The sequence below is a fragment of the Eretmochelys imbricata genome, chromosome 11 (genome assembly GCF_965152235.1).
Source record: "Eretmochelys imbricata isolate rEreImb1 chromosome 11, rEreImb1.hap1, whole genome shotgun sequence".
Taxonomy (NCBI): Eukaryota; Metazoa; Chordata; order Testudines; family Cheloniidae; genus Eretmochelys; species Eretmochelys imbricata.
In genome coordinates this window covers 1,994,199-2,109,379 of record NC_135582.1, presented here as the reverse complement: position 1 = coordinate 2,109,379, position 115,181 = coordinate 1,994,199, and the positions used below count along the sequence as shown (strand labels likewise).

At 56.8% G+C, this 115,181-nt stretch overlaps 1 protein-coding gene across 1 annotated transcript; it reads left to right on the top strand.

The window, feature by feature from the left end:
- The first annotated feature begins 30,992 nt into the window (after nucleotides 1-30,992).
- WNT10A (Wnt family member 10A) lies at nucleotides 30,993-78,654 on the top strand. The gene is made up of 4 exons (XM_077829929.1): nucleotides 30,993-31,054; nucleotides 36,547-36,809; nucleotides 57,041-57,417; nucleotides 78,187-78,654. The coding sequence occupies exons 1-4, from the start codon at nucleotides 30,993-30,995 to the stop codon at nucleotides 78,652-78,654; spliced, it is 1,170 nt and encodes a 389-aa protein (XP_077686055.1).
- The last annotated feature ends 36,527 nt before the right edge of the window (nucleotides 78,655-115,181 follow it).

The following is a 115,181-nucleotide window of genomic DNA, read 5'->3' as shown; positions in this document are numbered from 1 at the left end:
GCGCGTGTGTACGCATGTGTGCTCATGATTGTGTGTTCCTGCGTGTGCGCGTGTGTACGCATGTGTGCTCATGATTGTGTGTTCCTGCGTGTGCGCGTGTGTGCTCATGATTGTGTGTTCCTGCGTGTGCGCGTGTGTACGCATGTGTGCTCATGATTGTGTGTTCCTGCGTGTGCGCGTGTGTGTTTTCCTGTGACTGCCTGTGCGTGTGCATTTGCACGCTTTCGTGTGCGCTGACCTGCCCCCTCTGGGAAGGGGAGCAAGCAGACTGCAGAGCATGGGTGGAGTGAGGTTGACGGGTCTCAGGCTCCTGTTGCTAGTGACTCTTTGGCTGACTCACTAAACCACAAGTCCTTCAGCCAGCGGGCCCGTCTGTGTTCAAGAGGGGCCCAGGGCTGGGCTAGCAAAAGGGCCTGTGGGTCAGGATTGAGGGGCACCATTGGGAGCTGATGTGGGGAGTGAGGGGCCTGGGTCCTGTCCCTGTCCCACCCTTATTTGGCTTGTGCCACAGCCCTGCTAAAATGCAGCCACCTCTGGGGGTGCAGCAGCTACACCTGGGGGCTCAGTCTCCACGGCCCGCTCGCTCTCTGGCCGGCCAGCACCGGATAGTGGCTGCTTTGGAGAGGCCGACAGAGCCCAGCTTCGGGGCGGGGTGGGGGGAACCGCAGCCCAGTGGGCCCAGAGCCGAGGCTGGGGGGCACCCTCCGCACACATGGCAGCAGAGCAGAACTGGGATCCCCTCAACCTGTCAGAGGGCCCCCGGGGCGGCTGAACATGCCTTTGTCCTCACTGCAGCATCCTGGGGGTCTCCATAGTACCCCTCCCCCGCTGTGTCCCAGCATCACCGCAGAAACACCCCAGAGCCAGCTGCCCTCGGGTGGCGGGAGGGGGACGCTCAGCAAGCTGCCCATGCACGTCCCATTCTGGCCAGCAGAGGGAGCCCTGGGCCGATGTAACAGGCCAGCAGGAGGGGGAGGGGGGCGCACGAGGGACTTTCCCTCCTTCTCCCCCTAAATGGGGTGAATTCACCCCAGCGTGGTGTGTCCACCGGCTGCAGCCCCTCGTGCTCTGGGTGTCCCAGCCTGCCCGAGCTCCCCGTCCAGGGCTGGCCCCTCGACCCGCGGCCCCCCGCGAAGCCGCCTCTGAGCACCCAAGCCCCGTCTGGCCCGCTCCAGCTGCCTGCATGGTGCCAGGGTGCTGCCCGGCAGAGGGAGGGGTGCCCAGAGCAAACACCCAGAGGCTCGTTCGGGCCACCAGCTGAGTCGCCTCCGGGCAGGAGCTTCCCTGGAGCAAATTCCCAGGTGCGGAAAGTGAGTCGCGCTGTTCCCCGGGGCTGGTTCTTTAACCCCGGAGCCAGGCAGGGCACCGGGCACCTGGAAGCTGGGGGTCCAGCCACTGCAGCCCCCTGCCGCTAACGGGGATGAGGGAGCTGCTGTCCAGCCGCTCGGGGGCTGTACACGCTCACGCGTGCATGCACAATCAAAGACAGGTGTGCATGGACACAAGCGCACACAATATGCACAGCAGCACGTGTGCACAAGCACAAGTGCCCAGAGGCAGCCGTGTACACACACACGTGTGCACAAGCACAAGTGCCCAGAGGCAGCCGTGTACACACACGCGTGTGCACAAGCACAAGTGCCCAGAGGCAGCCGTGTACACACACGCGTGTGCACAAGCACAAGTGCCCAGAGGCAGCCGTGTACACACACGCGTGTGCACAAGCACAAGTGCCCAGAGGCAGCCGTGTACACACACGCGTGTGCACAAGCCCCGAGATGCAAACAGGCGTGTAGGTGCACATGCACGTGTACACGTTCCCCCCGCCCTACTCAGCTCCTCCCCCACTGCAGGCCTTTTGCCCCCCTCTCCCTCCCACATAGGGCTGGGTACAGGGAGGGGCCTGCTCCATGCCAGGGAGATGGGACCATCGCGTCTGCCTGGTCAGCTCCATCGTGGGTTGCTGTGGGGCTCGGCCTGCCCTCCCATGGCCTGGATTCTTGGCTGGCCGCTGGGGAATCACAGAACCCATGAAAACAACTACCCCAAGCATGGTAGCTAGCATTCCTGTAGGACCCGCAGTGCCGGGCTGCCCCCCTGCTGCCCCGAGCTCGGCCGCCCACCCGCAGGGGCCCGGGTAAGCCGAGGGGCAAAGGGGGGGTTGTTTCCAGGGTGCAGGGAGGAGGAGAAAACTGGCCCGGGAGAATCTGTCTTTCCCAGCTCCCAAGGGCTCATCAAGGGCAGAGGAGGGAGGACGTGAGTCGAAGGGGCAGTGCCTGGCCGGGGGCATCTCTCAGCACCGAGGCACCCGCCAAGGGTCAGACTGGGGGACAAAAGGCAGCAGGACCCTTCCAAAAATAGCCACCACGATTGGTCCCAGTAGATGGTGCCGATGTTAGACTGCGATGGTGCGGCCGCTTGGCCCCCCCGGGACTCCTTGTGGGGCTGGGTCAGGCCCGTGGGCTCGACTCCCCAACTGGGGGGGCAGCCACGGGCGTTTAACTGCAGTGTAGCTGTACCCTGAGTGTCGGAGGCTGAGCCGGAGCACCCGGGTATCTGCTGAGTGAGCAGGCAGCAGGGATTTAAATCTCCAGCTGCAGGATTGTCTTTCCTAGGCGTGGTTCAGAGGAGCAGCCGTGTTAGTCTGTAGCCGCAAAAAAACCAGGAGTCCTTGTGGCACCTTAGAGACTAACCGATTTATTAGAGCGTGAGCTTCCGTGTTTCCTGGTCCCAACGACTCGCCAGAATACACAGGCTCCTGCCCTCTGGCCAGCAGGGGAAAGATCTGAGAGGGCAGGGGCGAGCGCTTCTGAGCAACCCTACAATAACAAACCAGCGCGCAAAGCCCGTCTCTCACCGGCAGCCACACAACCAGCAGGGACAAGCGACCCGACAATAACAACCCCCTTCTGCCAGCGATGCCCGAGGCACGTGGGTGCTGGTCCAAGCCACAGGAGCCTGTCGGTAGGTTTCCCTGCCTATGAGCCTATGAGCAGCTGCTGTGCCAGCTGAGCCCTTTGGGTGCCCAGGGGCCCGGAAACACCATGCTTGGCAGAGGCTGGCCTGGCGCGCAGACCCACGGCCACGGCTGGGGAACCGCTGGCCGGAGCCCATTGGGCCAAGTGTGTCAGTGGTGAGCTAATGGGCTTCTCAGCAGCACAGTGTGTCACCAGCCGCCCCCCCCCCCGAATGCCCTGAGGGGCTCGGTGACGCGGCTCTGAGTCACGACACGGGGCATCTACACACACAGCCCTCCTCCGGTGGGGCTGGCCGTCATTAATTGTTCACCGTCCCATGACTCACTGTGATGAAGTGGGACTGTTCTTAATGTTTCCTCTGAATACCGTAGGGGTGCCTCAGTTTCCCCTAGGCATTTCTTAAGTCTCTAGGGGGTGGGATAAGGGGGTGTGATTGTTGCAGAGAAAAGGGCCAGGGTACATAAATGGCCGACACTCTGTCTCCTGGCAACTGATGGCCTGGGCCCTTCTCCCTGCAAGGTGAGAGCTAAAGGGTTGGAGAACAAAAGAATCTGGTGACCTCCTGGCCCAGGAAAGGGACAAAGCTTGGAGGAGGGGGGGCTGGAGGGGGAGTCAGTTTGGGCTGGCTGGGGACATGGAGTGAAGTGCAGACGTGGTTGTCTGGCTCACTGCCCCCCAAAATGGACCCAGCTGAGGGGTCCGGTTTTCTGTACCTACAAGCTCTGTTTTAGACCATGTTCCTGTTGTCTAATAAACCTCTGTGTTACTGGCTGGCTGAGAGTCACGTCTGACTGCGGAGTTGGGGGGCAGGACCCTCTGGCTTTCCCAGGACCCCGCCTGGGCAGACTGGCTGTGGGAAGCGCACGGAGGGGCAAAGGAGGCTGAATGCTCCGAGGTCAGACCCAGGAAGGTGGAAGCCGGGTGAGCTGTGTGTCCTGCAGACAGGCTGCTCCCAGAGAGGAGACTCCCCCAGAGTCCTGCCCGGCTTCGTAGGGAGCAGCTCCAGAGCATCGCCCGGGACTCCGTGACACTCACCCACTGCCCCTCCCCATCCTGTCAGGCATCTCAGGGGCCAGAGCTCAGTAATTCACACCCACTTACCCTAGGGCAGACAAGCGCTGGACACAGGGGTGGGTGCCAGGGAGCTGTCCTGCCTGTGGAGTGACTGCAGGCCAGGCAGCTCCCCGATCCTCGCCTGCAACCCTAGGGGCGACCGGCCTGCAGCTTGTCCAGCCACTGGGGAGCTGAACCGGTGATGCTGGTTTGGAGAGGGGAGCTGATAGCGGCTAGGTCAGGGGATGGGGCGGGGAGAGACTGCATGGAACCAGGCACTGGGCAGGGTCCCACACAGGCCTGCCAATTTCCCTCAATCCCGACCCCTGCTACTCCATCCCAGAGCTCTCTGCACACACAGCTCTGCCGGTGCCCCTCGGTCCCGACCCGCAACCCCCTTCTAGCCTGGCCCTGGGCTCCCCCATAACCAGCTCTGCTGGTGCCCCTCAGTCCCGACCCGCAGCCCCACCTGCCCTGGGCTCCCCCAGCCCCCTGATGTCCCTCACTCACAGGTCCTTGTGCTCTCTTTGCTCCTCCCAGGAGGGAACGGAGACCCTCTGTCAAAGTAAACTCAAGCTCTGAATCGGCAGGAACTGGCGGCTCAGCTGCACCCACATTTCCACATATGTAATTGAACTGATTTCATTAAACCAGTTCAGTTAAAGCAGCAGGAGCCCCCATGTGGACGCTCTGATTGCGGGTCAGGTGACTCCTGTCACTAAGGCCTGGCCTGCGCACAGCTGTGCCGTGGGCCGGCCGATTGGCGCAGCTCTGGGTGTGGATGCTCTGACATTGCTAGAAACCCAGCTAGGCCCCTCTGAGCCCTGTTTATACCCATCTCCCTGGCTCCACACCCAGAGTCGCACTGATTTGACTAAACTGGTTTCAAAGCCAACCTTCCCCTAAGCTGGTGCAACTCTGGGTGTAGCTGCGTCATGGCGGGCGAGATCTGGCCCACCGGGTGGCCTCGCTATGACCGAGGGTGGGGCCATTACGATGGAGGAGGCAGCAGGAGCCCGGATTCACTGGCCAGCGGCTACCCAGAAAAAGCTCTTGGGGATCTGGCGTTTCCCGGCGGTGACAGAGGTGGAGCCGTCCCGGCATGTCGGACAGCCAGAGCTCCGTGGATCTGTGACAGTGAAGGGAGCAGGGGGATGTAGAGGAAACTGACGGGCAGCGCCATCGAAGATTAGGGCCAGGCGTGACCCCTGTGCTCCTCTCGTCTGACCCCTGCACAGCACGGGCCGGAAGATTTTAGGCAGGGAGCCCAATCCTGAGCCCGCTCAGGCTACAGCAGGTCCGTTGGTGGGCGGCTGCTGCCGGAGGCAGAGAACAGGCGAGACCCAGGTGCCCGCAAAGCCCCTGCAATGGTAGGGAATTGATTAGGTGGGAGATGCCCAGTGGGTGACCCACGCTGCAGAGGAAGGTGACTCTCCCCCACCCCCAAGGTCCCTGCTGATCTGACTGGGGTGAAATTCTTTCCCAACTCCAAATCTGGTGACAAGTTATCCTGTGAGTGAGCCCCAACAGCCAGGCACAGGAAAGGGTTTCTCTGACCCACCTCTGGGCACCCAGTGCCTCCCCCACATCTCCAGGGCAAGCCAATCTCTGATGCTGCAGAGAACCCCCCCCAACCTGGCACTGCCCCAGGGATACACCAGGCCCAGTGCGCATCCGGGGAGAAATTCCTTCCTGTCCCCATAGGTGACAGCCAGCCCTTCTGCCCTGCTCCCTCTCGCCTGCGCAAATCCTTCAGCTCCCGACGCTCCCCTCCGCTTTCCCACCCACAGCCTGCTACACAGAGGCTTCTTCCCCTGGGGCCGCGTTGCCCCTGGCCCAGCCTTGCTGCGGCACGCTGGGGTAGCCGCCCCCGGTGCCCGGCTCCATGTCCGGCCCTGAGATCCTCCGCTGTCGCACCAATCGGGGAGGCGCCATCCACTGGCTCGGGGCAGGGCGGAGCAGGCAGCCTCCTCCTGTTCGGACAGACAAACTGGGGATGACCTGGTTGCCCTGGAGCCGGGGCCCCGGGGCCAGGTCTCTGTGCAGATTAGCACTTGTGGCCGCCCAGGGCTGCTCCTGGTGCCTGCAGCAGTAACTAGCCCAGGTCTGAGTTGCCAGGCGGCGCCGGTGGCCACTGTCGGTCGGGGGAGCACACTGTCCAGGCTCCCGGGCCGGCACGGGAGGCAAAGGCCACCGGCTCAGGGGACGCGGAGTCACAGACCCATCACTCTGAAAGCCACACGTTGCTGAAGGTTAAAACGCCCCCAGCAGGGCACACGGGGCATCTGCCGGGCTCTGCGGTACACAGCCCTAAAGAACAACCCAGAGTGCCAGGTTCTGAGAGCGACTTATCTTTGGAGAACCCCAGAGGATCCCACCGGGGTCATGGAGATAACTGAGCCCTGGGATACCACAGCCCATTTGCCCCTGGGCTTTGGCCATCGGGCCCTGAGTCAGGGCAGCCGCCCCAGCCACCTGACCCCCCCCAGCTCTGTGCAGCGGGGTAAGGACTGTACTATAATAAACCAAAGCCACTAGGGCTTCCTGGCTGTCACCTGGCCCCTCACTATGGCCATGTGGCACTGGGAATACACCCTGGATCTCCTGAATACACACAGTGGGAGGTTCTGTGTGTCATAGACCCTGTACTGGGAAGGTTCTGATGCCAGCCAGCAGAGGGCAGAGGTACACATGGACTCTAGCCAGCTGATTATGCTGGGCTCCCATGATCCACCGTGAACAAGGGGGAGCCACTCTGCTTGGACCTTAAGTGGGGCCTTGGCTTCCCGCTGTCCCCCTGCACTAGACCCTAGTTTCAGTCACCCAGTCAGGAAGCAGAAACAACCCGACGTGTTTTAAATGACCAGTCAGACGCCAGAAACAGTAACGAGCCGTGAAGAGCAAAAGCCACTAGTTTACAAACAGCCGGTCGGCTGAAATATTTTTGCAGGATCCCGTGAGGACCTCTGGGGGCTGCACCCCGTCCCTGCGCCCATCCCCAGTGCAGCCGGCAGCTGGCTGTGCCGTGGCACAGGGCACATGCTAGCCGAAATCCAAGTCTGATGGTGGGCAACACAAGACACATTCACTGCACAGACAGCTTGTAGGAATGGTGAGGGCTTGAGTGACGAAGGAGCTTCCCAGTGGAATGTGAGCTGTAACTGGGGACCGGTTGAAGGACAGCAGCCTACTACTGCTGCTAGCTATTAGAGTTACTCCTTTAACTCATGCGGTAGAGGCCTGTGCTGTGGACCAGAGGGTCGGGCACGCAGCCCCTGCTGACGATCTGTGGTGGGGTCATTCTATTAGCAATCCTGGGCCAGGTTGTGCTCTCACGCTAGCTCAAAGCTGGCGTTACTTCAGGGTTGCTGAGATCAGAGGCTGGCCCACGAATCTGACGCCACGTACGCTACGTGGGCCGGTTAGCAGCGCTTCGAAACCCTCACTTCTGAATTAACCTCATTTCCTGCAGTTAATTTGTACATGCCCTCCTGCAGGCTGTGAAATAGATACCCACGGTCAGTGTGTGAGTGTGTGAGTGTGTGAGTGTCGTTGTTGCTCTTTGGCGGAACACTCTGTGGCTCAGGTCACAGTGTGAAACCTCCAGCGTCGGCCCCAGGGACCGCAGAGGAGCTTCTAGTCTTCTGCTTTTTTAAAATCTATACTGTGAGCATCTTCGCTTTGTTAAGGGGAAAGCATGTCACTCGCCTTTCAGTCGCCCAGCCGCCAAACCATCTGGACAGATTATTTTAGTCAAACTTTCAGGGAAAAAATTCCCCTTTGGCCTGAGACCAGGGATGGGACATTTGAGAAAAAAACAAAGGAGACGTTTTAAGAAAGTTTGGAGTAAATGACAACGGAGGCTGATGACGGGAAAGGAGTCTGAAAAATCGAGATAATGATCTGTACTCCGAGGAGACAGGAACTGAAACTGCTGGCAGAACCCTCTCAGAAAGGGTACAATGAAATAGACGATTAGCTTAAAGGGGAATTGCTGCCTTTTGGGCTGAAACAAAGAAATTAACAAACTGGAGCGGGAGTCAGAGAAGAGCCACAGAAATGATCAGGGGGCTGGAGACTGCATTAGGAGGCAAGATTTAACCCTGAGTCAGCAAAGGATTACCTTGCTGAATCGGGGCCTAAAAGAGCAAATCTGCCTGACCCGGCTGAATGCTGGCGCGGGGGGAAGTGGGCCCAGAAAGCGGATACCTGGGGAGTGTTACCAGCAAGCCAGACGCCGTACAGAGGCTTAGCTAGAGCAATGAGCAGCATGAGATTGGCAAAGGGAACCTGGAGGCTGAGCCTCAGGGGAAGGGCTGGAGAGTGAAATGTGTGAGGCTGCACCCAGCGACCCATCCCACGGGACACTTGATACTAGACTGGGCGAGGTGCTAGAAACGGGGGCTGATCCTGGCCTGGGGAGCCAGATTTTCAACGTGCTGAGTTCATCTGATGGTCTGGCCTGCAGAGAGAAGGGGGTGGTTTCCATCTCTATCCCTGGGATTCTACAGCCGCCAGTATCTGCTTGGAACCCACGTTTGGTCCCTCTGCGGCCCGAGGGGTGAAAGGTCCCTGGGATAAACCTCAGCGCCTGCCAGCGCTCGCAATGCGGCTGGTCCCCGCGGCAAGGCAGCCAGCAGCGTCGTGTCTGGCTCACTCTGCAGGGCTTCGATTACAAGCAAAGCTATTTCCCGAGCACAGAGAGACGTCTCCCAGCAGCCCAGCCCCCAGCAGTGCTGCAGCTGGACACCACGACCGCAGCTAATCTCCCAGAAGCCAAGCCCGGCCCAGATCCTCGTTGTCTTCCAGCTCGGCCCCAGGGGAGAGCTCCTGCTAGCTGGGAAAGTGTCACCTTGGAATGTGTCAGAGCGCGGGACTGCAGAACCGGCCTGGCACCACCTCTTAGTCACTATGGCCAGGGTCATAGCAGCGAGGAGGAGTCATTGCAATAGCCCCTCCCAATCTCCCCCCCCCCAAATAAAACCGGGCTGCTCCCTCAGGGTTGGGACTTTGCTGGAGAAGCCCCTGGAAGAAGCTTTCGGGCCGTGTATGGGAATAATCATGTGCTGGGTCTATGGCATCTTCCGTAAGGACCTCAAAGGGTGTTCGAGCCGGACGGCCGACGTGCCTGCAGCCCTGAAATGCAGCCATCTCTGGGGGAGGGCAGCAGCTGTTTGGCAGCCGCACGGCAATGCTTCAAACCGTTCAGGGCAGGAACAGAAACCTCAAGGGCAAGGTTCAGCCGAGATTTGGCCAGGACCCCAGGGTTAAAGCACCGTGTGCGAACGGCCCTGTTGGGGCCACAGGGCAGCACCTCAGGGTGGTTCATGGCTGCCTATGAGACCACCTGACACAGCATCCAGAGTTTTCTGAGCGCTCTCCTAGCTACCCCAATGACCAGGCCTGACCCTGTCGCGCGTACAAGTGCTCTGTCGCTCCCAGTTCCGTCCCATACGCCTGTATGATGGAACGAGAAGAGCCCTGGTGAGTTGTAACCAGGCCAGGCACTAACTGTGTGACTGTCAATCAGCTGCCATGGCCACCCCAGAGGGGGCTGCATTTCCACGCTAGGTGGCGTGAGCCACAGTTTGTAGCTCTTGGGGTGAACGGCGCTATGGAAACTGAGGTTAGTGTCAGCCAATCAGAACTCCTGGCCTGGCATCCTGACATCCGCAGCCAGAGGAAGGCTTCCAAGCCCAGAGAACCATGCACGGTGATTGGCTGGTGGCAAGGTCACATGATTGATAATCGGTACAAAAGCCAGGCGGCTCAGTTACTTCTGTTCCAGTCGTGCTCCGAGGCTCCGGTGTGCAGGGCGCTGCACGCCCGCGGAAAGAGGCTCATTCCCTGCCCTGAGCATCCCACAAACAGCTGGATGTTGGAGTCTAGGGTGGGGAGGGCGTGCAATGTAAGGCTGGTGAGACACCCCCGCCCCTTCACTGAATAGGCACAGAAATGCTCCCCAGTGTGCCCCACCCCGCTTGGCACCCATGTGCCATCTGCAGCCCCGGGGCTATCTGCCGTCTATCTCTTCTCTCGTGGACGTCTGCGGGATCAGCTCCTCGGCTGCTTTGCCCTCAGGGGCTCTGATCTTCTTCTCTCCTGGTCCCTCATCCTTCGACCGTGCCAGCTGGGCCCTGTGCCCGTACGGTGGCCCTCGGGCTGTGCTAAGTAAAGGCCTGGGGGGAGCCACCTTTGTTCCTCTTTAAAACGCCGGGTTATTTTTCCTTCCCAGAGAAGCACGGGCTAGAGCAGGTGGGGTTCCCCGCAGGAAGCTCCAGACACTTCCTCAGCCAGCCGGCAGGGCTTGCTCCTGAGCAGCGCCGGACTCGGTTCTCCTCCCCTGCCAGGCCAGAGCTGCAACTGGGAACTGATGCCAGGTGCCCGGCTTGGCCTCGCCGGCCATGACCACAGGGCTGCTGGGCCTTTCTTCTTGTGAATGATTTAGGGAGGCTGCATGGGCTGGTGGTCAGCACAGAGGGCCAGGGAGCCAGGTGAAAGCCCCCGGAGGTCTGATCACCACAGCCCAAAGCAGGAGCGCCCCGAAACACAGACGCTGGATCTTAGCTGAGCGTCCCTGGGGAAGGAGGAGACTTGAGGTGGCAGAAGCGGATTTTGGCTCCCAAGGCGTTAATCCAGAGCCGCTGCCTTGGAGTCTCTGGGCTTGCTCCAGATTTATCTGAGATCAGCGGGGGCCTGAACGGTGGTGGAGGGGCAGCGGTGGTCGGGTACCTTGCACTGATCTGGCACTGAACAGGGGGCACAAAATGAATGTCACTTACACACCTGGTGAAAGGGGTACAGCAGGAAAACCGGGGTAAGGGGAATCAGCCCCCCCATTCTATCCCAGACCCTCTGTTAGGTACAGTTCCTGCTATGTGACCCCTTAATCCCCTGGGCATCTATGATACAATCAGTTGGAACGTCCACTGTAGGTCAGATTGATGTGGTTCGCACTGCTTTGTCCATCACACCAGCTTTCCAACCCCCAGCTGTGGGTCTCCCCCCACTCTTCAGGTCTCCAGTGAGTGGACCCAGAGATTTCCCTGGGAACTGGCCCTTCTGCCCCAGGTTCTGAATACAGCTCATGTCAGAACATGAGTCAGGTCTCCCGGGCTTTACTCCCAGCTCTGGGAGGGCAGTGGGGACCAGTGGTTAGAGCAGGGGGGTGCTGGGAGCCAGGACTCCTGGGTTCTAGCCAGGAGTTATGGCCATGCTTTTTAAACCCGATAAAGTAGAAATCCGTCACCCGCGAAAGACCCATACTTTCGCATTACTGAAATTGTCAGACCCAAAGAATAACTTGCTGGGATCTGATTTCCTGTCCAGGCAGGGATGTGTTATTGGTATGGCTAATCAGTTGTTGTGGTTTACTACAGGGCAGGAAATGGATTCCTCTCTGGTGATCGTGCCTGAATGTGGGATGGTCTCCCCAGTGGAGGGCCCAGAACCAGATGGATACAACCTGGACAAATTGCTAGCAGAACAAACACTTCGTTCAGAGTTACAAGTCCTAAGCCACAAACATGCTGATGCCTTTGCCAGACACAAAGATGACGGTGGGTGAATAGCAGTCACTGTTGTTGTGGAAGGAGGAGATGTGTCAGCCCAGAAACCGTACTCCTATCCAGATCAGGCTACGCCGCACATAGCCAAGACTATTAAGTCTTTGCTGGCACAGGGAGTCCTATGTAAATGTACTTCCGCAGCCAATTCCCTGATTTGGCCTGTGAAGAAGCCAGATGGCTCTTGGTGTCGCACAATTGATTACAGACGTCTAAATCAGGTCACACCTATTTGTGCCCCTACAGTGGCCAGGACACCAGACCTCATTAAGTCTTTTGATCCGGAGGCTGCGTGGTTCACAGTTCTAGATATCAGTAACAGCTTTCGGACCCTACCAGTGGCCCGGGATTCACAATACAGATTTGCATTTAGTTTCCAGGGGGTCCAATACTCCTCGACTCGATTGCCCCAGGGCTACAAAACCAGTCCTGCATTGTTCCACGTCCAGATGCGGCGGGAACTGGCATGATTTTCTAAACCATCTGTTTTGTTCCAGGATGTAGGTGACCTTTGTCTAGCACACCAAGGAAGAGCCTTTGGAGAAGCTGGACGAGCTGTCACGGAGTCCCCGGGCGATGCTCTGGAACAGCTCCTCATGAAGCCAGTCAGGACTCTGGGGAAGTCTCCTCTCTGGGAGCAGCCTGTCTGCAGGACACACAGCTCACCCGGCTTCCACCTTCCTGGGTCTGACCTCGGAGCATTCAGCCTCCTCTGCCCCTCCGTGCGCTTCCCCCAGCGAGTCCGCCCAGGCAGGGCTCCTGGGGAAGCCAGAGGGTCCTGCCCCCCAACTTCGCAGTCAGACGTGACTCTCAGCCAGCCAGTAAAACAGAAGGTTTATTAGACGACAGGAACATGGTCTAACACAGAGCCTGTAGGTACAGAGAACCGGACCCCTCAGCTGGGTCCATTTTGGGGGGCAGTGAGCCAGACAACCACATCTGCACTTCACTCCTCGTCCCCAGCCAGCCCCAAACTGAAACTCTCTCCAGCCCCTCCTCCCCTGGGCTTTGTCCCTGTCCCGGGCCAGGAGGTCACCGGATTCCTTTGTTCTCCAACCCTTTAGCTCTCACCTTGCAGGGGGAAGGGCCCAGGCCATCAGTGGCCAGGAAACAGGGTGTCGGCCATTCTCTGTGTCCAGACCCCTGCACCCACCTGCCCTCTAGGGCTCTGCAAGGATCATACACCCTTACCCCACCCCCTAGATACTTAAGAACTGCCTAGGTGAAACTGAGGCACCCCACAATATTCAGAGGAAACATTAAGAACAGTCCCGCTTCGTCACACGAGTTCCTGAAAATTCTGAAAGAAGCAGGTTTAAAGTGTATTCCTGTCAAGGCCTGGCTAATGTGCACCCGTGTCTCTTTCTTAGGTCTCACCTTGACAAAATGGGATCGAACCCCATCGCAGCAAAAGGTGGAGGCAATCCAAAAGTTCCTGTTACCGGAGTACCCAGCTGCGTTAAGATCCTTTTTGGGTTTTACTGGATTCCACAGGGATTTCATTCCTAATTCTGCTTCCATTGCAGGTCCTTTGTATCAACTGCTAAAGAAGAGTGTCCAACAGGAGTGGACTGAGCAACACCCGGAAGCAGTGTCCCAGCTGAAACAAACCATTGTCAAGGCTCTGGTGTTGATCAATCCAAATCCTGAGATACCCTGTCACCTGGCGGTGTCGGCTCCCAAGAGAGGCATGGGAAGATCAGACCCGAGGCCTAAGCCTCATGTTTAATGTGTCCCGTGGAGCTGAAATGCGACAACCGTGAGAAGTTCTTATTGGCCACTAGTTGGGCCGTACAACATTTTGCTTTTCTAATTGGCCTCAGCTTGATCATATTGCACTCATCGCACACACCCCTTCAGTTCTTACTGTCCAATCGGGTCAAAGATGGGCAGGTCTCCAGTGCCCACCTGGCCCATTGGGCTTTGTTACTACAAGGGAAGGATATTGCAGTGAAACCTATCTCTGCTACCAACTGCCCTATTGTATCCAGGGGAGCCCCATGTTTGTCCAGACATGGGTGAACAGAGTCCAAGGCGGGTGGTAGAGAGGAAGTTTTTCCTACCTTTGATCCAGGAGAAAGATTCCTTCAAAGGATACCACTTCTGGGTGGATGGTTCGAGTTATGATCAAGGGAAACCAAACACAGGGTTCGGAATCTGTCATTGTCACAGAGTCCCCAGGCGATGCTCTGGAACTGCTCCCCATGAAGCTAGTCAGGACTCTGGGGCAGTCGCCTTTCTGGGAGCAGCCTGTCTTCAGGACACACAGCTCACACAGCTTCCACCTTCCTGGGTGTGACCTCAGAGCATTCAGCATCCTCTGCCCCTCCTTGCACTTCCCACAGCCAGTCCGCCCAGGCGGGGTCCTGGGGAAGCCAGAGGGTCCTGCCCCCCGACTCCACAGTCAGACATGACTCTCAGCCAGCCAGTAAAACAGAGGTTTATTAGACGACAGGAACATGATCTAAAACAGAGCTTGCAGGTGCAGAGAACAGGACCCCTCAGCTGGGTCCATTTTGGGGGGCCGTGGGCCAGACAACCACGTCTGCCCTTCTCTCCATGTCTCCAGCCAGCCCCAAGCTGCAACTCCCTCCAGCGCCTCCTCCTCTGGGCTTTGTCCCTTTCCGGGGCCAGGAGGTCACCAGATTCCTTTGTTCTCCAACCCTTTAGCTCTCACCTCGCAGGGGGGAGGGGCCCAGGCCATCAGTTGCCAGGAAACAGGTGTTGGCCATTCTCTGTGTCCAGACCCCTGCACACACCTGCCCCCTAGGACTCTGCAAGGATCATACACCCTTACCCCACCACCTAGATACTTAAGAACTGCCTAGGGGAAACTGAGGCACCCCCACACTATTCAGAGGAAACATTAAGAACAGTCCCACTTCGTCACAGTCATTCCTCCCGAAAGAAGGAGGAAAACCTTGGGAGAAAGCATACTTGTGCTCCCCACATTCGGCCCAATATGCTGAATGAGCAGCGGTGGCTTGTGTATTGGAGTACTGTGTCCAGGCCTCCATCAAGACCTCGTACCGTTTTCAGACTCAGCATGGGTGTGCAGTTCTCTCACAGAGTTCCTACCTTGTTGGGAAAACCAATGGGTTTACATCCTCTGATGGGTCACCAATCAAATATGCATCACCGTTGAGGTACATCCATGACCTGGAGTTAAAAATCACTGTCCCAGGATGGCCAGTTACAGTGAAAAAGGTCAAGCCCCACTCGAAATCGGACCCCAGTGCTGTTGAGAATGGAAAGGCTGATAGATTAGCCCGAGAGGGAGTCTGATCAGGGGAGTTCTGGAGGGAGAAGGTCCTAGAACATTCCATCATAACCCTTGGTCCTAAGTGCCCCGTTGCTGCTGCCAGAGTGGTAGGAACTGACATTCCTGAAGGAAAGGAGATGCAAACATTAGACAAGGACATTGTGGACGTAACCCGAGAACTTTCTAAAGCAGAAGGAGAATGGCCACCCGCATTAAACCCTTTATAGGGGAGATATAGGCAGTCTCTACAGGTGGTAGATGGAATCCTCATGTGCACAGGAGGGTCCTTCTCCTGTGTGGGGGTCCCACCTCCCTGGAGAAGGGAAATGTTAAACATGGTCCATGATACTCCCAACAGGGGAACATCAGGAGGTGGACAAAACTGTCCAACGTCTCTTAACTGTGGGATGTTGGCCGCTCCTGAGATTGGATGTACAACAGCACTGTGACAATCGTTTGGCTTGTGCCCAAGCCAACCCAATGTAAGGTTAAGGCCTTTGTCTGCAGCCATATTGTAAGGCTTAAAGCCTAAGGCCTTTATCTGCAGCCAGATTAAAAGAGCAGCCAAGCAGCAGCCATTAGCTGAGAAGCAGGAAGTCACATCCTCACATTCCGTCTAATTACATTAAAATAGTGTAATGCCAGGCTGTCAAGAAGTAGACCCCATCTTAATGGCGTCCACTATCTTCAGATAAAGAAACAGATCTTAAGATGGTTAAAGGAAACGTAGTTTGATAGCATCCTGTCTGGCAAGAAACCACTTCTCAATAGTTGGGATTGTGAAATCCTCATTTCTTCATTGTTCTGTCATTATGGTCCCCTCTTCGCTACTGTTTATCTGTCTGGTCTCTGTCTGGTTCTTTGATTGTTTCTGTCTGTTACATAGTTAATTTTGCTAGGTGTAAATTCATTAAGCTGGTGGGGTAGGATTGGTTAGAGAATTTTGTTAGGATTGGTTAGTAAAATTTGACTAACATAATTGGTTACGGTAGAGCTAAGCAGGACTCAAGTTTCACTATATAAACTGGGGTCCAAGAAGGAGACCAGCAGAGAAGGAACAGAAGAATAAGAAGAAGGAAAGACCTGGAAGAAGAAAAATGCACCTCTAAGACACAGCCTAAGATCAGAACTACTAAAAATCCTCTGCACGACCATGACGTGCAGCAGCCAGAATCCCGATGAGACGGACCTTGCCTGGCCAACAGGAAAAGTCCACCTGCCTGATCAGATTGATGAGCATGGCACTGCATGCTTAGCATGTGTATCCTGCTTGATGACTGTTAATAAACAGAGGATAAGGATATTACTGTGTAAGGCTCTTTCACTGGTAAAAGGTCCTGCGAGCCCGCAGAAAATTACACGCTGAGCCCTAGGAACAGGGTAAGGCTGGGTGCCCCTAGAGTGTGTGAGTAGCAGAGAATTTTGTGTGGGTAACACCAGCTCCATCCAAAAGGAATGCACTGTTGCAATCGCAGGTGTATGAAGGACCATGGATGGCTTTGCAGATTGATTTCATAGCCCCTCTACCGAGGACCCAAAGAGGCAACCAGTACCTCTTGGTGATTGTTGATACTTTCTCAAAATGGGTGGAGGCCTTTCCCCGGAAAGCCAATATTGCAAAAGCCACAGCCAAGGTCCTAGTAGAACAAGTCTTCTCTCTTTGGGGGATCCCTGGGAAGGTGGAATCAGACCAGGGATCACATTATACAGGACAGTTCTTCAAAGACTGTCTTAAATTGATGGGAGTCTGGTAGAGACTACACATCCCATATAGACCACAATCATCTGGGATGGTGGAACGAACGAGTCGGATCATAAAGGTGATGTTGAGGAAACTGGTTGATGCTGATGGATGCAGTTGCGATTCCTGTATGCCTCTGATCTTTATGGCATTAAGGGCAACTCTTGCTGTGTCCACTGATAAAACACCCTTTGAGGTTATGGCAGGCAGAAATATGAGGTTGCTAGAACACCTGATCTGGCACACCGGTGGCACTCAGCTGGAGGGAATCAAAATGGACACCTACCTGCAAAATCTGCAAGAACATTTAAATCAAGTCCATCTGCAGATTGCTGCTAAATTGGGGAAATCCCGGCTTAAGGCTAAGGCCTACTTTGACAAAAACCAAAAAGAGAATACTTGGGAGGTTGGTGATCAAATGATGTTGTTATCTTACAAAACACCAGAGCATGGGTTATGTAACTGATGGATCAGACCCTTCCAAATCATCGATAAACTCAGTTCGGCAGTGCACAAGATTAGAGTAACAGGAGGCAAGCGTAATAGAGAGAAAATCTACCCTGCTAATCAGGTAAAGCTGTATCGATCATCCAGGTCCCAGGAGTAGCTTGCTTCCCAGGAGGTAGGTGAACTGCCCGCTGTGGAATTGCTACCAATGGAGTCCGGCGAATCACAACCATGAAATGGCCATTGGAATAGCTGATCTACTCTTCCCTCATCTCTGCCCTGAGGGTAGGACTGAGCCAAAAATCAAGAATTTGGGACTCAAATTTTGCAAAGGATACACCAAGCTGCACAGGACCATAATGCTCAGCGGTGCTTAAACACGCAGGTGTTCGAACATTTAAAGTGCAATGCACCTCCAAAAGGAGCGGAGCGGACCATCACCACCAATCAAGGCAACGAACTTACTTTAGAATTATATGCCGATTCACTGGCAAATGGTTCTGTGGACTCATTTCCGTATCTTGCAAATACCGTAAGTGTTAGTGTGGTGGTGAATATTGTTTGGGGGTGGAAAGGAGAGGCAAAAGCCGAACCTTCGCCTTCACTTGATCTGAGGCCAGAAGGGCATGAGGTAATTCTGAGTTGGTGCAACACACCGAGATGGAAAATTGGTAAGAACAGTAAAACGGCGGACCAAACTATCCGCCTGGACTACTGAAACAACACTGAGAATACAGGATGTACCCCCCCTGTGACAGGCAGGTATAGAGCAGGGGTCTGTACAGCCTCCCGTCAATTCCCTGATAATTGTACCTGGTGGAAACATATTAGGTTAATAGTCTGCCCATCGAACACAGACGCTTGCTTAGAAATTGTGAATTTAGGCCCTAATCCTGAGTTCATCCACCGTCCCATCCAATATGTTAAGGGAATTAGAGGGGAAGAGGTCTCCTTTAAATACGTTGGCAGGGGTGATATCACTGCCATCAAGTGGCTGGAAAAGGATTAAGCCCTTGGATGAAGATTCAAAGGGGAGGGAGGATGTAAAACGTATATCTCCTCACCAACCAATTTCACGGCCCTCATACACAGAATCCCATATGGGGACTGGAGAAATAAGGTCAATTTGGCATAGTGACTAACCAGGAAAGGTTCCTATATGGTTCCTTGGAGTGTCAGGTCACAGATCCAAATTTCTGTTTTACTCCAAAGCAGTTTACTTCAATTGGAAACCAAGTGATTTCCCCTATTCCTGCCTTTGAAAACGCTACCGTGATTTTATCTGATCCCTTTTATCAGGACTTGACTATCCAAAACACTCCAATGTTTTCGGTATATATTCCCCCTCTGGGACTACAATTAAAACAATGATTAATTCAAAAGGAAACCTACCTCATTCAAATTATGAATGACATGGATAAGGCTAAACAAGCCATTGTTCATTATTAGATGGGGGAGATCAGGCAACAGATGTTCCCTGGGAAGAAATTGGGCTAAAGGGATGGATTATTGTCCAAGGCATTGCAACAGGGATTATTTGCATCACTTTAGGATACATGCAGTGTAAGATCAACAAGTTAAAGGAAAAAGAGCAATTACCTTACAGCTGACAGATATCGATGGTGAATATGTATTGTGACAAAGTTCCTGCTCTACCTTGGTGGGTCTTGCGCTTATTGGTGGATTTGCTCGCCTTGGAGCTTCACGGCAGCCCTCAGCTTGGCCGTTTTCATGAACCCACAGTCCAGGTCAACTCCTCCTGTGTCTGACCAGCAGTTGGGAGGATTTGGGGGGAACCCGGGCCCGCCCTCTACTCTGGGTCCCAGCCCAGGGCCCTGTGGATTGCAGCTGTCTAGACTGCCTCCTGGAACAGCTGGGCGACAGCTACAACTCCCTGGCTACTTCCCCATGGCCTCCTCCCAACCCCTTCTTTATCCTCACCACAGGACCTTCCTCCTGGTGTCTGATAATGCTTGTACTCCTCAGTCCTCCAACAGTCCGCGTTCTCACTCTCCGCTCCTAGCGCCTCTGCTCCCAGCTCCTCACACGCGCACCACAAACTGAAGTGAGCTCCTTTTTAAACCCAGGTGCCCTGATTAGCCTGTCTTAATTGATTCTAGCAGCTTCTTGATTGGCTGCAGGTGTTCTAATCAGCCTGTCTTAATTGTCTCCAGAAGGTTCCTGATTGTTCTGGAACCTTCCCTGTTACCTTACCCAGGGAAAAGGGACCTACTTAGCCTGGGGCTAATATATCTGCCTTCTATTACTCTCCTATAGCCATCTGGCCCGACCCTGTCACAGTATCCATGATGCCTATTGTAGAGATATATCAGGAGGTAGATCATTAGCCTATCCTTCCTCCACCCCTGTTTCCACACATCCACTATCCACCCCCTCTTCTATGTGATGGGGTTTTTATGCAATCACCCCATCAAAGGGGGGATTTGTAGCCCATAAGGTCATTTTGCTAGCTTGCTAGCTTGCATAATATGTTTTCTTTTGGTTTTATTCATATTATTTTATCACATCATATTATTAATGAATCATAGTATTTTCTGGGATTTTGTTTATGTGGAATTCTGGTTTATGGTATTCACAAGAGTTATTCATGGTTATTCATAATAGTTGGCTATAATGCAAGTGACCTACAGGCCTGTATCCTGTGTGATTAGCTAGAGCAAGTCAGTATGAGTGTTTGTAACCTTTGGCATAGATAAACGGCCTACTGGTCTCCTTAACTTTGGGGAACTGAATGGGGAACCGAACAAAGAACTGAATCTGTTTGCCCTGAGTCTGGAGCAGACCAGTAACCGCAGGGCAGACCACAGAACATGGAAGTCATGAGTTAGGCCCAGGGTAACAGTTCTGGGAAGGAGATAATCGATACTAATACATATGAGTAAATGTCATGATATGTTAACCTATAGAGTAAGTGCACGTGAAGATTTATATGGGTGAGGAAATAAGATGTGGGCATGGTAGGTTGGGCCTAGATTCCGGCAGTGGGCAGTATGGGACCCTATAAGAGGGCAAACAACCATGCAAGATGGTCGCATTTTCCTATTTTCTGTCAAGCTACCAGACCAGCTTCGCAATACAGCCTGGCTACTCAAAACTCGAACCTCGACCAACTTCGCAGTCAGACGTGACTCTCAGCCAGCCAGTAACACAGAGGTTTATTAGATGACAGGAACATGGTCTAACACAGAACTTGTAGGTGCAGAGAACAGGACCCCTCAGCCGGGTCCATTTTGGGGGGCAGTGAGCCAGACAACCATGTCTGCCCTTCGCTCCATGTCCCCAGCCAGCCCCAAACTGAAACTCCCTCCAGCCCCTCCTTCTCTGGGCTTTGTCCCTTTCCCGGGCCAGGAGGTCACCTGATTCCTTTGTTCTCCAGCCCTTTAGCTCTCACCTTGCAGGGGGGAAGGGCCCAGGCCATCAGTTGCCATGAAACAATGTGTCGGCCATTCTCTGTGTCCAGACCCCTGCACACATCTGCCCTCTAGGGCTCTGCAATGATCATACACCCTTATCCCACCCCCTAGATACTTAAGAACTGCCTAGGGGAAACTGAGGCACCCCCACACTATTCAGAGGAAACATTAAGAACAGTCCCACTTCGTCACACCCCTCTCCCAGAGCTCGCCCACATGGGGGATGTATCCAACCTTCGCCGTCACCATCCCCACAGAGAGAGCTGTTCCATAATGGGGCCCAGGTCCGGCTCAGCTGGGGACAAGGGTCTCAGACTGTGATGAAGTGGGACTGTTCTTAATGTTTCCTCTGAATTCTGTAGGGGTGCCTCAGTTTCCCCTAGGCATTTCTTAAGGCTCTAGAGGGTGGGATAAGGGGGCATAACTGTTGCAGAGCAAAGGGCCAGGGTACATAAATGGCGACACACTGTCTCCTGGCAACTGATGGCCTGGGCCCTTCCCTCCTGCAAGGTGAGAGCTATGCTCTCCTGGCTCGGGAAAGGGACAAAGCCCGGAGAAGGAGGGGCTGGAGGGAGTTTCAGTTTGGGGCTGGCTGGGACATGGAGTGAAGTACAGACGTGGTTGTCTGGCTCACTGCCCCCCAAAATGGACCCAGCTGAGGGGTCCTGTTCTCTGCACCTACAAGTTCTGTGTTAGACCATGTTCCTGTCGGCTAATAAACCTTCTGTTTTATTGGCTGGCTGAGAGTCCCGTCTGACTGCGGAGTTGGGGGGCAGGACCCTCTGGCTTCCCCAGGACCCTGCCTGGGCGGACTGGCTGTGGGAAGCGCACGGAGGGGCAGAGGATGCTGAATGCTCTGAGGTCAGACCCAGGAAGGTGGAAGCTGTGTGAGCTGTGTGTCCTGAAGACAGGCTGCTTCCAGAGAGGAGACTTCCCCAGAGTCCTGCCTGGCTTCGTAGGGAGCAGTTCCAGAGCATTGCCCGGGGACTTCGTGGCACAGACCCAATCCGGTAGGGGCGAGAGAGGGGTGCCCCAGGGCCATGTGGCCTGGCTTGTCCTGTATTGCTTAGCAGGTGCCCTCCAGCTGCCCACCGCCGGGCTGGCTCCTGGGCAAAAGTGATGTCAGTCACTGAACCTGGAGGTGATGAATGCAAGCGTTGCTAGGGCCAGCCCTATATCTGAGGCGGGACTGCAGCCCTAGCCAGCAAGTCCAGGACCCCCCGGGGCTGCCTATGGGCTTGATGCCCTGAGGACAGATGCCCTCTAGTGGGATTAGCCAGTGCTTGGAAGTGTCCCGCTGCACCCGGCATCACAGGGGTTAGCTGGGTCCAGGCGTGGCTGGAGTGGCTGGGCAGTCGGCCTGGAAGGGACCTGGAGAGGTCATCGCAGCCCCCTGAACTGAGACATGGCCATGTGAACCTAGACCAGCCCTGACCAGGGTTTGTCCAGCCCGGGCTTAAAAACCTCCAGTGACGGGGATCCCACAACCTCCCTGGGAAGCTGGTTCCAGAGCTGAACGTCCCTGAGAGTTAGAAAGTTTCACCCAATATCTAACGTAAATCTCCCGTGCTGCAGATTAAGCCCGTTACTGTTTGTCCTGCCATCAGCAGCCATGGGGAACAAGCAATCACTGGCGTCTTTAAAACAGCCCTTCCCAGATTTGAAGACTGTTCTCAAGTCCCCCCTTCCTGTCTTCTTTTCTCCAGGCTGAACATGCCCAGGGTTTTCACCTTTCCTCACAGCTCAGGTTTTCTAAACCTTTGGTCAGGTTTGTTGCTCTCCTCTGGACTTGCTCCAATTTGTCCACCGCTTTCCTGAAGTGCAGTGCCCAGAACTGGACACAGGCCTCACCAGTGCCGAGCAGAGTGGGTCAGTTACCGCCTGTGTCTTACATACAACACTCCTCTTGATACCAGAGTGAGACTGGCCTTTCCGCAGCTGCAGCATGCTGTTGACTTGTATTCGATCTGTGATCCACTAGTCCCCCCAGATCCCAGTTTGTAGGTGTGCATTTGAGTTTTCCTCCCTACCTGCTGCACTTTGCACTTATCTTGCATTTAATCTTGTTGATCTCTGAGCAGTTCTCCAATTAGTCAAGGTGGTTTTGGATTCTAATCCTGCCTCCAAAGTGCCTGGGATCTCTCCCAGCTTGGTGTCATCTGCACATTTCATAAGCATCCTCTCCACGTCATGACTGAAAATATTGAACGACACCAGACCCAGGACTGACCCCTGCAGTACCCCCCAGATAAGCCTCCCCACTTGGACAATGAACCATTGATAACCACTGCCTGAGCAGGGTCTTTCAGCCAGCTGTGCACCCACCATCTAGTGATTTTATCTAGTTCCGTGGTTCTCAACCAGGGGTCTGGGGTCCCCTAGGGGGCTGCGAGCAGGTTTCAGGCGGTCCGCCAAGCAGGGCCAGACTTAGACTCGCTGGGGCCCCGGGCAGAAAGCCGAAGCCCGGGGCACTGAGCCCCGCCACCCGGGACTGAAGTTAAAGTCTGAGCAATGTCGTTTGTGAGGACCCCTGTGGCATGGGGCCCCCGGCAACTGCCCTGCTTGCTGCCCCCTAACACCAGCCCTGGCTTTTTGTATGCAGTCGTTGTGGCACTGATGGGCCGTGGAGTTTTTATTGCATGTTGGTGGTGTGTAAGGGGGGGCTCAAAAAGAAAAAGGTTGAAAACCTGGATCTAGATCACATTTCCCCAGCTTGTTTATGAAACTGTCACGTGGGACTGTGCCGAAAGCCTTACTGGTATCAAGATACATCGCGTCCATGCTCCCCACAGCCACTAGGCCGGCAGCCCTGTCGAAGAGACGTACAGTTGTGTCACTGTGGGGCCCGGGAGACTGAGGCATCTCACGATGTATCCTAGTGATGAGGGAGCCGGATGAGGAAGGGGGCTCAAAAAGGCCAAGGCAGGGAACTTCTCTCCTGGCCAGCCCCATGATCTCTGGCCAGCCCAGGCTGCCCCACAGTCTGTGACCCAGCCATGGGTCCCAGAGCACTCGAGTTTCTAGCAGAGAGCATCTCCCCCCAGCTGTTAGCTCCGGCATCTGGCATCACTCCCAAGGAAGGCTGGTCCAGTTGCTGGCTAATATTTCTAATGAACCTGTGGAGGACGGGGCTGGGACGTGTGCCTTGGTTGTCCATTCTTCCCTGGTTACCCACAACTTTTATAGCCACTTCTGAAACGCTGGGCCAGCGCTGGTCCTGCCAGGAGAAGGTCCCAGTGGGTGAGGAAGGGATGAGCCGGCGCCGGGAAATGAGAACCCACCAGAGCCCTCTTGGAGGTCTGGGGAGGCGTCTGCTCCTCCCTGCTGTCTCTGCATGGCCAAGCTGCTCCGGAGCGATGCTTCTTCTGAAGGATGCTGTTCTGCTCTGAGCCCCAAGCCCTGAGCCCTGGCCCTGCCGGCTTCGAAGCATCAGTCAAGTTTGGCACAGGGCCCCCAGGAGCAGCAGCAGCTTCAGGTGCTTGCCGAAACCCAGCAAAGCATTTGAAGTGCCGGCCGGCATTAGCTGCCTGTCCCCCAGCCAGGAAAGCCGAGGAGGGAGTGCCGCTGGGAAGCGGTGAGAAACCTCCCGAGGAATGTGGGTGCGATGGAGCACGGCGGGGCGGGAGAATCGGAGGAGACGCTTGCTGATGTGGCCACCAGAGCTCTCAAACCACGCTGGGTGAGCAGCCTCCAAGGAGAATCTGGGCTGCTGACAGGGCTGGCGTGGGTGAGTCAACAGGGGATGGGCAGCACAGAAGCTAGGGTTGACACAGACCTGTTGGGTCCTGCAGTCCATCCCCAGGGACCAGGGCACAGTTACGCTCCACCGCGCATCATCTAGGGCTCTGTGCCACCTAGTTTTAAATGTCCTGAGTGATGTGGCTCCCGGCCCTTCCCTGGGGGATGAGTTCCGGTCTGGATCCATCCCCCTGTTGGAGAAGAATGGGCCCCCAGCCTCCCCCTGGGGATGATTTTTTGGTTCAACACATCTTCCTGTCTGGAAGTTTCCCAGATGCAATTCTGCTGTCCTGATTAAACCAGCACGTGCCACTCTAAATAATTCCTCTCCCTTCTGGATGTTCATGTCACCCACACTGGGAAGCATAGGTCTTTGTCCCCCTCCAATGGTTGGTCACCTTATGAGAATAAGAGTCTACTACTGCTGCCAGCTAGAGGAGCTACTCCCTTAGCTCAAGCTGTAGATCCTGAGTTCAGTTCCCCGCTCTTCTTGTTGTTTGCGAATGCCGGGGGAAGAATGGCCATGGCAGCAGGAAGAGTCAGCGGCAGAGCATGGAGAAGAACCCAGTAGTCCTGTGCTCACCTGCCTCTGACAGCAACACCTGAACTCAGCTGGCCAGTCTTCCTTTAAATAACCAATGAAACGCTGCATGGTGTGATCATCCTAGCCAATCAGAACTTTCCAGGGGGAGCCTGTGTCATTATGGGCTGTATCTGCCAGCCAGCTGATCCACAGCCATTGCCTATGGCAGGAGTTGCGGGGGGGAGTGCTGTGGCCTCTGCTCAGGGTTAAAGGTGCCTTTGGGGGGCTCTGAAAGTGCCTCAACCTCAGGATGCCAAGAGCGCGGGCTGGCGACCTCCTGGAGGGAGCCAGGGTGAAAGGAGCGGGTTGCCCCCGGCTCCGGCCAGTCGGGAAGAGAGGGGGAGCAAACGTGGGCCCAGTCGTAGGAGGTGATGAGCTTGCCTGAGTCACCCCACCCCCTCCCCACGGGAGCAGCCCCCCACAGTAGGGATGAGTTGGACAGCTTTTCCCTTCAGCCATGGCAGCAAAGTCTGGGGGGTGGTGCTGGAGCCATTGGCCACCCCAGAGGATGGAGCAGGCTGTTCTCCAGAAGCTGGGAGGGGACGACAGGGGATGGATCAAACGATGATTCCCTTTTCCGTTCATTCCCTCTGGGGCACCTGGAACAGTCACTGTCGGAAGACAGGATACTGGGGTAGCTGGACCATTGATCTGACCCAATATGGCCGTTCTTACATAAAAATAATTATAATAATAAAAAGTTTCATACAGAAACTCCCCAAGATAATGACCTCTTGAGCCAGCGATGATGTGAGATAACGCCCTGGGCAAATAATGCATTTTAAAAATCTTGGCCCACTAGGAAACATATATTTATATAAGTTTCCCAGTCACAGAACTAGCTTCTGGAGAAAAGTCACTAAAACACAGAGTCCAGTGCTCTGGCTGCTGTTGTTTGTCGTGCCACCGTTCACTTTATTGCTCTGCCCCAATGGCCCTTCTGCGGCCACCTGCCACTGTGACCTCTGCGAGTCGGCCTCTCCCCCGGCACCCCGTGAGTTCAGCTCTCGGGGCGGGAGCCTCGGTGTTCGTGCAGGCCGGGCCATCTCTTCCACAGAAACCGGGTCCCACAGCCGGTCCAAACACTTAGACCTGAGTATCAGAGATTTCAGCTCTAGGGGTCACTTAACAAACCAAAAACTCTCTATGGAGCCTAATCAGCTCTGTCTTTAAACAGGGGCAGGGGCAGGTCCCCACCTGCTCTCTCGATGCCCTCAATCAGCACAGGCTAAGGACAGTTCTACTGCCCTTTACTCCTACAATAAAAACATTTCATTACCTCCCCCCCCCCCCGCATTCAAGTGATTTGTAACCCAGCCCCAGCCAAAATCCATCACTTGAGCAACACGGCTCTGTTTGCTGGATACCTGGGTAGATTAGGTGTGAATGTAAATACAATCTGGTCCTGAAGCCTACCCCACTGCCCGCCCCAGCTCATCACGAGCTGTCAGGGAGAGCTCCATTAGACTTTGCTTACAAATCATCATTTGAAATGGTTAGGCTGACCAGCATCACCGACATGAAGGCACTGACATGATCATTAAAAACAACAGCTGTAGAAGGAAGCTTGTCTGTCTTCATACTTTTCAAATCTGTGATACTTTTTCATATACAGGTATTTTATCATACCCTGCATATGCTTTTCAAGTGTGTATTAATGTTTCAATTTCAATTCAAATGTCCAAACGATCATTAAATTGGCAACACTGCATGTAATTAGTTCACAAAACTGGGGGTGGGGAGGTGTTTGGAAAATTCGGAGGGGGTAGGGAAATCCCTGCAGGGACTCCTCCGTGCCCCCTCCTGGCTGGGGGATCCTTCTGGGCCCCCTCAGTGGGCGAGCCTGGGGGCGACCTGGCTCCAGGAGCACTGAGCAGAGCGGCCGGGTGCCCAGAGCTGCCACGGGCCTGTATCGGCAGCGGCTGGCTGGCACGGCTGCCCCGGTCCTACCGGTGACAGGTGAATTCTGCCCCGGCCACTCCTGCAGCCCTTCCCCACCAACACAGGAACCTACCCCTAAGTGGAGCCGGTTACTGGCAGCCCCCATTTACACAGCAAACCCCAACAGGGCAAGGTCTGGAGCTGAGGGAGTTAGTGTTCCCTGGGCCCCTCCTCTCCGACCCACCCCCAAGGGCGGCTCCGCCCGGCCCCTTCCCACCAAGTGGGGGACCCTCAGCGATATCTGGGACACCCCCCTCCCCGCAGGCATGAGCCATTGTCCGGGGACGACAAGGGCCCGGCAGCCAGCACTGGGACGCCAGGGCACCAGAGACAAGGGGCTGGATCCTGGAGCCAGGAGTTTGCGGAGCAGGCCCAGTGGTGCTCTCCAGGCTGCCGGTTGCTTTGGGGTTTCGCAGCTGGGAGCGAGGGCACGGCTGGGTCCCAAGAGAGGAGCAAAGGCTGGAGCTAGCCAGGGGCACTGCAGGGAAAGGGGACCCACAGACAGCTGCAGAAATACGGCGAGGAGCCAGGGCACCCAGAGAAAGGCGGGGGGCAGGTTACTGGGGGTAGGGGGGCAGCTCGGTGTGCCGGTGCTGTGGAAAGATCCCCTTGCCCCACCCCCAGTCAGATCACTCGAGGGGGGGCGATTTTATGGGCAGCATGGGCACCCCTCCCTCCTTCCCCGCACAGGTTCTGGCGAGCTCCTTCCCACTGGACAGCGGAGGGGGCTCTGTACCTTGGGTCCCGCCCGGGGCCCTGCACTCCGTTGCCCCGGCCCATCCCGCACTGCGACCCCGCACCCGCCCTGCGGATGAGCCGGGGCGGTGGCAAGTCTGGGATGCTGCAGAGCTGGAGGGGCCGCAGGGCAGGAGCCGGGGAGCTGCCCGGAGCAGCAGGTGCAGGCCGGGTGCCGCGCGTCGCTCTGCTGGTGGCCAAAGTTACCGGGGATGGCAGTGCTTCCCCGGGAGTCCGCCCGGCGGCCGCCCCCCAGCTCCGGCCGCCCCGGGGGGAACCAGGGCCAGTTTACGCTCCCAGAAATCAGCGGATCTGAGGCCCAGAGACTGGTCCAGGCGCACGCAGGGAGTCGGTGACAGAACGGGGCCCGGATCTCCTGAGTCCCAGCTCGGTGCATTAACTCCCAGGCCACCTTCCGTCCACCAGCGTCCGGGCTGGGCTCGCTGCAAGGGGAGGTACTCTCCGGAGGGGAGTCTCTCTGATCTCCGGCCTGGGACTATTTCGGAGCACTACCTGCGTGCACCCCCCCCCCCACACACACACACACACAGGGTGTTTCTCTCTCCACAGCCAGTTACCAGGCCTGGAAAGGTCCCGCCCGGCCCAGAGAGACTTGGCCTGAATGCCGCATCCTTCGCAGGCCGACTCGCTCGGGCAGGAACAGAGCCGTGTGGACACAGCCAGCTCCCCACTGCAACAACCGGCAGATCTGAGGCAGAGCCCCCCAGGCCAGCCGCTGCCACGGGGCCCCACATGCAAACCGCCGGCCCAGGGTTACCGGGATGCAGGGAATAAGGGGCGCTTAGTTAGAGGTAAACAGCAGATCCGGAGCCCCACTGCTCCCCCCACCCATCACAACCCCACCGCAAGCTGGAGACTGCTCCGGCCCCCCCGCGTTGCGGCGGGCATCAGTGACAGTGGCTGCCCCTTTCCAGGCAGGGCCCAAGGCGGCCGGGGGGATCCAGGGAGCAGACTTCAGGGATGTGAGTAAGGTACAAGCCGAGACGGGGACTCGCAGCACCCACACGCTATCTCCATCAGCACAGCCATACGCCATGGGGATTTACACACCCACCTCCAACACGCTATCTCCATCAGAACAGCCATACGCCTAGGGGATTTACACACCCACCTCCAACATGCTATCTCCATCAGAACAGCCATACGCCTAGGGGATTTACACACCCACCTCCAACGTGCTATCTCCATCAGAACAGCCATATGCCTAGGGGATTTACACACCCACCTCCAACATGCTATCTCCATCAGAACAGCCATACGCCTAGGAGATTTACACACCCACCTCCAACATGCTATCTCCATCAGCACAGCCATACGCCATGGGGATTTACACACCCACCTCCAACGTGCTATCTCCATCAGAACAGCCATATGCCATGGGCATTTACACACTCACCTCCAACGTGCTATCTCCATCAGAACAGCCATACGCCTAGGGGATTTACACACCCACCTCCAACGTGCTATCTCCATCAGAACAGCCATATGCCATGGGGATTTACACACCCACCTCCAACACGCTATCTCCATCAGCACAGCCATACGCCTAGGGGATTTACACACCCACCTCCAACATGCTATCTCCATCAGAACAGCCATACGCCTAGGGGATTTACACACCCACCTCCAACACGCTATCTCCATCAGCACAGCCATATGCCATGGGGATTTACACACCCACCTCCAACGTGCTATCTCCATCAGAACAGCCATACGCCTAGGGGATTTACACACCCACCTCCAACATGCTATCTCCATCAGAACAGCCATATGCCTAGGGGATTTACACACCCACCTCCAACATGCTATCTCCATCAGAACAGCCATATGCCATGGGGATTTACACACCCACCTCCAACACGCTATCTCCATCAGCACAGCCATACGCCTAGGGGATTTACACACCCACCTCCAACATGCTATCTCCATCAGAACAGCCATATGCCATGGGGATTTACACACCCACCTCCAACACGCTATCTCCATCAGCACAGCCATACGCCATGGGCATTTACACACCCACCTCCCACATGCTATCTCCATCAGAACAGCCATATGCCTCGGTGATTTACACACCCACCTCCAAAGTGCTATCTCCATCAGAACAGCCATATGCCTCGGTGATTTACACACCCACTTCCAACATGCTATCTCCATCAGAACAGCCATATGCCTAGGGGATTTACACACCCACCTCCAACGTGCTATCTCCATCAGAACAGCCATACGCCTAGGGGATTTACACACCCACCTCCAACGTGCTATCTCCATCAGAACAGCCATACGCCTAGGGGATTTGCACACACACCTCCCCCTCCATGCACACATCCTCACCTCCATTCACTCACACATCTGCACACCCACATGGGCAGGCCCAGCCCTCTCAAAGCCAGGCACACCCCAGCCATGCTCCCGGACCACATCCCTAGACACACCTTCACAACCATGCTGTCAGGCCCACACCCCTCCTCCAGCTACACCCATGCACCAACACCTCCGCCCCCGCCCCGCCCCCCCCCGCCCGCACGCCCCCTCCCGGGCAGGCCGTGTGGCACGCTCCCTCCCCGCCCCGCCTGCCCCGCTGCCGCTGCCATCCTCTGCCCCCGTCCTTCCCCTGCGGGCTCCTGCCCAGACGTGTCGGGACGAGGGCTCCGGGCGCCGAGCAACGCAGCGCGCGGCGCGATCCCAGGCAGAGCAGCCGCCGCAGCCCCTGTGCGAGCCCGGCCCGGACGCTGCCCGCTGCGCTCTTCGCCAGGGGACGGTCCCAGGCGGCTGCGGGGCGCAGGGAGGCGCTGAGCCGCAGGCAGCTGGAGAAAGCGGCGGCGAGGAGGGAGCAGCTGGGGCTCCACTTGCGCCTAAGAGATCCAGGGGAGCTTGCCCTCCCCCCACAAGGAGAGGCACCCCGCCCCCCCCCCGCGCGCCCAGCCCCAGGGACCGGAGCGCCCCGCCCGGGGCGCACAGGACGGGGAGCTCTGAGCAAAGCGAGGCAGAGTGACAAAGAGGGAAGCCAAGGGGGGGCTGCGCAGGGGGGGCAGCCTGCCCCCTCACTCTGCCTCTGCCAGCGCCCTGCAGCTAGGCCCCCCTCCCCGCGCTGGAGACTTGGGTGGGGGGCGGAGGGGCAGGACCTGTCCACATGGAGCCTGGAATGAGAGCAGCTCTCCCCCCTGCAAGCAGCCAGCAGCTCCTTGGAACTTGGATGTCCTAGTAGAGGGGGGAGCGGCCCTGCCTGGCCCATGTAGTTGGGGTTGTGTTGGGGGTGGGGGGCTATGGGCTGCCTGCGGCGAGGATGGCCCCGTCCTTCTGGGACTGTCAACCCACCAATCCAGGCGGGGGATCCCTGAGGTCCTGAATAGCAGAGGGAAGTGCAAGAAGCAGCGAGAAGAGACAAGAACCAGCAGCAGCCGGGGAAACCACCACGGGAAACCCAAAGGCCCCACCGCAAACCCGAGCCCGGCGCGGCTGCCAAGCCCCGCACCGAGCCAGCGGGACACGAGATGGGTCTGGCCCTGCTGCCCGGGTTCTGCCCCCTGCTTCTCCTCGGCCTCTGGCTGCGAAGGTAAGAGAACTCCCGCCGCGCTCGGGCTCCCACTTCCTAAACTCGCCTGTTTCTAGCCGTGGTGGGGCCTTTAGGACCCAGGCTTGTGTCTTGGCCAATGGTCCCTCGGCAGCTGCCCTGTGCTCCCGGGAGATGAACCGCGCACCCGCACACGGGCCCTAGGAGAGGAGATGTCACTTCGGAGCCTTGTGATAATCACAGCGCCCTGTGCCTCTCCGGAATGCAACGTTTACCCAGATTGTCTCTGTTCTGTGACGGATTCGGGAGGATTATTTCCCCCGTGTGCTAACCCCCCTCCACCCCCGCCTGCTCCAGATAATCCGGGCTGCGGCTGATCGTTTCCCTTCCTAGAGATCTCCTCCGTCGTGTGGAAATTCTCCCCGCAGGGGGATTTGCTTTTCCTCGCCAGTGCCATGGAAGCCGCCTCTGCTCGGCCTTGCTTTCTGGGTCAGGCGCTGATTGGAGGACCAGCCGGGCGAGGGCCTGACTCCCGGCTCACCTCCACCGCGGCGTAAACCGGGAGCCGCGTCCCTCGAGTTGCCCCGTGCGGAACCCCGGCGGAAGCCAGGTCAGAGCCCAGCCCCTGCCGGGCCCACCTGGCCCGCAGAGCAAACCCCGGGAAGGGGGAATTGTCCGTCTGAGGTGGGGACGGTCTGCTGGAGACAGAGCCCAGCGACTCCTGTCCCGCTCCGAATCGGGTCCTCTCCTGCTGTAGTATATGGAGAAAATAAGTTCAGAACCAGCTGTCCCGCCACCTGCTCGTGTCTAAAGGTAGCGTCCCCCGGCCAGGCCGGGCTGTCTAATTGGCTCCGCTCGCCCGCCGGCAAATGACTAACAATTCAGGGCTAAGGAGGGAGTTTTGTCCAAACTGCGGCCCAGGGCTCCTGGGTTCTTTCCCCAGCTCTCTCACTGCCTTGCCGGCCCGAGCTGGGGCAAGTTGTGTCCCGGGGTCGGTTCTAGGGTCCCATGATTGGGGGGAGTGGGTATTTGGGGGAGCTCAGCTGTCCCTATTTAAAAAACAACCTCCCAGGAGTCGAGGGGCTAGTTGGACCCCTGGAAAATCTTGGATTCACACGTACAAGCCAGTCCATGTGGCTGCCGGGGCGGTATTTTGCTGGGGTTTATTGAACACGAAGACTCGGAGGTTAGGCCAAGCTCCGTGCCTCTGATGGTCTCCTGGGGGATAGTTTGCCTTTCCTGGACTGGACAGAGGGGGGTTTCTGGGGGAGGTGCGGGGCGCTCACCGACCAGCCCCTGTGCACGGTGGGGTTCGGGAAACGCCTGGAGAGCCTGGCGCTGGGCCCTACAAATGGAAGCGCAGCCGGGGGGTGTTGTTAGTCCAGGCAACTCGGGGTCTGTCCGTGCATGGAGGGTTCGGCAGGTAGCTCTGCACCCCCTCCCTGGAGGGGAACGGGACGCCCCTGTGGCCACCCGAGCTGGGATGCTGGGGGTGGGGTGCGGGGGCCGCTCCCTAAGGGCGGGGCCAGGAGAACCGAGCTCTTTTGGTCGTTAGGTCTCTGCTTTTCCTTTCATCCCAAATCCGAGGGAAAGAGAGACTGGGGGTGGGGAGCCGGCTGGTGCCCCACGTCGAGTTCCGGGGGGGACTCCCACCTTCCCCCCTTTGCATGCCATGGTCCTCCCCCGCCCCCCCTTTTCCGCATCCCAGGGCCACTCCAGGCGTCTTCCTTTGATCTCCCCTGATCCCCCGCCAGCTGCCAAACTTCCGGGCGGCGGGCAGGGAAGGGTTAAACTCCCCTGTCTTTTCCTCCCCTGGCTCGCTCCAGCTCCTGTTTCTGGGCTGGCTTTTTTTCTTTTTTCCCTTTCCTCTCCTTCACACAGAATGTGTTGACGCCGGGACGTGTATTAATTAAAGCCGCAGCAGCCGGTGACCCGCGGGCCTTTCACCGTGAAATCCTGTTTAAACCCACTTAGTCCGGGGGGGGCGGGGGGAGCGAGGCAGCAGCGCCAGGGGATCAGAGAAGAGGATGACAGCGGCGGCACGTGATTTCCAGCCGCCCTGGCACGTTCCTCTCCCCCCCCCCCATTGGATTGGGGCGGGCGGGCCTGGGGGGAGAGGGTGAAGCGAAGGAAGAATAGGGGCAGCAGACCTGGGAGTCAGGGACGGGCGGGGCTGGGGAGGGCTGGAAGCCTCTTTGCTCGGGACATGTACAGCTGGACTCTGCTGCAGGACTGATCCTGATCTGACAGGCGGGTGCAAATCCGGAGTGACTCCGACTCAGGGTCAGGACTTGGGGAGCTCCCTGCTCTGGTTGTTAAGGTTGCTCCCGCTCCCCTAGCGGGGTCACTCCGGATTGGCGCTGGAGCAGGCTGAATTCTGAGCCTGGCCCCGCGGCACTGAAGGGGAGAAAGGGCGTGGCTTTAGCCCCCAGTGTAAAACAGCTTCCAGGGGAACAAGCCTGGCCTGGCTGACAGTCCTGATGGGAGACACCCCCCCCCCGACCCCCGATGAATTACAGCCAGAGCAGGTAGCGCCCAGCCCCCCTCCAAGCGAGTCACGCCTCCCTACAGCGCTCCAGTCACCTGGGTGGCGGGCGGGGCGCTTGGCCTTTTAAGACGCCGGAGCTCTGGGGCTCTTCTCTGCCTTTGGCGAATCCTAGAGAAAGGCCCGAGTGGAGCGGCAGAGCGGGTAGCTCTGTGGCAGGTTCAGAGGGACCCTCCGAAGGGAGGAGCGGAGAGCCCGGTGCCAGGCCTGACTCGGACAGACCCTGGGAGCTGGGCCCAAATGAGGAGCTCGGGGTCTGGTCCCTAGCTATGAAGGGGCGAGGCTGTGCTGTCCCTACTGGACTTTCTGATCATGCCCCTCTCGGACCCTGAAATTAAACCAGGTGGGGAGGGCGGCCTGGTCCCTGGTGCCAGCGACAGGCCCGGGCCCACTGCGGTGGGCCTGGAAGTGCCGACCTGGGAGCCCCACGCCGAGGAGCAGCTGAAATGGGAACTGGCCACAGCCTGGGAACACAGCGCCCAACGTGACCGAAGAGGAACAAGCCAGCCCGGGCCAGGCCCGACACTTCCCAGCGGGTGCCAGAGAGCCAGCGGAGAGTCGCCGGGCAGAGCCCAGCTTGACTTTCAGATCCCTGGCAAGAGGGTCTAGGGCACAGAAGCCGCCGCGGGGTGGAATGTGAGGTTCTGCCCCGGATCGCCAGTGGGGAGCGAGACAGCAGCCAACGGGCTGGGCTCCGGTCTCACCTTTCCTGCAGCTCGCACACCTGGCTGGGCTGCAACATGGGCACCTGTCCCCACTCCCCACACCGGCGCCCCACAGCCCAGGGCTCGGTCCTTGTCTTCAAGGTGCTCCAGGGGTCCGGGCTGGAGGCCCGCGCAGAGCTCTGCTCCTCGGGCCCCACGGGGCGTTCCGCTTTCGGGGGGAACAGAGCATCCTTAGGACTGGACCCTGACTGAGGGAGGAAGGACCATCCCAAACCTCCCAGCCCCTGCTCCCCGTGCCAGGGGCACATCTCTGGCCGACACAGAGCCCTGGAGGTGTTAGAAAACCCAACCCGACCACAACTCACACCCCGGCACGCACAGCTCCCCGTCCCGGGGAGGGCGAGAGAGAGACAACCCCCGGGACAGATGGCAGCCGTGTTGTTTAATGAAGGGGCGAGGCTGTGCTGTCCCTACCGGACTTTCTGATCATGCCCCTCTCGGACCCTGAAATTAAACGAGGTGGGGAGGGCGGCCTGGTCCCAGTGACAGGCTCCGGGCCCACTGGGGTGGGCCTGGAAGTGCCGACCTGGGAGCCCCACGCCGAGGAGCGGCTGAAATGGGAACTGACCACAGCCTGGGAACACAGCACCCAAACGTGACCGCAGGTGCCCAGATACCAGGGTGAGGGGCGTGGGCCACGAACCTGGATAGACCAGCAATAGAATTTCAACATGGCTGACGTGTGAGCCGTGCGTGCTCCGCCCACGCCCATCCCACAGGAGACACAGGGCCTGCCGGGGCTCAGGGAGTCTGATCTCAGTGACAGCCCTGTGAACCCGGGGTAACTGCCCTGGAGGGGGTGAGCCCCCTCACTGGCTGGCCCTCTGCTTGGTTAACGAGCCAAAAGCTTAGGTGGTCACCCAAACCGGGCCTGGGTCTCTGGGGTTGGCTGGCTGTCTTTGGGTCCCCACATGTCCTCCCACCATCCATCCCTGTATCTATCCCCATACAAATCCATCATCCCTCCCCACACCACCCATCCTTCCACCCATCCTTATACACCCCCTCGATCTGTCCCATACACACCCACCATCCAGCCCCACTCCCCTCCAGCCATCCAGCCTTCCTCATAGGCTCCCTCTATTTATCTATCCTCATACACCCCCAGCATCGGTCCCCACACACCCTCCCACCATCCATCCTCATACACCCCCTCTACCTATCTAATCTACCCCATACCCTCCGATCTGTTTCTACACCCTCCCCCCCATCTAGCCATCCACCCATTCATCCCCAAACACCCCTCTGTCTGTCTGTCTGGTTCTCTTCGCCGCCCTGTTCCACACATGACAGGTGTGGGTCACCTCACTTGGTGCATGACTAGAAGGTGCCCAGACACTGCAGTGATGGGCTGGGATAAGATCCGGTAGAGAAGAGTCCTGTCGAGTCCTGTCCGGCCCGAGGCAGAGCTGAGATGCCCGTGGAAAGCAGGCTGCTGCTGGGGATTTCTGGCTGCTTTCGGGCAGGGTTTGGCCCCGGTCTTCCTTGGCGCCCCCAGGGTCTGGAGCAGCAGCCCCCCTGGAAAGCACAGGGGAGGCAACAGCTTTGAGCAGCCCAGCCCGGTGTTTGGGGCTTGCACCCTGACCTCGCCGGCATCTCGCCCCCGGGTCTGGGTCACAGACACGCCCCAGGAGCCGGGGGCTCCTCTGGGGAGCGGCACACTCTCCGCCTGCTGGGGCTTCGTTGCGGGGGCTCCAGTGGGGGCAGTTTCTGCGCCTGACCGCCTCTTTTGTTGGTCCTTAATTGATTCATCCGGGAATAAAACGGGGTGGCTCAAGTTAGAATCCTCTGATCCTGGGGATCCCGAGGCCGGGGATTGGTGCCCTGGGGCAAGATCCTGACACCCTTGCCCCCCAATCGGCTGATTGGGGAGCCCACCCCGCCCTTTGCCAACACCCTAGAGTCCCCTGTCTCCATCCTTATCCCCCCGCCTTGGCCAGCTCCGTACCCATCCCCCCATCCCCTCCCTGGCTTCCGAGCCAGCCCCCCATCCCCTGCCCCGACTCCCCAGCCCGCTCCAAATCCACCTCAGAATCGCTGGCCTGGGTGGCGGTCTCTCTGGGGCCTGGCTCCACCCGACGCCCCGGCTGCCCCCCTCCGTGTGGGGACTTTGCACCCAGGGGCGGGGGGGGGGGGGGGGTTGGGAAGCGACCCCGTGACTGGGTCTCTGCGGGGCTTTCCCCTCCCCCCAGCAGACCCCTGGCGCCAGGGATGGGCGAGGCGGCAGGGCAGGGCGCTGAGCCGGGCTCTCCCTTCCCTTCCAGCTCCTGCCCCAATGAAATCCTGGGCCTGAAGCTGCCGTCGGAGCCGGTGCTGAACGCCAACACCGTTTGCCTGACGCTGCCCGGCCTGACGCGCCGGCAGCTGGAGGTGTGTGTCCGCCACCCCGACGTGACGGCCTCCGCCATCCAGGGCATGCAGATCGCCATCCACGAATGTCAGCACCAGTTCCGGGACCAGCGCTGGAACTGCTCCAGCCTGGAGACCAAGAACAAGATCCCCTACGAGAGCATCATCTTCAGCCGAGGTAAGGGCCGGGGAGCCCCCGCCCCGCCTTTGGGCACAAGGCGGGTCCCCCTCACCTGCCGCCAGGCCCAGGGACGGGTCCTGGACCAGGCACCCGCGGCCTCGAAGTGACCTGCCCAGGCTGGGAGCCAGTGGGAACCCCAGGGTGCGGCTGGGCCCTTTTGTGTCCCTACAGCCGAGGCCCGTTTCTTCTCCGCTCACCCCTCCCGTCCCCTGCGCACGCCCAGCGCCTGCCCCAGACCGTCCCCGGCTCCTTTCTGAGCCCCAGCCCCGTTTCTGCGCCCCTCGCGCCGGCGGAGCTCTCCCGGGCCCCCGGGGATGTCTCTCCTGCAAAGCGGGGCCGCGGGGTCTGTCTCAGGAAGCGCCTGGGAAATGCAGCCAGCTCTGGGGTGGGACGTGGCAGCCCGCCAGCGGCAGCGCCGCAGGACAGGATGTGAACAGGAATCTTGTTAATCACTAGGAAGCGCAGGGGAAAGGAGGGGATTCTGGGGGACCGGATGTGGTCCTCCACATGGGAGTTTGGCCCGGGCAGTGGGGTAACCACCCCAACTCCTCACCTCCAGGCTCGGTTCCTGCAAGGCTGTACCTAGGGCCGGAGCCGCCTGCCCGGAGAAAGCTCCAGCGGGTCCCGCTGCCGAGGAACACAGGGATCCCCCTGGCATCCGACTCCCTGCTCTGGGATCGTCCCCCAGCTCCAGGAGAGACGCCCCCCTCTGTGACCCGACCCCCACCACAGCCGCCCCTCCCGCGGGAGCAGTGACACTTGTTCCGTGGGGGGCGCCAGACCCGTGGTGGGAGCTGGGCCCCGGCGGTGGAAATCGGGGCCCAGACCCCTCCGGGACAGCTGTCCTTGCACAGCCTTAGGCGTCTCCCTGAACCTGTGGCGCTGGGCCCCCTCACCTCTCGCTGATTTCAGGACAGGGTTCTGGGCACCCTGCAGGATCGGGCCCGTGGCAGCTCGCTCACGGGAGATGCCCCCGCCTTGCCAAACAGCTTTCTCCGGGGCCTGCCCAGTGCTGGGGTCAGAGTCCCCTGCATCGCCCGAGCCGGCCCAGCCCAGTGTCTGCTTCCAGCCCTGTCGCCCCAGGGGGTCAGAGGTCCCTCCCCAGCGGTGCAGGGGCCCCCAGGAGCGAATTTCAGGGTAAAAGTAACGGCAGAGCTCAGCTCTCCCTGCTCCCAGCCGCCGCTAGACACACTAGCGGAGCCGGATTCCCACCCACGAGAGAAACTCCGATTTCCAAACCACCCAGAAAACTACCTGTGCACACGGTGACATTAGTGGGAAATAACCTAGCCCCAGGGCCCACCGGGGCTCCCGAGGCCGGCCAGAGCAGGCCGGGAGACGGGGAAATACTTGGCTAATGAATTTAGAGCTGGAGCTTTGAAAGCCTCCCTGGCGGGAGCCGTCCTCACTCATGCCAGTAGGGTCGCTGTCTCCAGGGGGAGACTGACCCCGGGTGGGAGGAATCCGGATTAGATCCGAGTTTATTCGCAACGCAACGCTGAAGACGCCAAATGTCATCCCAGGTCTGTAACTAACCTTAGGGCCCAACCCCCTTCGGTGTAAACCTGCTGGCGCCTCACTCCCTACAGAGCCGCAAGGGCTGTTTCCTCCGACCAAAGACCAGCTTCGGTGGAAGGGCCCAGGGCGCAAGGTGCAGCTTCCCGGCAGGAAGGGGGCTGTCACAGCTGAGAGGAATCAGAGCCTTTCCAGACACTGGCTGCCCCTGTCCCGTGTGGAGCCTCCTCGGGCGCCAGCGGACGAGTCGGCCTGTCTAGCTGCTCTGTTGGGCAGAGTTTCAGAACGACAGGACCGAAGCTGGCCCGGGCTGAGCCGTCGAGTTGTGTCTGGGATCCGAAGCGGGACGGGAGACAGCGGGGCTAGGACGGGGCCGAAGGCTCCCAGCCAGGGCCGCGGGGCTCTGCACTGAGGCGGGGCGTTGACCGTCTTCCTCCCCGATGTGGAATGGGGTGCACCGGGTGCCAGGGTGCTTCAGGCCCGCCAGAGCTGGGGGGCGCTTCAGAGGGACCCCGCCAAGCCAGGGGAACGGGGAGGACAAGAGAGTTTCTCTCCCCGCCGGTGCTGGAGGCAGGACCTGGGCTAGATGGGCCGCTGCTCCTCTGACCCAGGGGGACAATTCCTAGCTGCGGATTTGTGATGACTTTGATCTCGGCCCATGTGTAGCATGGACGCTGGGAAATGTTATTGTCGGCTTTGGGGCGGGGGGCAAACGGGCGGTTCTCAGCTTCCCAGCAAACATCAAATCCCGCCCGCGGCTCGGAGGGCTGCCTGGGGCTTTGGAAAGAGACGTCGATGTATCTATCCCATGACTGAGGATCTCTTGCGCCCACTGGCTAGGGGCTAGGAGCCAGCGCACACGGTCCCCGGCCCTGCCAGGTGGGCTCGCTGGCGGGTTTCCAAGCTGCTCCAGGTCTCTGGAGAACGCGGCTCCGCGCTCCGCTTTGCAACTCCTCCCCAAGCCAACCAACCAACCGGCCGTGAGAGCAGGGGCCGCTAATGGCCTCTCCCGAAGCCCCAGCCGACCGGGCTCGGTGCAGCTAACGCGCGCGGCTCCCCCGGGGGCCAGGCTCCGGCTCCGGGCGCCCGCAGGCTCGCTGTTCCTAAGCCGGAGTGACAGAGCCCTTGAATCTTTCATCGTCTTCCCGCCGCTGCGCCATCAGCTCAGCCGGGCGTGAGCCGCCCTCTGAATTATTTTGGAGTCCGCTCCGGCGCCTCGCTCGCTCCGAATCCGGCCGCCCCGCGCCCTGCCCCGAGCGAGCCGCCCGGGGCGAAAGCCAGCCGGGGGAAGTAATGGAAGTCGACTGGCAGAAGAGCCTCGACAAAGAACAGCTGCGAGCGAATCCCCGGGCCCCAAACCTCTTCCTGCTTCGGATCAAACGCGGAGCTTGGGCACAAGCTCCAGGTGAACAGAAACGGTCCGGTCCTCGGAGCTTCAGGCGCCGCTTGGGGTCTTTCTATTGCACCCCTCATCCAGCGCCTCTGCAGTGAGTCTGCCTGGGCCCTGGAAATGCAGCCCCCTCTGGGGTGGGACCCCGCTGCCTCCAGCAGCGTCACACAACAGTTCAGGACAGGAAGTGCAGCTGAGTGCTGGGTTCTGTAAACACTGGGGTTTTAGAGAGGGGAATAAACCGCCTGAGCCTAAAAAACAAGGAGGAGTCTGGAGGCACCTTAAAGACTAACCGATTTATTTGGGCATAAGATCTCCTGGGTAAAGACCCCACTTCTCCATGCATCTGAAGAAGTGGGCTTTTCACCCACGAGAGCTTATGCCCAAATAAACCCGTTAGTCTTTAACGTGCCACCGGACTGCTCCATGTTTTTGTGGATCCAGACTAAGCCCCGATACTTGCCTCCTGAGCCGGGCTCTGGCCGCGATGTGCAGCTGCACCTGGATTCTTACCAAGGGCATCCTGGGCTCCCGAGTGACCCCCAGTGGGCAGCGCCTGGGATTTTACATCTCCCCGGGGAGTTGGCACCTCCACGGGCATGGCGCCCTTTGCACCTCTGGGGGCCTGGCAGGGATGCAGGGTGGGTTTTCCTGGGGAGGTCTCCCATCCGAAGGCTCTGAGCTCTGCAGAGCCTGCGGGCTCAAAGCCCGAGGCAAGCGAGCTGCTAGCAAATGCTTCTCCGAAACGTCCAGGGCCTCCAGTCAGGCTCCCCTACCTCCCTTTTTCTAACCTCAGCCAGCCCCCGCACCAGGCACTCTCCTCCCCAGCTCCCGTCCCAGCCTCCGCCCCTCGCTGACTCTCCCTGTGGCCAGGTCTTGGCAGCTTTGGCCCTGTGTCTTTGGCAGCTTTGGGCCCTGGCCTGCGCGCTCCTCAAACCCCAGCCACACCAGGGCGTTCCGGGCTTGGAGAGACGCCCTCTCCGCGGGGCCAGGCAGCACGGAGCAGCTGGCCGGCCCCACCAAGATTCGTGCCATTGCCAGGAGGCTGTTGAGATACAGGGGAGGCGCTAGCAGGGCCTGATGGCTTCTTGGGACTGGTTCCTCCCAGTCAAGCCCCGGCCCAGCTGTTCCCAGCCAGCCCTACCAGTGGCACAGCCAGCAGGTCTGGGAGTGGCCTCCTCGCGTACGGGTGTGGGGGTCATTTCAGGGAAGGCACGTCTCACCAGGCCTCATACAGACAGGGGAAGACCCGTGCCAAGGGTGGGTTTTGTGAGGCAGGCCAGGGGCTTGGGGGTGCCAGAGCCAGGCAGGCGGGGGCAGTATTGGGTCTACAGCATAATGATGAATGCAGATAGCTTCTCCGTCAGCACAGGGTGCTCTGCCTGCAGAGCGTGGCCCTGCTCAGGGGCCTATGCGGGACAGACCTGGTCCATCGGTCTCGTGCCAGGTGACACTCCCTCCGTCTCCACCGGTTGTTGCGGGTGTCTAGGTATAGCAGCCACCCTCCATTTCTTTATGGGTAGAGGGGAGGCGGGTCCCGGAACGTGTCTCTTGTAGCCTGGAGCCATGGGCTGGAGTCGGGTGCGCATGGCCATTCTCTGCCCCATGCTGGAGACATTGTAGGCAAACCAGCCATCGGAGTGGCACATGAGCTGGGATGGGGGCCCCGGGGTGCTGTGTGCTACAGAGCCACAGCGGACTTGATCCCAGGGGATTTAGGTGCCTAAAGACGTTGACTGGCACCTGGCTTCAGAGGGGCCAAGGCAAGTTTGGTGCCTAATTCCCATAAATTTCAAAAATGCCTGTAGGCACTTTTCAAAATCCCATTTATCTGCCTCTCTGGGCACCTAAATCCCTTGTCCCATAGTGCCCGCCCTAAAGAGCTTAAAATTCAAATAGGCAAGTGTGGCGGGGCGGGACTCACTCCTGCAGGCTGGCTGGGAATTAGCTCATTTTCCAGCTCCGGAGCGCTCTCTGCAGGTCGGTCTTGTTGCTGCCGCTGCCCCTGTGTCTCTTCCAGACCCAGGTGCCGCTTTGTCTGGGGGTTCTGCCCCAGCAGTGTCCCCACGGTCTCTGGGTCTCCCCTCCCCAGGGAACCCCCAACCCCCTAATCCCCATCTCACCTCAGTCTTTGGCTACTGTCAGTTGCCATCCAGCCCCCGCTACCTATAATTGCCACTCATCATCGGCAAGGGGGGTCTGGACCTGCTGCTTCTGCCTACCCTTGGGCTGCCCTCTGCAACCCCAGTACCCTTTTCTTAGGCCTTCATCAAGGCCTGCAGCCCAGGGGTTTCTCAGGCTGGAGCGCCCCAGCTCCTCTGGCCTTTCCCCAGCCCTGCTCCACTTTGGGTACCTAGCTCAGCTCCCAGCAGCCAGGCTCCTCCCTCTCAACATCTCAAGAGAGACTGGCCCACTGCCCGCCTATAAAGGCCAACGGGGCCCTGATTGGGGCATGGCCGCAGCTGTGGCTGTTTCCCCAATCAGCCGACGCTTGCTGCTTTCCTTAGCACCAGCCTTCCAGCAGCCTCAGCCCGCTCCCAGGGCTGATTTCAAGCCCTTCAGGGCAGGAGCGGGTGACCACCCCGCTACAGCAAGACACCAGGGAAAGGCAGCACAGAGAGGTGACGGTCGGTGGTCTCCTGAGCCCCACTGCAGCACCCTAGCCACTTGGGCCTGGCTCCACGGAGGTATTTAGGCTCCTCCTTTCCACTGAAAGGTGCCTAGGGGTCTTTGTGGATCTGGGCCTGACCACCCTGAAAACAAGCAAGAGCCCTGGGCTGTCCCTGCGACTGGACTGGCAGTGGAGAGCGGCCGTGTTCTCAGAGCGGCGCGTTCGGAAGGTGCATGGAGGCAAGTTCCGATCTGCATGGAGGAATTTAGTGTCTGGCGTGTTGCCACAGCCGGATAGGTTCACCTGCAGTTTAATTAGGAAAAGAGGGAGGGGGAGGGAAGAGGAGAGAGAACAGGAAACATGTTGCAACTGGCTGCATCCCCAGTCCTCGGAGGAGCCGGGCACCCACTCTGCCTCTTTGTGTAGGCAGAACTCCTGGAGCGGGACAGCTCTTGGAAGGCCATTGGCTTGGCCCTGCTGACACCATGCGATGGGCAGGGTCTGGAGGCTTGGCTGAAGGCCCCAATTCCTGGGAACTTCCAGGAGCCTCCTGAACCAGTCAAACCAGACCAGAAATCCAGGAGATTTGGGAGACGTCCAGTGTTTGCTGTGTCAGGCTGGGAACGGCACCCATCAGCCATTCCCAGCCAGGTCCCAGGAGCACAGAGAGCCAGTACCAGGAAAAGTGATGGGAAAACCTCAGCGGAAATTTCTCCAAACTCAAAAAAACTGCCCGGGGTTCGGTGGCAGGTTCTGGTTGGTTCTGATTGCGGCCCAGAAAGAGCCAGAGCCCTTTAATGGGGAGAGGTGACTGCACGACTGCAGCTCTCCATCCAGCTCCACTTGGCCCACACCAGGATAGTGTTGACACCAGCAGGAGGTCTAGGTCCCTAGGTCTAGGTCCCACGCAGCAGGCTCGTTTGACCCAAACAGGCCACATTGCATGCTGGGATTGTCTCTACAGTTTCTGCATCCCCATTAAAGAGGAAGGCAGCTGTAATTGGCTCAGTGTAATGCAAATTAATTAGTGTGACCTTTTTATAAGTACATGGGACGCAGGACGCCAGCCAAACGATCAGCGGAGCCACTGGATGATGGAAGGGCTAACAGAGCACTCAAGGAAGACAAGGCCCTTGTGAAGAAGCTAAATGCGTTATTTGCATCAGTCATCGCTGGCAACTTTGTGAGGGAGGCTCCCACACCTGAGCCATTCTTGTTAGGGACAAACCTGAGGAACGGTCCCAGACTGAGGCGTCAGTCGAGGAGGGTTTGGAACAAATCAATACACTGAACAGCAATAAGTCACCAGGACCAGATGGGATCGGCCCAGAGCTCTGAAGAAACTCAGATGTGCAACTGCAGAACTGCCAGCCGTGCTTAAATCCGCCTCGGGGCCAGACGGCTGGAGGGGAGCTAACGCCACGCCACCTTTTAAAACGGGCTCCAGAGGCGACCCCGGCAGTTACAGGCCGGCGAGCCTGACTTCGGTACCGGGCAAACTGGTTGAAACTAGAGTAAAGAACAAGAGGACTTGTGGCATCTTAGAGATTAACCCATTTATTTGAGCAGAAGCATTCGTGAGCTACAGCTCACTTCATCGGATGCATACTGCGGAAAGTACAGAAGATCTTTTTATACACACAAAGCATGAAAAAATGGGTGTTTACCACTACAAAAGGTTTTCTTTCCCCCCACCCCACACTCCTGCTGGTAATAGCTTATCTAAAGTGATCACTCTCCTTACAATGTGTATGATAATCAAGGTGGGCCATTTCCAGCACAAATCCAGGGTTTAACAAGAACGTCTGGGGGGAGGGAGGGGTAGGAAAAAACAAGGGGAAATAGGTTACCTTGCATAATGACTTAGCCACTCCCAGTCTCTATTCAAGCCTAAGTTAATTGTATCCAATTTGCAAATGAATTCCAATTCAACAGTCTCTCGCTGGAGTCTGGTTTTGAAGCTTTTTGTTGTAATATCGCATCTTTCATGTCTGTAATCGTGTGACCAGAGAGATTGAAGTGTTCTCTGACTGGTTTATGAATGTTATAATTCTTGACATCTGATTTGTGTCCATTTATTCTTTTACGTAGAGACTGTCCAGTTTGTCCAATGTACATGGCAGAGGGGCATTGCTGGCACATGATGGCATATATCACAGTGATGGATGTGCAGGTGAACGAGCCTCTGATAGTGTGGCTGATGTTATTAGGCCCTGTGATGGTGTCCCCTGAATAGATATGTGGGCACAGTTGGCAACGGGCTTTGTTGCAAGGATAGGTTCCTGGGTTAGTGGTTCTGTTGTGTGGTATGTGGTTGGTGGTGAGTATTTGTTTCAGGTTGGGGGGCTGTCTGTAGGCAAGGACTGGCCTGTCTCCCAAGATTTGTGAGAGTGTTGGGTCGTCCTTCAGGATAGGTTGTAGATCCTTAATAATGCGTTGGAGGGGTTTTAGTTGGGGGCTGAAGGTGACGGCTAGTGGCATTCTGTTATTTTCTTTGTTAGGCCTGTCCTGTAGTAGGTGACTTCTGGGAACTCTTCTGGCTCTATCAATCTGTTTCTTCACTTCTGCAGGTGGGTATTGTAGTTGTAAGAATGCTTGATAGAGATCTTCTAGGTGTTTGTCTCTGTTTGAGGTCAGGGTGAAAGCTGGAGGCATGTAGGTAGGAATAGCGGTCAGTAGGTTTCCGGTATAGGGTGGTATTTATGTGACCATCCTTTATTAGCACTGTAGTGTCCAGGAAGTGGATCTCTTGTGTGGACTGAACCAGGCTGATGTTGATGGTGGGATGGAAATTGTTGAAATCATGGTGGAATTCCTCAAGGGCTTCTTTTCCATGGGTCCAGATGATGAAGATGTCATCAATAGAGTGCAAGTAGAGTGGGGCGTTAGGGGACGAGAGCTGAGGAAGCGTTGTTCTAAGTCAGCCATAAAAATGTTGGCATCCTGTGGGGCCCTGCGGGTACCCATATCAGTGCCGCTGATTTGAAGGTATACATTGTCCCCAAATGTAAAATAGTTATGGGTAAGGACAAAGTCACAAAGTTCAGTCACCAGGTTAGCCGTGACATTATCGGGGATAGTGTTCCTGACGGCGTGTAGTCCATCTTTGTGTGGAATGTTGGTGTCGAGGGCTTCTACATCCACAGTGGCCAGGATGGTGTTATCAGGAAGATCACCGATGGATTGTAGTTTCCTCAGGAAGTCAGTGGTGTCTCGAAGGTAGCTGGGAGTGCTGGTAGTGTCGGGCCTGAGGAGGGAGTCTACATAGCCAGACAATCCTGCTGTCAGGGTGCCAATGCCTGAGATGATGGGGCGCCCAGGAGTTCCAGGTTTATGGATCTTGGGTAGTAGATAGAATATCCCAGGTCGGGGTTCCAGGGGTGTGTCTGTGCGGATTTGATCTTGTGCTTTTTCAGGGAGTTTCTTGAGCAAATGCTGTAGTTTCTTTTGGTAACCCTCAGTGGGATCAGAGGGTAATGGCTTGGGAAAGTGGTGTTGGAGAGCTGCCGAGCAGCCTCTTGTTCATATTCCGACCTATTCATGATGACAACAGCACCTCCTTTGTCAGCCTTTTTGATTATGACGTCAGAGTTGTTTCCGAGGCTGTGGATGGCATTGTGTTCTGCACGGCTGAGGTTGTGGGGCAAGTGATGCTGCTTTTCCACAATTTACTCTCCTAAAAAACCAACCTTCCACACAAACTTCCTCGTGGCTGGACTTTACTAAAACTAGACAAGCCATTTACAACACACACTTTGCTTCTCTACAAAAGAAAAAGAACACTAAACTTTCTAAACTACTACTTGCCACAAGGGGCCACAGCAATGGTTCCCTCAACCCACCCAGCAATATTGTTAATCTATCCAACTACACTCTCAGCCCAGCAGAAGCAGCTGTCCTATCTCAGGGCCTCTCCTTCTGCCCCTCCACCCCCACGAACATGATACAGTTCTGTGGTGACCTAAAATCATATTTTCGACATCTCTGACTCAAGGAATATTTCCAACACACCTCTGAACAACATACTAATCCACAGAGGCCTCCCTACCAACACTATAGAAAGAAGGATTCTAGGTGGACTCCTCCTGAAGGTCGAGACAGCAGACTGGACTTCTACATAGAGTGCTTCCGCCGACGTGCATGGGCTGAAATTGTGGAAAAGCAGCATCACTTGCCCCACAACCTCAGCCGTGCGGAACGCAATGCCATCCACAGCACAGACCCACCCCTGGAACCCCATTAACAGGGTTCTTGTTAATCCCTGGATTTGTGCTGGAAATGGCCCACCTTGATTATCATACACATTGTAAGGAGAGTGATCACTTTAGATAAGCTATTACCAGCAGGAGAGTGGGGTGAGGGGAGAGAAAACCTTTTGTAGTGGTAAACACCCATTTTTTCATGCTTTGTGTGTATAAAAAGATCTTCTGTACTTTCCGCAGTATGCATCCGATGAAGTGAGCTGTAGCTCACGAAAGCTCATGCTCAAATAAATTGGTTAGTCTCTAAGGTGTCACAAGTCCTCCTGTTCTTTTTGCGAATACAGACTAACACAGCTGTTACTCTGAAACCTAGAGTAAAGAACAGAATTGTCAGACACAGAGATGGACGCAATATGTTGGGGAAGAGTCGACACAGCTTTTGTCAGGGCAATCAGGCCTCGCTAATCTATTAGCATTCTTTGAGGGGGGTCAACAAGCATGTGAACAAGGGGGATCCAGTGGCTGTAGGGTACTTGGACTTTCAGAAAGCCTTTGACAAGGTCCCTCACCAAAGGCTCTGAAGCAAAGTAAACTGTCATGGGATAAGAGGGAAGGTCCTCTCATAGATCAGGAACTGGTTAAAAAAACAGGAAACAAAGGGTAGGAATAAATGGTCAGTTTTCACAATTGAAAGTGGTAAATAGTGACGTCTCCCAAGTATCTGTATGGGGACCTGTGCTATTCAACATATTCATAGATGATCTGGAAAAGGGGGTAAACAGTGAGGTGGCTGTTTGCAGATGATACAGAAGTACTCAGGATAGTTACGTCCAAAACTGACTGCAAAGCGTTATGAAGGGATCTCACAAAATTGGGTGACTGAGCAACAAAACGGCAGATGAAATTCAATGTTGATAAATGCAAAGTAATGCACGTTGGAAAACATAATCCCAACTATACCTATAAAATGATGGGATCCAAATTAGCTGTGACCACTCAGGAAAGATCTTGGAGTCACTGTGGATAGTTCTCTGAAAACATCCACTCAATGTGCAGTGGCCGTCAAAAAAGCAAAAAGAATGTCAGGAACCATTACGAAAGGGATCGATAATAAGAGAAAATATCATAATGCCACTATAGAAATCCGTGGTATGCCCACACCTTGACTTCTGGTTGCTTCATCTAAAAAAGAAATTAGAATTGGAAAAGGTACAGAGAGGGGCAGCAAAACTGAGCAGGGTGATGGAACAGCTTCTATGTGAGGAGAGAGTAATAAGACTGGGACTGTTCATCTTAGAAAAGAGACGACTAAGGGGGATATGACAGAGGTCTATAAAATCATGACTGGTGTGGAGAAAGTAAATAAGGAAATGTTATTTACTTCTTCTCATAACACAAGAACTAGGGGTCACCCAATGAAATGAATAGGCAGCTGGTTTAAAACAAACAAAAGAAAGTATTTCTCCACACAAGGCACAGTCAACCTGTGGAACTCATTGCCAGGAGATGTTGTGGAGGCCAAAAGTATAACTGGATTCAAAAGAATTAGATAAGTTCATCAATGTTATTAGCCAGCTGGTCAGGGATGCAAGCCCCTGCTCTGGGTGTCCCTAAACCTCTGACTGCCAGAAACTGGGACTGGACAACAGGGGATGGATTGCTCGATAGTTGCCCTGTTCTCTTTGTTCCTTCTGAAGCACCTGGCACTGGCCACTGTCGGAGACAGGACACTGGGCTAGATGGACCCTTGGTTCTTATATTCTCCTGGTAAACTGTCCACACTCTCTTGGTTGGCTCCAGTTTGGGTACATGGAGACTGCACAGATGAACGCTCCCAAGCATTCTGGACACTGGAATCTGAGCCGCAGCGGGGACGGGTGTTTTCAGAACTGCTGTCAGATAGCACCTGGTTCAGCAAGGTCTTTACGCCTGGCCACATGGGGGTTTCTGTGAGAGTTGGTGGGACTGGCTGGGTCAGAGCTGCAATGTCCTGGGGAAGCTGACTTTCCCATGGCCTCTCTAATAGCCCCAGAGTCTGCGTAGGCTTGGGCTGTAACATCCTCTGTCGTCGCAGCAGGGTTGTGGTGACCCAGGCTGTGCCGTCGGGGCCTTATGCCTACCGTGGACCTAGAACTCCTCCGTAAACATGCCGAGTGTCCCTGGGGCAGGGTTATTCACGCTTTCCTGTGCCGTCCATGGATGGGCTCCTGGGAAGTGCCTCTGCCAAGAGAGGGGAAGTGACTGTGGCCGTTGCCTGCAGCCGCACTGCTCCGTTTCTGATCCCTGGTGGGTTCCAATGTGGTTCTGGTGGAACGCGGACTGCCGACAACACTTAAAACAGACCCATGCTCACATTATAACTGCAGTGCTTAGCGACAGCCAGACCTAGGGTGCCCAAGAGTTCCCATGCTCACACCCCCTTTTTTCAGTTGCTCAAAACCTTCCCCTTTTGGCCTGCAATTTTTTCAGGTTTGGGCTCCGTCCAAGCATGAATCTTTTTGGAAAGTTTGAGCAAAACTGGGGCCATCGTTACTGAGAACAGGTGGGGAGGGACAGCCATGGGCCTCCTTGTGAAAGACCGATATCACCGCCGTTTTAAACGGCTCTTCCTCTGAAGCCGGTGGAGCTAGAAAAGGAGGGTTTGGCAGAGAACTGGGCCTGAAGGAGGAGACGTACATGATGTGCTGGTGAAAATTGTCCTTGACTCGGCTGGCTCGTAAGGGTTAGAAAGAAATCACTGTTTGCAGATGCCCTGGAGTTCATTTTCTAATAACCGTGATGGTGCTTTGCTTTGTAACAACGACCCCCCCGTGTTCTCCGCAAGGACGCACTGGTGTGGCTGCGTTAGCGGAAAACATTGCACTGTTAACCTTGGGCACTGGAAGAGGCAGGGGCCTGGGGAATGAGTTTGTCAGACGGTACAGAAGAGGCCGCGAGCAGATTCTGATTGCTTTTAAGCAGCGTCTCGTTTATTTTACACCGGTGCATTTTAAAAATGAACGCGCAAATCGGCAGCGTGGCGTTCCGTTCAGGTTTCGGAGCTGCATTTCGCGTCCGTCTCATAAGATCATAGTAGCTTGCTAAGCAGATGGCAATGAATCACTGAAAAGCTTTGTGAAGCTTGCTAAGTACCCAATAAATACACCAGGGGACATTTGCACCTCACCGTGGGCGGCCATCAAAGCAGTTTCTCCTCTAATGGCACAACCGTGGCTGGCAAACCAGGTGGGCCGTCTCGCGGATCTGCCCCCCAGTGGGTCTGGCAGTCACAGACGTTGCCAGGCCCGAGATAGGGGCCTGTCATGCCTGCAAACAGGGAGAGCCAGGCGCAGGCCAGGTGGAACCACGCTCGTGCTGCAATGTGTCTAGCTACCCTGGTCCCAGGCTCAGACCAGAGCTGCTGCGACCGTTTTCATCGAAAGCCGTCTTTCGACGGAAACCCTGGATGTTTTTGGACACCCCCCTCCCAACCCTCTGTTTGGATCAAGAATGTTCCGCGTAGTTGTTGAAAAACCCGACGCCCCCCCAAAGCGAAAAAAGCAAAAAGCAAAAACAACAAAAAATTTCAGGGCTTTCAACAAGAACCCAAAGTATTGCAGCAACAACGGGAAATACCCACTGGTGCCGCGTCTCTCGTGGGGAAGGAACCCTGAGTTCCCAGCTGGCCCGTCTCAGAACCTCAGTGAGAAAAGCCAGCAGGTCTGGTGCGGAGGGGCTGGGGGGGCCGCCGCGTCCCCTACCTTGCAGTGGTTTCCATCATGCACAGGGTTCACCCCCCACTATACACATTGTTCCAGCCCCCCGATCTGAAGCAGCTTTGATTAATGGTCCCTGCTCAGCACCCCTACCAGCTGCACCCCAGATCTGCCGCCTGCAGAGATCCCCAGCCCGTGCTGTTAGTGGGGGGGCGGGGAGGGGGGCGCAGTCTGAAGCTGCTGTTGCTGGAGTTCTCCGTCCGCGGAGCTCTAATGACATCCAGCTGGAGCGTCTCCCCCGGCACGCCGCGTGCTCCCTGCAGGCTGTGGCTGGCACAAGGCGAGCTTCCCAGCTGGGCATCACTTTCACAGGCCATTTCAGGGCCTTGCGGGAGCTGGCTCAGCTGGGGGGCCTGCAAGAACATGCTGTTTGCTTTCATGTTCTCCCCATGGCTTGGCCCTCACCAGCCACCTCGGAAGGGGAGAAGGTGGGGGGATTAGCATGGGAGCGCATGGGGCGGATCCCGATTACCGAGGCTGCAAGACGGAGCCCTTAGATGGTCTTGCCCCTCTTTCTCTTTTAGCCTCTGTTCAGAAGCTAGCGCCCCGCGCTACCCGCTGCTCTGATACCAGCCCCCCCTTCCCACTGCTGTCCCCAGAGCGCCCTTCACTTGTTCGACATTCTCCTGGCATTGAGTGTGACGGGGCCTGATCCTGGGCTCTACGCTCTGCTTTGACTCTGGCTCTGGCTGGATTATGCCTGCCCCATCGGAATCCCCAGCAAAGCCCCCAACCCCCATACAGCCCCCAGCCCTGTACAGCCCCCAACGCCCATATAGGCCCTAGCCCCCGTTCAGCTCCCAACCACTGTACAGCCCCCAGTCCGCCTACAGCCCCCAGCCCCAGGCCCTGTTCAGCCGCCAGCCCCCATACAGCCCCCAACCCCATACAGCCCTCAAACCCCATTCAGTCCTCAAACCCCATACAGCCCCCAGGCACCGTACAGCCCCCATGCCAATGGAAAAGATGCTGCTGGAGGCCAAAGGACGGAAGACAGGTCACACACTGGCCCCTCCTGCCCCAGCTCTCGCCATGCGCCCACGGTGTACGGCACACCCACGCCGCGGCTCTTTCCCAGCTGGTGGAAGCAGCCCAGGGGCACCGCTGGGTTCGCACACTCACTGGGAGCTCTTGCCCCAGCTCTCAGGCAGAGCAGGGTGGCTGTGGTCAGTGGGGCTCTGCGGCTGCCCCGGGCAGACAGGGAAGAATTGTTGGGGACGTAGAAGTGGGTGGCAACCTGGGCAGTGGTGACCATGAGATGGTCGAGTTCAGGATCCTGACAAAAGGCAGAAAGGAGAGCGGCAGAACACAGACCCTGGCCTTCAGAAAAGCAGACTGTGACTCCCGCAGGGAACTGATGGGCAGGATCCCCTGGGAGGCTAATGTGAGGGGGAAAGGAGCCCAGGAGAGCTGGCTGTATTTTAAAGAATCCTTATTGAAGGCCCAGGAACAAACCATCCTGATGTGCAGAAAGAAGAGCAAATATGGCAGGCGACCAGCTTGGCTTAACAGTGAAATCTTCGGTGAACACAAAACACAAAAAGGAAGCTTACAAGAAGTGGAAACTTGGACAGATGACTAGGGAGGAGTATAAAAATATTGCTCGAGCATGCAGGGGTGTAATCAGGAAGGCCAAAACACAACTGGAGTTGCAGCTAGCAAGGGATGTGAAGGGGAACAAGAAGGGTTTCTACAGGTATGTTAGCAACAAGAAGGTCAGGGAAAGTGTGGGCCCCTTGCTGGATGGGGGAGGCAACCTAGTGACAGAGGATGTGGAAAAAGCTGAAATACTCAATGCTTTTTTTGCTTCGGTCTTCACAGACAAGGTCAGCTCCCAGACTGCTGCACTGGGCAGCACAGCATGGGGAGGAGGTGACCAGCCCTCAGTGGTGAAAGAACAGGTTAAGGACTATTTAGAAAAGCTGGACGTGCACAAGTCCATGGGGCTGGATGCTCTGCATCTGAGGGTGCTGAGGGAGTTGGCGGATGTGATTGCAGAGCCATTGGCCATTATCTTTGAAAACTCACGGCAATCGGGGGAGGTCCCGGATGATTGGGAAAAGGCAAATATAGTGCCCATCTTTAAAAAAGGCAAGAAGGAGAATCCAGGGAACTACAGACCGATCAGCCTCACCTCACCCTGGAAAAATCATGGAGCAGGTCCTCAATGAATCCATTTTGAAACACTTGGAGGAGAGGAAGGTGATCAGGAACAGTCAACATGGATCCACCAAGGGCAAGTCATGCCTGACCAACCTGATTGCCTTCTGTGATGAGATAACTGGCTCTGTGAATATGGGGAAAGCAGTGGACATGATATACCTTGACTTTAGCAAAGCTTTTGATACGGTCTCCCACAGTATTCTTGCCAGCAAGTTAAAGAAGTATGGGCTGGATGAATGGACTATGAAGTGGATAGAAAGCTGGCTAGATCGTCAAGCTCAACGGGTAGTGATCAAAGACTCCATGTCTAGTTGGCAGCTGGTATCAAGTGGAGTGCCCCAAGGGTCGGTCCTGGGGCCGGTTTTGTTCAATATCTTCATAAGTGATCTGGAGGATGGTGTGGATTGCACCCTCAGCAAGTTTGCAGATGACACTAAACTGGGAGGAGAGGTAGATACACTGAAGGGTAGGGATAGGGTCCAGACTGACCTAGACAAATTAGAGGATTGGGCCAAAAGAAATCTGATGAGGTTCAACAAGGACAAGTGCAGAGTCCTGCGCTTAGGACGGAAGAATCCAATGCACCGCTACAGACTAGGGACCGAATGGCTCGGCAGCAGTTCTGCAGAAGAGGACCTAGGGGTTACAGTGGTTGAGAAGCTGGATATGAGTCAACAGTGTGCCCTTGTTGCCAAGAAGGCTAACGGCAAATTGGGCTGCATTAGTAGGAGCATTGCCAGCAGATCGAGGGAAGTGATTATTCCCCTCTATTCGGCATTGATGAGGCCACATCTGGAGTACTGCTTCCAGTTTTGGGCCCCCCCACTACAGAAGGGGTGTGACAAACTGGAGAGAGTCCAGTGGAGGGCAGTGAAAATGATCAGGGGGCTGGAACACATGACTTATGAGGAGAGGCTGAGGGAACTGGGATTGTTTAGTCTGCAGAAGAGAAGAATGAGGGGGGATTTGATAGCTGCTTTCAACTACCTGAAGGGGGGTCCAAAGAGGATGGAGCTCGGCTGTTCTCAGTGGTGGCAGATGACAGAACGAGGAGTAATGGTCTCAAGTTGCAGTGCGGGAGGTCTAGGTTGGATGTTAGGAAAAACTTTTTCACTAGGAGGGTGGTGAAGCACTGGAATGGGTTCCCTAGGGAGGTGGTGGAATCTCCATCCTTAGAGGTTTTTAAGGCCCGGCTTGACAAAGCCCTGGCTGGGGTGATTTAGTTGGGGTTGGTCCTGCTTTGAGCAGGGGGTTGGACTAGATGATCTCCTGAGGTCTCTTCCAACCCTGATATCTATGATTCTATGACGCCCTGGGGGGCATGGAGCAAGGCAGTGAGTTGGGGGTTGCTGGTTAAGACCAATGCTGCCTTGGACACCCCCCCATCCCCACCCCAGGTGAGCTGTGGTGGGCAGAAGGCTGGCGTGGGGATTGAGCCAGGAGGCCCAGTCCGAGGGGTAGGGAACACAGGATCCACACCAGGCGGCTGTCCTGGGGACCCCGATCGCATACTGTCCTGTGTGCTCCAAGCGGGAGCCTGCCCAGCAGAGCAGTTGTCCGTTTCCGGGCTGCCCTGGCGGCCTCGCCCTGTGAAAGCCGAGCTCCCTTCCTCACCCGGACATCAGCCTGGGAGGGGCTCTTTGACCCCTTGCAGCTCTCGCTTCCCCTCGAGGCATCTGAGCAGTGGGGGCCGGGGGACAAGGGCTTGGGCAGGACTCCTGGGTTCTGTGGCCTACTCTTCTGCTCACTGACCTTGCGTGACCTCGGGGAAGGCACCTCCCAGCTCCAGGCTCCAGTTTTCCCGTCTGTCCAAGGAGACTCGCGATCCTGACCGGTCTTCACAGGGCGCTGCAGGCTTCTTCTTAGTGCAGGTGGTACCGCAGGATTCATCACCGAACGTGGTCTGTTGGTTGGATCGTTAGCTTCCCCGGCTCGGGCCGGGCACTGATGGGGAGCATGACGTGAACACTGATCCATGACCCCAGGAACCAGCTTTCCAAAGGAAGGGGCTAGAGCACCAGCCCTGGAGAGAAACACCAGTGGATAAGCCGGATTCCTCTCCCCACCTTAGCCCTGGTGGGTGCAGTGGGTGGGACTCAGGAGTTGCAGCTCCTGGAACCCCGGGCGGCCCGACCTGGTGTGAATTAGAGCCATGAAGATCACGGAGGAGCTCTGCTCGGCCCCAGCCCCTCCCTCGCCTTCAGCTGGCGTTTACACATTTTAATTAGTTTAATTTAATTGGAATGAATACTTAACAATCTAAACATTTTCAGGGCTGCCCACAACCTTTCGACCCGGACCATGGTTTCCGCAGGAAGCTTTCGGCCTGTTGGAAAATCTTCAGCTCTCCAAAGCCGACAGATTTTCGGCTTTTTGTTGGAAATCACCAAAAAATCTGAATGGGAATTTGGAAGGAACCCCCCCACCGATTTTCCCCCTCCAAATTTCCCACACAAAATAATCTGCATTTTCTGAGCAGCCCAGTGTGGAGGACGGCAAAGCCTCCACTGCCAGCTCCGTAGGCGAGTCCCCTGCGCAGGGAGTTCCCTGACGGTGTCTCCAGCAGCTTGACACCCCCTGCACCCCACGGAGCAGAGACTCCAGCCCTAGGTCAGATCAAACCAATCACTCTGCTCCCAGGCAGGGCGATGAACAAAGCAGAGAGAGGGAGGGGAAGGGTAACCCAGTGGTTAGAGCTGTATCCTGTGACTTGGGAGACTCTGGGTCAGGTCCCCATTCTGCCACAGGTTTCTCATGTGACCTCTTGGGCAAGTCACATAATCTGGCCTCAGTTTCCCATCTGCACCATGGGGGATTGTGATGCAGAAAGCAAACATCTGCAAAGCTGCATCCTCCTTACCCCCTCCTTTGCCACCGGCACTGCTATGCTGAGACAATGCCCGCTGTGCGCTTTCCTTGAACTCCTGTCAGTCTCCACCTGATATGTGTGAATCCAGGACTTTTCTCTCGCCTCTCGAACATGCCAGCTGCCCCGGGCCGTCTCCTCTGCTGCCGGCGAGCCAGTCGGGGGCAGCATGAAATGCCCTCTGTGGAATGGGAGCGCCACCTTGGCAGACATACTGGCTCCTACCAGAAGGGGTCGCACCCTGCAAAGGGGGTCCCTTCCGGAGCAGCTCATTCTTACTGTTGGAGCCTGCCCTCCCTGCTCCCCTGAAATGCAGCCCCCCGACCCAGTGGAGGAAGGGGTCCCTGAATCATGCCTGCGGCGTGGTGGGAGGGCGCTGCCAAGGCGCTACCAGATCTCTGCCCCCAAGGGCTTACAGTGAAAGGGCAACAGAAGCAGACAAGACAAGAGGGAACACAGAGCAGGGAGTGACTCTCAGAGCATGGAGGAGTCCCACCAAGGCGGGATTCTCGCAGCGCTGGGCACGTTCCAGCCACGTGGGGAGACGCAGGGGGCAGGAAGCAGGGGGCAGGGGAGAGATGGACGGAGACAGGGCTGGAGGTATGGAGAGCTTGGACGGGAAGGAGATCTGGCTTGAGCTGTGATGCAGAAGCAGCGTGGGACCTAGGGCAGCAGGCGAGGGGCCGCAGGGGGTTGGGGGGGCCTGCGGAAGGGGCACCCGACCAGGAATCAGGAGGTCTCAGTTTCGCTCCTTTATCTGCCACTGCCTCACTGTGAGAGCTGGGGGGAGTCCCCTGCCCTGGCCCTGCCTCAGTTCCCCCTCACTGCAAAGTGACAGTGATGATACCGACCCAGCTTTGCAAGGAGCTTTGCACTCTGTGGAGGGAAGGGCTGTGGCAGGGCTGTCTGCTGTGGGGGGGTGGGGGAGGGCAGCAGACGGACCATGGGCTGGGCAGGCCAGAAAGCAGAAGGTTGCAGCAGGAGAGAGCCCAGCCTAGGCTTGGCGATCGGGGTGGGGTGAAAGGGGTGAGACGTTGGGAGCTGGGGTGGGAGGGCAGGAAGGGAGGGAGTGAGAGAGGCGCTCCAGGCTGCGTGGGTGCAGGGCAGGGGGCTGGAGGGGTCCCCGGAGAAGGGGCCGGGGGGATGGTGGGAGGCACAGCATAGAAAGAAGCAGAGACACCTTCAACCCCTGTGGATTGGACCCTCCGCGGGTGCCTGTGGGCCTGTGCTGTCCTTGGCATCCCCTCCCCACCCCCCCGTGGGTGAACCCCTGTCGTCCCCTCCCCCGGGGCAGCACTGAGCGCCTTGCTCAGCGCTTAGAGGGGAAGAAGCAGTGCCAGGCACTCGGTGGGGCCCCAGGTGTGCCCCCTCGTGGGAGGGCTGCCTGGCTCCCGGGGGCCGGGGGGAGGCTCTCGGAAGGTCGCCCCCCTCGGCACTTCCCCGGGGCCAGGGTGAGGGGCCTCAGGGCAGGCATCACCACATCCCAGCAGCTCCCAGCCCCACTGGCGCCGACCGGCCTCCGTGCTGGAGACCTCAGCAGAGCCCAGGGCGTTCTGGAGGCCGAACCAGGCCTTGTCGCCGCCCCGGCTGGCCCGTCGGTCTGCTGGGACACCCTGACTCCTCTGGGCTGGGCTGACCCCCCCGGTGCCCCGTCCTGCCTGTCCCCCGGCCGGACCCCCTGCTTTCCCAGCCTCTGACTGACCCCCCGCCCTTCGCTTCCTCGCAGGCTTCCGGGAGAGCGCCTTTGCCTACGCCATTGCGGCCGCCGGGGTGGTGCACGCCGTCTCCAACGCCTGCGCCCTCGGCAAGCTGCAGGCCTGCGGCTGCGACCAGAAGCGCCGGGGGGACGAGGAAGCCTTCCGCATGAAGCTGCACCGGCTCCAGCTGGAGGCCATGAACCGGGGCAAAGGGATGGTGCACGGGGTCCGCCTGGAGCACATGCCGGCCGAGGCCCCAGGGCTCCAGGACTCCTGGGAGTGGGGGGGCTGCAGCCCCGATATGGACTATGGGGAGAAGTTTTCCAAGGATTTCCTCGACTCCCGGGAAACCTACAGGGACATCCACTCCCGCATGAGGCTGCACAACAACCGTGTCGGCCGGCAGGTGAGTCCGTGCGCGCTGCGGGCAGATCTCCCCTGGGGGGCGCCGTGGTGCACAGGGGCAGCACTGGGGGACACCCCCCTGCTCGATGCCTCTGCGAGGGGCAGCCAGGGCAGGTTCCTGGAATGGGGGGCGGGGGAAGCTGCTCACGCCCACAGCTGCTCGAAATGTTGTTGTTGAATGAAAATTTTGACCTGAAACGGCCTTTCCACCTAGGGTGACCAGTTGTCCCAATTTTATAGGGACCATCGTGATTTTGGGGTCTTTTTCTTATAGAGGCTCCTATTACCCCCCACCCCCGTCCCGATTTTTCACACTTGCTGTCTGGTCGCCCTATTCCACCAAGCTGGCGTTTCTGCCAGAAAACTCCCACTTTCCTCTGCGTCTTTTGGAAGCATTTCTCCGCATTTTGTTTTGGTGGGGAAAATCCCCCCTTCTCCCTCCCTTTGGGTTTAAATCCCCTGCTCTCTTTTCCCACCTCGAGGGAAGCAAATCATCTGAAAAGATTCAGAGCGAAGCAGAGTCGGGATTGTTTTGGTTGGGTTCTGGGTTGTCTGACAGAGACAGGAATTGGGGTTTGGTTTGGGGCACCTCAGCCAGACCAGGCTGGAAAAGAGAGCCTGGGACTCCCCCGCTTTGCAAACATCTTCCTCTTGCGGGAGCCGTGGCATCTTTGCCAGAGAGACCCGCTCTGCACCGGGGGGCTTGCTCCTCGCACCGTCACACGGCTGCACAGCCCCGCGGAGGGCATCACATGATCAGAAGCTCTTTGCACTTCTGCAGGGCGCCTTCCAGTCCATCCCCATTAGCCCCCATCTGGGCTGCGTGGCTCTGGGCGTTGGGCAGACGGATCAGGATGGCCCCTGCCCCAGAGAGCTGCCAGGCCACAGGTCGGACAGGGCGCGATCGGTAGAGGAAACAGGCAGAGAGGGGGAACAATAAGCCGAGAGCAGCAGAGAAGCAGCAGCCCCAGCTCAGCACTTGCTGGGCCAAGGCTGGGTGGGAGGGGTTGGCTGGCGCCGCAATAGAGGTGGGTTTTCAGGAGGGAGCTGAGGTAGCGGTTGCACTAATGCTGACGGGACGTTTGTCCCGTGTATGGACATTGGGGGGGGAGGGGATGTCCCACCACCCACCACTGAGCGGCAGCCCCCTCGGGGTGTGACGTGGCAGCTGGTTCACAGTGCTCAGCAGGGTAGGACGGGACCTGGAGAACAAGAGCTGCGGGGGCACTTTGGGGGCAGAATGGAATCGCCCCACTTGGAATTTGGCCAGGCTTTGCTGGAAAGGCTTCAAGGGAGCCACAGCCCTTGGGGGCCAGGAAGCTGTGTGTGCAGGTGGGCAGGTGTGCATGTGTGGGTGTGTCCATGCACACCGGAGGGGTCAGCAAAGCAAAGATGGCCTGGTGCACAAGGGTGCAGGGGCGGCGAGTTATATACACTCATGGTGCCTGGGCTCCACCAATATTCAGGGCCCGGGGGCCCGGCTCCACCAATGTTTGGGGCCAGGTCTCTCCCTCGGCCCTGCCTGCCGCCCGCCTGCAGCTCCCCCAAGTGTCCCCCGGCCCCCACTTGCTGCCCCCACTCTCCTCCCCTGGCCCCAGAGACTGCGGCTCATGCTGACTCTGCTCTGCAGGCTCCCCGCATCAACTGCTGCTGCAGGGTCCTAGTGCCCCCTATTCACTAACGGCAGGGCAGACTGCCCTTACCCTGTCCTTCTGCCCTAGCCCTGAGCCTCTCCAACACCCCAAACCCCTCAACCCCAGCCCCAGCCAGAGCCCTCATCCCCCTGCACCCTAATCCTCTGCCTCAGCCCTGAGCCCCCTCCCACACCCCAAGCCTCTCATCCTCAGCCCCACAGCCCTCACCCCTGCAGCCCCTCCTATCCCCAAACTCCCTCCCAGCAGTTGTGGCTGTGCAGGCTGGAGAAGCAGAGATCCCCACCATGCAGGCAGGGACTCCTTCCCGTGGGGCCGGCCTGAGGGCAAATAGCACCCTGGGCGAACTGCCTGCGGGAAGAGGGGACAAAACCCCACACAGACCTTTAAAGCCTTTCAACCAATAGGAATGCAATATGCAAATAAACTAAAGTATGTCATCAGGCAATTAACATAAGAACCTAAGAACCCTGGGAGACACCACTATTTACCACTATTCATTCTGAAAACTGACCATTTATTCCTACCCTTTGTTTCCTATCTTTTAACCGGTTACTGATCCATGAAAGGACCTTCCCTCTTATCCTGTGGCAGCTTACTTTGCTTAAGAGACTTTGGTGAGGGACCTTGTCAAAGGTTTTCTGAAAATCTAAATACACTAGATCCACTGGATCCTCCTTGTCCACATGCTTGTTGACCCCTTCAAAGAATTCTAATAGATTGGTGAGGCCTGATTTCCCTTTACAAAAAAAATGTTGGTTTCAGAGTAACAGCCGTGTTAGTCTGTATTCGCAAAAAGAAAAGGAGTACTTGTGGCACCTTAGAGACTAACCAATTTATTTGAGCATGAGCTTTCGTGAGCTACAGCTCACTTCATCAGATGCATACCGTGGAAACTGCAGCCAAAAAAAATGTTGACTCTTCCCCAACAAATTATGTTCATTTCTGTGTCTGACAATTTTGTTCTTTACTATCGTTTCAACCAGTTTGCCCGGTACTGAAGTCAGGCTTACCGGCCTGTAATTGCTGGGATCGCCTCTGGAGCCTTTTTTAAAAATTGGCATCACATTAGCTACCCTCCAGTCATCTGGTAGCTGATTTAAATGATAGGTTACAGATGACAGTAAGTAGTCCTGCACTTTCACATTTGAGTTCCTTCAGAACTCTTGGGGGATCCCATCTGGCCCTGGTGACTTATTGCTGTTTAGTTTATCAGTTTGTTCCAAACCCTCCTCTAGTGACACGATTGGCTTAGTTATTGGTGCTGTCACAGCTGCCCCTCCTCCAGCTCTCAGCTGTTCAGATCTGACTGCAAATCCCCCCAAAACCTCTAATCTGGGGGTTTCTTTTCTTCGAGCGGAACCATACAACCCGTATCCCTGCAGGCGACCCACGGCGGAGGGACTCGCTGAATAGAATTTTTAAAAAAGTGTGTTCTTTATTTTATTATTCTTTCTATTACAGTTGCATCTGGGAACCCCAGGCCCGGAGCAGGGCCCCATTCTGCTAGTCACTGGGCAGTGCAGACAAGTAAAACTTTCCCCATACGCTCAGACTCTAGGTGGTCTTTGGGAAGCTCTCGTGCAATTGCTGCGTTGCTGATCCGCGAGCTCCATCAGTCTTCTCCTCAGCTAGTCGAAACACAGACCAGCGGGTTGGCCCCCTTGCTCCGCAAGGATTTCCCATCTGAGGCCACGCTGGTGCCAGCTCTCGTTGCTCAGACTTTGGTGCTTTTGCCAAACGGATTTGTTTGTTTTGTCCCTGTAACAAATTAGTAGCCACCTAGGAACTTTGCTGAGGCAGCCGGGATCAAACTCAGGGTGTGTCTACACAGCAAAGAAAACCCTCTGGCTGGCCAGTGCCAGCCCATGCGGGCTCACGGGGCTCAGGCTGTGGGGCTGTTCCTTTGCTGTGTAGACGCCCGGGCTTGGGCTGGAGCCCGAACTCTGGGACCCTCCCACCCTGCAGGGTCCGAGAGCTCAAGTCAGCTGGCACAAGCTGTGGGTGTCTAGCTGCTGTGCAGACATATCCTCAAAGTCTTTTGCTTCAAGTCCACAAGCCCCTAAGATAAAGGAGAATCCCACTTCACTCTTAACAGTATAGACCCTATGACACACAGCTGAGGAGTTCTGATTCCATCCAATACAGGACAGTGTAGAGTAGCAAGTAAGGGCTTGATTCTCCCATGTGCTTCATTCTGAACAGGCAGTATGTGTGTAAAACACATGCTCACACGCACACACACACAGAGCCCTTTCATAATGAAGCCCATGGGAGAATCAGGCCCTTGCTTGCTGCTTCACATGGGCTGTCCTAGTCTGCTCATAGTCCTACCCACAGTTCAGGTTCTCTAACACCTCCCATTATAAGGCCCTATTTTCAGTCGCTTATAACTTTGCCAAACTTCAACCATCCAAGCTGACATTTTCAAAGCTGGGCATCTGCCTCAGGCTGCATTTTCCTGAACAGGTTCAGCAGAAATGGTGCAGCCCTTTCCGAGAACGAGAGGAGGGGACAATATATTGTTCTGTCCCTGTTAAAACAATTCATAGGGCCTTTTGTTTGAGAAGTTCTAGTGTGTCCGCGCTTTGGCACAGGGGCTTAAAATTTGGTGGGGAGGTCACCCTGGTCACTGGGATGAGTCTTTTATTATTCCCAAGAAAAGCTGCCCAAATTTGGCCAAGTTATAGGCCTCTGAAAAATCTCAGTTTACACGTGCTTGGTAGAACCTTGTTAGAGTTCCGCAGCTAAATTTCCCATTGATTCCAACCTCACTGAGCACGCTCAGTCCCCTTTCAGCTTCTACATGTGACCGGACAGCCACATGCGCCATCCCCACACAGTGGCTGAACGTGCTCCAGCCCAGATTTTCCCTGCATTTGCTCCTCCTGGCTGCCAGTCTTGCCAGAGGTTGCAGTGTCAGCCAGGCCCTGTACTGACATCAGGGAGCCTGTGTATATCCTGGGTCCTCAGTTACCCCCCTGCTGGACCCAGGAAGTGTAGAGGAGGAAAACGCCTGATTTGAATACCGAAGGGACAAAAGAGCCATAATGCATACACACAAGGGGGCTGAATTAAGGTTATGTGGGCGCCCTTCCTTCTGGTATTTCCTAACTTTTGACTGCTCAGTGTTGCAACCTCAGTGTTCTCTAAACATAGTGTGTGTAATAATGTAGCAGAAGAGGAAGCTGGGATGTGGAGCGGGCCCAGGGTTCTGGTGGCTCTTGCGTTGCTCGTGTGGTTACTGGGATGCCATCAGAACACCTGTATGTGGGTCGGCTTGTGGATCATTTTTACCAGCTACCAGTGTAATAGCCTGTGTATGCTCTGGGCAATACACACACTGTGTGCACACCCACACAGCTGCCTAGCGGGGGTTAATATAGGTCTCTACCCCCAAGCAAGGAGAGACCACACAATTGGTCACACCACAAGTAACAGTTGGTGCAGGCTGTGACAGATGCTCAGAACTCTGAGTCCCCTTAAGGGCAGAAGGGACCACCATGGTTAGCTAGTGCGGCCTCCTGTCTAACACAGGTGTTCTGGGGCATTGCACCATGAGATTACTCTAGTAACAAGGGGCGAATGGTATGCAGAGTCCTCTGAGCCAGACATGGACCCTGCTTGTGGCTTCTCTGTGGCTAGCAGGCGGGGAACCATTTTATCTAACTCAAGCCCAGTGCGGCCGCGGGGCTGGTGTGACAATGTGACACAGCAGGGAGGGGGAGTGTTGACCTGGGAATGTGGCAGGGGAGTTTCAATGGGAGACCTGAGAGCCTGTCACCTGAGCCAGGAGGGGGAGGGGGAGGTAACACCTCTGCCTGGGAATGTGAACAGAGGCTGCAGCAGAGAACCTGCTGGGGGGGTTTAGTTTCAATTTGGGGCTGGGTGGAGGAACGCAGGGAACCCCAGTGCTGGGGTCTAAGCTCCCTGCTCCCCCAGAAGGATTTGACTGAGGGGTCCTGGGTGTACCCACAAGCTCTGTTTTGGACTGTGTTCCTGTTGTCCAATAAACCTTCTGTTTTACTGGCTGGCTGAGAGTCTCAGTGAATCCCAGGAAGAGGGGTGCAGGGCCTGGACTCCCCCACACTCCGTGACAACTGGTGGCAGCGGTGGGATGTACTGCACCCCGTGGGCGGCGCTTCCTGCAGTAAGTGACTGGGGAACAGTAAAACGAAGGGGGATTGACGGGGACCAGGCGTGCTGAAGATTCAGAGAGAGACAGTTTCAGGGGGCGGTTAACCCCTGGGAGTGTGTGACCAGAGAGAAGGACTTTTGCAGTAACAGGGTCCCCCGGGGGATTGCAGCGAGCGGTCCCAGAGGCGGAGGAGTCTGCAGCTCGACCCTGGCAAAAAGGTGGTGACCTCAAGAAGGACTGGCACCCTCGGGGTTTTTCCTGGAAACCGTGGGAAGCTGCCCAGCCTGCGAGTGGCCAGCAGGGAGATGTACGCTAAACGCCTTAAGAGCGACCTGGTGGAGCTGTGCAGGCAGAGGGGGCTGCGCATTGGGAGGTCCACCAAGGAACAGCTGATTGCCCAGTTGGAGGAGAGGGATCGCTTGGATGACCCGATCCCTGTCCCTGAGGGAAGCCGCCCGGCAGATGCAGCATGGGCCCTGGGGCCTGACCGGGCTGGGAGGGGTCAGACTGCTGCCAAGGACATCCCAAGACCCTTCCTACCTATGCCTGGGGGAGGGGTTGGGGGAAGCCCAGCGAATATCGAAGGCACCCTGACCCCGGCAGCCAGCAGGGGATCCTCCCGGCGGAGCTCCCCATCCCTGGAGCGGAGGCGGCTGGAATGGGAGAGGGAGATGAAAATGAGGGAGCTGGAGGATCATGAAAAACAAGGTAAGCATGAGCAGGAGGAGAAGGAGCGGGAACATCAGGAGAAGGAGAAACAAAGACAGCATGAACTGGAGCTGGCCAGGCTGAGGAGCAGTGGGGCCCCGGCTGTGGTGAGTGCGGGGGGACCCAAGACTGCAAGGAGCTTTGATAAGTGCTTCCTGGCCCAGCGGAAGGAGGGGGAGGACATAGATGCTTCCTGACGGCCTTTGAGAATGCCTGCGAGATGCACAGGGTTGACCCTGCAGACAGGCTCCAGTTTCTCACCCCCTTACTGGACCCCAAAGCCGTGGAGGTGTACAGCCGAATGACAGGGGCGGAGGCAGGGGACTATGAACTGTTCAAACAGGCCCTGCTCCGTGAGTTTGGGCTGACCCCCGAGATGTACCGGAGAAGGTTCCGGAGTCAGCGTAAAACGCCTGAGGTCACCTACCTACAACTGGTCAACCCGATGCAGGGATATGCCCGCAAGTGGACAGCTGGGGCCCAAGCTAAAGAGGACCTGCTTGACCTAATCATACTGGAGCAACTGTATGAACAGTGCCCTTCCGACCTGAGGCTGTGGTTGGTGGACAAAAAGCTGGAGAACCCCCAGCACGCAGGGCAGCTGGCCGACGAGTTTGTGAACAGTCGGTCGGGGGTAGCCGGGAGGAGTCCCAAAAGAACAGGCCCCCCCCGATTCAGAGAGAATGGGACCTCCCAGCGGGGAAATGTGGAGAACCTCCTCCCAAGGGGAACGCCTGGCGTCGGGCCCCTCCGACCCGCTCGAGGGGACCAACGTGACCTGAGCTGCTATCACTGTGGCCAGAGAGGCCACGTACGGACCCAGTGCCCCAGGCTCAGGGACAGACTGAGCAGACCCAACCTACCCAGGGTTAACTGAGTAGGGACTCAGCTGGACGAGGGGAAGACGGCCCAGGCAAGGGGGGCTGCCAGTTTACCACCTGCTCACGAGGGAAGAGTACCCCCGGCCAGCTCCGCCAGAGGGCTGGAGGCTCTGGACTCAGGGTGCTCGGTTTACAGGGTGGGCGCGGGGCTGTCCCTCCGGAGAGAGTGCCTTGTTCCCCTGGAGGTGGATGGGAGGAAGGTCAATGGATACTGGGATACGGGCGCGGAGGTGACGCTGGCCCGGCCCGAGGTGGTGGCCCCAGATCGGGTGGTGCCCAACACCCACCTGACCCTGACGGCGGTGGGCAGGACTCCATTTAAGGTGCCCGTGGCAAGGGTACACCTGAAATGGGGGGCAAGGAGGGCCCCAAGGATGTGGGGGTACACCACCATTTGCCCACTGAGGTTTTGATGGGGGGAGACCTAGAGGACTGGCCAAGCAAGCCCCAGACCGCCCTGGTTGTGACCCGTAGCCAGAGCCGGCGAGGGGCACTGCACCCTGACCTTGGGGAGGGTACCACACCGGAGGCGCAGGACCCTACCCTGGTGGGGAGGGAGCGCCGAGGGGCACGGCTCAGAGAGGCTGAGGCCTCAGGCCTGGCCACTGAGGGGGAACCGGGCCCCATCCCTTCCCCAGCCGCTGAGTTCCAGGCCGAGTTGAGGAAAGATCCCTCCTTGCGGAAGCTCAGGGACCTGGCCGACCTCAGTGTGGGATGGGCCACAAGGAGAGGCTGCCAGGAGAGGTTCCTGTGGGAGAAGGGGTTCCTGTACCGAGAATGGGCTCCCACAAGGGAAGTGGAGTCCTGTGGGATCAGGAGGCAGCTGGTGGTCCCCCAGAAGTATCACCGCAAGCTCCTGTACCTGGCCCATGACATCCCCCTCGCAGGGCACCAGGGAATCCGGCGCACCCGGCAGAGGTTGCTACAGAACTTTTACTGGCCCGGGGTCTTTACCACAGTCCGGCAGTATTGCCGAGCCTGTGACCCCTGTCAGAGGGTGGGGAAGGCCCGGGACAAGGGGAAAGCGGCTTTGAGACCTTTGCCCATCATAGAGGAGCCTTTCCAGAAGGTGGCCATGGACATCGTGGGGCCTCTCAGCAAGACGACCCGGTCGGGGAAGAAATACATTCTGGTGGTGGTAGATTTTGCCACCCGCTACCCCGAGGCAGTGCCCTTAGCTTCCATTGAAGCAGACACCGTGGCCGATGCGCTCCTGACCATTTTCAGCCGAGTGGGGTTCCCCAAGGAAGTCTTGACAGACCAAGGCTCCAACTTCATGTCGGCCCTGCTCCGGTGCTTGTGGGAGAAATGTGGGGTCCGGCACGACTGGGCCTCAGCTTATCACCCCCAGTCCAATGGGCTGGTGGAGAGGTTCAACGGGACGCTAAAGATGATGCTGAAAACCTTTATGAACCAGCACCCTCAGGACTGGGACAAGTACTTACCTCACCTGCTGTTCGCGTACAGGGAGGTGCCCCAGGAGTCTACCGGATTTTCGCCTTTCGAACTGTTATATGGCAGGAGGGTGAGGGGCCCCCTGGACCTGATAAGAGACGAGTAGGAGGGGAAGGCCACTCCCGATGGAGAGTCAGTGGTGGAGTATGTCCTGATCTTCCGAGAGAGACTGGCTGAACTCATGGGCCTGGCCAGGGAGAATCTGGCCAGAGCCCAGAGGAAGCAGAAGGTCTGGTATGACCGCACGGCGCGGGCCCGGGCCTACGCCACCGGGGATCAGGTGATGGTTCTCATCCCCGTGAGAAAGAACAAACTACAGGCCGCCTGGGAGGGCCCTTTCAAGGTTGTCAAGCAGTTCAATGAGGTAAACTATGTGGTGGAGCTGTCGAACCAGGCGCACCTCTGCCGGGGGTACCATGTGAACATGATGAAGCCATATTATGCCAAGGGGAATGTGGTGTTGGCCGTGTGTGGACAGTGGGAGGAGCAGGGAGATGACCCTTTAGTAGATCTATTCCCTGGGACCAGAGCTGGTTCCCCCCTGGAAACAATTCCCCTCTCGGATCAGCTAACCCTGCCCAGCAAGCTGAGGTCAGGGGGGTGCTGCATCCGTACCAACAGCTGTTTTCCAACCAGCCTGGACACACTAATCTGACTGTCCACCGGGTGCAGACAGGGTCGCACCTGCCGATAAGATGCTCCCCCTTCCGAGTCACAGGGAAAACTGCTCAGGACCTGGAAAGAGAGGTCCGGGACATGCTGGCTTTGGGGGTGATCCAGCCATCGGCCAGCCCTTGGGCCTCGCCAGTGGTGCTGGTCCCCAAAAAGGATGGGTCGGTCCGGTTCTGTGTGGACTATTGGAAGCTCAATGCCATCACTGTATCTGATGCCTACCCCATGCCCAGGCCGGACGAGCTCCTAGACAAGCTGGGAGGAGCTCGGTACCTTACCACCATGGACCTTACAAAGGGCTACTGGCAAGTGCCGCTGGATGCAGATGCCCGGCTGAAATCGGCCTTTATCACCCCTCTGGGGCTCTATGAGTTCCTGACCCTGCCTTTCGGCCTCAAGGGAGCGCCGGCCACCTTCCAGCGCCTAGTGGACCAGCTCCTGAGGGGGATGGAGAGTTTTGCCGTGGCGTATATTGATGACATCTGTGTCTTTAGCCAGACCTGGGAGGACCACGTGTCCCAGGTTAGACAAGTGCTGGACCGACTCCAGGGGGCTGGGCTGACTGTAAAAGCGGAGAAGTGCAAGGTGGGGATGGCGGAAGTATCTTACCTGGGCCATCGGGTGGGGAGCGGCCACCTAAAGCCGGAACCAGCCAAGGTGGAGGTGATCAGAGACTGTCCCGCTCCCCACACCAAAAAGCAGGTCCAAGGCTTTATTGGGATGGCAGGATACTACCGAAGATTTGTGCCCCACTTTAGCGCCATCGCCACCCCCATCACTGAGCTATGCAAGAAGGGGAAGCCAGACAAGGTGGTCTGGACCGAGCAGTGCCAGGAGGCTTTCCGGGCGCTGAAGGAGGCTCTGGTCAGTGGCCCAGTTTGGGCAAACCCAGACTTTGACAAGCCCTTTGTGGTGTTCACCGACGCCTCAGACACGGGGCTGGGGGCGATGTTAATGCAGGAGGATGAAAAGGGGGAGAGACACCCCATCGTGTACCTGAGCAAGAAGTTGCTACCCCGGGAGCAACACTACGCGGCCATCGAGAAGGAGTGCCTGGCCATGGTGTGGGCCCTCAAGAAACTAGAGCCCTATCTCTTCGGGCGACACTTCACCGTGTACACCGACCACTCTCCCCTGACCTGGCTGCACCAGATGAAAGGAGCCAACGCCAAACTCCTGAGATGGAGCCTGCTCCTGCAGGATTACGACATGGACGTGGTCCACGTGAAGGGAAATGCCAACCTGATAGCGGATGCGCTGTCCCGGAGAGGGGGCCCCGAACTTCCCCAGGTCACTGGTCACAGTGACCCCGCTCAGTTCAGTCTCGAAGGGAGGAGAGATGTGATGCAGCAGGGTGGGGGGAGCGTTGACCTGGGAATGTGGCAGGGGAGTTTCAATGGGAGACCTGAGAGCCTGTCACCTGAGCCAGGCGGGGGACGGGGAGGTAACACCTCTGCCCGGGAATGTGAACAGAAGCTGCAGAAGGGAGCCTGCTGGGGTGCATTTAGTTTCAGTTTGGGGCTAGGTGGTGGAACGCAGGGAACCCCAGGCCTGGAGTCTAAGCTCCCTGCTCCCCCAGAAGGACTTGACTGAGGGGTCCGGGTTGTACCCACAAGCTCTGTTTTGGACTGTGTTCCTGTTGTCTAATAAACCTTCCGTTTTACTGGCTGGCTGAGAGTCTCAGTGAATCCCAGGAAGAGGGGTGCAGGGCCTGGACTCCCCCACACTCCGTGACAGCTGGTCTCAGGGACAAGAACAGAACATGATATTGTGACAAACCGGTGGCCATCTAGGACGTGCCAGCTGCCGTCGCAGAACACAGGCGACATGGTCTGTTGCATGTGGAGGCCACTTGAAACGCCATGGCTACAGCTAGGATAGAATCCAGGGCCTCCTGGTCCAAGAGCCCTGATCATACACTGAAGGGAAATCTCCACTAGCTAGCTGCGATACAACAGCCAAGGACACACAATGGAACATTTCTGTCCAGCAGGGCGCCATAAGGAATCACACATGCGATTACAACAATTGTGTTCCAGCCAGTCATCGAAAGTGTATAGGACACAGATTCCTGCCCGTATTATTTCAAGTCTCCTCTCTCATTCCTGACCCTGCCTATGAGAATGTTCCTGAGTGAACCCTGAGTTGAGACTGGAGGCAAAAAGAGGCCATGGTCCCTGCTACCAACATAGAAACTGCAAATCTGCCTGCCTGGGTGAAAAAGCACCTGAAATCTGCCAGTGCCTGGTTGTCCCGGCCACAAAGACTGGACTGAGGCTCTGTCTACACTGGGGATTGCTGCAATTGCACCTAGTGGTGAAGCTGCTCAAGTGCAAACCCCAAGCGCAGGCATATTCAGATCCCTGGCCATGCTGGTGTGAGCTCACCCTGCTTGCAAGAACCTCTGCAAAGGTGCTAGAGGTTTGTACTGGGAGAGTCTGATAGGCTGGGCTCAGGGCAAAGCCGCAGGGCCGCAGCCCAGCCTTGCTCCTGTCTCCTCAGCTGCCGTCCCTGCAAGAGACGCTCCAGGGCGCTGTCCGGACACTGGTTCTTCCATCACTCCCTCTTGGAGGCCGTTGGTGATCTCTTCATTAGCAGCTGTTTGGGTACAACTAAGCTAGAGGGAGGCATTATCATCACCCCCGCCCAGCTGCCCCTCCCGGAGCCAGCCCGCCGGGCCTCACGCTGGGGCCGTGAGAGTGAGCGATGGCCCCGGATGATGCTGGAGGGCGTCGCTGGCTGGCTATTGTGCGGTGCAGCTTCAAGGATGAACGCCCGGCCCTGTGCAGTGCGCACGCTGCTGCCTGGCCAGGTGATTGCCCGGTCTGCGATCGCCAAGCAGGGTGGTGCCACGCGTCTGCTGAGTGTAAAACCCGATCCACCGAGCAATCAGGGCACCTAGAAAACCGCAGCCAGCATGGAGAGCAGAGACAGCCCAGATCACCCAGCTCCTTAAACTCTCATCAGAACGGTCACACTGGGTCAGAGCAAGGGTCCGTCTAGCCCAGTGTCCTGTCTCTGACAGCGGCTGGTGCTGGATGCTTCAGAGGCAATGAACAGAACAGGGCAATGATCCATCCCGTGCCATCCAGTCCAGCTTCTCTCATGGTATTTTCTCCAAGAACGGGGCTATTTACCGGGGGACTCCTGGCCAGACTAACTCAGAGTCTTTATCATCCACCTCTCTCCCTGCAGGGGCGGTGAGATGTGATTAGTACTTGCAATGCAGCGGGCCACAAGCCCCAAAGCAGGGCTGTCATCCCATTGTGTTAGTAGCTGTACAAAAACAGAGGGCCCTGCCGCACAGAGTTAATATTCTAATTCCACATGAGAGGCGACAAATGGGTATAAAACATCTGGGGAAGGGGAAGAACACTATCAGGGCTAGGAACTCATGTGACACTGTGGGCATGACTAGCTGGTTTCAAAGCTGAGTTTTTATTTTATTTTATAGTTATATTTTGTAACACACACACACACAAAGATGAAGACAGAAGTGAAGAGACTCCCATAGCAAACTGCTGTGGAGTTTTGCTGTGAACAGTTAATCAGCTGCCATGTTCCAGCCCAGAGGTGGCTGCATTTGAGTGGTGGTGTAGCGATTCCTGTCTTTGCATAGGTCCCCATTGCGCTGGGTGCTGAGGGGTTTCAGTAATCCTGCAGGGTTCAGCCCACCCTGCAAAGCGCTTGGTGACCGCTTGAGACGGAAGGGGGGAGAGAGGGCATGAGGCGCCATTACTCCCCACTAATCCGTGTTTGCTCTGTCGGGCTTACAGGCTGGGGCACAGGTTTCACTGGCATGGCTTTGGGATGGATGCAGTGCGGAAGCCACCCCAAATGGGTGCCTATAAACCTCTGCTCGTCCCCACGTGGCCGGGGTGTGCCCCCAGTTTCGCAGCGCTCTTAGCAATTGTGTAGAGAGCAGTTTGATGCATACTGCTTTCCGTATCCCTCCACCTACACGCCCGGGGAGGCTTCGCTCCCAGCTGGCCTGGGACTGTCACAGCTGATAAATGGGAATCCTGGGACCGTGACCCAAAATGGAGCTTCTTCTCAGCCACAGAATGCTGCGATCGCTGGCTCCTGGCCCAGGCTAGTCGGCAGTGGTCCATCCCCTTGGAGAGGGGGTTTCCAAGGCCATAACACAGGAACAGAACAGCTGAGAATGGGGCCCGAGGGAGGGCTGGGGACGGGACCTCAGAGCCCAGCTCCCTTGTAGGGTTGTATTTTATGGAGCACTCAGGATCAGAGGGCTGAGATGAAAGGGGAGCGGGAGCCTATTAATCTCACAACAAAGGCTTCCTGGAGTTAAGAATGGCAATAAAATGCTTTGGGTGTGTGTGGGAAGCACTGGGTGGGGGTGGGGGTGGGGGAGCCCAAGCATGCATGTGCAAGGACATGTGTGTCAGTGAACAAGGGACAGAGGTGTGTCCAGGCACGGAAGAATGGCTGAGCTAGCGGTTAATGGGACTTGGGAGGGCCGGGTTTGATTCCCAGCTGGGCCCCAGCTGCCCTGTGGGACCATGGAGCTTAACTCCGAAGAGGGGTTAAGTTTAGCTCACACATTGCTAACATGCACTAGCAGGGACCAGCCTGTCTCTGAGCTTAGATCCAGGGCAGCCCTGTGGAGCTCGACATCGCTGGATTGGCTGCGTTGCAGTCTAATGGCTTTGGGCCTCAGTTTCCCCATCTGTGCAGTGGGGATAACAGTCCTTCCTTTGTTGGTCTGGGCTACTTGGACTGTGAGCTCTTGCCTGGCACACGGTGTCTGTGCAGCACCTTTGGAGCTGAGAGCTTGGGAGGGATGGGGGGGGACAGACACTGCCCTTTCAGTTACTTTGCTCTCACATTCTAGGGCTGCGTGTGGCTGAGCCCCGGTCAGGGCTGGTGCAGGCGTCAGCAGACCTCCGTGACCTCACAGCCGCAGGGACTCGTTCAGCGGGGCACCGCGGTCAGGGCAGGTGTGGGACCTACAGTGTGCTAGGCGGGCGCTCTCTGAGAAGGGGCCATGGGGTGGAGTCTCCCCAGCAAGGTGCAGCTCAGATACATAGATGGGCTGCTGCCTTGGACCCTGATAACATGCCCAGGGCCCTCACTGGGATTTCCAGGCCACTGTGCTGCACCTTGAACAGACACGGGCCAGGGACAAAGCCAGAGATCACAGCAGCTACCTCCACTCCAAGCTCCAAAGCTTTTGGTCACAGCTCTGTCTCCCACCTAACATTAGCCCCGTGGTTACGTCAGTGTCACTGAGAGCAGAGTTGGACCCTAGAGACAGGTTGTGACGTTACTGACTTGAACTGGGACCGTATAGATCATTGTTGCAACCAAGGTCCTGTAGTGGCATCAAATGTTCTCCAGAGACTTGATTTGAACCTGCCGTTTATTCTATGCTCACCAAGGCAAACCAAACTAGCCAGACAGAGAAGACTTTGGTTTTACCCCCCTGGCTAACCACAAGTCACACAAGCAATTCCCTTAGACACCCCAGTTTCCCAGTATCCCCACCAGTGCCACTCGGTATGGGGACAGATGGTTATGAAAACCAATACCCCAGTAAAAGAAAAAGGTACTCCTGATCCCAAAGGACCAAGCCCCAGACCCAGGTCAATGTACAAGTCAGCTCTTACCCACAAATCATGCTGTTGCCCATCCTTTAGCACCTAAAATCTAAAGGTTTATTCAGAAAAGGAAAAAGATACAGATGAGAGCTAGAATTGGTGAAATGGAATCAATGACATACAGTGATGGCCAAGTTCTTGGTTCAGGCTTGTAGCAGGGATGGAATAAACGGCAGGTTCAAATCCAGTCTCTGGAGAACATCCCCAGCTGGGATGGGTCCTTCAGTCCTTGGTTCAAAGCTTCAGTGTAGCCAAGTCCCTCCAGAGGTCAGAAGCAGGATTGAAGACAAGATGGAGGAGCTGCAGCAGCTTTGTATAGTCTCTTGCCATGTGGTTTCTGCTTTCTGTGTCCCAAGGACAAGCTGCCCATCCCATGGCCTGGAAACACCTCAGAGTCCTGTCCCTAGGCAGGTCCCTGCATACCTGGCTGAGTCCCCAGGCGTGTCTCCCTTCTCTCAATGGGTCAGTTGTGTCGCTGATGGTCCTTAATGGGCCATCCAGCAGGCTAGGCAGAGCTGACCCCAACATGTCTGGGGTATCCCCCAGAAGCAGAGCACAAGTTTGAACTGCAGACAGTACAGAGCCAATATTCATAACTTCAACTACAAAAATGATACACGTATACAGATTGCATAATCCTAACCAGCAAACCATAACTTTGTCTTAGACACCTCATTTGACCCCCTTTATACAAGATTTGGTGCCACTACAGGACCTTGGTTGCAACAATGATCTATATAGTCCGAGTTCAAGTCAATAACGTCACACAGGTGCATGCTAGACCCTCCGTTGCAACAATGTAACATTCCTTCTAGCCACTAGGAACACAGCACTGGCTTCAGCTGAGCCCTTCTGTGCCCAGGAGACGGTGCCGATGGAGCAAGGGGTAACACGGCCCAGCGTGCGTGCACCTGAGGAGGGATAGAACAGGGAGAAGTGGTGCTAGCCCTTCCCGCAGGATTTCTAGCCCGCATGGAAATACGGGAGAAGATGGAGGCTCTGAGCCCTCCAGCTTGTTCCACGCGCTGGCCTGGCTCCTGTCTGTGCCGCGACTGAGCAGCACGCTATCCCCACCGGCTCCCGAGGCTGCAGTTCTTGCCCTCTGCCATAGAGATAAGGGCATCTGCCTCTTCCCCCTCCTCTCGCTCCAGGGACAACGAAGGCAAAGGGGGTTCGATCCCAAAGGCCCAGCAGCAGGTCCCCCAGGTGAGCCCGTGTGCGCCGATGGCCCAGGGACTGCAGGGTGAGGGGGCGTCTCAGGTAGCTTGGCCTGTGGAGGGCTCTGGAGGCAGAGAGGGGAGACCAGTGTAGGGAGCTGAGCCCTCGGTGCCAAGCAGGCGGGTCGCAGCACTCTGGAGAAGTTGTGTGACCGGAGTTGTCATTCCACAGTGCAATGTTCACGGGAGGCGGCTGCGGACACATGTGAAACAGACGGGCAGCTGTAGAGGGGAGAGGGGCTTTCACGACCACAGCTATTTGGGCATCCGGTGGCGCCAGAGGGGGTACGGGACGGGTGCCACGGAGTGCAGCAGGACGCTCGGAGCGCTGGGTCTGAGAAGCGTCCGAGTGTTTTGCTGAACCACGGTCACTCGGGGCCTTTTGGGGCTTGGCCATTCTGGTGCGACTCCAGTGGGACCTTCTGCAGCAGGAAGGGGCTGGCACCAGGGTCCATGCCAGGCTGCACTGCCTTGAGGCAGGCGCCCTGAACAGTGCACAAGAAATTGCCTTCCCACCACGAAACGCATTGCAAAGACTTCAAAGTGGTGAATGCCTCCCAGCTCTTCGTGCTCTGGAATTTGGTGCTAATTTTCCTTATTACAGGGTTACCACATGGTGGGGGGCTGCCCAATCTGTGTTCCAGAGGTTTTAGAAGCAAGGGCTGTGCTGGGCGAAGGTGAGACTAGCGCCCACAACAGGCCAACCCCGGGGCTACTCTCACCCTGGGCAGGGCACCAGAGCCGTGCCGGGGGTCTCCAAGGAACATCCTCATCCAGCTGTCTGGACAGGCAGACCAAGGCTGGGCCGGCTGCTCTCAGGTGCACTGGGATGCTGCTGGGATACACTCGTGGTACTAGGGGGCACAGCTGTTCACGGGCAGAGGGCAAAGCCCTGAGATCTTGGGATGGGTACCGATGCTGCGCTTGGCCCCGCTGGCTCTGGGCCCAGCGAGCCGGAATTACCTGTTCAGCCCCAGCAAACCCCCTTCCTTCCCCTCCCAGAGCCGGGGTTTCCCGGGCTGGAGGTGCTGAGCTCTCCCCACTGGGACGTGCTAGCGAGGCAGTTCAGGGGGTCCGGAGTAGCAGCTGTGTGGGCTGGCGACCCTGCTGGGTGGGTGGGTGGGAGGGAGGTGGTTCAATAGGCTGGATTGCAGGATATTGACACTGTGTTCCAGGCTGGCACACCCAGGGGCATCTGGTGGGATCACCCTGCCCTGCCCCTGGGACGGTGTGTCCGGCCCGGGGGGGCCAGTGATCAGGCCCCTCCTGGCTCAGTGCCAGTCTCCGTTCCTGCTCACACCCAGCTCTACACTTTCCTTGCACCCTGGCTCTCAGCAGCGGCAGACTCCAGGGGAACGCTCTGGCTTCCAGCCAGCCTTTGGCCAATGTTCTTCCACCCACACAGGCCGTGGCCACCCACATCAAACAAATCAAACCCCCCTCCCTGAGTCCCCACGAACAACCAACTCCCGGCTCCTGGCCAACACCACAAACACCTGCCCTGTCCGCCCACACCCTGCAGCAACCGCACGCGGCATTGCCCTCCCCTGCCCCGCCCCAAGTACAGGCCTGCTGCGTCCCCACGCGGAGACCAGAGGCCTGTCTGCTGACCGGGGCTAACCACCCGCCCACGCCAGCATGCCACCTGCACCCAGCATGGCACCAGCCAAACCCACCACCCGGGCCATGCCCACGCCCTGCGTCATGACTGCTGTGGGGAGCCGGGAACCACAACGCTGCCGGCCCCCACCATTCAGACAGTGCGAGTCAAGGCCCCACAATCCCACACTCTTTAGGAATAATAAATAAGTGGTTCTGCTTAGGAATCAGACCATTGGATGGGGAGGGACGTCCTGGGTCAGCTGCCCCCACAGATCATCCCCTTCATAAACTGATCAAGTTCCATCTTCAGAGCAGACAGGTGTCTTGGCCCCCATTCTTCCCACCTCCGCTGCTTAGAAACCTCCTTCTCCTTCCCAGCCTGTGTCTATGCATGGCCAGTTTATCCCCTTTGGCTACCATAACTCTCCTCCCTTCCTGGGGTTTGCCCCCCTGCTGCATTTAGAGACAGCAATCAGATCTCGTAAGAGCGGCCCTCCATCCCCCTGGTCGTCTCAACATCGGTTCCTCTTCAAATTCATCTTCCTTGAAGGTGGGCGGCCCACCGTGTGCACAGCCCGGTCCGATGGCATTAACATATCCCTATCTCGATGGGGAACGCCTCGCCTCACACAGCTTCCCATCGTGTTTGCCTTTTTCACGGCTGCAGCACGTGGGTGGTGCGGTTATCCTGGGTTAGGCTGGCTGGTTCCTGAGCCTTTACGTCATGCTCATGCCAGGTTTTCACGCTTTCCTCTGCAACAAGGGTCCAGATCCTCAAAGGTGTTTAGGCACCTAACTCCCATTGGCCCGTACTTCATTTTCCTTTTTAAATGAAACCCGAGTCTCCTCATAATCACAGGACTCCAGGAGCTGGGGCTTTAAGAAATAAACCAAATATCATGAGTTGGCAACACTATTGTTATACAATCTTTTACAGGGCAGATATGACACCCCCCCACACACACACACACCCCATATGTACTTCCTCCCCCAACATATATCACAGGGACCCCTCCATTGTCCCTCCCCCCACCACTACATCACAGACAATAATGCTACAGTCCCTGTGCTGAGAGTCACAGGCAAGGCAGATGCTGGTATTTTTGACCCAAAGTCTGGTTATATGAAGGGTGGAGGGGACCCAGGCAGAGTGGGGGTATAGAGAGGAAGGGCAGGAGGTGGGGACACACTCCAACACGGCTGTATAAAATCTCTGGATTTCTGAATTTTAAACAGAACTGAGAGGGGGTCCGGGGTCAGACTCTGGCTCCAGGAGAAAACTTTTGTTTTGTCATAAGAAAGGACAAGAGAATCAATCAAATCTCTCCAGGTCTGCCAGAGCCCAGGTGGAAGAGGTAGACATGGGGGGATTTGATTTTTTGCTCTGTTTTGCCTAAAAACCTTGTGGTTCTGTTTCAACCATCTGTCAAAGTACAATCCTCTGTGTGTGTGTGTGTGTGGTATTGTAAGGTAATGGATCTCTCTAGCTCCATCCCTGTTTGTGTCAAAGAGACTGCTGCCCTCTACTGACTGGAATCAGAACTGCTCAATAGTGTGTCCTATGACCTGTACTGCTAACAGCTCATGGAGATTTTCCTTTAGCTCAGCGTATTAGGGGCCACCTCTGCTTTTCGAGTAGGCGGCTCCAAGTTACTCAAGAGTTTCTCGCTCCTAACTGGGGGAATCCAGTGTGAATTCCCTTGGAACGGCAAACAGCAAGCAGCCTTTGTGAGAAACCTAATTGACCGAGAAAGAGATGGCAGTGCCCAGAAACCGGCCGGCTCAGTTGGATGACTTTAGTGGTGCATGCTGGCTGCGTAAATGGAAGGAGAAGGTGGATCGATCATGGAAGTGGGCGGGGAATGGAGAAGACCCTGCTGATGAGGGCAGCAGAGTTTAGCGCTCACGAGCAGCTGTTTTTGTGCTAGCTGGCCCTATTTCCAAGCCTGCGTGCTGGGGCGGCTGCCCAGCAAAAGCAGCAAGCGGCTCCGCCATGCTGGCGTTTTCAGAGATGTTTTAACACGAGTGGATGTTCAGCGCAAGCAGGACAGGCAGGTTTGGTCCAGCCCCCTTTAGCCGTAAGCTGCCCTGCAAAAACCGTTCGCGTTGTGTCCGCACTGGGGTTTACGAGCGTGTCCGTTCGAGCTAAACTCAACCCCTCACCGGAGCAGCCGAGCACCTCCCACTCAGTGAGGAGTTTTATCTTCACAGCTCTCCTGGGAGGCAGGGAGGGAGTTTCCCCATTTGGCTGCTGGGAAAACGGAGGGTCTGCAGGCGGGAGGTGTGACAGCAGCTCGCGTCCCCGAGCTAGTGGCGATCCAGCGAGATCAAAGCCAGCTTGAGTGACAATTGCAGCCACGCCGCGGGAGCTGCCCTTCGTAGCCGGGTTCTGGGTGGGTGGGGCTAACCCACGGAGCCTCCTGTGCTCCGTCAAAGCCAGCCTGGCGTGTCCTCGTGCGAGCAGCCAGGCCTCCGGCTGCCCAGCGCACGTCCCCAAAGGGCCACGGTCACTGAGCCGCGACTCCAACCTGGGGCTCCAGGCCCAGGCCTGTGCACTTTCGCTAGCCGGCCCGTTCAGGAACCATCAACCCTCTTCCCTAAAGACCAGGGCTTACGTGGCTGCTGTGACCGATCCCCCATGTTCGGAGTCCCCTTTGTCCTCGACGATTAACGCAGCTCGTTAACGAGCCATAGCAAAGGCAGGCGCTGCTCCGGTGCAGCGAGCTCGCGGCTCAGTTCCAATTGCACACGGGGGCTGGTTTGCTCTCCGCACTGCGTTTGCAGCAGGGGGTGCTGGGCTTAACGAACCCCCTTGTCCCCCCAGGTGGTGCTGGATAACATGCGGAGGAAATGCAAGTGCCACGGCACCTCCGGCAGCTGCCAGCTGAAGACGTGCTGGCAGGTGACCCCCGAGTTCCGCCTGGTGGGCTCCCTGCTCAAGGACCGCTTCTCCGGGGCCACGCTGATCCGGCCCCACAACAGGAACACGGGCCAGCTGGAGCCAGGCCCCGTGCGGCACCGGCGCCGAGCCAGCGTTGGCGACCTCATCTACTTCGAGAAATCGCCCGACTTCTGCGAGCGGGAGCCGGCCCTGGACTCCCTGGGCACCCAGGGCCGGCTGTGCAACAAGAGCAGCCCGGGCATGGACAACTGCGAGAGCTTGTGCTGCGGGCGGGGCCACAACATCCTGCGCCAGACCCGCAGCGAGCGTTGCCACTGCAGATTCCACTGGTGCTGCTTCGTGGCCTGCGAGGACTGCCGCCGCACCGAGTGGGTCAGCGTGTGCAAGTGAGGCGGCCCGGCGCGGCTTCCCTTGGCCCCGGCCGGCGCCGCCCAGCCCGGTTAACGCTCCTTCCGCCCTCTCCGGGGCCGCGCCGGCCCCTGCCGCGGGGAGCGGTCAGACGACGGCCCGGGCAGACCCCGGCGCTGCTCACGGACGGGGAGAGACCCCGCGCCGGGACCCGCAGGGCGGGGGTGGGGTGGGGTGGAAAGGGAAGGGTGGGGGGCGTTTCCGAGCTATGTACCCTTCCTTCTGCTCAGGGACAGCATTAGCCACAGCCCACGGGCTGCAGAGGCTGGATGGGATTCGGGCCATTCGTGAGCAGCTCCGGCAAAAGCTCCGTCCCCACCCAGTGTGGACACGGGCAGAGACCTCCAGGGAGCAGGGGACTAAATATCCCAGCAGTCTCCCCTCGCCCGCCCGGCTCATTCAATGGAGAGGGGCAGCTCAGGACTCACCGGACTGCACTGAAAAGGGATTTTCATATGAAAAAAACATGTAAGCAAGATTTGTAAGGACACTAACCCAGTGTTTCGAAGAGGAGGAGGGGTCCCCAGCGCCCCGGGGCCATGCCACGCACGCCCACGGCTGGTGGTGTCTGGTAAGTTATTTTATTATTGTGAATAAAAGTGGATTGGAGACGGCGCCGTGCAGCGGTTCTGAGCGTGGGCTGGGGGCGGGAGATTGGGAGAGGGTTTTAATGGAGGGGCAGCCCCCTCCCTGCTCTGCAGAGTCCCCAGGGGTTTAAAGGGAGCTTATGCGGCTAGCCGCTGCTGCGGGAAGGCAGAAGAGACCCCCTAGAAACATGGGGTGCTCCTTTGACCACTTTAACCTCCTTCGCCCATTGGCTCTGCAGTCCCACTGAGCCTCCTGGCCCCACACAGGATCCACCCCTGGGAGCAGAGGGGTCAGGATCTCCACGGATCAGTGGGAGCCGGTGGGAAGCTAGGCCCCAGGCGGTTGTGAAATGGACGCGGGATCCAACACAGCCACAGAGGCAGCCTCCTGTCCTGCCGCCGGCCACGCTGTATGTGTTCTGGGGATACAGCTGGGCGCAGAGGCCCTGGAGCTGCGGGGGGCTGGGATCTTCCACCAGCACAAACGTCACTCGGGAAAGACAGGCAACCCATGGGGACAGGGGCAGTTCTGCATCCCCTGGGACTGGGCAGGAGGGGAGTCGGGGGAGCCCTGGAATAGCCCAACCCCCTTCAAATTCACCCACCCAGCATGAGAGTGGCCTGGCACATCCTGCGCCCATGAGCTTCTGCAGCACCAACAGTGACCCCAGGCCCCACGGGCAGGGTCCCGCAGAGCTCAGGGGACCGAGCCGCGCCGGTTTCCATGGTCTCAGACGTTGGCGGGGCCCGAGGGGAGTGCCCGTCACACACGAGCCCCGCTGCCCTGCACGCGGATTCCCGCTGCTGGCATCTCCCCGGCCATCCTGGGCTCAGCCCCCGGGCTTCGCGAAAGGAAAACACCAGAGTGGAAGGAAAGGCCCCGCTGCCCCAGCTAGGGAGGGCCCCCCGAAGCGCTGCAGGAGGGATCCAGCCTTGCCAGGTTCTGGGCTTGAGCCAGCTGCTCTCCCCATGCCAGGGGAAGGAGCCGGCCCGGCAGCCCAGCGGATCCAAGGCCTCTACCCGTGGCATGGAGAAAGCAGGGCCCGCTGCCCCCAGCCTGCCCCAGAGGGACCCCCTTTCAGGGCGAGAGGGGAGGTCAGACCCTCGGGCTGGTGCAGGTCTTGGCACGTACTGTGATGTGGAGGGAACAGGCAGCGAAGGCCGGCTCCGCTCCCAGAGCCAGCTCTTACCCTGGCCGAGCCTGCGCCACGCCCCTGACGGCTGCTGGCCCCGTTGCTGACTTTGATCTCAAGCCCGACAGGCCTGCGTCTCCCCATCCCGTCAAGCCCGTTGAGCTCAGTTCTGCCTGGCCACCCCCAGCTTTGACTCGGAGCGGGGCAGGGCCCTGGCCTCTGCAACTCGGGGCCCAGCAACCCCACTGCTGCTGGCATCAGGCTCAGAGCAACAGCGGGCGGGAAGGGACCTCGAGCGGCCATCCAGAGCCGCCCGCCCTGAGGCAGGGCCAAGCAAACCTAGATCAGCCCCGCCAGGCTTTGTCCAACCTGTTCTTAAAAACCTCCAGGGACGTGGATTCCACAGCCTCCCTCAACCGTCACCCCGGCTTCGTCTGGAAGGGCGATGGCCGGGCGGTGAGCAGCATGCTGGGGTGGGGGGTATTTCTACATGGGCCCAGATCCTCACCTGGGGTAAATCAGCACACGAAGGGCACTAATGACAGCAGCTCCGAACTCGGCCCTTGGCGTCGGGCGCAGCTGTGTCTACTGCAAAATAAACTCGGCTCTGTGGGCCGGCCAGCGGCTGCAGACAAACAACCTGGGCTGGACCGGAGGGAAAAAGCTTCTGAACTCATGGCAACACCTGCCCTGCCGATGACTCGGCCCCGTGACCGCTCAGAGGGTGTTGTTCGTATGGCGGTAGTGATAGGGACCCCGCTGGGAGCAGGACCCTGCTGCGTTAGGGGCTGGACAGACACAGAACTGAAGGCGGCCCTTGCTGCGAGGGTCCCACAGGTTAAGTACAGGGCCCAGCAGGACTCAACTGAGAAACAGACATTTCTGGGGTCCTGAGAATTATAACACTGAGTAGCTACCAAACCGCAAGTTGTCACAAGCGACAGCCCTGTCTCTAACTGCTGGTGGCTGCAAGCGGACAGGCTGCCTGGCTCCTGCAGACCCTAGCGCCTTCCTCTGGGCGTCATGGGAGACATGAGACCAGGCCGAAAGGAGCTTGCCAGGATTAACATGTGCGTAGCACACAGAGGCCTCACTCGAGATCAGGGCTCTGCCATGCCGGGCACAGTTGTGGTCCCTGCCCTGGGGCATTTAGAGCCAGAAACAACAAACAAGACCGAGTGAGGGGACAGAAGGAACAAGAAGGCGATCAGGCGCTTACAGAGACTAGCTTACGATTGTGGGTTATTGTGCATAAACATCGGCTGTAACACCCCCGGGTTCCCAAAGCACCGTACCAGCTTGCACGCTGGGCTGCGTAAGAGTGATCACTCCCCCATCGCTGAAATGCAGCCACCTCTGGGGAAAACACAGCGGCTGGCTAGGAGCCGCTCTTCCACTGTGGTTCAGTTGAGAATAATGGTGGCCACGGGCCCTGCAGGAAAGAAGGAAGCAGAGAGGCAGGATTGGAGGACCTGGGTTGGACTTTGGCCAGGACTACGGGGTCCATGCCCTGACACATACAGGGTGGGGTTTTCACACAGGCCAAGTTTGTTTCACTGCAAAGAGATTTGCTTCCCCTGGGATCTGTAATTTCCACATCTCAAAAACCAACAGGGCCACCGGCCACCTCCAGCAGGAGCATGGCCCCAGAGTGCTCCATGGTGCACCAAGGGATGTGCACTGCTCCCCCCATCCAAAACTGCCCCCCACCCTCCACTGGTGACTCAGTGTCCCACCTGCGCTTGTCCTATCGTCCCCTCATGCCCACAGACACCTGGGCCCTCCAGCTCCACTTCCTCCCCTGGGGGGCTCTCCTCCTAATCCCCCCCGGAAGTCTCAGCTTCAGAGCTTGAACGGGGACCCCTCTTCCCAGTGTAATGCTGCATGGAAACCCAGCCCCCTCATACCTCGACCCTGGGACCACCCTTCAGTAGCAGGGCGACCCCCTTGCCCAGCTCCTCAAATGTTCACCTCCTCCCTCCCCAGCCCCTGTGTCTCTGGGCGGGGAGGTCGGCCTCTGCACATCAATCACACCTCGGCACTTTGTACTTGGCATCTGTTTCCAAACTCCAAGGGGCTGCTTTGCGGGGAGCGTGTGATCTCGCTGGGCTGCCTCAGACAGTAATTTACTCTCCCCTCCACCAGCTCATTAACGCCCCAGCTACTAATCCAGCAGCATTTACACGCTGCAACAGCTGGGTCACCCGCTGCGGGCGGCTCACCTGGCCTCTGCTTGATGTGGTCTCGGGGAGGTGCAGCGGGGACATGGCTGCATCCCCACAATCCCACGCAACTTCCCCCGCAAAATTACAGAGAGTCTGGTGCATTTCCGATACACCACTCAAACACCACGCTCGGGTGATGCTAAGCTAACAGGCGCCGTGCCGTGGCCCGAGGCCCTGTCCTCTTTCACGCACGTTCATTCGCCTCAGCACGCGCCAACCGTCCAGCAGCCCCAGGAAGCTCCGAGCGCAGGTGACATTTGCAAGCTGCCCCCCCCGCTTTGTAAAGTTCAGCCATCACGCCCCTCCGTTAGTGACGCCCTCCGGCAATCCGAGGCTCACACTGCTTTCCCCAGCCCCAAGCGTTGCAATCGACTAGCGACCCTAAAAATCAGAGCCCTGCCACAGCCACTTTTCGGCTTTGTGCGCAGCTGTGCAAGGGCTGCGTCAAACAGGTCGGCAAATCCGCGGTTCAAACGTGCCCTAAAGGCAGCCATTCAGTCCCCACTCGCCGGTAAAAGCCCTGTCCTGTGACGGGCTCAGGGCATTCTGCCTAGGTCTTCAGCCACCACCGGACATCCTGGACTAGAGCCGGCCATCCGCAGCAACATTCCTGTCGTAGCTTGTTCTTGACACCAGTCCTGGAGCAGAGGGGGTCACAAACAGCACCCAGGAAATCCCCTCTCTTGGGGTTCTTGGCCAAATGCCTACACCTGATTTCCAGGAAGCAGCAACTCTGCTGCAAGAACTGACTCTAATTCGAATAAATTCCCCTGCCATTTGCCACAGCTCCCACAGAATGAGCGTGCATCACAAAACGAGCAACAGCTGGGTGTTCTTTAAAGACAGGACACTGCCCCCCACACTAAGAATCCAAAAACAAGGTGTAAGGCATGTAACAGCGCCTCCTGGTGACACCTGTGGGAACAACGTTTCAGGCTAGATTAAATGGAATGTAACCCTGGGCAATAGGTTAACAGAGAGGAGCAATGAGCCACCAACAAGGAGAGTCCAAGATAGAAACTGCTACCCAGGCCCCAGTGAGATTTGAATCTGCAACCCCTGCATTCCCAGCTGACTACACTAACCCCTGAGCGGCTCTGATTTGAGTATCCCAGCGCTTTCACTGCCTGGATCTCTGGCCCCACTGCTATTGCTCCATTTCTACAAGGGAGCAGCAGCTCTGCCCCTTTGCAGAGATACCCCGAGCATAGGGAGGAGAAACAGGACAGGAGAGGGGCTAGGGGAAACGTGGGTCATTTAGTGCATGCTGCCCAGCCAGCCTGTGTTGGTGCAACCCGCTGGGAATTATGAGTCATAGGACCCCCGTGCGCCCGACATTTCGCCACCAGGCCACCCGCCAGGGTCACAATGTCACACCCACGCAGCACCACCCATTGGGCACGTACCCCGCCTTTCTCCTTGGGCTGAAAGAGTTTGTCTAGGGCAGGAGATTAAAATATCCCAGGCTCTTCCCCAGAGATGGGCAAAAAGTTTGAGCAATCGAGTGTTGAAGCTAATTTTGCCCGGAGACGGTTGATCCCCTTCTCACCAGCACAGCACAAAGCGGTTGTGCGCTAGAAGCAAGCAGGAAGTTCCTCAGCAAATCCAGAGAAGTGAACCAGCGACAGGAAAATGGCAGAAGAAAAACTGCCCAAAACAGTAGCTAGTTCTTAACAACTGATAAAACAGGAATGGGGTTTCCCCCTATTAAAGTGCACCAATTTCAATTGGGGCCCGAGAAACCTCTCTACTTTATTGGGATGTAACATTTCCCCTGGAAGAGAGGGGGGTGCCTCCCAATTCTCATGATTTTATCACAAGTCTGCTGCTATTTAGTGCATTCCATAAAGCCCCAGCTCCCAGAGTCATGGGATGACACGAGATTCTCAGCTTGCATTTTTTAAGAAGAGATTTCTGGGCCCCGCAGATAGCAGAGAAAAGCTTTAAAGGCAGGAGCCTCGTGGTGCCTGAAGGCTCGGACACCAGAAGGGAAACACAGAGAACCCAGCATTTTATGATTATTTTCTTTTTAAATTTCATGATTTTTAAGCCAAGCCCATAATTTTCAGGGCCTGACAATCACCCCCACCCCCAGTCGCTAACCACCAGGAGATCACAAGGGAAGAACGTCTCCTGGGAGCAAAGGGGGAGCCGGCGAACCCTGAGTAACTCCTTTGGTATTTGTTCCTTTCTCCAAACGCTGGGCTGAGGCCGATTCTGCCTGGGGGTTCACAGTGCACAGGGAACACCCAGCTCCCTCCCAATTCTATTCTCTTGCGGCATGAAGTAAAGCGAGAGGTCCCCACAAGGGAACGGCTCCCAGCTGCTGGGATCTGGAGAGGGATTTACGTGGCGGCACAGACCTGGTCCCTAATGGGGAGACAACACATGGCATTGGGTGCTTTCTATCCACTGATCACACAGTGGGCTGATGCAGTTTCTCCTGCAAATCACTTGCCTGAGGTCACACAGCCAGTCAGCAGCGGGGCTGGGAGAAGAACCCAGGAGTCCTGTGCCATGCTGCCCCTCCCCCCCCCGCCACACACACACACACACACACACACACCATTGGTTGCCTACACTCTGTCTTTCACAAGCCCAGCACCAGCCCCAAGAAAGGCGACATCTCCTACGCCAGCGAGAAGATGTGACGAAGTGGGACTGTTCTTAATGTTTCCTCTGAATACTGTAGGGGTGCCTCAGTTTCCCCTAGGCATTTCTTAAGTCTCTAGGGGGTGGGATAAGGGGGTGTCATTGTTGCAGAGCAAAGGGCCAGGGTCCATAAATGACCGACACTCTGTCTCCTGACAACTGATGGCCAGGGCCCTTCCCCCTGCAAGGTGAGAGCTAAAGGGTTGGAGAACAAAGGAATCCGGTGGTCTCCTGGCCCAGGAAGGGGACAAAGCCCAGAGGAGGAGGGGCTGGAGGGAGTTTCAGTTTGGGGCTGGCTGGGGACATGGAGTGAAGGGCAGACGTGGTTGTCTGGCTCACTGCCCCCCAAAATGGACCCAGCTGAGGGGTCCTGTTCTCTGCACCTACAAGCTGTTTTAGACCATGTCCCTGTCATCTAATAAACCTCCGTTTTACTGGCTGGCTGAGAGTCACGTCTGACTGCGGAGTTGGGGGGCAGGACCCTCTGGCTTCCCCAGGACCCCGCCTGAGCGGACTCGCTGTGGGAAGCACACGGAGGGGCAGAGGAGGCTGAATGCTCCGGGGTCAGACCCAGGAAGGGGGAACCCGGATGAGCTGTGTGTCCTGCAGACAGGCTGCTCCCAGAAAGGCGTCTGCCCCAGAGTCCTGCCTGGCTTCGTAGGGAGCAGCTCCAGAGCATGGCCCGGGGACTCCGTGACAGGAGGCTGCAGCCAACGCTTGGCCTGTTCAATGACTCCATGTCCTGCTTTTACTGGTGTAGGCCGGGTCTGCAAGGACGAGGGTGGGGGGTGTTTTTAAAACCAGCATCTTGCCCAGATTCCCAGCCACCCGCCCTCCCCGCTGAACACACCACGTTCTTAGCGGGGTGGATGGGGCAGGCCACCCTCGTACAGCTTGGTACGTGCACCTCCTGGGCTGCCGCAGGGCCCAGAGATGTTGGTTTCCTGGCTGGACTAAGGATGGGCAGGGAGGGCTGGTGGGGTGGAGACCTAGCTGCTGAATTAGTGGGCACAGGCCTCGGAGGCAGAAGTGGGGCTGAGCCAAGTTTTATGGATGTGGGGTTGGGGCTAAGCGATGGGGGAAGGCAGGAGACCCTCCCCCCCCCCCGGCAGAGAAGATGGGAGGGACTATGGGAGCCCATGGAAGGGGGGCATGGAGCAGGCAGCAGGAGGGGGCACTGAGTCAGCGAGCAAAGAAGGCAGTGTGGGGGGGAGGGTAAAACCGTTCTAGAGAGTCTGAGAAGTGGGGCACACGGTCTCAGGCCCCGGCCCCCACCCCAGCCGGGACCCTGGCTGGAAAGGTAACTAGCTAGCCAAGAGCTCTCACCACTAGGCCTTTCTTCCACGGGGCTCACCACTTGCCCAGGCCTGGCGCTACCCATGCTTCAGGGCCCTGGGATCTCCTCAGACCCCCCCCAACACAAGATCCACCGAGCTACTCCCAAGCCTGGGCCCTCCCAAAATGCCAGAGCCCCATCCCACTGGTGAGCAAGCCAGGCCCAGCGGAGACCCCCTGCCAGCCCCACCATTGTTCCGCCTTTGGGCAGAGGAGGCTCACAGCCCCTCGGCCCCCACCCTGCTAATGGGGCATCTGCGTCTCTCCCAGCCACAGCATCCGCCGGGCACAGGGCAAGGGTCTGGCTGAGACGGTCCTGTCTCCATCCCTCAGGCCTCGCCCCGCGGTCCAGGCCGCGCTGGGGGTGCTGCCCCTCGGGCCACAGCAGAGCCATTCCTGGGCCCGGGAGGACGCCAGGCGGTCAGCACTGCGGGGAGGATTGGGATGAATTAGACACCGAGGTCGGCCTGGCCCTGGAGTGTTACAAATCATGCCGGAGCCCTAGACAACAATGCCACGCCTGGGATCCGCCCCCCGCCCTGCCCTTCGCCATGTGGCTTCCAGGACCGAGCACACGCTGGCGTCGCCCTGCTGAGGCCCACACAGTTACCCCAGCGGGGAGCATGTGCCCCACTGCTCGGGCACGGTTTGATCTCCACCCACAGAAGGGCTCGGCGGTGGGGAATCAGCCAGGGCATAGTGCCAGGGAACTAGGGGACCGTCGGTGGGTAGCAGCCCCCAGGCCATGCGGCCGGAATCCGCCCCCCGTTCAGCCTCGGGGGGCTCCCCAGCGGGAGGGGGCTCTGGCATTTCGGGAGGGGCTGCTTGTCCTCATCACGGGGGGTTGCTTCTGCTCCCCGCGCAGCCGTCCGGGACGTTGGGAAGGGGAGAATGTGACTCCGCCCGTGGCGAGGGGGGGGACGCTGGCTCAGGGGGGCTCCTTTGGTTGAGGGCCGGTCCCCGTGTCTCCCCTCGCTCACCTCCCAGGCCTGGGCTCATCCTGCACACCCCACGGTGACAGGCGAGAGCACACTGGAGGGACAGAGGCACCCTGGAAAGGTGTCGTCCCCTCCCCAGAACGGGCTGGGAGAAGGCAGGGATGGGGAGAGGCTTCTGCGGGGGGGGGGGCACTCAGGAAGCAGCTGCCACCATTAAAAGGCTGAGCAGTGCCTGGGATGGGGGAAGGGAGCCCCCCAGAAAAGCAGCTGTGGCGGGGGGGGTGGAAGAGCTCCCCGACCAGGTCAGCCACTTGTGAAGAATGCACCTGAAGAAATTCCTTCTCCCCCCAAGGAGAAGGGGGGCCCTGGAGGCCACCATGGGGGGGAAGACAGGGGGCAACAGGGACGCAGGAGCTCCCACTGGGGAGCACAGCCTTGCTTTGGGCTCAGCTCCCCCTGACCCGCCACAGTGCTGGGCTGAGATCGCCGGGGGGTTGGCGCCCCAGCGGCGCAGGGCGGGGGGCTGGCGGAACAGAGGCAGCTGCCAAGGGAAGCCCGGGGGGGGGGGGCAGGGCCAGCGAGGAAGCGGAGCCCCCCACCGCCAAGCGAGCGGGAGGGCAGGAGAGCCGAGGGGGCTGGGGCCGGCGGAGAGGCAGCCATGGAAGGGGGGGCCAGGCAGGAGCCAGCTGAAAGGGGCCGGGAGCGAGCTCTCCTGGAGCTGGGCTGGGGCGGCGCCCGGAGCCCTGTAATCTAGGGGGAGCTGCCGGCTCTCATGTGGTTGCCTGCAGCTGCGTGCGGTGGCCCTCAGCCCCACAGCTCCATGTGCAGGGACTTTCCAGCGGGGGGAGAAGCAATGACATAATGACAGCCTGCGAGGCCGAGCGCACGGCCAGCTCCCTGCTCAGGGGCTGCCCCGCTGTTAAAGGAAGCCAGGCCAGGGTGACAGCTCGTCAGCCACACAGTCCCCTGCACCGGCGAGCAGGCAGGGAGGGGCCTGGCCCATCCAGAGGGTCTGGGCCTTCAAGCCAGCGAGAGCCTGGGTTGCGGGCGGCCAGGACTAATTACCCTGCGGGCCCACAAGCGAGAGCAGGATCAGGTGGCTCAGAGCCCGCAGGAGCTTTGATCAAGAATAGCCACGCGCTTTGGCACGATCAACCGGCACGGCTCAGGAGGGAGCCAAGATGGTAATAGGAGAGACGGCTGCGGGTTGGGAGTGAGGGACGCCGGCAGAGCTGGCTGGGAGCAGTCCAGGGCTGGGCTAGCAGGGGGCTGCAGGAGTGAGGGGCACCGGCAGAGCTGGGAGGGGGAGCCCAGGGCTGGGCTAGCAGGGGGCTGTGGGTTGGGACTGAGGGGCATCGGCGGAGCTGCACATGGGACCTGCGTCTGGCTTACATTCGCTGTCAGACTCTCCTGCTGTCCGCACAGTCTGTCTCCTGTCAGTTTCTAATTCACCGTATAAAGGTTTTCCCCCCCTTGACACGGAACGTTCGATGCCCGGGAGGGTCTGGATTCACAGCCCCGGAAAGCCCAGCCCTCTGCACCTGGAAGACAAATGCTTCCAGCAAAGACACCGAGCGTGTCCCCAGTCACCGGGGCTAGGCTGAGCAGCGTGTCGAGACCCAGGGTGATTTGTGCAGGTCTTAAAATCTGCCCCAAGCACCACCAAGGCACCTGTACGTACCATCCTGGTGCTTGCTGGCGGGACGTCACTTAAACACCCGGCAGGCGTTCAGCGTGCGTTACCACAACAGTGCTCACAAGAGAGCATGTGCTTGGATTTTGGGAGCAGCCATTAATACCGCAGCCTAAAAGGCACAGCCAGCCTGAACCCCATCACGGGAAATGAGAGACTGTCCAGAGGCCAGGAAACCAGCCGAAGAGCTCTGCAACTTCCTTTCTAAGCTGGGTCCCTTGGTCATGTAACCCACGAGGAACAAAACTCAGTGTCACAAAGAGCAAATTACACCCATGAAAGCCGACCTCAGGGCAGACTGTCAGAGCCAGGGCAGACACCCCAAGCTGGGGGTGTGTTCTATAATTAGACCGCACCAAGCCAAGGAACAAATGTGAACTCCTGGATCTGTCTTATCCTGGAGTCACAGACAGCCCCCTTAGACTCGTCAGCCCATCCTGCCACCCAGACAAACTGGTCTTTGTGATAATGGTCACTGACACCAAAAATCACACCACTTGCTCCCAGGCCCAAGAGACCGGTCACGTTACCAATTGATCTGGGGTCTCTGGGTCTTACGCCAAAGACTCCTCTGGCAGCCAATTCCAGAGTACACTGACCGATGGATTATTAGCTATGGAAAGGAACTGAGAGTTACTGAGAGGTTAAAGCAGGTAACATATCTGCACAGGTGCATCACAGTTTGTAACTCCAAATGGCGGCCGTGATGTAATAAACTGCGTTTCCCAGAAGTCTTCAGGGTACCCAGATTGTCTCTGAAGGATCTTTCTTTGAATCCACACTGAGAGCTTCTTCTCACCGAAAACGAGAACATAAGAACGGCCAGACTGGGTCAGACCAAAGGTCCATCTAGCCCAGTATCCTGTCTTCCGACAGTGGCCAGGGCCAGGTGCCCCAGAGGGAATGAACAGAACAGGGAATCATCCAGTGATCCATCCCCTGTCACCCATTCCCAGCTTCTGGCAAACGGCATCTCTACCCACGTGGGCTTTTCCTTTGATGATGGTGAGCAAGGAACGTACTTCAAGTCTCTGATCTCTGGTGGTCGGTGGTTGCACACAATGGGTGTTTGCTGTGAAATTGGCACTTTTCTGATAAAGTCCTTCATTAGCATTCCACAAGGCTTCTTTGATGTCCGATGGGTTATTTAGTCACAAGGGTATCTGCAATGTAAATGTTTGCTACGACATTATAGCAGGACACAGGTAAAAAGAAAACACTGTGCGTAATGTCCCATCAGTTTTACGGAGTCTGAACCCCACACGCACTGTTCTACCTTCAACAATCACTTGGATCGATACTCATACACAGTGAATTGGCCTGAACACACGCTGGCATGACCTGGTCTGCCAGCGTCAACCAGGCATCCAGGAGTGGCAGATATTTGGGTCAAAATTTTCAAGAGAGTAGTGACTCAGGGAGCTTTGACGATCAGCGCCCAACGTGGGATATCAGAAAGGGCCCTGATTTCCGTATGCGTGTGTGTGTGGGCGTGTGCCCTCAGCCCTTTCTGAAAGTCGGGTTCCTTTAAGCCCCCCTCCCAAGTCACCATTCACTGACAATTAGCCGCTAGATGGAGCTCAGCTTGGTCAGCACGAGCTCAGGGCCCGCAGTATGGTCCCTAGCCCGGCGCTGGCCCTGGTGGAAGCCCAGGCTCTCTCCTGGAAAGCACCACCAGGACACGGAACCAGCTGACATGGCCATGGCTGTGTCCTGAGCAACTCCTGAAACGTGACCCGCGTCTTTCGACTTCTAGCCCTACCTCTTTCTCTCTTGCCTTCTTTCTAGGACGGGCCCAGCTTGGCCAGCCAGGACAACCCCAAACTCTAGCACTTTCTGTGACCCATTCCACTGAGCCAGGAGTGAGCCCCTGGGGGCCCAGTCTTACTTTAAGATTTGCTTCTAGCAGATTGGTCAGAGGGAAATTCATGCCACCTGGCCAAACATTTCCCAGAGCCCAGGGAGTCCAGCCGGGGCCCCAGCGTGGCCAGCTGGGCCACGGGCCAGGCATTGCACCCACGGTCTGCACAGGGGGAGAGAAAGAAGCTGCATTTTCCTGCCTTTTTGCTCTTCTCCTTTCTCTCCCGCGCATAGCTTTCGGGAGGTAACAGGATTGAACATTCACAGCACATCCCAAGAGCCACAGGACCCCGCCACTGGGCTCTGCCTAACCACGACTCTGATACCACTGAAGAAGCTTTCAAGGGAGGGTTTTCAAACAACTCTCCAAATAGGGCCTGATCCAAAGCCTGCGGATGCCACTGGAGAGCCCCATGGATTTTGGAGTGGGCCCAGGGAAGGACTCCACGTTGTGAGGGTTCGGACCAGCTCTGGGGCCTCCCGGGTTTTCTGGATGTAACGAGCGGGAAGAGGAGTGTGTTACGATTGTGCAAGAAGCGAAGGCGAGATCCCGCCACAGACCCTCAAGCTCCAGGTCTGGTCACTGCTCAGGAAGGAAGAAAAGGAATAGCTAGGATGGGGCACTTTCAAAGTCAGCCTAACGCCTCCCCCCAGCCCCCGGGATCCTCACAACACACCCACATCCCACTGCACCATGACAATCAGGGGTAAGGTGTGCACCCCAAATTCCATCCATGCAGCGCCTGGGGCTCTGTGCTCTCCCCCCCCCACAGGAGCCTCAGGATCAGTCCCAGACTCTGCTCCCCAGGCTGGCAGGAGAGCGATGGGGGCCGCAGGGCTACCCAGTGGAATTAGCACCATCCATCCATTGCTCTGCAGCGTCCCCTCTGGCTGATCCCACACAGCGTGAATGTGGCCCCAGGGGGAGTCCTGTCCGGGCAGGATGCTCACTGCCTGGAGGAGGGGGAAGACTCCAGGAGGAGATTCAGAGGCCAGCAGTCCTCCTCCTCCGAGGCCTGCTGCAGCCTTTTCTTGTCCCGGCCAGGTGCCAAGAGCTTCCCACCCCGTGTGTTGTTCTCCACCTGGGTTGCAGCTGTGGGGAGGGGAGCCACGCGCAGTGGCATGAGACGTGCTGGGGCCTGCTCTACCGGACCATTAACACACGTCCCGGGTGTGTAGAGGCACCCGAGGCATGTACAAATGGCCCAGCAGCACACGCCCCATCACGCCCGAGCGCCGCTTGCTCCGTCAGGGAGAGGAGATGCCCAGGATTCTTCTCACAACCTGCCCATCCCTCCTCTGCCGGCCTTGCTGACATCTCCCAGCACTCGGGAGCTTCCCTCTCCCCATGGATCCCCTGCACCCAGCTCACGGGCGTGTGCGCCTTCCCCTCCTCCACCCTCAGTGATTAAGCTGGGGGCAACCCCAGGAAACCGCCGCACCAAACTCAGTGCTGGCATAATGCAACTAACCCTCATTTTATTGCAGCACTGGGTGTCGGACTGGTGCAAGCTACACACCTTAGACACTTATACCTGACGTGGCACATACGCGACACAACCGCTCTGGGCTCCCCTCGACTGTAGCTACCTGTCGCCCCTTTGCCAAGCGGCCACAGGTCTCAGGGCCGCGCAGGTTGGCTCCTTGCTGGAGAAGTATTTTCCTAGTTTAGTTTGTTTGTTTACACCCCCTGCACTAGTCCTGGAGCAGAGGTGGCAGGCCGGCAAACTCCTCTTTTAGGCATCACAGCCCAAATACCAATGTCTGGTTCCCAGGGAGCAACTGCCCCAAGAACTGACTCTAGTAAGTCAGAGAAAAAACTCTCCTGCTGTTTGCAACAGTGCCCCCCAGAATGAACGTGCATCGCAAAACCGAACAACAACGCCACATTGCTTCAAAGACCGAACAGCGCTCACACCCTTAGAAAGAAGATTGGTAACAGGCAACTGCGCCACCTGGCGACTCCCACCCTTCTTACTTTCTTCCCGTGTCTCCCATCCCCCTTTGCCAACGAGGAGAAAGATGCTCAGCTCCAGTCACCCTGCTGGGGCCACCCACGAAGAAAATCCAACCAAGCCCCGTGGACAGTGGAGATGGGGTTATTTCTATTACAGCGGTGCCGATCGGGGATTGGGTCCCATTGCGCTAGGCTCGGCAGATGAATTTTGCAGTCACAGATGACCCCGGATCTCAGCATTCCTAATTCCAGACCTTCTTGATACGGCCCCAAAAATACTGTCACTCAGCACAAAGGACATGTAGCATAAATCAAGACTGGACCAAGAGCAGCAGAAGTGCCCTAAAGGTCGGGGGTGAGGGGTGGGCACAGGTGCCCGAACCATGGCCCTGCCCCCCACACTCCTGAGGCCCCACCCCTTCTCCCTGAGGCCCCGCCCCTTCCTCCTGAGGCCCCCTTCCCACCCCTTCCCCTGAGGCCCCGCCCTCTGCTCACTCTTCTCCACCCCCTTCGCCCCATCGCTCGCCCTTAAGGTAGGTAAAGAGTAGGGCTATCAAGCGATTAAAAAAATTAATCATGATTAATCATGCAATTAATCACACTGTTAATAATAGAACATCATTTATTTAAATAGTTTTGGATATTTTCTACATTTTCAAATATATTGATTTCAATTACAACACAGAATACAAAGTGTACAGCGCTCACTTGATACTTATTTTTATTACAAACATTTGCACTGTAAAAAACAAAAGAAATAGTATTTTTCAATTCACCTCATAGAAGCACTGTCATGCGATCTCTTTATCATGAAAGTTGAACTTCCAAATGTAGCATTACGTACAGAAAATAACTGCATTGAAAAATAAAACAATGTACAACTTTAGAGCCTGCAAGTTCACTCAGTCCTACTTCTTGGTCAGCCAATCGCTCAGACAAACAAGTGTGTTTACATTGGCGGGAGATAATGCCGCCCGCTTCTTGTTTACACTGTCACCTGACAGTGAGAACAGGCGTTCGCATGGCACTGTTATAGCCGGTGTCACAAGATATTTATGTACCAGATGCGCTAAAGATTCATATGTCCCTTCATGCTTCAACCACCATTCCAGAGGACGTGCGTCAATGCTGATGACGGGTTCTGCTCAGTAACGATCCAAAGCAGTGCAGACTGATGCATGCTCATTTTCATCATCTGAGTCAGATGCCACCAGCTGAAGGTTGATTTTCTTTTTTGGTGCTTCGGGTTCTGTAGTTTCCGCATCGGAGTGTTGCTCTTTTAAGACTTCTGAGAGCATGCTCCACACCTCGTCCCTCTCAGATTTTGGAAAGCACTTCAGATTCTTAAACCTTGGGTCGAGTGCTGTAGCTGTCTTTAGAAATCTCACATCGGTACCTTCTTTGCGTTTTGTCAGATCTGCAGTGAAAGTGTCCTTAAAACAAACAACATGTGCTGGGTCATCACCGGAGACTGCTAGAACATGACATAGATAGCAGAATGCGGGTAAAACAGAGCAGGAGACGTACAATTCTCCCCCAAGGAGTTCACTCACAAATTTACCTAATGCATTATTTTTTTAACGAGCGTCATCAGCATGGAAGCATGTCCTCTGGAATGGTGGCCGAAGCATGAAGGGGCATGTGAATGTTTAGCATGTCTGGCACTTACATATCTTGCAGTGCTGGCCGTAAAAGTGCCATGCGAACGCCTGTTCTCACTTTCAGGTGACATGGTAAACAAGGAGCAGGCAGCATTATCTCCCGTAAATGTAAACAAACTTGGTTGTTTGAGTGATTGGCTGAACAAGAAGTAAGACTGAGTGGACTTCTAGGCACTGAAGTTTTACTTTGTTTTGTTTTTGAGTGCAGTTATGTAACAAAACAAAACAAAAAATCTACATTTGTAAGTTGCACTTTCACGGCAAAGAGATCGCACAACCGTACTTGCATGAGGTGAACTGAAAAATACTATTTCTTTTGTTTGCCATTTTTATAGTGCAAATATTTGTAATAAAAAATAGTATGAAGTGAGCACTCTACACTTTGTAGACTGTGTTGTAATTGAAATCAATATATTTAAAAATGTAGAAAAACATCCACAAATATTTAATACATTTCAAATGGTATTCTACAGTTTAACCGTGCAATTAAATCTGCGATGAATCATGATTTAACTTTTTTGAGTTAATCGCATGAGTTAACTGCAATTAATGGACAGCCCTCGTAAAAAGTGGGAGGGCATAGCGCTCTGCCCCTCCCCCACCCTTTCTGGCATCCCTCAACTGGACTCTGCCTTGGCCCTGAAACCGTCTCAAATCTCACTCCAGAAGGGTCGCTCGTGATCACCTAGGCTGATCTCCCGTGTGACACCAGCCAGAGAATTCTGTGCAGTTGAGTGTCTCTTTGCAAACACAGCACCAGCACAGCACTCTGATGCCCCAGAACCCCAGGCCTTCCTGGGCAACCCCTGGCTGTGTGTCCCCATCCTTGGGAGAAGCCTGAACCAGGAGCTTCCAACCCGTTCCATGCAGCACCCCACAGAAGCCACCATCAACCCCAGGCATTGGCGCAAAGTCTTTAGGGCAATTGGGGTGACTTACCAGCCCTGGTGGCTTCCCCGCTGGGCGAGGTCACTGTGCCCATTGCTTCACTGGCGACACACTGAGTTCCCTGGGGAGGAGCACGCATGGATTATCATGGGGAATGTGACCGTTCACCATTACATGTCATCTCGGTGCCCGCTCCCAGTTCTTATTTCTGCTTCAAGTTCATCTCCCGCGAGTTCTCTGCCTGAGCACGAAGGCCAGCCCCGTCCTTACAGTGAGAAGAGATTGAACGTTATAAGCCGATCAAAGAGAAGGTTAAGAGGGGACTAGATCACAGGCTACAAGAACCTACATGGGGAAGAGGTTTATTACAGCAGATGGCTCTTTAGCAAAGATAGAACAAAGCCCAATGGCTGGGGTGTTTTTTAAAATAAGGGGTGTTTTTTAAAAAACAAAAAAAACAAAAAACCAGCCCAGTGAGTAATTAACCATTGGAACAACTCACCAAGGGCTGTGGTGGGATTTTTGGAAGCATCTAGGCCCATAACACCCATGGGATTCCCCATTGAAATCAACTAGGTGCCTAAATACCTTTACAAATCTATATGTCTTTGTCACAAGGTCCCCGGGCGATGCTCTGGAACTGCTCCCTACGAAGCCAGGCAGGACTCTGGGGAAGTCTCCTCTCTGGGAGCAGCCTGGCTGCAGGACACACAGCTCACCCGGCTTCCACCTTCCTGGGTCTGACCTCGGAGCATTCAGCCTCCTCTGCCCCTCCGTGCGCTTCCCCCAGCGAGTCCGCCCAGGCGGGGTCCTGGGGAAGCCAGAGGGTCTTGCCCCCCCACTCCGCAGTCAGACATGACTCTCAGCCAGCCAGTAAAACAGAAGGTTTATTAGATGACAGGAACGTGGTCTAACACAGAGCTTGTAGCTGCAGAGAACAGGACCCCTCAGCTGGGTCCATTTTGGGGGGCAGTGAGCCAGACAACCACGTCTGCCCTTCACTCCATGTCCCCAGCCAGCCTCAAACTGAAACTCCCTCCAGCCCCTCCTCCTCTGGGCTTTGTCCCTTTCCTGGGCCAGGAGGTCACCGGATTCCTTTGTTCTCCAACCCTTTAGCTCTCACCTTGCAGGGGGAGGGGCCCAGGCCATCGGTTGCCAGGAGACAGAGCGTCAGCCATTTATGTACCCTGGCCCTTTGCTCTGCAGCAATGACACCCCCTTATCCCACCCCCTAGAGACTTAGGAAATGCCTAGCGGAAACTGAGGCACCCCCACAATATTCAGAGGAAACATTAAGAAGTGTCCCACTTCGTCACATTTCTCCCCCCTTTGAGATCGAACTGAGCAGGGTCACTTTAGCCGGTGACCTGGGGAAGTTCGAACCCACCAACATTCCCATGGATGCCCCAGCATCTCTCCCATTCCTTGGTGGGAGTTACACCAGACCCTTCCAGTTTTACGCCCTTCCTGTTTCACGCCCTCCCTTAGGTCGGGTGTGCTCGATGGCACTCGCAGGCCGCATGTGGGGAGGTTTATGTGGCCCGTGCCCTTTGGCCACCCCAAAACCCCAGGGGGTCAAACTGGGATCGGGTTTTCTCCCAGCGCTCCAGTCTGGAGGGCTGCAATTCAGGCTCTCTTGGTTAAGAGCCCCCATCTTGACCTTGGCCAGCTCTGGCCTTGGGCAGCCACTCCCCACCTTGTGGCCCAGGTACAATGCCTCTGCCATCCCCACCTTCCAGCTTTCACCGTCAGTCCTGCCTCCCTGAGGCAGCCCAGCCCCCTCTTCACCTGGGACACCTGTTCCTCCCAGGCCTGGCTAAAGACACCGATGTCCTCAATGGATGCCAGGGCCAAGTTCTGCACCCCCCTCAGCTTGTCTAGAATCTCACCAGCCTAGGCCTGGGGTAGGCATCAGACATGGTGATGGCTTTAAGCTTCCGATAGTCCCCACAGAACCAGCTCGACCCGTCTTTCTTGGAGATCAGCCCCAGGGGTGAGGCCCATGAGCTGTTGAATGGCTAGATCACCTCTAAAGCCAGCATGTCCTTGATCTCCTTCTCCAGGTTCTGGGCTGTTTTCCTAGTGACTCTGAACAGGGGACACATGATGGGAGGACTGGCTCCCACCTCAGGGAAGAGATCCACCAGGGGGTCTTCCCCGTTCTCCTCCCAGCCATCCCTTACCAGGTCCAGGGGTCCCCTCACTCTCCTCCCACACAGCTCGAAAGGGAAGAACCCGGTGGATTCCTGGGGCACGTCCCCGTACCACAGGTGGGGCAGGTCCTTGTCCCCGTCCTGCGGATGCTGATTCATAGAAGTCCTCAGCATCATCCCATAAACTCTCTCCACCAGCCCGTTGCATGGAGGGTGACATGCAGAGGCCCAGGTGGGCCAGAGCCCCCATTTCTCCCACCAGCCCCGGAGAAGGGCTGACAGGACATTGGACCCCTGATCTGTAAGGACCCCGCTGGGGACCCCCCCTCTGCTGAAGATGGTCAGCAGCATGTCTGCTCTAGTGTCTGCCTCGCTGGAGGACAGAGCCCCCGCCCCTGGGTAGCGGGTGGCGAAATCCATCACCCCCAGGACGTATTTCTTCCCTGCACGGGTCGCCTTGCTGAGGGACCCCACTTTGTCCAGAGCCAGCTTCTGGAAAGGTTCCTCTATGTTGGGCAGGGGTCTCAAGGGGGCTTCACCCTTATCCCGGCCTTCCGCCCCGCTCTGGCCGGGGTCGCAGGACCTGCCGTGGTGCCGGGCTGCGTCCCAAACTCCGGGCCGGTCACAGTTCTGCAGCAGCCACTGCCTGGGGCCTGGATCCCCTGGTGTCCCAAGAGAGGTGTTATACCAATAAATTAAAAACCAGCAGGATCTTATTAAAAGGGAAAAAGGCAAAATGCCACATTTATTGTGAACACAGAAAGAATCATAGTAAGCAGTTAGTTATAGCTATAACATTCCATTCAATCTCATATTTATTCACACACACACACAGAGGTTCTGCAAGGTTGTTATCATAGTTACCAGCCTTGGAGTTGCTCATGCCAAGCCACTGGCCAGGTGGCCTGGACATGAGGAGGGAGCAGGGCCTTGTCAGATGCTCATCTGATGCTCCTGGAAGTTGGTTTGCAGAATCAGGCCCCGAAGTTCTCACTTTCTAGAGTCCATTTTTATAGGAATTTCTTCCTAGGCCAGTCTGTGGGAATTGCTTCATCATGAATCAATCAGCAGTTGGCACATTCCTGACGGCTCCGTGCTGCCAGATGTTATGTTGTTCTTTGGTTCTCCCATTCTTGAGGCTGTTGGGTGGATTCCAGTCTGCCCTCCGGGGGTCCTCTGGTTATTTCCACTTGACGCCTTCTTCAGCCGATGGACACTGGATTCTTAGGCTGGCACCTCCCTGATCATTCAGTTATTATCCACACCAAGCATCCATCCACATACATCCTCTACCTCTATTTTAATCACAATTGTTAATACAACAAAAGGGCGGGGAGTCTCTGGGTGCTGTTTCTGTTGTTACAGAGTATTGCTTTGAGTCTCTCTCTTTGTGAATTGCTTTGAGAACAGACTCTGTCTTAGAATGTACTAACGCAATTAGCAGCTTGCAAGTTTCACACATAGAGGGAGAGAAACAGTACCAAAAACTAAGAGACCTCTTAATTAGTAATACCCTGGAATTTAAACTATGGGGAATCAAATTTATTTGTGATTTTAATACAGAACTTCTTTAATATGATCCAACAGAGGGACATCGTGGGCCAGGTACGACAGCCTGCGGTGACACTTCTGGGGCACCCCCAGCTGCCTCCTGATCCCCCACAGTTCTACTTCCCCTGGGGGAGCCCATTCCCGGTACAGGAATCCCTTCTCCCATGAAGAAAAGGAGTACTTGTGGCACCTTCTCCCATGGGAATCTGTCCCTGCAGCCTTCCCCAAGGGGATTTGCAGCCTGTGGCCAGCATGTTCCCTCTGCTCCTCCAAGGAGGGATCCTTCTGCGGCTCGGTCTGGAATTCAGCTGCTGGGGAAGGGAGCGGGACCTGTTCCCTCTCGCTGGCTGGGCCTGGGGTCACAGCCCCGCTGAGCCCTGTCCCTGGTCGCTCCCTCCTGCTGTGGACTCACGTCCCAGTAAAGCCTCTGGACAAAGCGAACCTGGTTGGCAGCTGACCTGCCCTGCCTGTGGGTCCCCCCCTCAGCTGGGGTCTTATCTCCCCCCATGCACAGTGCTGCCCTTGCTGTCCCAGTGGGGGCAGGCAGCGAGCTCTCTGCTCTCCTTACAGCATCAGAGCCACCGCGAGCCCCCTCTCCGGTGTGCAGGGGGGCAGGGAACATCTCTCTGTCCCATCCACCCCAGGGGTCTGGTTACAGGCAGGCAGGTAGCCTGAGCCTAGCAGCTCCTCCCCACTGCCAGCCAGGTCATCTGCATTTTCACTGACCATTTCCCTCTCTACCGATTGGTTCCCTGGATCCAAATTCAAACCCTTGGCTGTTACAGGAGCAGGGCCTCGATCCTGTCCCAAAAAGACACAGTCACCCCCCAACAGGGTCTCGCAGCCGATATCCTGGAGAACCCCAATGACCAGCCAGCCCGACCCCTCCTGGGTCTGCACAGGGATCTGGGCCATAGGCAGGGCGAGGGGCTTCATCCCTGGGACCCTCACCCAGCTCACACAGCCCCTCAGCTTCTGAGACTGCACCACCAGGGGCCTGACAACAGTTCTCTCTGTCCCAGGATCTCGCCACCCCAGGAACGTCCCCCCATTGACCATCACCTTCTGCTCCCACTGGGGGCCGCGGGGCCTGACCCCAGGAAACTCCACACAGACGTATAGGTTGGGACCAGGAGTGGGAGCCTGTCCACCTCCCCACCCATCTGGCTGACGGAGTCTATGGCCTTGGGACCCAGCAAGGGAGCAAGACACCGGGGCTTTTCCGCAGGGTCCCCCTGGTTCAAATCGCCAGCCTGCTCAAAGGCAGTGAGGTGGCATCCACATCGCCCCCGTCCTTAACCAGGGGCAGCCATTTAGTCCCGAGGTTCCCTGCGGAACTGGCCCCCCGGGGTCTATCCCCACTCACCCCTGGGAGGTCCCCTAGGCCTCTCCGCTCCCCCATCGCCAGTTCATGCTGCTGCTGCTTCTGCAGCTCTTTCTCGGGCTCTCGCTGTCTCCCACAGTCCTCTTGCTCTCTCGGACTCAGCTCCAATCCCGTCCGTCTCCAATCCCCGGATGGGGAACCCGGTCGTGAAGACCCTCGTCTGGTCGGGGACAGGAGTCTTGGGGGTGCCTGGCTACCACTCCAGCTGCTCCCAGATCCTGCTGTAGCCCCATTTGGGGTCAAGAATCTGTTCCTTAGAGTGGTCCTCCTCCTCCAGCTGCACGATGAACTGTACTTTGGTGAACTTTCCAATGCTCAACCCTCTCTTTCTGCACAGGGTTACAATGTCCTTCTTCAGAAGACGGTGACAGGCCATCACTCCGCTCTTCCCAAGTTGTCGTGGACTCACAGGCCTGTGTGCTCTCAGCTCCCCACGGTTTCTAGGGAGAACCCCTAGTGTGCCAGCCCTTCTTGAGGTCACCACCTCTTTGCCAGGGTCGAGCTACAGACTCCTCCGCCCCTGGGGCTGCTCGCTGCAATCCCCCGGGGGACCCTGTTACTGCAAAAGTCCTTCTCTCTCCCAGGGCCAAGCCTTTGCAGGAAGGATCCCACTGCCGTACACTTTCATGCCTCCCCTGACCCCCAAAGCCTGCCAGTCAAAATCCTCCCCCACATCCCACCCTTTGACCTTCACCTGGACCCAGCACACCTCCCCCACCCCAACCTTGCAAGCTCCAGAGATCCCCAGTCACTCCGCTCCCATGCAATCTCCTTTGGCTGCTTTGCCATTGGCTGCTGGTCCCCTTCCTCTCACCCCTCTCAGCTGCCCCAGGCTCATTTGCCAGCTTCCCTCCTCCCCACTCAACTCCCACAGCCCCTTCTTCTCCCGCTTGGCCCCCTGAACCTGCACATCTGAACTCCCCTCCCCAAAGATCTCTGGCCTGCCCCCTTCACAGCTATTTAGACGGTGATCTCCTTGGGGCAGGGACCATCTCTCACCAGGTATTTATGCAGCGCCTGGCATAGTGGGGCTCCGTTCTCGGCTGGAGACTCTGGGAGCCCCCGCAGTACAAAGGAAAATTATCATTAAACGGCTATTTTTCCTTTGGAATCCCTTCTTGGGGACTGCAAGTTAGGGGAGAGCTGTTCCAGGCTTTGCATACATAACCCATGCCAGCCCCACGCGGGGCACATCCCCTTCAAGTGGCTGGTCTGTAAGAGGAGAAGGGCCTACTACTGCTGCCAGCTAATGGAGTTACTCCTTTACTTTGACTTGCAGATGCCCATGCTTTGAATGCTGAAGGCCCTGGGTTCAAAGCCTGTGCGGTGATACATCAATTGCAAAGCCAGAAGGGACCATTATGATCATCTGACCTGCATAACAACAGCCCATAGGGCCTCCCTGCATTAATTCCTGTTTGAACTAGACCAGATCTTCTGGAAAGAAAACATCCTGATCTTGATTTTAAGATTTCCAGCAGTGGAGAAGCCATCACAGCCTTTGGGAAGTTGTCCCAACTGTTAATTACCCTCCCCATTAAACATTCACACAACGGTTCTCGTCTGAATGTGTCGAGCTTCACCTTCCAGCCATTGGATCGTCTTATACCTTTGTCTGCCAGCTAGAAGAGCCTCTCTATTAACAAAACCATGTGTTCCCCATGCAGGTACGCACAGACTGGGATCACATCACCACTGATCCTTCTCTTTGTTGAGCTACATAGATGGAGCTCCTGGAGTCTCTCACAATACGGCAGGTTTTCTAAGCCTCTAATCCTTCTCGTGGCTCTTCTCTGACCCCGCTCCAATTTATCAACATCCTTCCTGGACCATGGGCACCAGAACTGGACACAGGATTCCAGCAGCAGTCGCACCAGTGCCCAATACAGAAGTAAAATAACCTCCCTGCTCTTCCTCGAGATCCCCCTGTTGATGCAGCCCAGGATCACATTAGCCCTTTTGGCCACAGAGTCCCCCTGGGAGCTCGTGTTCAGCTGATTATCCACCACGAACCCCAAACCTTTTTCAGAGTCGCTGTTTCCCAGGACAGAGTCCCCCATGTCTGGCCTGCACTCAGTGTTCCTGGGTTGTTTATACACACACTGTGCTTCTCGGTGTTTGCTCAAACAGAACTGACAGACTCGGCGAGGCAGGCTCCGGGGGTACCCATCAATGCCGTACTGATGTCCTGTCCTTTGGGCTGGACACCAGGAGCCCTGGGAGTTCCCAACCCCACTGCTGTGGACAGAGTCCTACACAAATACCCTGGTAGCTACCTGCACTGTCCGCTTGCAATAGTGATGGATGATTCCCCCGCACCCCACCCCGAGAAGGGCAGACAATTAACTAGAAATTAAGACCATAGGAAATCTCAGACTGGACCAGCCCAGGGGCCCAATCTGACTCTGACTTGTGTGTTTGACAGCGGTCAGCACCGGCTCCTTTGGAGCAAAGCACAAGCAGCTTCTTAGCGTGCAGGTGTGGCATCTGCCCTGGGAGAAATCCCGTCCTAGCCTCGGGCTGTTATTGCTGGCTTGTACTGGGAAGCAGGAGGGGCGAGAGCCCTTGTACGTTGTGTATCTTGTCTCAGAGTTTTGCGGGCTCTCACAGGCCCTATAAACACCCTGTCCTTTTTGGAATCCTGCTAAGCTTCCACTCCCTTGTGGCGGTGAGTTCCGCAGGCTTTGGGAAGAAGCGGCAATTTCCCTCTCTCCTCCAGCAGCCAGAGGGCTGGAGATTCAGGTTTTGGATCCATCGACAAGCCAGCAGCAGATGTGAGAGACGGTGCCCCCCGGCAGGGTCCAGGAACGGTCTGCAGGCAGGTATCCCAGCGCCCTTCCCCTTACCAGCAGCTGTGAATAAGTAACAGGGCAGCTGGCTCCTCCTGGGAGCTGTCTTCCTGGCCCCTCAGCTTTCTCATCTACCCTGGGCTAGCGGGCTGCACCCTCCTGGCGTCTAGTATTTCCCAGGCCTTGACTGGAAGCGGCCAGCACTGCCTGGACACTGGGTCTCATGCCCAGCCTCCTTCCGCCCCCAGGCCAGCCACAACCTGCCTCGAAAGGCCACAAAACGCTGTCACACCTTCCCAGCCAGCACGGATGGTCCGAGCTGTTCCCAGCACCTCGCAGCACACGGGTCACCTCGGCCAGACCCACAGGTCCCAGGCTTGCACATTCCCCTCTTACCACGGCCCTGGCTACGGGACCACCTCTGCTCTGGGACGCTGGGGCAGAGCCTTGCTGGGGAATCCTAGTTTCCATGGTGATGGCCCGTTAACATCCTGGAATTCTGGCTCCGTCGTTACCGGGCTGGGTTTTTGAATGAAGGATGAAGTCTGGCCTTTCCCATCGGTATCGCGTTTAGCCTGGCCGTTGGTTTGTCATTGCACGTACCCAAGTCATTCGAGCACTGGCTGACCCCAGACGGCTTCCCGACTGCTGCGTCGCCCTGGACCTAGGCAGGATCCTGGCTCATCCCGGGTGCCAGGCAGGGGTGAGCTGTGGTTGACGGAGCTGCCCGCTGCTGCTGGGTGAGGCCAGGGGACAGCGCCATGTCCAGTGGGCTGCAACCAGACAACCCACAACATCCTGACAGCTGTAATGACTGACAGGCACACGGAGGAAACCTGGTGTGTAAACATGACCCTGCTGTCTCCTGGGCACCTCCAGCCAGGGACGCTGTCCTGCAGGCATCTGTAATTTCAGGGCTTAAGGCGGGGGGAAAGGGGGTGCTGGAAAGGCTCTGGGAAGGCCTTTCACCTGAGCTCACAGGAATTCAGCCCAGCGGATGGCAGCAGGGGGCCGTCATGGATAGGACAGCCCACCCCAGTGGTGGGCCAGGCCCAGGGAGGTTCGATGGGCCAGTGAAACCAGCGGGAAGTCCAGGGTCACTCTGGAACCTCCTCATGAGAGCTCTGACCCAGTGAGAGCAAGAGCCCTGCCAGCCTGCCACAGCCCACGATGGGCATCAGCATTGTGGGACATCCATTGTCAGGGTTGGCCAGCCCCGCCGAGATCCTCTCCGGCCCCAGCCCTCCCAGCTCCTTTCTGGCCCCAGCTGTTCCCAGCCCATAGGTGGATGGTGAACTCAGACAGTGCGGATCAGAGAGGCTGTGACCTGGCTGGCCCCGCTCAGCCTTTCCGAGTTGTTTAATGTTCACATTCTGGCAGCACCTGAAGGCCCAGGCCAGGATCAAGGCCCAGCTGTGCCAGGCGCTGTACGAACATAGACACGGTCTTGAAGAGCGTACAGCCTAGGGGGCAGAGTCTGTGTGAGTAAGTAGCCGCCCACTGCGTTAGCTCTGCTCCAGGGGCAGGCCGGTTGCAGGCTACTGTGTCAAACATGCTCTCTCACCTGCTCACTGCGGGCCAGGCCCCCAGTGTGTTTCCACAGCCATTAAACAGCATGAAGCTCAGATGCCGTGGTGATGGGCACCCTTATACAAACCCTCATGAAAAATATACTGATCATGCGGGAGCTCAGAGCCCGAGGAGTAAGGTTTCACCTCATGTGGCAAAGCCGGACTGTTCTTAATGTTTTCTCTGAATATTGTGGGGGTTCCTCAGTTTCCCCTATGCAGTTCTTAAGTATCTAGGTGGTGGGATAAGGGTGTGTGATCCTTGCAGAGCCCTAGAGGGCAGGTGTGTGCAGGGGTCTGGACACAGAGAATGGCCGACACCCTGTTTCCTGGCAACTGATGGCCTGGGCCCTTCCGCCCTGCAAGGTGAGAGCTAAAGGGTTGGAGAACAAAGGAATCAGGTGGCCTCCTGGCCCTTGAAAGGGACAAAGCCCAGGGGAGGAGGGGCTGGAGGGAGTTTCAGTTTGGGGCTGCCTGGGACATGGAGTGAAGGGCAGATGTGGTTGTGTGGCTCACTGCCCCGCAAATGGACCCAGCTCAGGGGTCCTGTTCTCTGCGGGTGGACTGGTTGTGGGAAGCGCATGGAGGGGCAGAGGAGGCTGAATGCTCCGAGGTCAGACCCAGGAAGGTGGAAGCCGGTGAGCTGTGTGTCCTGCAGACAGTCTGCTCCCAGGGAGGAGACTTCCCCAGAATCCTGCCTGGCTTCATGGGGAGCAGCTCCAGAGCATCGCCCGGGGACTCTGTGACACCTCAGTGCTAGAGTTCTCCCCCAGGACCAGAGTCCGATCCCACCCTGGTACGACTGGGCCTAGATGGTGACAGCCCAGGTTCCCGTGTGGCTACTTCAGCTCTCCATCCCCAGGCCACTGGGGCCAAAGTCTGCTCTCAGCTCCGCTGGTATAAATCTGGAGTAACTCCAGACAAGTAGAAGGGGATGCTCTGGATTTACACCACTTCAGCCAAGAGCAGAAACATCCCCTTGTCCCTCGAACGAAGGTGAGTCATTTGTTGCTCATGCTCGTGACGTGCTGGGCTAAGGAAGAGGAAATCCATACAGGCACAGTGTAAATACTGGTTTCAGAGTAACAGCCGTGTTAGTCTGTATTCGCAAAAAGAAATGGAGTACTTGTGGCACCTTAGAGACTAACCAATTTATTTGAGCATGAGCTTTCGTGAGCTACAGCTCACTTCATCAGATGCATACTGTGGAAACTGCAGCAGACTTTATATATACACAGAGAATATGAAACAATACCTCCTCCCACCCCACTGTCCTGCTGGTAATAGCTTATCTAAAGTGAGCATCAGGTTAGGCCATTTCCAGCACAAATCCAGGTGTTCTCACCCTCCACCCCCCCACACAAATTCACTCTCCTGCTGGTGATAGCCCATCCAAAGTGACAACTCTTTACACAATGTGCAACTATACTCTCAGCCCAGCAGAAGCAGCTCTCCTATCTCGGGGCCTCTCCTTCTGCCCCTCCACCCCCACGAACATGATACAGTTCTGTGGTGACCTAGAATCCTATTTTCGACGTCTCCGACTCAAGGAATATTTCCAAAATACCTCTGAACAACATACTAATCCACAGAGGTCTCCCTACCAACACTACAGAAAGAAGGATTCTAGGTGGACTCCTCCTGAAGGTCGAAACAGCAGACTGGACTTCTACATAGAGTGCTTCCGCCGACGTGCACGGGCTGAAATTGTGGAAAATCAGCATCACTTGCCCCATAACCTCAGCCATGCGGAACGCAATGCCATCCACAGCCTCAGAAACAACTCTGACATCATAATCAAAAAGGCTGACAAAGGAGGTGCTGTTGTCATCATGAATAGGTCGGAATATGAACAAGAGGCTGCTCGGCAGCTCTCCAACACGAGTTTCTACAAGCCATTACCCTATGATCCCACTGAGAGTTACCAAAAACAACTACAGCATTTGCTCAAGAAACTTCCTGAAAAAGCACAAGATCAAATCCGCACAGACACACCCCTGGAACCCCGACCTGGGATATTCTATCTACTACCCAAGATCCATAAACCTGGAAATCCTGGGCGCCCCATCATCTCAGGCATTGGCACCCTGACAGCAGGATTGTCTGGCTATGTAGACTCCCTCCTCAGGCCCTACGCTACCAGCACTCCCAGCTACCTTCGAGACACCACTGACTTCCTGAGGAAACTTCAATCCATCGGTGATCTTCCTGAAAACACCATCCTGGCCACTATGGATGTAGAAGCCCTCGACACCAACATTCCACACAAAGATGGACTACAAGCCGTCAGGAACACTATCCCCGATAATGTCACGGCTAACCTGGTGGCTGAACTTTGTGACTTTGTCCTTACCCATAACTATTTCACATTTGGGGACAATGTATACCTTCAGATCAGCGGCACTGCTATGGGTACCCGCATGGCCCCACAGTATGCCAACATTTTTATGGCTGAATTAGAACAACGCTTCCTCAGCTCTCGTCCCCTAACGCCCCTACTCTACTTGCGCTATATTGATGACATCTTCATCATCTGGACCCATGGAAAAGAAGCCCTTGAAGAATTCCACCATGATTTCAACAATTTCCATCCCACCACCAACCTCAGCCTGGTCCAGTCCACACAAGAGATCCACTTCCTGGACACTACAGTGCTAATAAACAATGGTCACATAAACACCACCCTATACCGGAAACCTACTGACCACTATTCCTACCTGCATGCCTCCAGCTTTCACCCTGACCACACCACACGATCCATCGTCTACAGCCAAGCTCTGCGATACAACCGCATTTGCTCCAACCCCTCAGACAGAGACAAACACCTACAAGATCTCTGTCAAGCTTTCTTACAACTACAATACCCACCTGCAGAAGTAAAGAAACAGATTGATAGCGCCAGAAGAGTTCCCAGAAGTTACCTACTACAGGACAGGCCTAACAAAGAAAATAACAGAACGCCACTAGCCGTCACCTTCAGCCCCCAACTAAAACCCCTCCAACGCATTATTAAGGATCTACAACCTATCCTAAAGGATGACCCAACACTCTCACAAATCTTGGGAGACAGGCCAGTCCTTGCCTACAGACAGCCCCGCAACCTGAAGCAAATACTCACCAACAACCACATACCACACAACAGAACCACTAACCCAGGAACTTATCCTTGCAACAAAGCCCGTTGCCAACTGTGCCCACATATCTATTCAGGGGACACCATCACAGGGTCTAATAACATCAGCCACACTATCAGAGACTCGTTCACCTGCACATCCACCAATGTGATATATGCCATCATGTGCCAGCAATGCCCCTCTGCCATGTACATTGGTCAAACTGGACAGTCTCTACGTAAAAGAATAAATGGACACAAATCAGATGTCAAGAATTATAACATTCATAAACCAGTCGGAGAACACTTCAATCTCTCTGGTCACGCAATCACAGACATGAAGGTCGCTATCTTAAAACAAAGAAACTTCAAATCCAGACTCCAGCGAGAAACTGCTGAATTGGAATTCATTTGCAAATTGGATACTATTAATTTAGGCTTAAATAGAGACTGGGAGTGGCTAAGTCATTATGCAAGGTAGCCTATTTCCCCTTGTTTTTTCCTACCCCCCCCCCCCAGATGTTCTGGTTTAACTTGGTTTTAAACTTGGAGAGTGGTCAGTTTGGATGAGCTATTACCAGCAGGAGAATGAGTCTGTGTGTGTATGGGGGTGGGTTTTTGGAGGGGGGTGAGGGAGTGAGAGAACCTGGATTTGTGCAGGAAATGGCCTAACTTCATTATCATGCACATTGTGTAAAGAGTTGTCACTTTGGATGGGCTATCACCAGCAGGAGAGTGAATTTGTGTGGGGGGGTGGAGGGTGAGAACACCTGGATTTGTGCTGGAAATGGCCTAACCTGATGCTCACTTTAGATAAGCTATTACCAGCAGGACAGTGGGGTGGGAGGAGGTATTGTTTCATATTCTCTGTGTATATATAAAGTCTGCTGCAGTTTCCACGGTATACATCTGATGAAGTGAGCTGTAGCTCACGAAAGCTCATGCTCAAATAAATTGGTTAGTCTCTAAGGTGCCACAAGTCCTCCTTTTCTTTTAGTGTAAATACTGTAAATCATTCCTGATTTACATTGGCGTAAGTGGGGAAGAGTCAGACGTGACTGAGCTGCTGTTCCACTAAGAGTGAACTGGCTGGTGTAGCACCCGGAGTCATGCTCTTTTCCTAAAACAAAAGGGATCGCCTGATAATTGAGCTCTGGCGAGAGTGGCTCACCTATTGCCCCAAATCACCGCTCCATTTGCCAGCTGGCCCTTGCTGCCCAGTTAGAGGCTGTGACGAAGTGGGACTGTTCTTCATGTTTCCTCTGAATACTGTAAGGGTGCCTCAGTTTCCCCTAAGCATGTCTTAAGTCTCTAGGGGGTGGGATAAGGGGGTGTAATTGTTGCAGAGCAAAGGGCCAGGGTACATAAATGGCCGACACTCTGTCTCCTGGCAACTGGTGGCCTGGGCCCTTCCCCCCTGCAAGGTGAGAGCTAAAGGGTTGGAGAACAAAGGAATCCGGTGACCTCCTGGCCCGGGAAAGGGACAGAGCCCAGAGGAGCAGGGGCTGGAGGGAGTTTCAGTTTGGGGCTGGCTGGGACATGGAGTGAAGTGCAGACGTGGTTGTCTGGCCCACGGCCCCCCAAAATGGACCCAGCTGAGGGGTCCTGTTCTCTGCACCTGCAAGCTCTGGTTTAGAACATGTTCCTGTCGTCTAATAAACCTTCTGTTTTACTGGCTGGCTGAGAGTCACGTCTGACTGCGGAGTTGGGGGGCAGGACCCTCTGGCTTCCCCAGGACCCCGCCTGGGCGGACTCGCTGTGGGAAGTGCACAGAGGGGCGGAGGATGCTGAATGCTCCGAGGTCAGACCCAGGAAGGTGGAAGCCGGGTGAGCTGTGTGTCCTGCAGACAGGCTGCTCCCAGAGAGGAGACTTCCCCAGAGTCTTGACTGGCTTCATGGGGAGCAGTTCCAGAGCATCGCACAGGGACTCCGTGAAAACTGGTGGCAGAGGTGGGATGTACTGCACCCCGTGGACGGCGCTTCCTGCAGTAAGTGACTGGGGAGCAGTAAAACGAAAGGGGATTGACGAGGACCAGGCATGCTGAAGATTCAGAGAGAGACGGTTTCAGGGGGCGGTTAACCCGTGGAAGTGTGTGACCAGAGAGAAGGACTTTTGCAGTAACAGGGTCCCCCGGGGGATTACAGTGAGCGGTCCCAGGGGCGGAGGAGTCTGCAGCTCGACCCTGGCAAAGAGGCGGTGACCTCGAGAAGGGCTGGCACACTAGGGGTTCTCCCTGGAAACCGTGGGGAGCTGAGAGCACACAGGCCTATGAGTCCACAACAACTTGGGAAGAGCGAAGTGATGGCCTGTCACCGTCTCCTTAAGAAGGACATTGTAACCCTGTGCAGAAAGGAAGCGTTGAGCCTTGGAAAGTTCACCAAAGCACAGTTCATCCTGCAGCTGGAGGAGGATGACTGCTCTAAGGAGCAGATTCCTGACCCCAAATGGGGCTATAGCAGGATCTGGGAGCAGCTGGAGTAGTAGCCAGGCATCCCCAAGACTCCTGTCCCAGACCAGACTAGGGTCTTCACGACCGGATTCCCCATCCGGGGATCGGAGACGGACGGGATTGGAGCTGAGTCCGAGAGAGCAAGAGGACTGTGAGAGACAGGGAGAGTCCAAGAAAGAGCTGCAGAAGTAGCAGCAGCATGAACTGGCGGTGGGGGAGCGGAGAGGCCTAGGGGACCTCCCAGGGGTGAGTGGGGATAGACCCCGGGGGGCCAGTTCCGCAGGGAACCTCGAGACTAAATTGCTGCCCCTGGTTAAGGGGGGGGGATGTGGATGCCCACCTCACTGCCTTTGAGCAGGCTGGTGATTTGAACCAGGGGGACCCTGCGGAAAAGCCCCAGTGTCTAGCTCCCTTGCTGGGTCCCAAGGCCATAGACTCCGTCAGCCAGATGGGTGGGGAGATGGACAGGCTCCCACTCCTGACCCCAACCTATATGTCTGTGTGGAGTTTCCTGGGGCCAGGCCCCTCGGACCCCAAGTGGGAGCAGAAGGTGATGGTCAATGGGGAGACATTCCCGGGGTGGCGAGATCCTGGGACAGAGAAAACTGTTGTCAGGCCCTGGGTGGTGCAGCCTCAGATGCTGAGGGGCTGTGTGAGCTGGGTGAGGGTCCCAGGGATGAAGCCCCTCACCCTGCCTATGACCCAGATCCCTGTGCAGACCCAGGAGGGGTCGGGCTGGCTGGTCGTTGGTGTGCTCCAGGATACCAGCTGCGAGACCCTGTTGGGGGGCGACTGTGTCTCTTTGGGACAGGATCCAGGCCCTGCTCCGGTAACTGCCAAGGGTTTGAATTTGAATTCAGGGAACCAATCGGTGGAGAGGGAAATGGTCAGTGAAAATGCAGATGACCTGGCTGGCAGCAGGGAGGAGCCGCTAGGCTTGGGCTACCTGCCTGTCTATAACCAGTCCCCTGGGGCTGGGTGGGACAGAAAGATGCTCCCTGCCCCCTTGCACACTGGAGAGGGGGCTCAGGCTGGCTCTGATGCAGTGAGGAAAGCAGCGAGCTCGCTGCCTACCCCACTGGGACAGCAAGGGCAGCGCTGAGCACAGTGGGAGCTGAGACCCCAGCTGAGTGGCGGGAGACACAGGCAGGGCAGGGGATCTGTTGGGAGTGGCAAGGTGCTTGGTAAGGAAAGTCTGGATGAGCCTAGGCAGCCTTGTGAGCTGATGGCTTTGTCTAGTCAGCAGGTGTGACGAAGTGGGACTGTTCTTAATGTTTCCTCTGAATAGCGTGGAGGTGCCTCAGTTTCCCCTATACAGTTCTTAAGTCTTTAGGTGGTGGGGTAAGGGTGTATGATCGTTGCAGAGCCCTAGAGGGCAGGTGTGTGCAGGGGTCTGGACACAGAGAATGGTCGACATCCTGTTTCCTGGCAACTGATGGCCTGGCCCTACCTCCCTGCAAGGTGAGAGCTAAAGCTTTGGAGAACAAAGGGATCAGGTGCCCTCCTGGCCCGGGAAAGGATCAAAGCCCAGAGGAGGAGGGGCTGGAGGGAGTTTCAGTTTGGGGCTGATTGGGACATGGAGTAAAGGGCAGACGTGGTTGTCTGGCTCCCTGCCCCCAAAATGGACCCAGCTGAGGGGTCCTGTTCTCTGCACCTACAAGCTCTGGTTTAGACCATGTTCTTGTCGTCTAATAAACCTTCTGTTTTACTGGCTGGCTGAGAGTCATGTCTGACTGCGAAGTTGGGGGGCATGACCCTCTGGCTTCCCCAGGAGCCCTGCCTGGGTGGACTCGCTGGGGGAAGTGCACGGAGGGGCAGAAGATGCTGAATGCTCCGAGGTCAGACCCAGGAAGGCGGAAGTTGTGTGAGCTGTGTGTCCTGCAGACAGGCTGCTCACAGAAAGGTGACTGCCCCAGAGTCCTGATTGGCTTCATAGGGAGCAGTTCCAGAGCATCGCCCAGGGACTCCGTGACAGCAGGGTGGGAAGGCGAGGAGAGTGGAAGATGAGTGTCCCTGGACCTTACCTGTTAGCTGGGTGGAGAATTGTGACAGTGAAGGAAACATGCCTGTGTCTGTCAGGGGTATTGACTTGCCTATGGAGGGAGCTACCCCGATCTCCAAGCAGTTGTCTGTGACCAGCCTTGTGTGCTGGGACAAGGGGAAAGAGATCCCAAGCTGGGTGTCTGGGAAAGGAGAAAGTGTGTCCGGCTCTTCTTTGTCTGTGGAGCAGACAGAAGGGGCCTTTCAGCCTGTGATGGTTGTGGGTCGTGCAGTTGTCTCAGAGCTGGTTCTGGATTCAGCTAAAGCCCAGGAAGGGAAGGGTCCTAAGTTTGTGTCTGCTGGGGAGAATGGCCCTGTAACTAGGTCGCATCCAGTTAGTGTCTATGTAAAATCCCAGAGCCCAGACAATTCTGGTGCTTGTATTTTGCCTGTTGCTAGTGTGTTGTTGGGAAAGGGTGTAGCAACTCTGTCTGATCAGGGTGAGATCCTAGCCAGGGCACAAGGAGAGCATGAAGGTGATTTGATTGTGTTACCTACGGAGGGTGTGGAAACCTGTAGCAAGAAGGAAAAGATTCCTGAACTTGTGTGTGGCAAAGGGAAGGAGAATGCTTCTGACCTTTTATCTAGGAAGTCTGTCAGTTTGCCTGAAAGGGGATTGTGTAGGAATCCGCCGGATGGGCCAGAGGTAATTCTGGATGTAAGGGAGACCCAGAAAGAGTCTGTTGTTGCTCAGGAAAGTGTTCCTCTAGAGCAAGCCCTAGGTGAAGAGAGTAAGAGCAGAATTTCTGTGAGGGGTGAATTGTTGCATAGAAAAGCCCTAGGGAAAGGAATCCTCATGGAGTCTTTCCGAGCAGTTTACTGCAACTGAAGGGTGTGAAAGTGATTTAATCAAGAAAGTTGCAGTTCCTAACAGCCACAAATTTTCTTCTCTGAATGGATCCACTGACTTTCCTGTTGAAAGATCCAGTGTGAATAGCTTTGAGAGGGTCTCAGATGAAGTGAAAGCTGTTAAGAAAGTTAAACAGTCCTCTAACCAAGTGGCTGTGTTTGGCGAGCTTGTTGGGGAGAAGACCTAATCCCAGTTTGACCCCCTGGGGTTTTGGGGTGGCCAAAGGGCACGGGCCGCATAAACCTTCCCACATGCGGCCTGCGAGTGCCATTGAGCACACCCGACCTAAGGGAGGGTGTGAAACTGGAAGGGCCTGGTGTAACTCCTTCCAAGGAATGGGAGAGATGCTGGGGCATCCATGGGAACGTTGGTGGCTTCGAACTTCCCCAGGTCACTGGCTAAAGTGACCCTGCTCAGTTCGATCTCGAAGGGGGGAGAGATGTGACGAAGTGGGACTGTTCTTAATGTTTCCTCTGAATAGTGTGGGGGTGCCTCAGTCTCCCCTAGGCAGTTCTTAAGTATCTAGGGGGTGGGGTAAGGGTGTATGATCATTGCAGAGCCCTAGAGGGCAGGTGTGTGTAGGGGTCTGGACACAGAGAATGGCCGACACCCTGTTTCATGGCCACTAATGGCCTGGCCCTTCCCCCCTGCAAGGTGAGAGCTAAAGGATTGGAGAACAAAGGAATCCGGTGACCTCCTGGCCCGGGACAGGGACAAAGCCCAGAGGAGGAGGGGCTGGAGGGAGTTTCAGTTTGGGGCTGGCTGGGGACATGGAGTGAAGGGCAGACGTGGTTGTCTGGCTCACTGCCCCCCAAAATGGACCCAGCTGAGGGGTCCTGTTCTCTGCACCTGCAAGCTCTGTGTTAGACCATGTTCCTGTCGTCTAATAAACCTCTGTTTTACTGGCTGGCTGAGAGTCACGTCTGACTGCGAAGTTGAGGTGCAGGATCCTCTGGCTTCCCCAGGATCCCGCCTGGGTGGACTCGCTGTGGGAAGCGCACAGAGGGGCAGAAGATGCTGAATGCTCCGAGGTCAGACCCAGGAAGGTGGAAGCCGGGTGAGCTGTGTGTCCTGCAGACAGGCTGCTCACAGAAAGGCGACTGCCCCAGAGTCCTGACTGGCTTCATGGGGAGCAGCTCCAGAGCATCACCCAGGGACTCCGTGGCACATGTTCCTGTCATCTAATAAACCTTCTGTTTTGCTGACTGGCTGAGAGTCACGTCTGACTGCAGAGTTGGGGGGCAGGACCCTTTGGCTTCCCGAGGACCCACCCTGGGCGGACTGGCTGTGGGAAGCGCAGGGAGGGGCAGAGGATGCTGAATGCTCCGAGGTCAGACCAAGGAAGGTGGAGCCGGGTGAGCTGTGTGTCCTGCAGACAGGCTGCTCCCAGAGAGGAGACTTCCCCAGAGTCCTGCCTGGCTTCGTAGGGAGCCATTCCAGAGCATCGCCCGGGGACTCCGTGACAGAGGCGAGTTGCTTTTCCTCCCTAGATTGCCTGGGATCCCGTCAGGTTTCCTAGGTTACCAAACAGCAGGCGCGGTGCCCTGTGCTAATCCACAGCAACAGCTCAGCAGCCCCCCACGCGCTGGCAGGTAGAGTCCTCAGCAAAGTCTGAGCCAATCTCCACCCTGAAGGAGCCGCGTCCTTCTGTTTGGCTAAGGGACAGCAGCAGTTCCCTCTCCC

What these genes read in the sequence shown, in the direction of transcription:
- WNT10A (XM_077829929.1), top strand. Translation starts at nt 30,993, where the DNA reads ATGGGTCTGGCCCTGCTGCCCGGGTTCTGCCCCCTGCTTCTCCTCGGC. An exon ending in CTCGGCCTCTGGCTGCGAAG is followed by an intron (nt 31,055 to 36,546) that starts GTAAGAGAACTC and finishes CTTCCCTTCCAG; the next exon opens with CTCCTGCCCCAATGAAATCC. An exon ending in GAGCATCATCTTCAGCCGAG is followed by an intron (nt 36,810 to 57,040) that starts GTAAGGGCCGGG and finishes GCTTCCTCGCAG; the next exon opens with GCTTCCGGGAGAGCGCCTTT.